Below are 144,179 nucleotides of genomic sequence, written 5' to 3'. Positions count from 1 at the left end.
TACTTTCTCAATCCATAAGAGGTCCATGATTTCTTTTAAGAGTTATTATAGGAACGGAGGTGTGAAGGAGGAGATCTGAGTACTGCTGAGAACCTGTTTGTGTTTATCAACAGCCAGGGGTTTTTTTTTTGAGGGGGTACTTGGGGGTACTGAGTATCGGCACCTTTTCCATTGTCTGCTAAAATTGACAGATGATCCCCAAGTTTTAATGAAAGAGCTCAGGCTCTACACACCAATTCTGCCTTGTCAAAGATTCTGTGACTGGTTGCAGGGGACCTGGCTATTGTAGGGTGGGTCCCTCAAGGATCACCCCACACATGAAGGGTGGCCTGGCATTTGAGTACCGGCACCTTTTTTGCTAGAAAAAACACACTGTCAACAGCACAGTTTTTGATACATAACTTCCTGAAGTAACATCCACTGATGTCTGGGGTCAGAGAGAGAGAGTGATAAGCGGAACCAAATGAGGAAAGGTTTCTTCACTCCGAAGAGCTGAGTCCGTAGAATAGAAACGATCCTTCCGAGAGAAGTCTACTTCTTATCTCATTCCTCACCTCTGTTGGTGTCCCTTGACCTCTGCCCCCCCCCCCCCCAGTTCTCAGTCTCTTCTTGTTCTCCATTTTGCTCCCTGATCTCTTTTCCAGATGGTTCCCTCATCTGAGTCAGCACTTATTGGTAGACTAGTCATGGTGATACACACATGGGTGGAAAGGGTTTATGGAAAGGCTGTGTAGTACTGATGATTCCGGGTTATGGTTTTAAAAATTGCCAGAGGTGGGAGCTCGTTCCATAAGAATAGAGCAAGGAGAAAAAAGTCTGAAAATGAGGGGCAGGGGAACATGAGACAGTAAGGCCTTTCCAGTTGGAATATCCTGGATTGAAAATAAGGTCATTCAAGAAGTGCTCTGGTCTGAAGAGACAGGCCCAGTCCCCATGGAGGCCTTGCTTTGCTTTCCTTGCTCAGACTGTTAAGTTAATTCAAAGACAACTGACATCTCTCCCTCCCGCCACTGCCACTGCTGATTCCACCCTCCCCCTTCTGGAGCCGAATAGGAAATTGAACTCAGCACAAGCGCAAGGACTTGAAGAACAGGCCTGCGTTCAAGTGCTGTCACATCCCATTCCACCCTCTCCAAGAGGACGTGGTGTGTCAGAGAGGGCAGGACCTGACAGCTTGTCAATGTGTCCCTGCACCAGCGCTTAATTCAATTACTGTTTGGATCCAGAAGGGGGAGGGGCAACAGCAGCAGGAGAAAGGAAAAAGGAAAGATGCTGGACACTGGTTACAGGGGAAGAGGAGATGATGCGGTGAACAGATGGTTGATATGGAGAGGAGGGGGAGATGCTGGACTGGGAAAGGAAGGGGAAGGAATAGAGGAGATACTGGATCTTTAGGGATAGGAAAAAGGAAATGCAGGACTAAGGGCAGTGGTGTGAGGGTTTGAGCTGCTCCTGGGATGATGATAGGGGGAGGGCATGACTGAAGGTTTGCCTAAGACATCAGATACCCTTAGGCTGGCCCTAAAGACAATAAACTTTGTTTGTTTTCCCAAAGGTCAGGGGAAATTTGAGTACATAGTCCATTAGAATCAAATATGAAAATATTGGGTGTTGTGGTTGATCAGCATTTGATATTCGAGACTCAGGTGACGTCCAAGATATTGTGGAGATTGAGAAGAATAACAGCTTTCTTTTCTACAGATACCTTTTGTATTCTGGTGCACAGTTTTCTGCTGTTTATATTGGGTCGTATTGACAAAGCTGCACACGTGATCTGCACATCATCACGATATGATCATGTTACGCCTATACGTAGGGTTACCATATGGCTCCAGAAAAAGGAGGACGGATTGAGCCAGCCGGGTTTTACTTCCATTGCTTTCAATGGAAAGCAATTGCTTTCAATGGAAGTAATTGAGCCAGCCGAGTTTTACTTCCATTGCTTGGAAAGCAATGGAAGTAAAACTCGGCTGGCTCAATCCGTCCTCCTTTTTCTGGAGCCTTATGGTAACCCTACCTATACGGAAATCTTTACACTGGTTTCCCATTAGAACAAGGGTTATCTTCAAACTATGTGTGTTTGTTCATCGGGGACTTTATGGTTATAGCCCCTGGTTATATGTCATCCTTGGTAGATCTTCCATTACATGGTGTCATTTTCGGCACCAGGGACCACCTTGCCCTCCATTTTCCAAGTTGAAAAGGCGTGACTTATAAATCGATCTTCATACATATCAGCCCACCAAATGATGGAATGCACTGCCTAAGGATATATGTTGTATATCCCATTACATGAAGTTTCGATTTACTTCTGATGGACAAGTTATAACTTGGGAATTAAAATTTGTTCTATCCTTTGACCAAGCAGGTGAAAGCTTGGCTCTTCAACCAAGCCTTTAATGGAAGAAGTAACTAACTTGTTAGTCTCATTCACACACACAAGGAGTGACTTGGGTTGGGCTGCACATACTGCAGCAGGATATGTTTATCCACTCCTACCCTAGCTGAGATAATATTTAACCATCTCTCTGACCTCATGTGCAACTTTCTTTAAATTAGTCACCTTATTATCTAACTCCTCTTACTCTCTTACCTATCAATATGTTCCATCTTTGCTTATACCCTTCACTGTCAATTAAAATGTTCTATTACATAGTGTGTTGACATTGTAAGTAGTAACTATGCCATACTTTGTATTGTTATTTGAATATTTTTACTGCTGTAATTGTCTATTGATCATGTTTGATTTATTCTTACTGTACACCACCTTGAGTGAATTCTTTCAAAAAGGTGGTAAATAAATCCTAATTAATTAATTAATTAATTAATTAACCTATCTACTGTTCTTTTAAGATTGTTCTCTTTTTCGACCTTGTATGCGTCACCTGTAAATTTCTGTAAGCCACATAATGGAAGGGATGAAATTTCTGTGACCTACAGTAATTACTCTGCATCCTAAGGGTGGAGAGAAAAAGAGTTGGTTAATGGGCAAATTATGGGCAGTGTCTTTCTTCATTCCAAGGTAGAGCTGCCACCTGCTTCCAGCTTAGCCTGACAGGGTTGATCCAGTCCGGGTTTACACTATACATACAGGGTCAAGTAGATCCAATTTCTTTAAGTCAGTGATTCTCAACCTCTGTGAGACACACTCTGTTACTTGAGATTTCTAGATAGCCACAATGAATATGGATGAGAGAAAGAGAGAGAGAGAGAGAGAGGACTGCATACAGTGGAGCCAGTGCATGCAAATGTATCTCAACCATATTCACTGTGGAAGTCCCGGAGAGCTGACTGGTTGGGTGTGTCCCGAAATTGGGGCTGCAAATGCACTTCTCTAAGAAAAGCAAGATTAAAAAGTCTGTCCTTGCAATGGGGTAAACCCAGGACTGAATCTGGATCTGGGGTTCAACCCTACTCTGAGAACAAGCAAACTGAACATTTATTGCAACATTCACTTTAATGAACACAGATGGATTAATTAAAGATTGATTAGCTAATAATTAGTCTACTGATCAAATGGAAGACAGGAAGGAGGGAGTCAGCATGGCAAAGAAGGAGACAGAGGGGATGGAGCTGTTGGGCAACCCAAGTAATGAACATTTGAATCGGTTAAAAATTCTGTTTCCTTTTCACGCCAGGCTACATTTGCCATTATTTTGGTGCATTATAAACGGGATTTTTACCGTGAATTTTTCTAATCAGTGTGAAGCTGATGAAGTCGCAGGTAAGCAGTGGAAAGACAACTGAATTTATTAGGAGGCTGAAATCTGTTGAAAAGGCAAATAGAGTTACAGAAATTGGTCTCTGGCTCTGCAGTGCAGACATTTTATGATCGGGTTAGTTGTCTGAATATGTTCCCTGTTGCATCTGAGCATAAGTACATAAGTACATAAGTACATAAGTAGTGCCATACTGGGAAAGACCAAAGGTCCATCTAGCCCAGCATCCTGTCACCGACAGTGGCCAATCCAGGTCAAGGGCACCTGGCACCCTCCCTCTTTGACCCTTCTATGCTAGAAAGCAATGAAGATAACTTGAGCATGGGAAGTGTAGAGTCCTCAAGAATTTTAGCTGTTTTCATTGCTAATAGACTGACATTTCACTCAAACCTTTGGAAATCCTTGTATAAACTAAAGACTATCAGAGCAGCTCAATCATTTTTTGATCGAAAGCAATTAAGTATTCCCTTACACTTTCTTGTACACGGTAATTTAGATTATTGTAATGTTCTTTTCCATGGCTTTAGCTTGATAGATCTAAAACGCTTTCAGTTGACCCAAAACACTGCTGATAACATTATCACTGAAGTCAGAAAATGGGACCATGTTGCACCTCTATTAAAACGAGAGTATTGTCTCACTGTCTCTTCTAGAATTTCTTTTAAAATCCTAATATTAGTGTTGCCATACTGGGACAGACCAAAGGTCCATCCTGTATCTAACAGTGTCCAATCCAGATTTTCAAGTACCTGGAAAATTCCCAAAACAGTACAACACATTTTATGCTGCTTATCCTAGAAATAAGCAGTGAATTTCCCCCAAGTCCATCTTAATAATGGCTTATGGACTCTTTTAGGAAGTTATCCAAACCTTTTTTTAAACCCTGCTATACTAACTACTTTTACCACATTTTCTGACAAAGAATTCCAGAGCTCAATCACACGTTGAGTGAAGAAATATTTTCTCAGATTTGTTTTAAATTTACGATAGATTATGTAGATATCTGATGAGTATCCAAAGGGGACTTTGATAGGTAATGGGTTTGGGTTCCTACTAATCTTAATTCTCTTTTCCTTTTAAGATCAGCACGTGTAACTGTATATTCTTTAATATATCCAGAAATGTCTTATAATGTCTTTTACTTTAAAACTATTATGTATTTCAACACCATGTAACCAATACCCTCTGTAAACCAAATGTATATTCTCTTCTATTTCCAATTTCCATGCATACCTCCTTCCCACCCCCATCCTTCCACCCTGTCAGACTGTCATAGTAATGCTTGAATGTTTTCACTTATATACACTGTCAGCTAGCACATTTGCTTATTTCCCATCTGAGGAAGAAGGGCAACCTTCGAAAGCTAATCAAGAAATGTATTAAGTTATGTCCAATAAAAAAGGTATCATCTTATTTTCTTTTCCATGTTTTATTTTGTTTGATTTCTATTGATAACCAGTGCATATTACAAAGCCTGTTGGAAATGAAGTTGCTAAAGAAATCATGGTTACTTCTATTGAAATAGGGAACATAAGAATAGCCATACTGGGACAAATCAATGGTCCATCTAGCCCAGTATCCTGTTTCCAGCACAAGTACCTGGCAGAAACCCAAATAGTAGCAACATTCCATGCTACTAATCCCGAGACAAGCAGTGGCTTCTCCGTGTTCATCTCAATAACAGACTGTGGACTTTTCCTCCAGGAACTTGACCTAACATTTTTTTTAACCCAGATACGCTAACCTTTGTCACCACATCCTCTGGCAGTGAGTTCCAGAGCTTAACTATTTGCTGAGTGAAAAAATATTTCCTCTTATTTGTTTTAAAAGTATTTCCATGTCACCTGGTCTTTGTACTTTTTGAAAGAGTGAAAAATCTATTCACTTTTACCTGTTCTACACCACTCAGGATTTTGTAGACCTCACTCATATCCCCCCCCCCCCCCCAGCTGTGTCTTTTCCCAGCTGAAGAACCCTAATCTCTTCGGCCTTTCCTCATATGAGAGGAGTTCCAGCCCCTTTATCATTTTGGTTGCTCTTCTTTGAACCTTTTCTAACTCCAATAAATCTTTTTTGAGAAACGGTGACCAGAATTGAATGCAATACTCAAAGTGAGGTAACACCATGGAATGATACAGAGGCACTTACAGTGTTTTCGGTCTTATTCACCATCCCTTTCCTAATAATTTCTAGCATCCTGTTTGCTTTTTTGGCCGCCGCCGCACACTAAGTAGAAGATTTCAGCGTTTTGTCTACGACAACACCTAGATTCTTTCTCTTGAGTGTTGACTCCTAAGGTGGACCCCAGCATCAGATTGTTCTTCACCAGTGGCGCTCCTAGGGGGGGGGGCGGTGGGTGCGGTCCGCCCCGGGTGCACGCCGCTGGGGGGGTGCCATGCGCGCCTGTCCTCCATTGTTCCATGCTTCTTCTCTGCCCCGGAACAGGTAACAACGGAGGACAGGCGTGCGCGGCACCCCCCCCCCCCCAGCAGCGTGCACCCGAGGAGGGAGGTTCCTTCGCGGGGGGTGTCCTTTCGCCGGGGGGGGGGGTCCCCGCTGCATCCGGGGGGGGCGGGGTGCATCAGCGATCCACCCTGGGTGTCAGCCCCCCTAGGAACGCCACTGTTCTTCACAATGTGCATCACTTTGTATTTGTCCTCATTACATTTCATCTGCCATTTGGATGCCCAGTCTTCCAGTTTCCTAAGGTCTTCCTACAATTTTTCATAATCCACATGTGTTTTGAGAACTTTGAATAGTTTTGTGTCATCTGCAAATTTAATCACTTCACTCGTTCTGATTTCCTGATCATTTATAAATATGTTAAATAGCACCGGTCCCAGTACAGATCCCTGTGGCACTCCACTGTTCACCCTCCTCCACTGCGATAAATGACCATTTAACCCTGCACTCTGTTTTCTAATAACCAATTCCTAATCCACCTTTCTCACCAGGGGTTAAGGACCTATAAAAGGAATTCTTTTCCTAACCCAGGGAGCTTTGTAATAAGTTATGCACAAGCGTCCCTGCCCTGGATTTCACTGAAGGGTCCTGGGCTTGGAGGATATTCGGAGTGGCAAGAGAGGACCTGCCCAGTTCTGAAGTGGTAAGGAAAAACTAGAAAAAGGAGTGGAAATGACGTTTAATGTGAGCAAGTGCAAGGTGATGCATGTGGGAAAAAAGAACCCAAATTATAGCTATGTCATGCAAGGTTCCATGTTAGGAGTTACAGACCAAGAAAGGGATCTGGGTGTCGTCGTCGATAATACACTGAAACCTTCTTCTCAGTGTGCTGCTGCGGCTAAGAAAGCGAATAGAATGTTGGGTATTATTAGGAAAGGTATGGAAAACAGGTGTGAGGATGTTATAATGCCGTTGTATCGCTCCATGGTGCGACCGCACCTTGAGTATTGTGTTCAATTCTGGTTGCCGCATCTCAAGAAAGATATAGTAGAATTGGAAAAGGTGCAGCAAAGGGCGACTAAAATGATAGCGGGGATGGGGCAACTTCCCTATGAAGAAAGATTAAGGAGGCTAGGGCTATTCAGCTTGGAGAAGAGACGGCTGAGGAGAGACATGATAGAGGTATATAAAATAATGAGTGGAGTGGAACAGGTGGATGTGAAGCGTCTGTTCACGCTTTCCAAAAATACTAGGACTAGGGGGGCATGCGATGAAACTACAGTGTAGTAAATTTAAAACAAATTGGAGAAAATCTTTCTTCACCCAACGTATAATTAAACTCTGGAATTCGTTGCCAGAGAAAGTGGTGAAGGCGGTTAGCTCAGCAGAGTTTAAAAAGGGGTTAGACGGTTTCCTAAAGAACAAGTCCATAAACCGCTACTAAATGGACTTGGGAAAAATCCACAATTCCAGGAATAACATGTATAGAATGTTTGTACGTTTGGGAAGCTTGCCAGGTGCCCTTGGCCTGGATTGGCCGCTGTCGTGGACAGAATGCTGGGCTCGATGGACCCTTGGTCTTTTCCCAGTGTGGCATTACTTATGTACTTCACATAACCCACCCCCCAAAATAAGCAACAGCAACACAGTGGAACAAATTAGAAATTCTGTCTTTGCAGGCCACAGGCTGGCCTAGTTTGTGGAGGCAGGAGATGAGAGTAACTGCTTAGGGGCAGATTCCCATAAAGTGTTTGAAGAGATCAGGGGGGAGCAGGCCAGGATTCACCCCTCAGAACAAAAGTCGGTGGACCTTACACAGTTCAGCTGGCATATAGGGTGGCTGAAAGACTGGCAGCATGCTGGTACCACCCAAATCGACCGGGCTGGGAAGGGGCTACGTCTTGTAAGGGAGCTCTGGAAGGGACAGGATTGATAAAGAGATTCACATGGACTGCAGCGCTGGCAATTCATTCTCAGTAAAGAGTTTTGCCCTTCTGTTCCAAGAAAGCCAGCAGGATATTCATCTCTCTAATGAGGTGTCTGCCACTCGCCCACCCCCTCTGCCTTTTAAAGTTTACATGGAAACTACAGGGTTTGCAGAAAAACTCCAGGGTTAAATCTATCTGATTTTTTTAATGGTACTTTTTTTTTTGTACTGACAAGATGCAGCAGTATCCAGGTACATTCAATTAAACGGTCTTTTCTGTTCATCTCTGAGACACACATGAGAAAGCCATGGGAAGCTAGGCTTCAGATCCCACTGCTGCTTCTAGTAATGTCAGACAAGACATTTAACCCTCCATTGCCTCAGGTACAATCTTAGATTTATTTATTTAGATTTTGCTCAGACCTTTTTCAGTAGTAGCTCAAGGTGAGTTACATTCAGGTACTCTGGATATTTCTCTGTCCCAGGAGGGCTCACAATCAAAGTTTGTACCTGAGGCAATGGAGGGTTAAGTGACTTGCCCAAGATCACAAGGAGCTGCAGTGGGAATCAAACTCAGTTCCCCAGGATCAAAGTCCACTGTACTAACCACTAGGCTACTCCTCCACTCCAATGCAAGACGGTTGTTAATCAGCAGCTCCTATTAAATTTACCATTTTATGAAAGCTATCAAATGTTTAGGGCTTCTGTTAGAACTGACCCCCCTCCCCCCCCCAAAATGAGGAAACTGGAGGAGTTTTTTTCTAACTGAAAACCCCTGAAAATGGCCTTCTGAAGCTATCCAGCTTCTGCCTTCATGAAAGTCAATAAGATATCTGAGGGTTGCAGCTGGATGAGGTCACTTATCAAACTCTCTGAACCTGGGAAGAGATACTTGTCAGCAATCTGACAATATTCTGCTGTGTTATAAAACTGAGCTACGCACTGTGAGCATTTGGAGAACTTGGAGAAATACCGAGAACTGTCGATATGATTCTCCCTTCCAACACTGTGTGCCATTATTGCTGTGGTGGTGAAAATGACGATGAAATGGGAAAGACGAACATAAGAATAGCCATACCGGGTCAGACCAGAGGTCCATTTAGCCTAGTATCCTGCTTCCAACCAGAGGCGTAGCCAGACACCCAATTTTGGGTGGGCCTGGGCCCAAGATGGGTGGGCAGAAGAACCCCACCCCATCCCATAGGTGATTTGTTCTCTCCTCTCACCTGAGCCCACCCAAGCCCACCCTTGGCTTCACCACTGCTTCCAACAGTGGCCAATCCAGAACTGGCAGAATCCCAAAGAGTAGCAACATTCCTTGCTACCAATCCCGGGACAAGCAGTGGCTTCCCCATGTCTATCTGAATAGCAAACTATGGACTTTTCCTCCAGGAACTTGTCCAAACCTTTAAAACCAGATACACTGACCTGAGGATTCACCTTTTCATATACAGATAACAAGACCCCTGAAAAAGGAACCATGTGTTCCGAAACAAGGTACCACGATGAGTCATCCTCCATTAAAGGTTCACGTCTAGTGTCTCTGGCCAGTTTTGAAGCACCTGACTTCGTTCCCACTCCTTGCTCTTCTCCTGTGTTTCTCCATAGGATACCAGTGTTGTTTCCACTTTCATGGCTTTTATATTATGAAAATAAAACATAACCTCAATAAAACAGAGTCAGAGCCACATGAATTTGACAGTTTGTGATCATCTGTTTAAGGATCTACTCGCATCAGTAAGGTCAGTCCCTATTTGACTAGTCTTAGGTAGATGAATTCTTGCCATGTAGAATAAGGAGAGAGGGCCTGATAGCCAGGTGCACTTCAGAGTCTGGAAATCTTCACTTCCCACCCCAAGAGGCTTCCACTTTAATCTAATTGACTTGGCATATTGAAGCGGTGCAAAGAAAAGCTACGAGAATGGTAAGGGATTAGCGTTACAAGACGTATGAGGAGAGACTTGATGACCTGAACATGTATACTCTGGAAGAAAGGAGAAACAGGGGTGATTTGATACAGTCGTTCAAATATTTGAAAAGTATTAATCCGCAAATGAACCTTTTCCGGAGGTGCGAAGGCGGTAGAACGAGAGGACATGAAATGAGATTGAAGGGGGGCAGACTCAAGAAAAATGTCAGGAAGTATTTTTTCACGGAGAGAGTAGTGGATGCTTGGAATGCCCTCCCGCGGGAGGTGGTGGAAATGAAAACGGTAACAGAATTCAAACACGCGTGGGATAAACGTAAAGGAATCCTGTTCAGAAGGAATGGATCCTAAGGAGCTTAGCCGAGATTGGGTGGCAGAGCCGGTGGCGGGAGGCGGGGATAGTGCTGGGCAGACTTATACGGTCTGTGCCCTGAAGAGGACAGGTACAAATCAAAGTAGGGTATACACAAAAAGTAGCATATATGAGTTTATCTTGCTGAGCAGACTGGATGGACCATGCAGGTCTTTTTCTGCCGTCATTTACTATGTTACTATATAGGAGCTGGCTCTGTGGGTGGGTGCTTGAGCACCCCCAATATTAAGGGAATTCCTTGTATGTGTCTAGGGAGGGGTTATTTCCATTCGGCTTAGCACCCCCAATCATTCTGAAAAGTTGTCACTCATAACCTGTGATCTGAGACCTCAGCGTGCTTACAGGGCTCACGTTTTGTTTTTATCATTTTCTCCCTGGCTGTTCGGTGTCTGACTGAAACTGGGGGCTACAAAGATGAGCCACAGATTGTGGGTCACGTGGCAGAGGATCAGCGCTGCAGAAGGTGTCTTGAGTGCTTTGTTGTCGTTTTCGACTGAGCCCAAATAAATCAGAAATAGTTTGCATTAGTCAGATTGTGAAGGCAACTGAAATCTTGTAACCTTGTGAGGCGTTATCAGTTATTCTTTTTGGACTCTGGAAAATTTAAGTGTCTTTGTGTTGGCTTAACAAACAAATCACAGTGTGAAGCTGCACTTACTTTCAGATGTGCACACAGCTTTGCACAACAAAGTGACAAGGTCCCCCCTTAATTCATGCTTTTTGTCACCAGTAAGTTGGATTCCTGCCTCAGTCTTGAATGTGGGTTATCAAAAAACAGTTTGAACACACACCTTTATCTGTTGCTGGTGCTTCCCAACACAGTAGCAGGATTGCTCTTGAGGGAAAAGAGTTACAATCATGCCAGACCACTGATGAAATGTTTGCAATGGTGGTATTTGAGCAGAACCTTGGTGTCTCAGAGAGATGTTACCCTCTTAAGCTCCCTCACAACTGCCGGAGACAGTTAAATTACAGTGCACACATTGGGTTATGGGAGTTCAACTCTGTCATCCCTCAGCGGAGAGGGAATTTCTATATTTCCAAAATAAAAAGTCAAGGTTTGTCTCTTGGATTGAGCCTCAGGCAGCACAATATATCACTGTTAATTGCAGAAATGATGGATTCCGATGGGGTGAGCACAAAGGGGTTTTCTTAATGTCATTTTAATGGTTTCTTGTATTTTTGCTTTGCACTTATACAGGAGGAGGGTAGAGTCAAATAAAATTAGTAACCAGACAGCAACATTCACTCAATTACAAAGAGCTGGGAAGGAATTTGAAAAAAGGCAATGACAGGCCAGATCTGTGACAGAGAGGTATCAGAAAGGTTTACCGACAAATCACGGCAGGCTGGACTCGCCATCCCCACCCCAATTCCCTTCCTTCTTTTTTAATTCCTTACCTATAAATGTTTTGGGCTCAGACAGCCTGTTTTAATAGTCTTGTAATGATTTAATTCATGACAATATTAACGTTTCATGGTGTTTCTTCTAATTACTCTAAGAAACCCATGAAGCACCCCTCTATAACAGCACTTTCAGTATTAAACAGGGAAAAGGACTGCCTTCCTTGGCCAGCGTATGGCTCCTGCGCTTCATCTTGTTCTTCTACCATTACTTCAGGCTTGCTTATCCCTTGGCATTGTTCCCATGCCATGGAAACATGCCTTGGTGACTCGTTTGCTTAAGAAACCACATCTAGATTCCTCCATTCCTAGCAAACTCTGTCCCATTTCTAACCTTCCTTTTTTCAGCAAAATCCTAGACAAACTTGTTCTTCCTCAGTTTAACATCTTCATTGACCGTTCTAATATTCTTCACCCTTACCAGTCTGGCTTTCGTGCACATCGCAGCGTCGAATCCCTTCCTACAGCTCTCTATGACACAGTTCACTTCGCATTGGATCACCGTTTTTCAGTCATTGTTTCTCCGGATCTCTCCTCGGCATTTGATCTAGTCGATCGTTTTCTTCTTCATCGTTTCCGCTCCATTGGCATTTCTGGTTCAGTTCTCTAGTGGTTCTCTCTATATCTCTTTGATCACTTCTTTCAACTCACTCACCACACTGGTCGTTCCCCTTCTTTCCCCATCTGATTGGGTGTGTCACAAGGATCCACTCTCTCTCCTTGCACCACTTCTCACTATCATCCAGGAACAGAACTGTCTTCCTTTCTGTTATGCCAACGACATTCAAATTCTCTGCCGGGTCTCTGATCCCCTTGCACCTCTTACAGTCTTGAATCCTTGTCTTTCCACAGTCTCCATTTGGCTTCTTATCTTTTACGCTACCTTACCCCTTATACACAATCTCACCAACTGAGATCGTCAGAACAAAATCTTCTAGTAGTCCCAACACACCACACAATCAAAGTAGACATACGATGTTCTCTTATCAAGGGCCAAAGCTATGGAATGTTTTGCCAACTTAGGCAAATCCCTTCCACCTCTCGTTTTAAAACAGAGCTAAAGACTTTTCTTTTCAAAGACGCTTATACCTAATCCATCACAAGGCTATATGACTCCAGTTAACAGTTCTCGCCTCCTAATCTACTTACCTTCCCCCCCCTCTTTCCTATACAAAATGGAATTCTCCCCCCTTTCCCATTGTATTCAAAATGTCTCTTTATATATAATTTTCTCTTCTTTCCTCTCTCTTGTTTTATAGATTGTAAGACGCTCTGTTGGGTGGGATAGAAAGTCCTTAATAAACTTGAAACTAGAAACTTAGGGATAATGGACTTTTTCTTAACTGATCTACTTGTGAAGCTATTGTTTTCTCTAACCCTCACACCCCTCTACCACCTGCTTCCCTCCTTGGCACCCAACAGTTTCCTTTTCGTGATTCTGTTAAGATTCTGGGGGTTGTCTTTGATTCTAGGCTCACTTTTAAAGCTCAGATAGATTCTGTTGTTCGCTCCTCCTTCTTTGCTCTTCATCATATTCATTCTGTCCGTCCATTTCTGTCCCCTGAATCCATTCGATCCCTGGTGTTGACTTTGGTTATTACTTGTATCGATTACTGCAATTCCCTTTATGCCGGTCTTCCTTTTTCAGCAATAAAATGCGTTCAGTTAATCCAATCCACTGCGGTTAAACTTCTACATCGTGCACACCATTTTTGTTGGATTATTTGTAGTAAATAATTAGCAGATTTTATACACACAGCTTCAGCTTTAGAAATGTTAATTTCTTTCCTTCATCTCTCTCACATACACCCCAGAATAATTCACTGCTGAGTCACTTTAAAGTTGAAGTAACAAAACATCTGTTTACTCACAGTTTGTAGTTAGATTATATTCAGACAGGCTTATATATACATAATACTATACATTTGGATTATCAGCTCTTTCCATGTGCTTAGATGGTAATGGATGCTCACACCATAGATCCTCAGCTTAGGAGAGACCATGAGCTCCATGTGCTGTGCCTAACCACACCCACAGGAAGTTGCATGGGTGTGACCTCTCTAGGAAATTCACATCAGAGGACACAGAGTAATCACAGAGAAAAAATTGGTGACAGGCAATACATGTAAAATACAATACATTATTCCAACAAACCCCTTCTCATGCATAACTGTCATGCAATTATTAATTCACACAAAGTCCAAGCTTTATACGCAGATTCTCAAAACGTTCTCTGGGTAACGGTTTGGTCATGATGTCAGCTGTCATCTCACTGGTGTGACAATAGTCTAGACTGATGACCCCTTCTTTCGCCAACTCTCGCACGTTGTGGTATTTCGTTGCGATGTGCTTGGTGCATGACTGAACCTTGTCATTCTGTGACAGTCTGATGCAGCTCTGATTATCTTCCATTATCTGGATTGGTCTCTGTTCAGCTATTCCAAAATCCAGCAAAAGTTTTTCAATCCACATCAGTTCTCTGCATGCTTCTGATACGGCCACATATTCAGCTTCTGTAGAAGACAGACTCACAATACTTTGTTTATGACTGGCCCAAGAAATTTGTACATTTCCATACATAAACACATATCCACTTGTGGATTTATAATCAGAATGATCCCCTGCCCAATCTGAATCACAGTAACATATTAGTTTTGGATTACTATTGGCTGAAATCTTTAATTTACAATCAATGGTACCCTTTAAATACCTTACCATCCTTTTAACTGCAGTCCAATCTGATTTGGTAGGTGAGCTGACCCTTCTGCTCAAAATTCCTACTGCATTTGCTATATCAGCCCTGTATGTGGTAGTCAGATATAAAAGCTTACCTATGGCTGATCTATATTGGATGTTATCTGGTAAAGGTTCTCTTACTGTTTCATCCTTCAGAAAATCAGTGATCATGGGAGTGCTTACAACTTGGGCATCTTGCATACCTAAACTTCAATAAGCTCATTTATTTTCTGCTTCTGGCTTAGAAGATAAGAACCATCATTTTGTTTCTCAATTTCTATACCAAGATAGTATGACACATTACCAAGTTCTTTTATCTCAACATTCAGATTTAAATATTTTACAATGTCCTTGTACTCTTGCTCACTTTCGCTTGCAATGAGCAGATCATCAACAAAAGCTAAAATGTATGCATATTGTCCATTTCTGCACCTAGTGTACAAGCATTTATCTGCTTCACCTTGCTTAAATCCTAAATTTGTCAATATTTCATGCAATTTGTCATTCCAACATTTTGCACTTTGCTTTAATCCATAAAGACCTTTGTTTAATTTACACACTAGCTGTCTTTGTTTTGTATTTATGAAACCTGTTGGCTGTTCCATGTACAAGTCTTCAGTTATATCTACATGAAGAAATGCTGTTTTCACATCAATGTGGTTGACTTGCATGCCTTTTGAGACTGCAATGCTCAGAAGTGTTCTAATTGTCGTGTGTTTCACTACAGGTGCAAACACTTCATCAAAATCTTCTCCATATTTTTGAAGATATCCCTTTGCGACTAATCTGGCTTTATACCTTTCCACTTTTCCTTGTGCATTCCTTTTTAACTTGAATACCCATTTGCATCCTATAGCTTTCTTGCCAGGAGGTAATTTTGTAAGAATCCAAGTTTTATTTTTATCCAATGCATCAATTTCTTCTTGTGCAGCTTTACGCCATTCAGCAGCTTCTTCTGCTGGCATTTTCTCAATCTCATCCCATGTTAAGGGCTCTTGAGCTTCTGCTGACTTTGTTAGGTAAGACAGTCTTGGGGGTGGAACACCTTTGTTTTCCCTGGATGAGCGTCTGACAACAGGTTGGTCCGACCTTTCCGCATCCTCTAAATCTGAGAGTCCTTCTCCAATTGATTCCCCTTCTCCAACTGTACTGTCTCCTGCAATGATCCTTTCTGTGTCTGCTTCCTCTGCCTGTTCCTCGTTAGATACAGATGAGTTGCTTTCAGACATCTGCCTTGGTATGGCATTTATATACACTGGCATGTCTATTATGGTTCTAGTTTCATATTCTGGATGATAAGGCTCATCTGGGATAATCCAGCCTTTATCAACCCTTTTGTTTTCATCAAAATATGTAACATGTCTTATGCCAACAATGCCAGTTTTCAGATTCAAAATTCTATATCCTTTGTGTCCTGGAGCATAGCCAACTAAAATGCCCCTTTCTGTTGTGGAATCCAGCTTATGCCTTCTTTGCTTTGGTACATGAGCATATGCTGTACTTCCAAATGTTCTTATGTGTGACAGGTTTGGCTTCCTACCATGCCATGTCTCATGTGGTGTGCGCTCAGCGCCTTTAGTTGGCATTCTGTTTTGTAGGTACACTGCTGTGAGAATGGCTTCCCCCCATAGTCTTTTAGGGAGATTGCTATCTGACAGCATACATCTGGTCATTTCCACAAGTGACCTAAATTTTCTCTCTGCAACAGAATTTTGCTCTGGTGTATAAGCTACTGTTGTGATATGCTGAATGCCTTCTTGTTCTAGAAATGTGCGCATGCTTTGTGAAGTGAACTCACCACCATTGTCGGTCTGAAGAACCTTTGGTTTTCTTTCAAATTTATTGCTCACCATGGCTACGTATTTCTTCAGCATGTCTGTGACTTGACTTTTTTCTTTCAGCAAATAGGCCACACAGTATCTAGAGAAATCATCCAAGAATATTAGCACAAATCTGTTATTTCCCAATGATGGGATATTAAACGGTCCACATAAGTCACTGTGTATTAAGTCCAGTACTTTATTACTCCTATTTCCTGTGTATGCAGGAAATGAGGGTCTCACACCTTTTTGAGTAACACAGTCTATGCATTTCTCCATTTTACCAGTATCTGCACTTATTTCAATGCCTGTAGCAAGTTGCTTACTGTAAAGATCCTGGATCACCTTAAAATCACGATGTCCCAGGCGGCGGTGCCAGATTTCCAGACTACATTTACCATCATTCTTCCTTACTTGCGCCAGATGTGAGGCTTCACCTGAAATGCTCAGTTTATAAACATCATTATGCATAAAAGCTTCAGCATACACTTCATCATTTTTAGAGATTGTGCACTTACTGTTTTCAAAATGAATCGCAAATCCCTTCTTATCTAATGTAGTTACACTAAGCATATTGCAAACTGCTTGGGGAATATACAAGACATCATTTACAGGAATTTCTTTAACTTCATTAGACACTTTGCATTTTAAGAATCCAATGCCTTTTGCTTGGATCTTAGCAGTCCCTGCGTTTGCAGTATTAAGAATACCTTCTTCTGGACACATTTCCTGAAAGAAATCCTTACAATTGGTTAAATGGCATGTGCTCCCCGAATCCAAAATCCAAGTACTTTCATTTGAATTATTATTTACCATAGTCAAAGATTTTTCTGCCATTAGAAAGCTCTTATGTTTATCATTGTCTTTCATACATGTCCTGCTTGGAAAATTCTTTTGTTCCATTGGCTTAGGTGAGCTAGAGGGAGTGTTTTGTGTTTCCTTACACCATTTAGATACATGTCCCTCCTTTCCACATGAATAGCAAATCAGCTTGCCCTTGGGTGGAGTTTTCCCATAGCTCCGCCTTCCTCTGTTCTTTGCCAAGAAATTTGTTTCATTTCTCTCTGACTTGCTTTGAGAACACATCTCCTCAGAATCATTAATTATGCATTCCTGCCTCAGTTTTGATGCTGCCTGTTCAAAAGATTGCCCTTCAATGGCTTCATTTACAGACCTAAAAACATCAAACTTCTTTGATAGTGAGGTAAAAAGAAATGCTCTTTTCAATGCATCACACATGGGAATTCCAGAAAGTTCTAGCTTTTGAAATGAAGACATAAGATGCATAATGTGATCATTACACTTACTTTTATCCCTTAATTTGGTTTCATTCAACTCTGCCAACCAAATTGGTTGCTGTTTTGCATATGTAGTTGCATACATAATTCTCAGTTTATCTAAAATTTCCTTTGCTGTATCTTTTGCCTCCACTAATATGGCTTGTTTCTCTGAGAGAGCTTCAAAAAACATGCACTTCACATAATAGTTTGCATTGTCCCATTCAGCCATATTTTCAGCTGTTCTGTTTTGGTCTAAACATATACTTAATTTCTTTGCTTGAAGGAGACATCTGAATCTTAGTTCCCACTGCTGATAATTAAATTCGGTTAATTTAGGCACCTTGAGAGAGTGGAAAAATGGTGAATTTCCTCCCTCAGCCATTTCTTAGCCTTCTGTTTGGTGTGTGGGGGGAGAGAGAGAGAGACTGAATCTTTCTTTTAAAACTTTAGAGAAAAAAAATTTGGCTTTTTCACTGCCTGGTAATATTTCTCCCTTTTTCAATTCCTGGGCTGGGCCCATAACCCTTTTGTTGGATTATTTGTAGTAAATAATTAGCAGATTTTATACACACAGCTTCAGCTTTAGAAATGTTAATTTCTTTCCTTCATCTCTCTCACATACACCCCAGAATAATTCACTGCTGAGTCACTTTAAAGTTGAAGTAACAAAACATCTGTTTACTCACAGTTTGTAGTTAGATTATATTCAGACAGGCTTATATATACATAATACTATACATTTGGATTATCAGCTCTTTCCATGTGCTTAGATGGTAATGGATGCTCACACCATAGATCCTCAGCTTAGGAGAGACCATGAGCTCCATGTGCTGTGCCTAACCACACCCACAGGAAGTTGCATGGGTGTGACCTCTCTAGGAAATTCACATCAGAGGTCACAGAGTAATCACAGAGAAAAAATTGGTGACAGGCAATGCATGTAAAATACAATACATTATTCCAACAATTTTGATCATGTCACTCTCCTTCTTCTGCCCCCCATTTCTGCCCGCATCTGCTTTATGATCCTCATGTTAGTCTTTAAATGTCTTTTTCTAATTGCTCCAGCTTATCTGAACAAACTACTCATTTTCTCCTTGTTATCTACGTTCTTATGATAACCTTTTATTTGCATCTTTCCCTTTCATGTGACACAACATTCAACTTTCTAGGACCTTAGTTGTGGAACACTCTTTGTTCTGCTCTCAGAGTGTCCATGCCTCGGCAGTCTTTCAAGGCTCGATGAAGGCCCAACTCTTCTCTGACTCTACTGCCTCATAAGCTCTTTTTCCACCCTTTCAGTTTTGATGCTTCCTTCTCCTGTCCAATTCCCTCTTTCCTTCCCTTCCTACTTTTCCTTTCTTCCACCCCCTTCTCTCCCTCCCTTACCCCCCTTCCCTTCATCAGCATTCCTGTATATTTTTTAATTGTTGTAAACTGCATAGTCACTTGTCAAGGATCAATTTTGCAGTATATTAAGCAGTATATTAAGGGAAAGGGAAATGGGACTTGATATACTGCCTTTCTGAGGTTTGTTTGGTTTTTTTGCAACTACATGGTTTACATATATTCAGATACTTATTTTGTACCAGGGGCAATGGAGGGTTAAGTGACTTACCCAGAGTCACAAGGAGCTGCAGTGGGAATCGAACCCAGTTCCCCAGAATCAGAGTCCACTGCACTAACCACTAGGCTACTCCTCCACTAGCAACATTCCATGTAGAAGCCTGCCCTTGTAGATTAGCAACGGGGCCGTGCCGGCTTCTGTTTCTGTGAGTCTGACGTCCTGTCAGACTCACAGAAACAGAAGCCTGTGCGGCCGCGTTGCTGATCTGCAAGGGCAGGCTTCTACATGGAATGTTGCTAGTGGAATAGTAGAATCTCAAATAGTAGCAACAGAATGAATCTCAATAGTAGCAACATTCCATGTAGAATCTCAAATAGTAGCAACATTCCATGTAGAATCTACAAATAGGGAAAGGGAACTGGGACTTAACATGCCGCCTTTCTGAGGTTTTTGCAACTACATTCAAAGCAATTTACATATATTCAGGTACTTATTTTGTACCAGGGGCAATGGAGGGTTAAATGACTTGCCCAGAGTCACAAGGAGCTGCAGTGGGAATTGAACTCAGTTCCCCAGGATCAAAGTCCACTGCACTAACCACTAGGCTACACCTCCACTCATTCCACCAATAAGAGCCAACCTCATCAGTGATGTCACAATGGCTTAAAGTCCATTGCACTAACCACTAGGCTACTCCTCCACTCATTCCACCAATAAGAGCCAACCTCATCAGTGATGTCACAATGGCTTGATTGCCCGATACAGTTCCCCAGGATCAAATCCACTGCACTAACCACTAGGCTACTCCTCCACTCATTCCACCAATAAGAGCCAACCTCATCAGTGATGTCACAATGGCTTGATTGCCCGATACTTGGCTCAGATATTGTGATGCCATAAGGGAAAGGGTAATGGGACTTGATATACCGCCTTTCTGAGGTTTTTGCAACTACATTCAAAGCGGTTTCCATATATTCAGGTACTTATTTTGTACCAGGGGCAATGGAGGGTTAAGTGACTTGCCCAGAGTCACAAGGAGCTGCAGTGGGAATCGAACTCAGTTCCCCAGGATCAAAGTCCACTGCACTAACCACTAGGCTACACCTCCACTCATTCCACCAATAAGAGCCAACCTAATCAGTGATGTCACAATGGCTTGATTGCCCAATACTTGGCTCTCTTCTCTTCTGATATTGTGATGTCATAAGGGAAGGGAAATGGGACTTGATCTACCGTCTTTCTGAGCTTTTGCAACTACATTCAAAGCGGTTTACGTATATTCAGGTACTTATTTTGTACCAGGGGCAATGGAGGGTTAAGTGACTTGCCCAGAGTCACAAGAAGCTGCAGTGGGAATTGTGCTCAATAAGTGCTCAAATAAATAAATACAGTATAAGCATATGGCAGAAGAAAGGAGACCCAGAGAAAGGCAGACAGACACACGGAGATCTTAGAACACTCAGAATTCAAGGAGCAGCAGAAACCCCCTTTGGGATTCTGTCTCTGCTACTCACTATTTGAAATCCTACCTTCTTTGATCACTAGATTTTCCTGTACACAGACACATAAGACATGTGATGCACCTCAAACAGGCAGCAACAGGCCATTAAAATGTTATTAATCTCTTAGATCTGTGGAGCAGGTTAGACTGCTGATAACACCTAAGATACAGCTAAGGAAAAATGAGCAGAGGGAAGCACAGCTGCCCAGGGTTCCTTCCCTCCGCACAGCTTCCTGGTTCTGTACTTCGCTTAGATGAATTTATTTGAGTGCATGTCAGGAACTGGGCTGCAGTATCATTCCAGGATTAATCTTTCTAATGTTTTTCTCTCTGAATTAGAATGACCTTGATCAACCTTGTTATCATGGAGGCATGGATCAAAGAGCAAAGAGATACAGGTGTGGGGCACGTCTTTCTCAAAAATGAGTGGACCTGCAGGATTGCATGAAAAGCCCCAGCGGTAGTAACCAGGGCCAGAAGGATTGCTGACAATAAAAACTGGGGACTTTGCAACTTTTAAAAAGATAAAATTATGTCTCATAAACTTTCCTAAGGATCCACTTAAAGCATTTAAAAAGGGAAGGTAAAAGCAGGTTCACTTTAAAGGTTGCTGAAGATATTAGAACTTCCTTAATAAAGTGTTTTTCCATAGGGGCAGAAAAAGGGGCAGGTCCGTTAACCATTACATACATAGTAAGGTAGTAGATGATGGCAGAAAAGCTCACTAGTTGTATGAATCCTATCTCCCCAGGTACTCCGTCTACATTGCCAAGCATATAGCCCAGCTGCCATCCATAAAATGTGGCTACTTATGGGCTCTCTCTCCTTATGCAAATCAGTTTTCTTTGAGGAGGGGGAGGTCGAACTGGTTCTCTACCAACCTGCGTAGATGGTCATACAAACTCTTCAGGCTTTTTCCTGAGCATCTGGCCACCTCGCTGGCACCAACTTGGTTGGTTTCTTGGAAGTTGTAGTCTGTTCTTATCACCTGGCTATCCAATGGTCCTGTAGTGCCGCTAGGTCATGAATCCTTTATCTAATGTTGGTAGATAAAGACTTGAACGGTCCACCCAGTCTGCTCAACAAGATGGCCAGAGTTGAATCTGACACTCTGCACAGGTTCCACCTCTTCATGATTAAACACTGGTAGACTTAATCTGTTTCCCTCCCTGCCAATTTTGGGGCACAGGTCCTACATCCTAACTACCGGAGTTGCCATCAAAGTCCACCCCAGCCTTGATCCTGGCCTCTTTTTTGCCATTTACAGGACTCAAACTGTAGAAGTCTGCCCTGCATTGGTCTTACTTCCCAAGCTCTGGAGCTGCTGTGAAAGCTCGCTCCTGCTATGAGGTCATTTAAGTTTTGCTTTAATTGGGTTCCATCCTCTTTCTATATAGGGATCCTCTGTGCGTATCCCCCGCCTTCTTGAATTCTGTCACCATTCTTGCCTTCCTTGGCGGTGTAGATGGAAATTGTGCCTTGTATTCCTTTTATCAGTTCCTCCTTTTTGCCTCTGCCGTTGAGGGAGTGAAGAATGAGTTCTTTGCAATGCTACAACCTTCCAACATGGTTTTGCTACTGTCTTTCATCTCTGCATGCTGCTCATGTGCATTTTATTTCAAATTGTTTCCTGTTGGGACACCAAGGAGCTGCTTAAACATTGTGGGCCTGATATTCAGACAGCAGGAGGTAGTCGGGTTCTCTCTCATGGTCGTCACTGAGCCTGGATTTTCAATGCCAGGCCATTTCTGATGACCGACATTGACTATCCGGGTGTATTTTGGCTGGTTTAAATTTAACTGGCTAAGCTGATATTCAGTCCTGGCCAGTTAAGTTTAAACCGGCCAGACATACCTGCTATTTTGTCAGTAATACACTGAATATCGACAGATAGATGGTTATATCGCGTGATATAACCAGCTCTCTGCTGAGCGCCAACAGGCAAAATTCAGAAGGAGATATCTGGCTACTTCTTGCTGAATATCAGCAGGTACTCGGTTAAGTACCATTTAACTGGTCAGGTGCCATTCCTGGCTGGTATGGTCTTGAGGAAGGGGAAGGAGGACTGGGTGTCACTGTTACATGATGGCCTCCAGTGTCTCCTGCTGGGGGACTGATAAGGGTTGTGACTTCCTCCCATTCATATAGGTATTTCTCACATTCTTATTTCTACTTCCTTTCTTCTCTTTTTTTTATTTTTATTAATTTTATTTATTTATTTATTTCTTTATTCATACTTGTATCCCTCAATTATCCAAAAACGAGTTTCGGTTCAATGTGGCTTACGTTTAACAGTTGTTAGAGATGATCTTGATTCAATTACATTTACAAGGTTGCATGATGGCAAGATAACTATTAGTGCACATGGAATAATCATTGGGTTTCTTGAGTCCCCAAAAAGACATTTTTAAAAAATTGTCACATACCCCCAGATTCTATAAATGCCTCACAAATTTGCTATCCTGAGATGTGCGTGCAGCTAAATTAGTTAACGAGCCAATTAGCTTTATGCTATCGATCAATTATTGCCATTAATTCAATTCAATTCAATTCTTGTATACCGCTAATATCCCCTTTCCAAGGTTCTGTACGGTTTACAATCTTGATGAGACAAAAGCAGATAGTGTTAGTGTGAGGTATGAGAAACATTAGAGCAGGGGTATAGCCAGACCTCGGCGGGAGGGGGGGTCCAGAGCCCAAGGTGGGGGGGCACATTTTAGCTGGCCTCCCCCAGCCGCCAACACTCCCCCCCCCGACCATCTCCCGCAACTTTTGACCAACGCCACCACCAGGTACCTTTACTGGCAGGGGTCCCAAACCCTGCCAGCCTTAGTCTTCTTCAGCGTCAGTCTCTGGCGCGTTTGCTGATCTGTGCTGTGAGTCCTGACTGACGTCCTGCATGCACGGACTCACAGCACAGATCAGCAAATGCGCCAGAGACCGGCGCTGAAGAAGACTAAGGCTGGCAGGGGTTGGGGACCCCCGCCAGCAAAGGAACCTGGCGGCGGGGGTCAAAAGTAGAGGGGGCCAGGGCTAAATCTATGGGGGCCCATACCCCCGTGGCCCCACCTAGCTACGCCCCTGCATTAGAGACCATTGGTGTAATGCACGAAACTAAAAACATTAAAGGAAAGGATAATGGATGATACTAGGAAGCAGAAGTCATGATGGCTTATTATGAAGCAGCTTTTGGGGAGAGAAAGGTTTTTAGCCTCTTCCTGAAGTTGAGGTAGTTGTGGGAATAGGTAGAGAGTTCCATATTTTGACTCCAAGAACGGGGAATAGAGAGCTGATATCGAGTTGTCTTTTGAAATGGTGACGTTAGCATCAGTTGTTCTTTCAGTCTGTTAGACTGGACCAAGCGTAGCGAAGTGGTCTTAGTCAGCAGTTCAGAGGTGAAGCCCTGTAGGATTTGAAAAACTAACTGAGTCTTTCTGCTATGGGAAGCCAGTGCAGTTTGTTAAGGTGAGTTGAAACACTAGTGTATCTATTCAATCTGTATATTAGTGTAGCAGCTGTGTTCTGTATGATTTGCAGTTTTTTTTCTGATATTGACACTTAATACCAAGAAATAGAACATTACAGTAATCCAAGTGGCAACAATCTGGATTTGCTTTGCATCTTGCTAAGCATTATTGTATAAAGATCTGTTTGCACAACTGAAAAGGGGGAGTGGCTATGGGAGGCCTATGGGCGAGCCAGGGGCGTTCACTAAAGTTGCGCAGTATTACTGAATACCAGGGATCCGCGCCTAACTTATGGGCCGGGATGTACAGCAGGTTTCAGCTGGCATAAATCCTCGCACCCAAAGTTTGGAGTGGAAATCGGCTCTCAGCGGTAGTCTGAAGTGCTGTTTACAGTATAGCGCTCTGCGTTGGTTTTCGGTGATGAAATTTAGGCACCATTTACTGAATCTGGTCCAAAATGTACTAAATTAAAACTAGGTCGAGCCAAATCTCTCATTTTCTTCATTATCCAATCTACGGCCCTGTGGCACCACCCTACATTCAAGTGAAGCACTGGGGTACATCGGCTGCTGCCCTACACGGGATGCCAAGGCGCAGAACTTACATCTCGTTCCATGCTCGTTCCAGGCATACCCCGCATGTCCAACTTAAATGCCTGACCTCTGCAACACAACGTAAGCAAAGTACGTAATGGACATAACACAACTCTTCCGTTCACTGTTCCACATCAACTTTATCCTACCACAACATCCCTTTGTATTTGTTCACACCGGAGTCTGCAAACGCCTCTCCGGTACTATGTAAGCCACATTGAGCCTGCAAATAGGTGGGAAAATGTGGGATACAAATGTAACAAATAATATAAATAATAAAAATGCTTTTCAGGATTTAGGTTGATTCTTTTTTCCTTTGTTTAGAAAATTAAACTGCAACAAACCATAGAAAATCTCAGAATTCAAGGTTGAGACTTGACTAGAAAGCACTTCCTGATTCTAGCACTCAGCACAGGGTTATCAAGATGGAACAAACAGAAGAAACAACAGTTCTTATCTGCCAAGGACCGTTTGTTCCGTCTACTGCTCATTGCACCATAGAATGTCTCAGAACCTTCCTAGACCCACAAGGAAGTAGCAAAGTTTCCAAATTACCCAGTTCCAGGCTGGAGATTTTGGGTAGTCCTGGATTTGTGACCACCCCATCTTAGTGTGTTGCGGGATTTGCAGCACTGATTTCACTGCTTTTGGGATGTAAATTCAAAACCAAGACTGTCCCAAAATCTCTAGCCTGGAATTGGGTAACTTCACATCTATGAAGTAGATTCATTGGTCCACAGGAACCTTTGTAGGGATGCAGTACCTTTAAAGGCACCAACTAAAGAGCCTGTAGGTCCATGAGCCTCTGCAAACTGATGAGAGGACCCAGTGGATCTCAAAGGGTCTTTATGGCTGGACCTCTTGAAGCCGTCGCAGCCCCCAAGGATTCCAGGTTTTCCAGGATGGAAATGGCTGCTCGGTGGAGGAATCCCAGCACATGTAGTTCTGCTTAATAAGCAGCCACACAGTGCCCCCTAGTGGACAAGATGAAAACCTCAGCTCACCACCTCACATGGGCTCAGTTTAGGATGACTTGAAGTTTTCTGTGCATGTTCTGATATGAAAGTCTCTTTAATGTACAACCACGCTGAAGTATTTTAAAATATTCCTTCTGGTCTTGAGGTGACCATTTTGGAAATTGCACCTTCAAAAAGATATAAACAGGATGGCGTTGGTCCAGAGGTTGGCTGGTCTTCGTCATAAAGCGAATGGGGACAGACTTAAAGATCTCAATATGAATACTTTGGGAGGGGAGATATGATAGAGACGAGACAGGCAAGTCTTTCAGTTGAAAGGACGCTCTGGAATGAGGAGACATAGAATGAAGGTATAATGGGTAGACTCAGGACGGAGTAACCTGAGGAAATACTTGTTCACAGAAAGGCTGGTGAATTTGTGGAACAGCCTCCCATTGGAGGTGATGGAAACGAAGACGGTATCGGAATTCAAGAAAGCTTGGGACAAGTACATAGGAGAGAGGAAGAGATAGATGGTGTGGATGGGCAGACTGAATAGGCCATTTGATCTTTATCTGCAATCATTTTTTTTTTCTGTTTCTATGTATTCCTCTGTCTTCTCTCTCTCTCACTTGGATAGGAGGAATGGATGAAAACCTCCTCTCAATGCCAACCAAAATCTACATAAGTGGAAATGATTCTCTGTAATCCATGATTGTGACTCCTACTCCTGCTTCAGTTGCCCCCTAACACAAACAAAGATTTGTCTGATTATAACTGGAGAACTCTAGTTTCACCTAAAAGCTTAGGAATTATCCAAATATCATTGTAAAATATAGCTTGAACTCTACAAAACTGTTTTTGGTAAGTCTGCTGTTGTCAAATCTGAAATTCCAAGGTTTTGTACAATATGTCCAATCTTGGTGTAATGCTGCCTAAGATTTTTGTAGCAATAGGAATAACCTGACCTGGCTTGTTCCAGAGTCTCGTCCATGTAAGGCCTTGTTTTCCCGGTTAGCCAACGGGTTTCCAGTTGTTCAGTACTGAACTTATTTTTCTTCTGTCACGTGATGATGTTCTTATAATACCACCTACAGGTCCAAAAGCTACCAGTATTTAACTTCCCCCCCCCCCCCCCCCCAATATTCAACAGCAGCGAGTAGCCTGCTGCCAGCATTCAACCTGGATATTCAATAGCAGGCTGTTTCTGGTGAAAGGCATTGAATATCCAGGTTTTTCAACACCAACTAGCGCATGACCGGTTAAGTTGATATTCAGACTTAACCTGCCATGGTTTAGCAGGCAAAGATAGGCCTTATTTGGCCACTAAGCCTGGTCAGTTAAGTTGCAAATATCTGCACTTAACCGGTCACGCCTCCCCACCCCACCCCCCACCCCCGAATGTGCCAACATTGCCGGCTTTATTTTTGGCAGTATCTGGGCATTTTCAGCAGCAGTAACCGGTTAAATGCTGATGAAAATGAACGGTTATTTGCCGAGACGCAAGTTAACCAGTTGGCAGTTAACTCATGCTGAATATTGGGCCCTTAAACTGTAACTATAGTGAATGGGCCTTGTGTGCATTACTGTACCGGCAGCCGCTAGTTCGGCTTGATGAAAGGGGGCCTAAAACCCACTAAAAAGTCTGCAAAGTCACAAGCATGTCTTGCTATTATAGATCCCGAAACCACCCAAGGAGGGGGTGCAGTAACAAAATGTTGCACCCCTCCAGTCTGCTCTACTTGGTATGACCCTTGCACAGGGGCATTCTACTACTACTACAAATCATTTCTATAGCGCTACCAGACGGACGCAGCGCTTCACAACTGAACACGAAGAAAAGACAGTCCCTGCTCAAAAGAGCTTACAATCTACAGCAGGACAGACAGGACAAATAAGGGATAAGGGAAGGACAGACAGAAGGACACTACTCTAGCAGGGAACCTGATGGGTCCCCTCCCCACACAAACAAATCAGCTCAAATGTTGGGCTGAATTTTTGCAATGCTTGTCTATTACAATATTGAGACAAATTGGTAACACAAGAAAATTTTACCCGGTGCTGATTCGTCTGTATTTGCCATTTAGCAGACCAGCCTAAAATGCTGGGTAATGAGGTCTTCTACTAAAGAGATTTCAGTAAACAAAGCGTGCCTTAGTCCCAGCACTGTGCAAGAGGCTAATCTGTTAAAATAAAAAATCCCATTCAGTGAGAAACAAGTCAGTAATAATAACCATAAAAGTCATCAAGAGGAGCCAAGGCTGAAGTTCTCCACAAAATCACATCTGCTTTCTGAAATCTTTGCAGATAAGATTTTGCTGCAGATTGTTGCATTCTTGTTTACCTGGCTCCGTTATCTGCTGACAAGGTCCTCAGGCTTCTTCAGCCTTATCAACAGGTTTGGGTAGATAGGAGGCATCACAGCAGAGTGGTTAATGCAATGCTGGGTCACTATTGCTCTGCAACATTTCGCCCTAGGATTATCTGAATATTATCCTGGGCTTTGATCAGGTAGGGGACAATTTATCAGGGTATTCAGTGGTCAGCCACAGATCAGGTCTGCGATATCATATTCGTTTCTTGTCTAACTACGCCTGAAGCAGGGATCAGAATCACGGCCCACTGAGAATTCTCTTCTGACTGCTTGAAAGAAATTCTAAAAATACTACGTTAACTTTAACCAACTCCCATATACTTTTTCTTCATTTGCTGACAGTGAGCACAGTTTTTTGTTGTTGTTTTTTTACTTTCTTCCTACAGACCTCAAGGCTCATCTTCAAAAGGAAGCTATCTATGGAGTTTTCCTTTGAAAACCAGAGTCAGTAAAGATCTATAGACTTTACACCCCTTTAACCACAGATACAAATTGCACTCAGAAAGGACACATATGAAGTGTGGTTGCTGAGTCAGACCAAGGTCCATCCAGCCCAGCATCTTATATCTGGCAGTGGCCAGCCTGGGTCAGAAGTACCTGAAAGATGCTAAAAAGAAGATCAGGTCTCATAACTCATTTTCAGGGATGAACAGTGACTGTCCCAAGTCTATCTGTCTAATACATTTTGTATGGACTTTTCCTCCGGGAACTTGTCCAATCCTCTTTTGAATACTTCCACTATGTTGGCACGTGAACCATATCTTCTGCAACAGATTCCATGTATTAGCTATACTGAGTCGGACTGATGGTCCCATGAAGCCCCCCAACATCCTGTTTCTAACGGAGGCCAATCCAGTTCACAAATACCTGGCAGAAACCCAAATAGTAGCACCATTCCATGCTACCAATCCCAGGGCAAGCAGTGGCTTCCCCATTTCTGTTTCAATAACTGACTATGGACTTTTCCTCCAGGAACTTGTCCAAATGTTTTTTTTAAACCCAGTTACGCTAACTGCTGTTACCACATCCTCTGGCAGAAAGTTCCAAAGTTTAACTAGGAAAAAATATTTCCTCTTCTTTGTTTTAAAAGTATTTCCATGTAATTTCATTCAGTATCCAACGGTCTTTGTACTTTTTGAAAAAGAGTAAGAAATCACTTTTACCTGTTCCACACCACTCAGGATTTTATAGACCTCAAGCATATCCCCCTTCAGCCTGCCGGCCTTAGCAATGGTTAGATACGCTGAAGCCACCCTGGACGAGAACAACCAAAAATGCAACGAGTTCTAAGGTTACCTGAGCGAGGCAAACATTCTTTGCACGGGGGATAAATCCTGTCAGGCATCCAGCTCGAGATTTTCTGCTATGGTTTGATCTGAGACTTTGTGAGTGTTTGTTTATCTTTCTCCCGTAATCCAAGATATATGGTTTCCCTGCCTGCAGCAGCTCTTTCTGTGATGCCCACAGTACGGATGCTCTTACATCTATATAAAAAAACAAAATTGGAGCTGCTCAGTGACCTGCATTAGGGCTTCATTTGCATGGATTCTGCATGGCACTCACAGTTTTCCCCATCTGTCTTCACAATCTCCTTAGTTGCCAGCACAGGCTGGTTTATCTTTAGTGAGCTTGGAGGCTTTCGGACCTTCGTCAGTATTTATTCTACTACTACTACTACTATTTAACATTTCTAGAGTGCTACAAAGTGTACGCAGCGCTGTACAAACACAGAAGAAAGACAGTCCCTGCTCTAAGAGCTTACAATCTAATATTCTACCTTCAGATTTTGGGTTACTCCAACAGTTTGCAGAAGCACTGAAATCATTAGCGCAGACCACATTTAAATGGATGCAGCCATGCTGAAACACAAAGTTGAGATCAAATTGTGGAGCTGAACTGGGTGGTATTGGGGCTATGGTTGGAATTCCCCTCCCAGATAAACCTTTTCTATCTGCCATTTTCCTTCGCACACAGTATGACCTAGCGGCAACATCAGAGAGAGTTGACCCTGGGGATGGATCTTCTTTCCCACAATGAAGATTCGAGGATAATAGGAGATTCAACACTGTCCATAGGGGACAGGCGATTGTCTGCACAGATCCGCACATCTGCAAGTTACCCGTAAAACTGCGTTCTTTCTTGCTGCTACTACTACTACTATTTAGCATTTCTATAGCGCTACAAGGCGTACGCAGCGCTGCACAAACATAGAAGAAAGACAGTCCCTGCTCAAAGAGCTTACAATCTAATAGACAAAAAATAAAGTAAGCAAATCAAATCAATTAATGTGTACAGGAAGGAGGAGAGGAGGGTAGGTGGAGGCGAGTGGTTACAAGTGGTTACGAGTCAAAAGCAATGTTAAAGAGATGGGCTTTCAGTCTAGATTTAAAGGTGGCCAAGGATGGGGCAAGACGTAGGGGCTCAGGAAGTTTATTCCAGGCGTAGGGTGCAGCGAGACAGAAGGCGCGAAGTCTGGAGTTGGCAGTAGTGGAGAAGGGAACAGATAAGAAGGATTTATCCATGGAGCGGAGTGCACGGGAAGGGGTGTAGGGAAGGACGAGTGTGGAGAGATACTGGGGAGCAGCAGAGTGAGTACATTTATAGCTTAGTAGAAGAAGTTTGAACAGGATGCGAAAACGGATAGGGAGCCAGTGAAGCGACTTGAGGAGAGGGGTAGTATGAGTAAAGCGACCCTGGCGGAAGACGAGACGGGCAGCAGAGTTTTGAACCGATTGGCTCTACGCCATCGTCCCGACGCACAGAAACATCTTTTCCCAAATTTAAGACTGCGCTAAAGACTGACCCGTGGTGGTTCTCAGTAGACATGGATGGTTTGGATACAGGCAGTTCTGACTATTTTTTTTCTCCTTTAGCTTTGAATATGACGTTCCTATCCTCCCCCCCCCCCCCCCACCTTTTTTTATTGATTGCAAACTGCCTTGTTCTGTATTGCAAAAAAGACAGTATATGAAGCTAAATAAACCCTAAATCGATTACAATCCAGCCCAGTCCAGAATGCCAGGACAGTGGTGCCAGCTGCTCACTAGGGGCTGACATTCTTTAATCCACTTAGACAATAACCTCTGTGACCCTCTTTTTGATTTGCTGCAGCCCTGAGGATCATGGGATCCGCTGCTGAGTGGCCTACATCTGACACAGCACGCATCAGACCCAAGAGCAGCTGCAGTGGTCTTTGTCTATGTCATGAGATTGTGTTTGCAGGCCCTGCACCCAAAGAAGGGATGGAGTGTATTTACTGGCATCCGCTGCTCAGGGTGTTAAAACAGCATTTTGGCCTTGTATCCAGAGGTTTAACTGAGGAGGCAAAATGGACTCAACTCACCTCTGTCTACATCAGGTTTGGACCTCATCCCATGTCTGTCTTGCAGAGAGCGGAACATTTGGGGCATGGTGTGACCTCCCCCCTTGGTCCAGCATCTCCTCCCTCCTTCCAGTCTTTTTTGGGAGGGGAACCCAAGTGCCACCCCTAGCTCCACCTCCAGTTCCCATTCAAATTTATGTAAATCATAGACCCCCCTAAGTTTACAACAGTGGACTAAAGTTAGCTGCCGCTTGTGCTCTTCTGTTATAGAAATACTAGGCAGTGCATTTGAACTGGTTAACTTTTTAGCAAAGACAGACCCGTTAGTTAAGTGGCATTCTTCTGACTGATCGACACAGCCAGTTTGATGCTTAATGGAGTAGCCTAGTGGTTAGTGCAGTGGACTTTGATCCTGGGGAACTGGGTTTGATTCTCACTGCAGCTCCTTGTGACTCTGGGCAAGTCACTTAACCCCTTCATTGCCCCTGGTACAAAATAAGTACCTGAATATATGTAAACCACTTTGAATGTAGTTACAAAATATCACAGAAAGGCAGTATATCAAGTCCCATTTCCCTTCCCCCTTAATATCTGCATATAACCAGCCAACCACTAACTGGAATATTAGGCAGGAGATAATAGGTTATCTCCCCCCCCCCCCCCGAATATCCATGGATATGCACTTTAATGCAGTGGCGTTCCTAGGGGGGTTGACACCCGGGGCAGATCGCCGATGCACCCCGCCCCCTGGGTGCAGCGCGACCCCCCCGGTGAAAGAACCCCTGGGTGCACGCCACTGGGGGGGGGGTGCTGCGCGCCTGTCCGCTTCATTCGTTTCCATGCTCCCTCTGCCCCGGAACAGGAAGTAACCTGTTCCGGGGCAGAGGGAGCACAGAACGAACGTAGCGGACAGGCGCGCGGCACCCCCCCCAGCGGCGTGCACCCGGGGCGGACCACACCCACCGCCCCCTCTTGGTATGCCACTGCTTTAATGTTATTTAACCTGCCAGGAGCCGTTCCTGACTGGTTAAACAGTTCTGAATATTGGGGGGGGGAGGGGTTAGGGCATAACAGCTAGAGTAACTGTTCTATTAATTTACTGTAAGTTACGCAGTAAAGTGTCACATTTAGATGCCATAAGACCTGGGTAACTGTTACAAGGCACATTCGTGCCAACTTACTCTAGTATTCTAGGATGGCATCTTGGCACACAGATGGCAGTCTAGGACCCTGGTGCTCAGTGCGTGACATTGGTGCCTAAATTAACAGCGCCAAATTGTAGAATTGTTCTCACACTGCAAATACTCTAGAGCACCAGAAACACAGAATCTACGATACAAGAATTACAAACTGCACTAACTTACCTGTGAAAAGGCAGCACTGCAAATAATCTAGAACCCCAGAACAACTCCAACTGGAAAAAAAGAACAATCCTTGTCTCTGATTACAAACTGCATTACACCTACCTATGAAAAGGCAGCACTGGAAATACTCTAGAGCACCAGAATCACAGAATCTATGTTACAAGAATTACAAACTGCACTAACTTACCTATGAAAAGTTAGCTGTGCAGATATCCTAGAACCCCAGAACACCTCCAGCAGGTAAAAAAGAACAAACCTTCTCTCTGATTACAAACTGCATTACACCTACCTATGAAAAGGCAGCACTGCAAGTAATCTAGAACCCCAGAACACCTCCAACTGGAAAAAAAGAACAATCCTTGTCTCTGATTACAAACTGCATTACACCTACCTATGAAAAGGCAGCACTGCAAGTAATCTAGAACACCAGAACACCTCCAACTGGAAAAAAAGAACAATCCTTGTCTCTGATTACAAACTGCATTACACCTACCTATGAAAAGGCAGCACTGCAAGTAATCTAGAACCCCAGAACACCTCCAACTGGAAAAAAAGAACAATCCTTGTCTCTGATTACAAACTGCATTACACCTACCTATGAAAAGGCAGCACTGCAAGTAATCTAGAACACCAGAACACCTCCAACTGGAAAAAAAAGAACAATCCTTGTCTCTGATTACAAACTGCATTACACCTACCTATGAAAAGGCAGCACTGCAAGTAATCTAGAACCCCAGAACACCTCCAACTGGAAAAAAAGAACAATCCTTGTCTCTGATTACAAACTGCATTACACCTACCTATGAAAAGGCAGCACTGCAAATAATCTAGAACACCAGAACACCTCCAACTGGAAAAAAAGAACAATCCTTGTCTCTGATTACAAACTGCATTACACCTACCTATGAAAAGGCAGCACTGCAAGTAATCTAGAACCCCAGAACACCTCCAACTGGAAAAAAAGAACAATCCTTGTCTCTGATTACAAACTGCATTACACCTACCTATGAAAAGGCAGCACTGCAAGTAATCTAGAACACCAGAACACCTCCAACTGGAAAAAAAGAACAATCCTTGTCTCTGATTACAAACTGCATTACACCTACCTATGAAAAGGCAGCACTGCAAGTAATCTAGAACCCCAGAACACCTCCAACTGGAAAAAAAGAACAATCCTTGTCTCTGATTACAAACTGCATTACACCTACCTATGAAAAGGCAGCACTGCAAATAATCTAGAACACCAGAACACCTCCAACTGGAAAAAAAGAACAATCCTTGTCTCTGATTACAAACTGCATTACACCTACCTATGAAAAGGCAGCACTGCAAGTAATCTAGAACACCAGAACACCTCCAACTGGAAAAAAAGAACAATCCTTGTCTCTGATTACAAACTGCATTACACCTACCTATGAAAAGGCAGCACTGCAAGTAATCTAGAACCCCAGAACACCTCCAACTGGAAAAAAAGAACAATCCTTGTCTCTGATTACAAACTGCATTACACCTACCTATGAAAAGGCAGCACTGCAAATAATCTAGAACACCAGAACACCTCCAACTGGAAAAAAAGAACAATCCTTGTCTCTGATTACAAACTGCATTACACCTACCTATGAAAAGGCAGCACTGCAAGTAATCTAGAACACCAGAACACCTCCAACTGGAAAAAAAGAACAATCCTTGTCTCTGATTACAAACTGCATTACACCTACCTATGAAAAGGCAGCACTGCAAGTAATCTAGAACCCCAGAACACCTCCAACTGGAAAAAAAGAACAATCCTTGTCTCTGATTACAAACTGCATTACACCTACCTATGAAAAGGCAGCACTGCAAGTAATCTAGAACCCCAGAACACCTCCAACTGGAAAAAAAGAGAATAATCGAACAGGGTGCCCAAGTTTTCCTGAGGGCATCCTCGCGAAGGGGCGGGGAAACCCGTATTATCGAAACAAGATGGGTGTCCATCTTTCGTTTCGATAATACGGTCGGGGACGCCCAAATCTCAACATTTAGGTCGACCTTAGAGATGGCCATCCTTAGAGATGGTTGTCCTCGGTTTTCAGCGATAATGGAAACTGAGAACGCCCATCTCAGAAATGACCAAATGCAAGCCCTTTGGTTGTGGGAGGAGCCAGCATTCGTAGTGCACTGGTTCCCCCTGACATGCCAGGACACCAACCGGGCACCCTAGGGGGCACTGCAGTGGATTTCACAAATTGCTCCCAGGTGCATAGTTCCCTTACTTGGGTGCTGAGCCCCCCAAAACCCACTCCCCACAACTGTACACTACCTTAGCCCTAAGGCGTGAAGGGGGGCACCTACATGTGGGTACAGTGGGTTTCGGGTGGGTTTTGAAGGGCTCACATTTACCACCACAAGTATAACAGGTATCGGGGGATGGGCCTGAGTCCGCCTGCCTGAAGTGCACTGCACCCACTAAAACTGCTCCAGGGATCTGCATACTGCTGTCAGGGAGCTGGGTATGACATTTGAGGCTGACAAAAAATATTTTTAAAGTTTTTTATAGGGTGGGAGGGGGTTAGTGACCACTGGGAGAGTAAGGGGAGGTCGTCCCCGATTCCCTCTGGTGGTCATCTGGTCAGTTCGGGCACCTTTTTGAGGCTTGGTCATAAGAAAAAAATGGTCCAAGTAAAGTCGCCCAAGTGCTCGTCAGGGACGCCCTTCTTTTTTCCATTATCGGTCGAGGACGCCCATGTGTTAGGCACGCCCCAGTCCCGCCTTTGCTATGCTTCTGACATGCCTCCGTGAACTTTGGTCATCCCCGTGATGGAAAGCAGTTGAGGACGCCCAAAATCGGCTTTCGATTATGCCGATTTGGGCGACCCTGGGAGAAGGACGCCCATCTCCCGATTTGTGTCGAAAGATGGGCGCCCTCTACATGTTACAAAAATCCTTCCCCGTGGTTACAAACCATTAACCCTATCTATGAAAAGTCAGAATAATTCTGAGCTGGAAGTGGGCATCAGGGATTTCCTTTGCTGGTTTTTAGTCACCGTACTGGGGAAAAGTGAAAGCACTGGTATGGAACATGCTGATCCCCAGGCCTGGCCTTAGCATATTATTTGGCCAAATACGTATAACGGACATTGAGCTTTAATATAATAAATAATAAAGAAGGAACATGAAATCAGACATCAAGTGTTTATTTCAGTAGGATTTAGCACAGTAGAGCCCCAGATTATTCGTATTCGAATTTAAATCACTATTCGGCAGAATATTAAAAAAAACTACAGACAGCACAAAACACAGCTGCAAGACTGATTTTCAGGAAATCATGATTTGACAGTGCAGGTCCATTATTACAGGCCTTACACTGGCTCCTGACAAAGGCACACATTGCTTTCAAAATATGCACAACAGTCTACCGAATCATTTTTGGATCTGCACCCAAATACATGACAGAGCTAATCAATCTCCCACTGAAAAATGTAATCCCAGCACTGTGCAGTTATCTAAGTCTCCATTACCCAAGTTACCAGAAAATATTACATAAGTGGGTTCTGGCAGTCGAGTTCTCTTACCGGGGCTCGAAACTATGGAACTCTCTACCGAAAAAACTAAGACGCATCGCTCAATTTCTGAATTTCAGGAAAAAATCTAAAAGCCGTCTTCTTCAGCAAATCGGATCACAAGAAACCCCCCGGACCAGAACCTATGCTCAATGCGACACGAATCTACATAGATCAATTTTCACTTTGTCACTATAAGCAAGCTTGTAAGTCCTGTCACAAACCCCCACCCCTTGAAAGCCTTTCTATCCTATGTATCTTCAAAGTCCTTTTTACAACATCCATAAAATCCGCCCCTTTCTTTCCGAGCACTCTACCAAAACCCTCATCCACACCCTTGTCACCTCTCGTTTAGACTATTGCAATCTGCTTCTTGCGGGCCTCCCACTTAGTCACCTCTCCCCTCTCCAGTCGGTTCATAACTCTACTGCCCGTCTCATCTTCCGCCAGGGTCGCTTTACTCATACTACCCCTCTCCTCAAGACCCTTCACTGGCTCCCTATCCGTTTTCGCATCCTGTTCAAACTTCTTCTACTAACCTATAAATGTACTCACTCTGCTGCTCCCCAGTATCTCTCCACACTCGTCCATCCCTACACCCCTTCCCGTGCACTCCGCTCCATGGATAAATCCTTCTTATCTGTTCCCTTCTCCACTACTGCCAACTCCAGACTTCGCGCCTTCTGTCTCGCTGCACCCTACGCCTGGAATAAACTTCCTGAGCCCCTACGTCTTGCCCTATCCTTGGCTACCTTTAAATCTAGACTGAAAGCCCACCTCTTTAACATTGCTTTTGACTCGTAACCACTTGTAACCACTTGCCTCCACCTACCCTCCTCTCTTCCTTCCCGTTCACATTAATTGATTTGATTTGCTTACTTTATTTATTTTTTGTCTATTAGATTGTAAGCTCTTTGAGCAAGGACTGTCTTTCTTCTAAGTTTGTGCAGCGCTGCGTATGCCTTGTAGCGCTATAGAAATGCTAAATAGTAGTAGTAGTAGTAGTGATTCCGAGACCTACAACCCGATATGCGGTCCCTCGCAAGCTAACAAGTTGTAATTTCGAAATAAAACTATGTATCCAAATTATCCGTTGTACTTATGTAAGTCACTTTGAACCAATATGTTTGGGAAAAATTGTGGGATAAATTAATTAATTAATAAATAAGAATACAAATAATTTATTTCTGGCACTATTTGGGGCTGAATCAAATCAAATATGAATATTCAGTACAGCCCCACTTATCAGGCAAGCAAACATTTCACTTTCTCTACTTTTCTCCCCTCTCTCGCCATCACAAGGTTAAAGATTTTCATACAAACCCTTAACTCAGGCTAATCTTCACAGACAGAAAATTGCTGATCTCTGTAATAATTGCGTATAAAGATCCTGAAGGATTAGATAAATAGTAAACTTTGTTCCCTGATGTGAAGTTAAATTTGCTTTGCTTGGGATCTTTCTTCTTTCTTGAAAGAGCTGCCAGGATGCTCGTTACTCCTCTGCTTATGGTCCTGTTGCTCCCCGTGGCCTCTTCTGTTCCCCTCCAGCAGAGAAGAAACACCACAAAACTGCTTCTCGTTTCGTTTGACGGCTTCCGCTGGAACTATGACCAAGACGTGGAAATGCCAAACATGAATGCCATGGCCAAGGATGGGGTGCGGGCACGATACCTCACGCCCCCTTTTATCACAATAACCAGCCCGATCCACTTCACACTACTGACAGGTGAGTTTCCGCGCAAGCCTACGCTCTGACTGTAGCGCTTTAAAGATCCTGGAAATCGAACTAACAAGCAAGACTAGACATATAAGCTTCCAAAATGCCCAAGGGGGGGGGGGAACCCACTTAGGGGTCCTTTTACTAAGGTGCGCTAAAAAATGGCCTGCGGTAGCATAGGCGCGTGTTTTGGGCACGCGCAGATCCATTTTTCAGCGCACCTGCAAAACAAAATGCCTTGTTAAAAATTTTTGCCGAAAATGGACGTGCTGCAAAATCAAACTTGGCGCGTGTCCATTTTGGGTCTGAGACCATACCGCCAGCCATTGACCTAGCGGTAAAATCTCACGTGGTCAGGGCCACCGAGAGACTGGGCCGGGCCTGGGGCAAGACTGCCCTCCGGGCCCCAACCCTGCCGCCCTCGCCGGCCCGCCCCCCCCCCCCCCCCCCCCCCCCGAGGTCACCGCCACCTCTCCCCCCTCCACCCCCCCGAGATTGCCACAGCCACTGCTCCCCCCTCCCAAGGTCACCACCGCTGTTCCCCCCCCCCCCCCCTCCATCCACCACCGGGCCAGGCCCCCCGCATTGAAATCGCAGTCTCACCTCCGTGAAAGCAGCGCTGCAGGCAGCAGAACGCCTCCCTTCGGCCCTCCTTCCCTCCCTGTGTCCCCGCCCTCGCGGAAATTATGCCAGACGAGGGTGGGACACAGGGAGGGAAGGAGGGCCGAAGGGAGGCATTCTGCTGCCTGCAGCGCTGCTTTCACGGAGGTGAGACTGCGATTTCAATGCAGGGGGCAGACGGTCGACGACGGAGGGCGGGTGGGACTGCAGTGCCAGGCCCCCCCTTAGTGGCCCGGGCCTGGGGAATTTTGTCCCCCCCTGCCCCCCCCTTGGCGGCTATGCACGTTGTAACTGGGCGGTAATGACCTACACGCACCAAATGCCACTTGGCAATGTAGCGGACATGCGCCAGAAAATATAAATTATTTTCGCATGTGTGTATCGGACGTGCGCCAAAAATGAAATTACCGCAAGAGTCACGCAGTAGTCGGGTAGTAACTGCATTTTGGTACACGTTGGGCTTAGTAAAAGGTGTTTCCTAAGCTGTGCTAGAGCCATGTTAGCATTTTTGAGTGTAAGTCCTAAATGTATAGGTGGCCCATAATATTCTTATTTGTAGCATTTGTATCCTACATTTTCCCACCAATTTGCAGGCTCAATGTGGCTTACATTATGCCGTAATGGCGATTGCCATTTCCGGTTAACAGAATTACAAATGGTATTGTATTAACTACTACTACTGTATTAAGGTGTGTACATACATGGTAAAGAATCTATATATATAAAAGGCACTTTGAAGCCTCAAGCCGGAAACTTGAGGCGCCCGAGATATCCGGTTTGGCCTGCAGGCTCCAGTCACTGTAGCTCCGCCCTCGCGTCAAAACACGATGATGTTGAGGGCGGGGCGGCCCTCGCGTCAAAATGCGATGACGTTGAGGGCGGGGCGGCCCTCGCAACCACGTCGCTGAGGGACAAAGGGACGAAGAGGAGAGGTGTGCAACTCGGAACGGAGGCACGGAGGAGGTGTCTGCAACTCGGGAGGGAGGGAGGACGGGGGGGGGGGATTACCCTGCTAGCGCCCGTTTCATTTTTGCCAGAAACGGGCATTTCTTACTAGTAATACAATAAGGTATAGCGTAGAGGTTCCTGAGTGATAAAACTTATAACATAAGTTAGAAAGTCACCTATAAAAAGTCATCTATGGACGTCTACATGGTTAGCGTGCACTAAAAATGATAACGCGTGTTAGTAAACAGGACAATTAGAACAAAACTAGCTGACTTATCTACTTTCAAGGTGATACATGAGTAATAAGGAGTATCAGAAGTAAAACTTTAAAAGTGATCCCTTTCTCTATTGGCAAACCTATATAATTCCCTTAAAAGCACTCATATGGCCCTGTTAAAAGGCGCAGCTGCATTTTGCACGATTTGTAACGACGTTACAGTAGCTTGTGGACGTCCTGCATAGAGCACTACTACTAACTACTAACAACCATTTCTAAAGCGCTACTAGGGTTACGCAGCGCTGTACAATTCAAACATAGAAGGACAGTCCCTGCTCAAAGAGCTTACAATCTAAAAGACAAGAGAACAATCTAAAGACAAGTGAACAATCTAGAGGACGAGTGAACAGTTAATCTGATAGGGTGGATAGATTGGGGTATTTTATATTTCTTGAGCGGTTAGGCGCCGAAGGCAGCATTGAAGAGGTGAGTTTTAAGCAGAGATTTGAAGATGGGTAGGGAGGGGGCATGGCGTATGGGTAAAGGAAGATTATTCCAGGCATAGGGTGAGGCAAGGCAGAATGAGCGGAGCCTGGAGTTGGCAGTGGTGGAGAAGGGTACTGAGAGAAGGGCTTTGTCCTGTGAGCGGAGGTTGCGGGCGGGAACATAGGGGGAGATGAGGGTGTAGCTTGTGGACGTCCTGCATAGAGCAGATTGCAGTAGTCCAGTTTTGACTGATCGAAAATCCTTGGGTGGAATCGGAGGCTTCAGTCTTTAGCATCGTATGTATCTCTGCTATTTCAATCTTCTAATGCATGATTATTATATGTATCATTAGTATTATGCTAACACTGTATTATATGTCTGGTATTTGAATTCCAGTGCTGTGAAATGTGTATATTTTTGATAGTGTCTTACTGTAGTTCTATTATTAGGTTTCAATTTACTGTTTTCAAGTTTATCTCATTTATTGTATTTAGTTTATTCTTGGTTATTTTACTATTGTTATGCTGTTAACAAAATTGTAAGTTTTATGTTAAACTGTACCTGCTGTACATCGCTTTGGGCGAATCTCTTCATAAAGGCGGTTAATAAATCCCAATAAATAAATAAACTGAGAACCTCTTCTCCCCATCCCCTTCCCAGAAATAAACAGAGGAATGCTGATCACATGAATTACTTCTTGATGTAAATGAAGTCTGAAGATTTCCTAAGAATAAGACAGGCTGATATAACAGAGTGGAGGGAAGGTCCATCAGTGGCGTACCAAGGGGGGGGGGGGGCGGTGGGGGTGGTCCGCCCTGGGTGCACGCCGCTGGGGGGTGCCGTGGCGCAAGCCTGCTGCGAGAGTTCGCTAACTTCTCTCGTTCGCTGCAGCTCCCTCTGCCCCGGAACAGGTTACTTACTGTTCCGGGGCAGAGGGAGCTGCAGCGAACGAGCAAAGTTAGTAAACTCGCAGCAGGCACGCGCTGCGGCAGCCCCCCCAGCGCCATGCACCCGGGGGGGGTCTTTCACCGGAGGGGGGGTCCATGCTGCATCGGGAGGGGCGCTGCACCTGGGGGGCACCGCCCCGGGTGACCGCCCCCCCTAGGAACGCCACTGAGGTCCACTACTTTACATTATAAAAATTCTTGTATTCCGCAAACCCCCATTACAGTTCTACGTGGATGATGGAATCAAAAGCTAGGAACTGACAATGAAGTCGGCTGAAGTAACATCAACATCTATTGAAACTTTCCTAAAAAGAAAAGGTTTTAATAACTTCCTAAAGATAAGAAATCCCGTGTTTACTAGGGTTTGGAAAATGTAGCTGCATACAATGTCAAAAACGTCTCTCTTTTGTTGGAATGTTAATCCACTCAGCTAGGTGAAAAGGAGACGAGCTGTAACGGATTTTAAAAACTAGTGTACAAATTCTAAAAGTGGATGCATGCTTTAGCTGGCAGCCAGTGTAGTTTTATCAGTAGTGGGGAAGCTCTGTCATATTATTGGGCTGAATAAATCAGCCATGCAGCAGTGCTCTGAATTGTTTGAATTTTTTTTTAACTTAAGACACTTTGGAATTGGGCTCCTTAGTGTTTCTGTCACCCTGCAGGCAGTCAGTAAACAGGGGAGTGGAAGAGTGGCCTAATGAGCAGTGCAGGGCCGCTGAGAGACAACGCCAGGCCCGGGGCAAGGCCGCCCCGCCTCCGCCGCCCCCCGCCGCTGTAGTCCGCGGTCTCACCTGCCTGCCTCCACGGCTCCGGGCCCCCTGCATTCAAAGCGGCAGTTGCAGATCACCTCCCTTCAGGCCTTCCCTCCCTGTGTCCCGCCCTCGTCTGATGTAACTTCCGGTGTCCGTGAGGGCGGGACACAGGGAGGGAAGGCCCAAAGGGAGGCGATCTGCAACTGCCGCTTTGAATGCAGGGGGCCCGGAGCTGAGGAGGCAGGCAGGTGAGACCAGGGACTGCAGCGCTGGAGGCCTGACCCCGGCGCCGGGCCCCCCTTGGAGGCCTGGGCCCAGAAAATTTTGCCCCCCCTGCCCCCCCTCTCGGTGGCCATGGAGCAGTGCATCTGGCTTTGATCCTCGCAACCTGGGTTTAATTCCCACTGCAGCTCCTTGTGACCTTAGGCAAGTCACTTAACCCTCCATTGCCCCAGGTACAAAAACTTAGATTGAGAGCCCTCTAGGGACAGAGAAAGTACCTGCATATAATATGTACAGTGCTGTGTACATCTAGTAGCACTACAGAAATGATTAGTAGTAGTAGGGAAGGAGACAGGACCTGTGTTTTACAGCACTATTTCCCCTTGCCAGTCAGGTTTTCAGCATATCCACAATGAAAACGCATGAAAGAGATGTGCATCTAATGGAGGCAGTGTCTGCGAATGAAATTCATGACTGGCAAAACCTGACTGGCAAGGGGTACTCCAGGACCGGACTTGGGAAACACTGTTTTACAGAACCAGGATCCAAATTTCACTTAGAGACTGATTCCACAAAGATGAACTGTACCAGGAGGGTCCCAGCTGAGAGGATCCTTGTACGGTGGTGTGAGGGAGAGTGAGGAGGGTTGATCTAAGCTACTATTTGTTCATCGCAGTCCTTCAAGCGTCGTTGTATCTGTGCTTTCTTTGTAGGAAAGTATATAGAAAACCATGGAGTTATCCATAACATGTACTTTAATACAACAAATGGAGTTAAACTACCCTATTACCCCACTCAGGGCATCTCCAAGTGGTGGGACAATGGAAGTTTGCCCATCTGGATTACAGCTCAGAGACAGGTATGTAACATGCTAACAGACATGAATAGGCTATAACTACCCCTTCCCTCCCCAAAACACAGACCCAGCCCTTATGCAACCTATAGAGAAAGACCTGTGGGGAAAGAAAGGGAGATACAATGAAGCTCTCCTAGAAAAGAATATCCAAAGAATGGCTGTCGGTGGAGGAAGGGGGGCCTGGTTTACGGAAAGGAGGGAGGGAGGGAGGGGGCCTGGCCTATTGAAAGAAAGGAGGGAGGGGGCCCTGGTTTACTGAAAGGAGGGAGGGAGGGGGCCTGGCTTATTGAAAGAAAGGAGGGAGGGGGCCCTGGTTTACTGAAAGGAGGGAGGGAGGGAGGGAGGGGGCCTGGCCTATTGAAAGAAAGGAGAGAGGGGGCCCTGGTTTATTGAAAGGAGGTTGGGAGGGGAACATGGTTTACTGAAAGGAGGGAGGAAGGGGGCCTGATCTGGCCTATTGAAAGGAAGGAGGGAGGGGGCCCTGGTTTACTGAAAGGAGGGAGGGGGGCCTGGCCTATTGAAAGGAAGGAGGGAGGGGGCCTGGATTATTGAAAGGAGGTTGGGAGGGGGACCTGGTTTACTGAAAGGAGGGAGGGAGGGAGGGAGGGGGCCTGGCCTATTGAAAGAAAGGAGAGAGGGGGCCCTGGTTTATTGAAAGGAGGTTGGGAGGGGAACATGGTTTACTGAAAGGAGGGAGGGGGCCTGGCCTATTGAAAGAAGGGAGGGAGGGGGACCTGGTTTACTGAAAGAAGGGAGGGAGGGGGCCTGGCCTATTGAAAGGAGCAGGACAGGTGTTAGATATTCAAGGGCTCAGGGGAGAAACTGGGGAGGGGGCCCCAAAGCTGGTCTTCAGCCTATGCCTTCTTCAGTGAGGCAGGTTTGGGGTCTAGATCTCAATCAACGGAGGTATGAAAAGGATTTCTGTTGCTGCATTTGGGATAGATTACGAGAAGAGCAAGTGGTTACAAACGTAATAATCATGGGGCTTGCGGTGACATCATCAAAAAGATGGCAGCAGCAGCCTGAAGCTCTGTAGAAGCCCCGACTTTAAAGGTGAAATTTAACCAGTTCTCTTTCAACAAAAGCACTGTTATACTTGTCTGGTAGTTGCTGAACTGGAGACAGAGAGCCGTGATGTCTAAAAAATGCGCCAAGTGGTGGCACAGGGCTGGATCAGGCACACGTAGACTGTGGAGAGGCGGAACTGTTAGATGCCTCAAAAGAGTTAGAAATTTGCGATGAGGAATATGGGAGGAAGATAGAGAGAGGGGAATAGAGGAGAGTTGCTGGATAGGACAGATAAGGGACGCAGAAGAAAGATGGGTGGTGGACATGGAGAGAAAAGAAGAGTCATTCATTGAGATTAATCTATTAGATTCTTTTTACCTTCCACTTACGTATTGAGATAATTAAGAATCTGTTTTTCTTCCAGGGTTTGAAAACCGGGTCCCTCTTTTTTCCTGGAGGCAATGCTACCTACCAAGGTGAACAAGTGAATGTGAAGAAGGTGGAAAGTGGACTCCACAAATGGGACAACAAGACAGAATGGGCACAAAACATTGAAACGGTCATGTTGTGGTTTACGGAACAGGATCTCGATTTTGTGGCCCTCTATTTTGGGGAGCCAGATTCTACTGGACACAAATATGGTCCAGAATCTGAAGAAAGGAAAGCTATGGTCAGACAGGTGGATTGGGCCATTGGCCATATTAGAAGCCGCATTGAACACTATGGGTTGAAATCCAAACTCAACATGATCATTACAGCTGACCATGGCATGAGTACAGTCCTGAAAGAACCAACAGTCAAAGAGATTGTACTTTCACGAATTGCAAATTTCTCCTTCACAGACATTCAGTTTGACCTGCTTGACTATGGACCAACTGGACTACTGTTGCCAAAAGAAGGAAAGCTGGAGCAGGTGTACAAAGCCCTAAAAAATGGCCATCCACATCTTAACGTCTACAAGAAAGAAGAGCTTCCAGAGCGGTTTCACTACTCCAAGAATCTTCGCATTCCTCCGTTGGTCCTGTATGGTGACCTAGGATACGTTGTCCATGGAGTAAGCTTGGTTCTTCCAGTAATACCCTTCTGGAGCATGTTCTTATGCCACTATTTACTTCTTGTGTTCGAAAGCATAACTCTTTCTGCTCTTCCTCACCTACTGGTACAGCACTTTTCCCCTCGTTCTTCAGTAGAATTCATTTTCCTTCAGCTGCCTTTGAGAAGAAAAGTGTTGAAGTATAATCCCTCCCCCTTCCTGATTCGCCCTTTGGCTCCAAGGCACCTCAAAATGGATTTAAGCTTTCAGTTTAAAATATTTTCTCACTTAGATATCGAATCGTGATTGCCTCATTACCCCGCTTGGACATGTGCTCTTTCCTGTCTCTTCCTAGGAAGAGTGAAGGCATATCGGGTACCCTAGGGGAACTTTCAGCTTTGTCACCCCCCACATCCCAATTTTCATAAGCTTTAGCCTATACCTGCCCCAAGATTTTCATTTCATTTATGACATTTATCTCCCACCCAAAGCTGGCCCAACCATTAGCAAACTAGGCAGTTGCCTAGGGGGGCAGCAAAACACCAAGGGCCTGATAGTCAGCTGACAGCACGTTTGCTGTCCGCCACCAGTATCAAATCCAGATATTCAATGCTGGGCTATATCCAGCGATCGGCACTGAATATCCAGGTTTATTCTGGCTGCTAAAAAGTTAACTGACTATGCTGATATTCAGTTCTAACCGGTTAACTTTTTAGCAGTCAAAGATAAGCCTGCTATTTAAACAGCCTATTTTGACCACTCAATATAGCCGGTTAGATGCTGAATAAACACTATATAACTAGCCAGGAGCCATTCCTGGCCGGTTAAATAGTTTTAAATATCAGGGGATAAGTTTTCACAGCCAGACAATCAAAGAATCATCAGTGCACGGAGAAGGGGCAAATTTCGATTGCCTTGTAAATGGCATTTGGAAATTGTCCTCATTATTTTATTTATTCGGATTTTGCTCACACCTTTATGTAGTAGCTCAAGGTGAGTTACAATCAGGTACACTGGTATTTCGGTCTACATTCAATTCAATATTATGGCTACAGTCAAATCAATATTCATTATTTAAAACTATGGTATCCAACTAGATGTGCTTATAGGATTGTTCTGGATGCAACAGTGTATCAAACTCTTGGGGGATGGGGGGTCACTAAGAATATAAAAACTAATTGAGAGTGAAGACAAGGCTGAGAGTTGCCTGGAGCACCCAAGACCCTTAACCCTGCCCTGCTCCCACCTCTACAACCACAAGTTCAAGGCAAGTCACAGATTTTAAAATAACGCATTACAATAAAAACACAAACAATGAAAACATATATAGGCAATTAGCATTACAAATACAAAATCATAATAAAATAAACAGCTGTAATGAACCCGAATTATAGCTACGTCATGCAAGGTTAAACTGGGCTTATCTGAGTAGAGCTTCTGCAACCGACAGGTCCGTGATACTGCTAGAGGCAGAGGGTGGAAGGTTTCTCCTCTGTCCTCTGGGCCTCCCTGACTGATCTGTGCTGAGGGTTTTTATCCTGTCTTGATCACGACCTCCCCCCCTCCCGTTCAGTGTCCCGCCTCTTAAGGTGGCTCTGTACTTGTGAAGGAGTGTTATTAAGGGGAAGTGGTCATTTCCTAAATACTCCCTCGCACTGATATTCAAAACAATTTAACTGGGCAGGAGAGGGTCCTGATTGGTTTGATCACCTTTGGCCGCCTAACTGCTAATGTTCAGTGGTATTTGAACCAGACAGTACCGCTGAATTGCTGAAGTGGTCCATGGGCGGAGCCAGTTCTTAACCGGTTAGAGATATAAACACCAGTAACTGATTAAATAAACAGCTACGGTTAGGACAGGAAAAGGCTATGGAGCTAACCAAGCACCAGACTGAACATCAACCGCTGCCTGTGTAACCTGGTTCAGGGTTAGGGGGCTCAAGAGACTGGTACTCACTTAGGTCCAGGACACGTCAGCTCATCCACTCAGGAGCCACACGACACTGAGAGGATTAAGAATAACTGGAACATTTATTGAACTGGATAACTGATGATTACAAGCAATGGTCTTCCCTGGGTTAACACATGTGCAAACCCTTACACCTGTCCTGTAGTCTGATTGAACTCCAGAGCGGATCTCACTCTCCCAATGTACTTCGATACCATCTGGGCTAGACTCCTAATAACTGTCTTTTCCCTTTGGGCTACCACCCCGAAAGTCTCACCTCAGCCGTGAGTAGACGACATTCCACCTGAGCCCCTGTTACGGCCGGACCCCCCAATCTCTGGCTCCTCAAATGGCTGATGCAATGTGACGGCTTACTGGGTTTGGCACCACAGGACACCCCTTTTCTTGCAATGGGTCACCTGGCAGGGGGCTATAGGTAGCTCAGACCCCAGGCAACCAAGGTCATAAATCTCAAAAACAAGGGTTACAACCGATTACCTCCCAGATGCAGCCAGAGTGGCCTGGTGAAGGCGGTTAGCTTAGCAGAGTTTAAAATGGGGTTAGACGGTTTGCTAAAGGACAAGTCCATAAACCACTACTAAATGGACTTGGGAAAAATCCACAATTCCGGGAATAACATGTATAGAATGTTTGTACGTTTGGGAAGCTTGCCAGGTGCCCTTGGCCTGAATTGGCCGCTGTCGTGGACAGGATGCTGGGCTCGATGGACCCTTCGTCTTTTCTCAGTGTGGCATTACTTATGTACTTATGGTGCCCTCTTGCCCCCTTCCCTGCCCCCCCCCACTCCTGCCCATCATAGCTGCTTTTCCAATATGACCACTGCAAATATTTTACCCTTCAGTTAGAAGCTGTTACTAACTTTCTAAATCAGAACTCATCTGTGTCCATTTGGGCCTCACCTGGAAGTGTGTTCCACACTGAAAAACTCTATCCCTAGTTATTTCACCAACCAACCACTCTGCTCCCTTCGGAAGCTGCCATCCTAGGTGACCAGCTGGTTTGCCTGATGGTTAAGCTGGCTCTAGGTAGTCACATTCTGATTGCTTTAATTAATCTGTCGCCAATGCACATTAATGTTTTACCCCTATCTCTTATACCGATATGAACTGGTTAATCTACTTTATACTGTACTTTAACATTTATGAACTTTAATGTAATACTACTCTGTATTTCTCATTCCGGAAATGGCGATCGCCATTACGACATAATGTAAGCCATACTGAGCCTGCAATAAGGTGAGAAAATCTGGGATACAAATGCAACAAATAAATATAGTAAGTGACGGCAGATAAAGACCTGAATGGTCCATCCAGTCTGCCCAACAGTCTGATTCATTCTCAATTCTAGATTAAATCAACAACGAACATGATATTATATACTTGATCATGGTCTTTCTTTGCTGTTTCTGGGACATAGACTGTAAAAGTCTGTCCGGCTCTATCCTTATGTTCCAAATACAGGAGTTGCCGTCAAAGCCTATCCAAATCCGTCTTATCGTTTGCGGGACAAAGACTGTAAAAGTCTGCCCCACACTGCCCTCACATTCCAAATCACACCAGAGTGTCCATCAAAGCTCTCTCCAGCCCATCCTAAACCAGGTCGCTATATGCAGGACTCAGACCGTACAAGCCAGCACAGCATCGGCCTTAGTTGATGCAGCCAGAGTGGCCATCTAAGCACCACTTGACATACAAACTCATATGCAACCCTTTAAGCTTTGTTTTTTTATACCAGTCATTTGCTAATTAGAGATCCAGGAGTAGCCTAGTGGTTAGTGCAGTGGACTTTGATCCTGGGGAAGTGAGTTTGATTCCTACTGCAGCTCCTTGTGACTCTGGGCAAGTCACTTAACCCTCCATTGCCCCTGGTACAAAATAAGTACCTGTATATACGTAAACCGCTTTGAATGTAGATGCAAAAACCTCAGAAAGGTGGTATATCAAGTCCCGTTTCCCTTTCCCTTATGACATCACAATATCTGAGCCAAGTATCGGGCAATCAAGCCATTGTGACATCACTGATGAGGTTGCCTCTTATTGGTGGAATGGAGTAGCCTAGTGGTTAGTGCAGCGGACTTTGATCCTGGGGAACTGAGTTCAATTCCCACTGCAGCTCCTTGTGACTCTGGGCAAGTCACTTAACCCTCCATTGCCCCTGGTACAAATAAGTACCTGAATATATGTAAACCGTTGCAAAAACCTCAGAAAGGCAGTATACCAAGTCCCATTTCCCTTTCATCCCACTGCACCTTGAATTCCACAAAAGTTCTCTTCTCCACCATCTCCCTCTGCCTCTGCCTTTTGTGTTCTTACTGCCCTGTTCCCTCTTCCCCTCTTTGCTTTCTGTTGACCTCTGTCTCCTCTCCTTTTCTGCTCCATCTGCTCTGTGCTTTGATTCCTCTCTCCCAGAAGCGGAGGGAAAGTGCTGAGGGTAATGCAGTAATTTAAAGATGAGCTGTAAAGCTCTGTGGTTGGTAAAGTCACTGAGGCCAATACTGAGAGCATGGGAGGCAGGCCAGCCCAGATATTCAATGCCAGCCCATTTCCAGTGATGGCCACTGAATATGGGGGGGGGGGGGGTTAGCCAGCTCAAACTTAACTGGCTAGGTTAATATTCAGCGCTGCCCGTTAAGTTTACAGCGGTCAAAGACAGGGGACTGCTATTTAGGCGGTCCAATTTGGCCAGCGTCTGAATATTTGCAGATAGACGGTTAGATCATGTGATATAACCAGTTAGCCGCTATGCGCTAATATTCAGCAGAGATAACCGGCCATCTCGCTTGAATATTAGCGCTTAGGAGCCATTCTTGGCCGCTTCAATAGCGCTGAGTATCGGCCGGTTTGTGTTTGGGGTGGGCTGTGTCCTTAGACTGGGAGATGCAGAATCTGCAGAACTGCGGACCAGCAGCCAGTGGGACACAGGTGGAGGTCCCGTCTGAATGTGCTAGAAAAGCAGAGGAGTTCAGTGCCGTGTGGAATATAAACAGAAACGACGAATGAATGAGCCACCAATTGCAAACGTCTGGGCTTAGGAGTACAGCCAGTGTAATAGAGAGAGAGTGCCCTATAGAAACGGTGACAGGGAGCTTTCTTTCCTTACATGCCACCTGCGAGTGATCAAATTGATCTGTAGTCAGGTACAGTGGGTATTTTTCTGTCCCTGGGGGGTTCACAATCTAACTTCGTACCTGAGGGAACCCTGACTTCCCTGCTGTTCTAATCATTAGCTCCTCCACCTTTCATTCATCCTCATCAATGTGCTCGGTGCACCCCAGGATATCTATATGGGACATTCCTGATCCTAAGCCAGCTAGTATTGAAGGAACAGTGCCCAGTGCACGGGCATTTCCCGAGGCTGAATGCCCTGACCTGAGAAGTTGAAACCCATTGGCCATTACACGGCTTTTAACGTAGACAGACTGTCCAGTACCTGACTGTCCAGAGACAGTTATTAGTATTAGAGTTGCAACATTTCTAGGAATCTGAAATCCTTTTTCCTGACATTTCATGGGTGGAAGAGAAGGCCGAGGGTTACCATATGGCTCCAGAAAAAGGAGGACGGATTGAGCCAGCCGGGTTTTACTTCCATTGCTTGGAAAGCAATGGAAGTAAAACCCGGCTGGCTCAATCCGTCCTCTTTTTTCTGGAGCCATATGGTAACCAGCGTATTTCAGGAGAGTTGGTGCCACATGTTCCACAGTAATGGGGTAAAGGGGGGGAATATTCTGTTCCCCTCACTATGATACCAACTAGCTCCTTCCTCCAGAGTAATGATATAATAACAAATACAGAAGGAAAAGAATCGCTTACAGGACATGAGCTCATAACAAGTGCAGCCCTGACTTCCAGGTCCACTCCTGCTTTTCCCCTCTGCATCCTGGGGAATATGTTCCTGCTTCTCCTTAGGACATGCGTAAGGAAGTCCAGCACTCAGGCCACCTCAGTCTGTTCCCTGGACTTGGAACTCTGAAGGATAATCTGTGGGAGAAATGTGCACTTATCCAGCACTACAGCCTGCCTGTCTTCTGATAAACCTCCAACAGGAGGCACCCCTGTTCAGTCTGCTCTGGGGGGTGGGGGGAAGAAGGGAGATTTGTGGTCAGCTCCCCTCTTCTCTGCCTTGGGTGCTGAGTTGCAGAAAAATAGCTTATAACTTAACTAAACTAGTCTGAACAAGGAAAGAGATTGTACTTGGAAAGTAAAAGCTTTAACACTGCAACCCAGGGCTACTACTACTACTACTATTTAGCATTTCTATAGCGCTACAAGGCGTACGCAGCGCTGCACAAACATAGAAGAAAGACAGTCCCTGCTCAAAGAGCTTACAATCTAATAGACAAAAAATAAAGTAAGCAAATCAAATCAATTAATGTGTACAGGAAGGAGGAGAGGAGGGTAGGTGGAGGCGAGTGGTTACAAGTCAAAAGCAATGTTAAAGAGGTGGGCTTTCAGTCTAGATTTAAAGGTGGCCAAGGATGGAGCAAGACGTAGGGCTCAAGCAATCAGTGTTTTTTCTGGGTCTGATTCCATAACATGGGCAGCCATGACCATTCCCCTTGTCCTGCCATTTCTGTCTCCTGCCTTTCTCGACGGATGGCTCTCCACCAAATGAGGAACGACCAGCCACACAGCTTCTCAGTGGTAAAACATGAGGCCGCAGCTTTACTGATACATCAACACGTATTAAACAAGTTCGTGGCCGAGCCATCTGGTACTTTTGACAACCATTGGGTAGACTTGCCATGCGATGCAGCAAGGCCGTCATCATTGTCGCCCAATGAGTGCGGTGTTGGGGTGGTTCCCGCTGTGAAGCAAGGCGACCCCCATCCTGCATCCAAGCAGGCTCGAGCGTGAGCTGTGCATTGTCCCTCGGGGTACACCAGCCCTGCAAGCAGGGAACCCCTCTCCCAGTCAATAGTCCATCCTGTTCCTTTCTGGCTCGAGTACCCCTGCTGTTGCAACAGCTGTTCTGGGGTGGGTGGGCTGGGACGCTGAAACGTGTTTGCAAAAAGGAGGGTTTGTGCCCCGTGGGGGCTACTTATCACTGCTGCAGCCCACTCCTGTCGGCCTCCTGAGTCCTGACGTGCAGCAATGATGATGCTAGAATCCATCACCTCCCGCGATAGCTGTGAGTCGAGCGTGCATGCAGGTGGGTGGGTGAAGGGCAGGGTGGAACAGTGCCCTGTTGGGTCTGTCAGCAGAGCACTTGTTTGATCATTAACTTTCCTTTTCTTTTTGAGAGAATTAAAGTTCAGAACAACAAAGGCGAGCACGGCTTCGACAACGAGGCCATGGACATGAAAACCATCTTCCGGGCTGTAGGGCCATCCTTTAAGCAGAATCTGATGGTGGAGCCTTTCGAAAGCGTGAACGTCTATGCGCTCATGTGTGAGCTGCTGGGTATCACCCCCGAAGCGCACGATGGATCTCTGGAGGTCACCAGGAACCTACTGGCAGACACAGGTACAGTACAGGAAGCAAAGAGGTCAAACGCTCTGAATCTCCCATCTCTTCCTACTAAAACCTTTTCTAGTAAACCTCCTATCAGACGCCTTTCCCTCCCCGGCTATGAATATTTGACACATAAAACTTGATTTTTGCATAGATCGTCTAGGTAAGAAAAGCAGCCATTCTGGTGCACAACTTTCTGAGTACTTTGTAAAAGGCTCGCTGAACATGGAACATTTTGCAAAATACACACTGCATATGAAATACTAGTGCCGTCTGCAGCATGTAGAGCAGAAACAAGTGATATCACGAGGAGACCTGAACACGCACATTGCAGTAATTACACACGCATGTGCCAGACTACAAATTTGGATGTCCAAGGGGAGACAGTTAATAAGCTGAGGGGCCTTTTACTAAGGTGTGCTGAAAAATGGCCTGCGGTAGCGTAGACGCATGTTTTGGGCGCACGCAGGATCATTTTTCAGCGCACCTGTAAAAAATGCCTTTTTAAAAGTTTTGTGGCAAATGGACTACGGCAAAATGAAAATTGCCACACGTCCATTTTGGGTATGAGACCTAGCGGTACGGTCTCATTTATTTATTTATTTTGTTACATTTGTACCCCGCGCTTTCCCACTCATGGCAGGCTCAATGTGGCTTACATGTGGTAACCAGGCAGTAATAGACCATTATTAAATTGGCCTTGGGGAAAATCCACTATTTCTGGGATAACCAGCATAAATGTTTTGTGCTTTTTGGGGATCTTGCCAGGTATTTGTGACCTGGATTGGCCACTGTTGGAAACAGGATGCTGGGCTTGATGGTCCTTCGGTCTGTCCCAGTATGGCAACACTCACGTACTTATGGATTTGGGATTCTGAATGGAATGTTGCTATTCTTTGGGGTTCTACATGGAATCTTGTTACTCTTTAGGGTTCCAGAATCTTGCTATTCTTTGGGGTTCTACATGGAATGTTGCTACTCTGGGATTCCAGAATCTTGTTATTCTTTGAGGTTCTGGAATGTTGCTACTAATTGGGTTTCTGCCAGGTATTTGTGACCTGGATTGGCCACTGTTGGAAACAGGATACTGGGCTTGATGGACCATTGGTCTGACCCAGAATGGCAATACTTATGTACTTAAATACTTATGTATGCACATAAAATGCCGATTACTGCCTAATTACCACCCATGTGCCAGAAAATACAAATATTATCCAGTGTGCGTATCGGACATGCGTCAAAGATGAAAGGGCCACACAGTAGTAGTAGCGGTAATTCAAAACTGACGTACGTTGGGTGCACGTAAGCACCTACGCAACTTAGTTAAAGGTCCCCCTGAGCTAGAAAACTCTCAATTCACGTGACATGACGGATGTGAATGTAAACCCCAGAGAGGTAAAAGCATAACTGCACCACCCCGTCACTCACCGCTACAAATCCCATGTTCAAGGACACTGCACAGCTGCGTCATTCTCTGCTACAAACCCCAGGTCCAAATAAGCAGATGTAAATGGGGTTTTTTGTTGTTGTTTTTTAAACTGTGCTTGTGTTGAGATTACATAAGTATAAATATGTTCATACATTTCATGTCTGCCCACACACTTCTTGCTGTCTAGTATCAGGTTTCCAAAATCACCATTAACACACATGGGAAGCAGTAAAAAAAAATTACCTGCTAAATCTACAAGAAACAAGATCAAAAATGTAACCTCCAAACAATAAGCAGAAAAGAAGCCTCACTGGGATGCTTATGCCACAGGGACAGTCTCACATTTGCAGTCAGGGCTTTGGCCAGAGTGATGGAGAGGTGGAACCCAGGTGAGGAATGGCCCACAAGCAGGTTAACCATCAGAAACCAAGAACAGAAGGCCATTGGGACGGCAGGGAGCGAAGAAGAAAGAAGCAGTGCAAAGGTAGAGATGGGTAAGGGCAGGCTCATTTGATAGCTTATGCTGAATCCACTTCCTAACGTATGGTGGAGACACCACTTGCTGTTCCAAGTATCTTCCTCAGAGGGTGGGGACCACCCTCCACTTCCTCCTCTCAAAGGCTGTAGTGCTGGATCAGGGCTGTGCAGAAACCGAGGCTCACCTGCACATCGGCAGTCTGGGGTCCACTTCGAACATCTGCACAGGGTCATCAAACCAGCTGTAGATAAGACTTTACTGAAGCAACTTCATCCATCTGCAATGAGCTTTCATTAGTGTCTTTTCTGCAGTTAAACATAGTAAACATAGTAGATGACGGCAGAAAAAGACCTGCACGGTCCATCCAGTCTGCCCAAGAAGATAAATTCATATGTGCTACTTTTTTATTTGTACTGTCCTCTTCAGGGCACAGACTGTATAAGTCTGGCCAGCCCTATCCCCGCCTCCCAACCACCAGCTCTGGCACAGACCCTATAAGTCTGCCCAGCACTATCCCTGCCTCCCACCACCGGCTCTGGCACAGACCGTATAAATCTGCACAGCACTATCCCCGCCGCCCAACCACCAGCCCCAGTACAAACCGTATAAGTCTGTCCAGCACTATCCCCGCCTCCCAACCACCAGCCCCGCCTCCCACCACCAGCTCTGGCACAGACCGTATAAGTCTGCCCAGCACTATCCCCGCCTCCCAACCACCAGCTCTGGCATAGACCCTATAAGTCTGCCCAGCACTATCCCCGCCTCCCAACTACCAGTCCCGCCTCCCACCACCAGCTCTGGCACAGACTGTATAAGTCTGCCCAGCACTAGTCCCGCCTCCCAACCACCAGCCCTAGCACAGACCGTATAAGTCTGCCCAACCCTATCCCCACCTCCCAACCACCAGCTCTGGCACAGACCCTATAAGTCTGCCCAGCACTATCCCCGCCTCCAAACTACCAGTCCTGCCTCCCACCACCGGCTGTGACACAGACCGTATAAGTCTGCCCAGCACTATCCCCGCCGCCCAACCACCAGCCCCGGCACAGACCATATAAGTCTGCCCAGCACTAGCCCCGCCTCCCAACCACCAGCTCTGCCACCCATTCTAGGCTAAGCTCCTGAGGATCCCTTCCTTCTGCACAGGATTCCTTTATGTTTATCCCACGCATGTTTGAATTCCGTTACCGTTTTCATCTCCACCACCTCCCGCGGGAGGGCAGGGCCAGAGCTCATCCCAGACAGATCCCATTAGTCCAATGAAGATATTTCACCTAGAGCTCGGTTTTTTTCCCCAGCATCTCACCCACATCCACAGCAACAGATTTAAGATTTTGCAGAAGCCGGACAAAACTCTTCCAGTTCTCAAATGTAGCTCTTTCAGGCCAAAGTCTGCCATTCAATGAAATGAATCCTGAATAGAATTTTATTGGAATAATTTTAACATCACCAACAACAACCAAACAGAGGAAGAAGCCAGTAAGAGTTTTCATAGAGAAAAACACGGCTAAATTCAAATCCCAGGACGGAATCAATTTAAAACTCTCCTTTCACAGTTTTTTTTTTTGAGGTGTCATACTATAACCCTCCCCCCCCCCCCCCCCTCACAATCAACATCTGCCCTGGTGCTATATTTGCTGAGCAGAACTCTCCGCAGAGGTATTACTGAAGGTAGATGCTGGGTGTTACAATAACTTATCATTAATTTTTCTATAATTATGAGGAGTGAGGTTAATAATTTCATCCAGTGGTTTGAGTTTCACAGGGATTTCCTCCATAAAATCCCTTATGGTTTGTTCCTCTTTGTTGACAAAGATTTTGTCCTATGCTTTTTTGATTTGTGACTGTGCAGGCTGGATAAATGGGGGGTTATATTTCTAGGCACATTTATATTTAGCCTGTTCTCTCTCTCTCTCTCTCTCTCTCTCTCTCTCTCTCTCTTTCTCCCTCCCTCTTTCTCTCTCTTTTTCTCTCTCTCTCTCTCTTTCTCAATGGAAACCTTGACAATTCCCTGTCATATCTCCTCCCCATCTAAAACCACCAGCTCTCCCAGACTGAAGCTTAGCCAGTGTCCTGTATATGGAGGCACAGATGAAACTGGTATTAGAGCTCCCCCATGTGGTCACATTGTAGAGTTCACCTACCACAAAAGAGCATGGGACAACTGCCCATGACCACGAAATCCAGCTAGTGCTCAAATGTGAGCATCTCTGGGGAAAGATGACTAAAGCAGCAAATCCAAAATATTGAGAATGACCCATTTTTTTACATCATGGGTCCATAAGCAGTCTGCAAAAGTTACATGTTTGAACTTCATTAGCTTTTTTTAACATTTTCCAGATAAAAGTAGGGGGTTGGACTGTTGTATTACAAATCGTTTGCCCTAACAGATTCACCAAAACCTCATTTTTTTTGTTTCCAGTGACTTGAGTCACCTTTTCCCAAAGATGGTCACTAATTCTCCCATACTACGGTTTCAGTACTTATGGGTGGTAATTTTTCAGTGGTTTAATAATGGTTTATAAAGTATTTGAACATTTTTACACTCATTTATGGAATGCCCAACACTCCACACGTTATGGGTCGGAGCGTTAGGGTTAGTGGAGGATGTCCTGCAACACCCAGTAGAGTGGAAGTACTCGATTATATTAATGGGGTGCGGAGAATCACTCAGAGAACAAAAGCTGGGGGGCAGCGGCTCACTGCAAATTTGTGTTGTTGGCAATGATGTTGCTTAAGAAGTGTGTGCTGAAAGCATGGGTAGATACCGAGCCACCACACCTAGATGTATGGAAAAACTGTATGGTTGAGATGGCCAACTGGGTAAGCTTCTCGTTTAGGCTCTCTGCCTCAGGGAGGAACCGCCAATATAGAGACATCTGGGGGAGAGCACTCAAAATACTCTCAGCACAAGATTTAGCAATGGGTACTTAAAGGGGTCTGCATGTACCAGGCCAGGAGCAAGCTTTGGGGAAGGGGGGGTAGGGAGATGGGAGGGAAGGGGGAGTAAATGATAAAAAGTTATGAAGCTCAGAATTGTGGAGAGAAGAATATTTATGTACTTTTGCTCTGTTTTGTTATAGAATTGTGGTTGACTGGTTTTTGTTTACAACTGATTGTCTCTGTCTTCAGTGGCCTAGTGGTTAGGGTGGTGGACTTTGGTCCTGGGGAACTGAGGAACTGAGTTCGATTCCCGGCACAGGCAGCTCCTTGTGACTCTGGGCAAGTCACTTAACCCTCCATTGCCTGCCACATAGAGCCTGCCATGAGTGGGAAAGCGCGGGGTACAAATGTAACAAAAATAAATACAATAAAAATACTTTAAAAAAAATAAGTATTTGATAGGCAAAAATCCACTAGCTCCATATCAAGGAGGATGAGGACTGGAAAGTTTTGAACAAGCTCTAGGAGTAATGCAAAATTACCTGAATGGAATTAATATAACAAAGCCCCAGAAAATGCCGACACGATTCCGGGTGCAGAAGCAAGGTGGCACCAGCAGGAAGGAGGTTAAATTGCGTCGATGTGGGTCACTGTAAGGCCTCTGAATTCTTGAGACAATTATTACAGCTGTATGAACAGCTCCATGTACACATCTGGATTATATCCCACAAGATGTACAAGGGGCATGTTTTCCAGATGTTCAAAGACAGCTGGGGGCTTCATTATGTATCCAGTTGTCCACAGTTGAAAACAGATTCCTTCAGGCACCTGCTTGTCAGTTGGATGCCTTCAGCATTTCAGCTCTGCTGTTCTTACCAACGGCACAGGAAACATAATTTCAAACTGTCTGGCCTTGGTTTAGCACAATGGAGGAAAAGGAAGGGAGATGGGGGTGGGGTACCACATCTGCACACATTTCTGTTTACTGCTTCCCCAATGTTAGGCTGACAAACAGCAGAGAGGTGTCAATGCCTAGCAGAGACAAAAAGACCTGACACAGCAGGCCTCTGGGTTCCAGTCCCAGCTCTGCCATTTCATTTCTTTCATTAGTAAGATCCATTTTACCCACGGTAGTCTGTTTCCTTTGCATTACAGGAGTAACTCCGGCACCCAGCCTGTCGGCACCCAGTCAGTCAGCACCCAGCCAGTCGGCACCCAGTCAGTCGCAGGTGGCTTTCATTGTGGCTGTAGCATTAGCCTCAGTCACCGGAGTTCTGCTCATCATCTTCCTAGGAGCTCTTATCAGTACAGCGATCAGCAGGAGGAGACAAGGGCAAGAGGTAAGACACCCAATACTACTGAAACATTTTAGAAACTTTGATTCTTAGATAATTTCTGAAATCTCCTCCTGTCTCTGGAAACCCCACCCTTCTCCTCTGCTAGCCAGTCTCTAAGCCCTCTTAATAAACTGGTATCCCATGAGATGGAGCCTCTAAGATAATAAGGTACCTTGTGCCACCCATGCAGAGACGTGGAGGGGCATAATTGAACGAAAACGTCTATCTCCATGGGCGTTTAGCTCCGAGAACGGGTCCGTGAAGGGGCGGACCGAACCGTATTTTCGAAAAAAAATAGACGTCCATGTTTTATTCGACAATTTGTGAGCTGGGCGTTTTTGTTTTTCAGTGATAATGGAAAATGAAAGCGCCCAGCTCAAAAACGAATAAATCCAAGGCATTTGTTTGTGGGAGGGGCCAGGAGTCGTAGTGCACTGGTCCCCCTCACATGCCAGGACACCAACCGGGCACCCTAGGGGGCACTTTTACAAAAAAAAAAAAAAAAGGTAAAAGAGCTCCCAGGTGCATAGCACCCTTCCCTTGTGTGTTGAGCCCCCCAAATCCCCCTCAAAACCCACCGCCCACAAGTCTACACCATTACTATAGCCCTAAGGGGTGAAGGGGGGCACCTACATGTGGGTACAGTGGGTTTGGGGGGGTTGGACGACTAAGCATTAAGCAGCACAATTGTAACAGGTAGGGGGGGTGGGCCTGGGTCCACCTGCCTGAAGTCCACTGCACCCCCTAACAACTGCTCCAGGGACCTGCATACTGCTGCCAGGGAGGTGGGTATGACATTTGAGGGTGAAAATAAAAAGTTGTGAAACATCATTTTTTGTGGTGGGAGGGGGTTAGTGACCACTGGGGGAGTCAGGGGAGGTCATCCCCAATTCCCTCTGGTGGTAATCTGGTCATTTAGGGCACTTTTTGGGGCCTTATTCGTGAAAAAACAGGGTCCAGGAAAAGTGCCCTAAATTCTAGCTACAAACGCATCCTTTTTTCCATTATCGGCGAAAGGCGCCCATCTCTGTTCGGATGATAACCACGCCCCAGTCCCGCCTTCACCACGCCCCCGTCAACTTTGTACACTTCCGCGATGGAGTGCAGTTGAAAACGTCCAAGTTCGGCTTTCGATTATACCGCGTTATTCGTTTTTGGGAGATAAACGCCTATCTCCCAATTTAGGTCACAATATAGGCGTTTTTGTCTTTCGATTATAAGCTGGATAGTAACATAGTAGATGACGGCAGAAAAAGACCTTCACGGTCCATCCAGTCTGCCCAACAAGATAAACTCATATGTGCTACTTTTTGTGTATACCTTACCTTGATTTGTACCTGTCCTTTTCAGGGCACAGACCGTGTAAGTCTGCCCAGCACTATCCCTGCCTCCCAACCACCAGCCCCTCCTCCCACCACCGGCTCTGCCACCCAATCTCGGCTAAACTCCTTAGCATCCATTCCTTCTGAACAGGATTCCTTTATGTTTATCCCACGCATGTTTGAATTCCGTTACCGTTTTCATTTCCACCACCTCCCGCGGGAGGGCATTCCAAGCATCCACTACTCTCTCTGTGAAAAAATACTTCCTGACATTTTTCTTGAGTCTGCCCCCCTTCAATCTCATTTCATGTCCTCTCGTTCTACCGCCTTCGCATCTCTGGAAAAGGTTCGTTTGCAGATTAATACCTTTCAAATATTTGAACGTCTGTATCATATCACCCCTGTTTCTCCTTTCCTCCAGGGTATACATGTTCAGGTCAGCAAGTCTTTCCTCATACGTCTTGTAACGCAAATCCCAAGACGTATGAGGAGAGACTTGCTGACCTGAACATGTATACTAGAGTCAGCTGGACAAATACCAGGTTGCCAGGACTTCCCAGACCTTCCCCTCTACTCTACTCTCCTCCCCCACCCACCACACCTGCTCATCTCAATCCTGGCAAAGCACAAACAACATTAACATCACCATTAAATATTATTAACATTCAAGTATTTCATTCCAAAACCATATCTGGGCCATGACATTCTCAGCAGCACACGCTTCCTACTGCAGAAGCAAAAAAGGGGGCAGCGAGGCTTCTGTTTTCACCCACTAACGTCTCTAGACCTCAAGCATGCCCCACAGAAAGGCGATATATCAGATCCACGACCCTTTCCATGCCCAACAGTTTACAGGGATCATCTGATGTTACCCTGGTTCTCCCCAGATGACCACTCACTGGCAGACTGAGACCCCATCACCCCCCCCCCCTCGCTGAGTGTACCCAGACTAAGGACCTCTTTCCAAGAGGACCAATGATCATCTGAGCTCTGTTGTAAATTCCACAAAGCTCAGGTTTGGGCAGCCCCTCCCACCCTTCAGCGGGGCAGTTTTGCATCAGTTGTTCATACTAGGTGGTAGAAAAGGATCAGCAGCAGAGGCCTCTCTCACTTACCAACTCTGGCAATTCCAGCTGCCCCCATGGGGTCACAGGGCGCAGAGGAATGGGAAGGGTGAAGCTGTCATGCATCTGGCCAGGCAACTCACGCACTTCCTGTGTCAGACCATTTGGAGGAGCAGAAATTGCAGATCCTTTGTATCTTCCATCACAGATGTACACAGCACTGTCCAGACACACATATATGGCCATTTTCAAAGTGGGCAGACAGGTGCAAGCACTATGCATACTTTCCCTTCACAAATTATCACGACAAAATTAAAAAAAAACTAGAGATTCACACCTGTTTTTTGGGTGAACAGTATTCCCTTCGAAACAGCACATAACACTTTTGAAAATGCACAACTCAATCAGTCACTGCTTTTCCAACCAACCCCCCAGCATGTACTTTTACCCACAGAAAGGATAGGTAATTTTCAGACAGCTAATTCCTTTAGAAAATGTCCCTCATACTGGACAGTCACTTACAATCTAATCCGGACCCAAACAGCAAGTGGAAGAGGGAGAGCTGCATCTGAAGCGAACATAAGTGTTGCCATACTGGGACAGACCGAAGGTCCATCAAGCCAGTCCAGGTCACAAGTACTTGGCAAGATCCTAGAATAGTAAAACCGATTTTATGCTGTTTATCCTAGAAATATGCTGTGGATTTTCCCAAGTCCATCTTAATAATGACTTACGGACATTGCTTTTAGGAAATTATCCAAACCCTTTTTAAACCCTGCTAAGCTAACTGCTTTTACCACATTCTCCGGCAATGAATGCCAGAGTTTAATTACACTCGCAGTGAAGAAATATTTTCTCTGCTTTGCTTTTGGAATGAGTAACCAAGTGATTCACGTCTACATGTTCCACCCCTCTCAGTATAGATGGGTTCAGCCAAATAAAGGTGGGAGGAATGAGACATCTTTAAAGTGTGTAGAAGAAAACAGTTACTGGAGGTGAACACAGAAGCTGTAGTGAAGACCTTTGAAATAAACTAATTCAAATGCTGAGCTGGAGAAAGGGAGCTGAGCTCTGTCACAAATGATGAAGTTATTCCAGGAAATCAGTTTGCTCACTCTCACTTGTGTGATAGGAAGTGATCCTACCCCCTAGGCGTAGGCCTAATGGTTAGAGCAATGGCCTGAGAACCAGAGGAACTGGGTTCAATTCCCACTGCAACACCTTGTGACCTTGGGTAAGTCACTTAAGCCACCTTTGCCCCAGGTAGAAAAACTCAGACTGTGAGCCCACTAGGGACAAAAAAAAAGTACCTTCCGAGAATAAACATAAACCACTTTGGTTGTACCACAGAAAGGCAGTATTATAAACCCAAGACCCTTCACCCCCCCCCCCCCACACTTCCCAATTGCCTCAGGTACAAATTTAGGAGACAATGCAGAAAAGCTTGTATTAGGGCTGCACAACTTCAAATGTAAACACAGTAAGATAATCATTTGCAAATTTGATTAAAGGGAAAAGGGGGAAATGGGACTTGATATACCGCCTTTCTGAAGTTTTTCCAACTACATTCAAAGCGGTTTACATATATTCAGGTACTTATTTTGTACCAGGGGCAATGGAGGGTTAAGTGACTTGCCCAGAGTCCCAAGAAGCTGCAGTGGGAATTGAACTCAGTTCCCCAGGATCAAAGTCCACTGTACTAACCACTAGGCTACTCCTCCACTCATTCCACCAATAAGAGCCAACCTCATCAGTGATGTCACAATGGCTTGATTGCCGATACTTGGCTCACTTCTGATATTGTGATGTCATAAGGGAAAAGGGGGAAAGGGAAATGGGACTTGATATACTGCCTTTCTGTGGTTTTTGCAACTACATTCAAAGCGGTTTACATATATTCAGGTACTTATTTTGTACCAAGGGCAATGGAGGGTTAAGTGACTTACCCAGAGTCACAAGGAGCTGCAGTGGGAATTGAACCCAGTTCCCCAGGATCAAAGTCCACTGCACTAACCACTAGGCTACTCCTCCACTCATTCCACCAATAAGAGCCAACCTCATCAGTGATGTCACAATGGCTTGATTTCCCAATACAGTTCCCCAGGATCAAATCCACTGCACTAACCACTAGGCTACTCCTCCACTCATTCCACCAATAAGAGCCAACCTCATCAGTGATGTCACAATGGCTTGATTGCTCGATACTTGGCTCACTTCTGATATTGTGATGTCATAAGGGGGAAAGGGAAATGGGACGATCTGTTGCCTTTCTGAGGTTTTTGCAACTACATTCAAAGTGGTTTACATATGTTCAGGTACTTATTTTGTACCAGGGGCAATGGAGGGTTAAGTGACTTGCCCAGAGTCACAAGGAGCTGCAGTGGGAATCGAACTCAGTTCCCCAGGATCAAAGTCCACTGCACTAACCACTAGGCTACTCCTCCACTCATTCCACCAATAAGAGCCAACCTCATCAGTGATGTCACAATGGCTTGATTGCCCGATACTTGGCTCACGTCTGATATTATTATTATTGCATTTGTACCCCACATTATCCCACCTTTTTGCAGGCTCAATGTGGCTTACAGAGTGTTATTATGATGCAGTCATTACATGATCTTAGATAAAGTCGATAATAAGTTAAGGTAGGTAAATTTAGAAGTAAGAGCTAGGTAGGTATTGTGAGAGGTATTATATGTTGTGATGTCATAAGGGAAAGGGGGAAAGAGAAATGGGACTTGATCTACCGCCTTTCTGAGGTTTTTGCAACTACATTCAAAGGGGTTTACATATATTCAGGTCCTTATTTTGTACCAGGGGCAATGGAGAGTTAAGTGATTTGCCCAGAGTCACAAGGAGCTGCAGTGGGAATCGAACTCAGTTCCCCAGGATCAAAGTCCACTGCACTAACCACTAGGCTACTCCTCCACTCATTCCACCAATAAGAGCCAACCTCATCAGTGATGTCACAATGGCTTGATTGCCCAATACAGTTCCCCAGGATCAAAGTCTACTGCACTAACCACTAGGCTACTCCTCCACTCATTCCACCAATAAGAGCCAACCTCAGTGATGTCACAATGGCTGCCCAATACTTGGCTCACTTCTGATATTGTGAAGTCATAAGTGAAAGGGGGAAATGGGACTTGATATACCGCCTTTCTGAGGTTTTTGCAACTGCATCCAAAGCGGTTTACATATATTCAGGTACTTATTTTGTACCAGGGGCAATGGAGGGTTAAGTGACTTGCCCAGAGTCACAAGGAGCTGCAGTGGGAATCGAACCCAGTTCCCCAGTCCGCTGCACTAACCACTAGGCTACTCCTCCACTAGCAACATGCCATGAAGAATCTCAAATAGGGAAAGGGAAATGGGACTTGATATCTTGCCTTTCTGTGGTTTTTGCAACTACATTGAAAGTGGTTTACATGGTATATACAGGTACTTATTTGTATCTGGGGCAATGGAGGGTTAACTGACTTACCCAGAGTCACAAGGAGCTGCAGTGGGAATCGAACCCAGTTCCCCAGGGTCAGAGTCCGCTGCACTAACCACCTGTCTACTCCCCCTACTTCTGAAAAACAGCACTTTTGTCACATTTCTCAACAAGTTTTAAATTCAGCTATTAAGCTCTGGTCTGTGGCTTCCTTGCAGGCTCAGTTATCCTGGTGAAGAATTTGCTTTAAAAGTCATTGCTACAGAACTCTCTCTCCTCTTGTATGGTTTCATGGATTCAATGCTTTTATTTTGCACAGGTGTAAACAGTCCAGTCCCAGCGACACCCTGACAGAAGGTCACAGACTCAAGATGGGAATGGGAGACTGCAGCACTCAACCACAGAAGGGTCACAGGATTAGCAAGTCTGGAGTCCCATTACGTTCAACAACATCCCACTCTAAAGCTGGATCACATAGGGACTTGCTGCCTGTTCCGATACATTCATTAACTGGACCCCTGCCCATTCTGAGCTTGAGTGGAGCATTCTTGGGTGCTGTCCCCATCCCGCTATGAGCTTCAGGACAGAGTTAACACATGAGCCACTGCCTTCCAGGGCTCTAGACGATCCCTGAGAATCTTCCTGTGTTCTCTTTTCTCATTACTCCTAACTCAAGGCATGAATAAGCATGATAGGCTGAAAGCTAAGAAGGGCTGCAGTGTACTCTAGACTCTGGCGAATAAAACTAACTCACTTTGCAGGTGCTGCACTTTTCTGCATGAACAGGCAGGAGAGACTTAGGCTCCATTTCTGGTCACAGCTCAGGGTCCTCCTGGTGGCAGGGGCTGGAGGTGCTGAGTGACGGCAGAGAAGGATTTGCTGCCCCGACTGCCCCTGGCATGCACGAAAGGGCCCTGGGCTGCTGTGAATGAAGGGCTTAAGTCTGGAAGATTCTGACTGAGTCTAGAGAAGAGAGAGAACCTTTTATGGGCTCCACCCCTCCAAAATAAAAAAAGCATTTAAAGGGCCTTCTGAAACTCAGCAGTTCATTTCTTAACCCAGCTGTTTGTTTTTCAGTAAGTGGTGAGTTTGTCTCGTACGGGACAGCATTAGAATCTCAGGCGACGGGAAGGAGACGCAGAACAAATGTTTCAGGAACTAGGAAATATATCCCCCGTGAGAGAACGATGAATGAATTTCTTCCCATTCCAGTCTCAGCTCCGTCATAAAACGGAACCTTCTGGAAGCACATTTCTGCTCAGGAAGAGGCTGACGTAATAAGAGTCATTTTTAAGCTATTTTTTTTTACCTCACTTCAGATATAAGATAGAATCATGAGATGCTTTAATGCCCAAATAGTTAATACTGAGCTTGAATCAGAAAAAAATAAAAATGGGTTAAAATGGAAGAAAACTCAACTTTATTTCAGTGCTTTGAGGCGCAAATGGAAGTTTAACTCTCACTTCTAATCTTTACATCAGAGGCTCTATGGCTTACTCTCAACTGATCTAAGACTCCCCACAGCAAACAGACTCTACCCCAGCCCAAGACAGCCTCACACACATCCACCCACTGACCCTACCAGCAAGCCACCCTCCACCATTCCAATCTAAGCCCACCACTCCACCAGCACCATTAGGTAGATAGGTGGAGTGCTACAGTTCATTGGGGTAGATTTTTTATTTTTGTTACATTTGTACCCCACGCTTTCCTACTCATGGCAGGCTCAATGCGGCTTACATGGGGCAATGGAGGGTTAAGTGACTTGCCCAGAGTCACAAGGAGCTGCCTGTGCCTGAAGTGCGAATCGAACTCAGTTCCTCAGGACCAAAGTCCACCACCCTAACCACTAGGCCACTCCTCCACTAGATGAGTGAAGGGCTTGGTGGTTGGTGGGAGGGTCAAGTAATTAGGTTAGCAGACGAGTGGGGATTAGGTACATGGAAGGGCACAGCAGATAGTGTTTTAGCTGGGTTGGGGGAGGGCACCTTACACCCAGGGATGTCTGTATCAGGAAACCCACACTCAAGTGGCCCAAGTCTGGAACCCCCATCTCTACAAACCTAGGGACAGTCAGGCCTTGATTCTGGCTCCTGGAACCCAGAGGCCTAGCTCAGGAGGTTCAGGTTCCCAGCCTGGCAGCTGGCTGATCTTTTAAAATTTTCCACCGCTGTCAGTTTCCTATTTGTGTTTGGCTTCAGCAGTCCTGCTCCCGGCCCTTCAGCTGTGAACACAGAATAGAAATATTTGTTAAGCAATTCCACCTTATCTTTATCAGCTTCCCTTACCATATTCCTCCCATATTGGGACAGACTGAACATCCATCAAACCCAGCATCCTGTTTCCAACAGTAGCCAATGCAGGTTTCAAGTACCTGGCAAGAGCCTAAAACAGTACAATACATTTTATGCTGCTTATCCTAGAAATAAGCAGTGGATTTTCCCCAAGTCCATTTTAATAATGGTCTATGGACTTTTCCTTTAGAAAGCCGTCCAACCCTTTTTTAAACTCCGCTAAGCTAACCGCCTTTACCACATTCTCTGGCAACGAATTCCAGAGTTTAATTACACGTTGAGTGAAGAAACATTTTCTCAGATTCGTTTTAAATTTACTACATTGTAGCTTCATCGCATGCCCCCTAGTCCTAGTATTTTTGGAAAGCGTAACAGATGCTTCACATCTATCCATTCAACTCCACTTATTATTTTATACACCTCTATCATATCGCCCCCTCTGCCACCTTCTCTCCAAGCTGAGCAGCCCTAGCCACTTTAGCCTTTCCTCATAGGGAAGTTGTCCCATCCCCTTTATCATTTTCGTCGCCCTTCTCTGTACCTTTTCTAATTCCACTATATCTTTTTTTGAGATGCGGTGACCAGAATTACACACAGTATTCAAGGTGCGGTCGCACCATGGAGCGATATAAAGGCATTATAACGTCCTCACTTTTATTTTCCATTCCTTTCCTAACATGCTATTTGTTTTTTTAGTCACTTTTGCCTTCCTTCTATCACTAACATATCTAAAAAAAATGTCTTGTGTCGTTCTCCCCCCCCCCCCCCCCCCCCCATTTTACCATATTTTTTTCACACATTCCCATCTTTGCTTTCCCGACTACTCTACCAGCTTCTCTCAGCTTTTCCAGATATTGTCGCCTGTCTTCCTCTTGTAGTTTATGAAGGTTAACCTTTTTCCTTACCTTTTCAGCTACTACTTTTGAGAACCAAAACGGCCTCCTTCTCCTCTTACTTTTATTTACTTTCGTTACAAAAAGGTCTGTTGCCTTTACAATAGCTCTTTTCAATTTTGCCCACTGCTTTCCAGCTTCTTCCAGATGTTCCCATTCAGACGAAATTCCTTGAGGTCATCCCCCATCTGAACAATGTCAGTGTTTCTGTCACTTTTACTACTGCAACTAATCATTTCTATAGCGCTACTAGACATATGCAACACTGTCCACATTATACGCAGGTACTTTCTCTGTCCCTAGAGGGCTCTCAATCTAAGTTCTGGTATCTGGGGCAACGATGGGTCACAAGGAACTAGTGGGAATTGAACCCAGGTTGCCAGGATCTAAAGCCAGCTGTACTAGCCATTAGGCTACTCATCCACTCCACTTTTGAATGAACCCTCTCCACACCCATCTTAATATTAAACCACAGCATCTGGTGATCACTGGATGCCAGATGACCCACCTACTATAACATCAAAAACACTCTCCCTATTAGTAAGCACTAAATCTGGTATGTCCTCATCCTGTGTGGTTCCATTACCAACAGCTGGCACAGTTCCCCCTATAGAGAATCCAGGCCCTCCCTGCTTCTAAAGGACCCTGAAATAGGGATACCCCAATCAACATCCTGCATACTAAAATCACCTATTAGAAGTATTTCCCCCTTCACCTTTAAATTTTGAATGTCTTCAATTAAATCTCTGTCCACTTCTGTCTGTGAAGGAGGCTTATGCATCACACCTCCCGCTTTCCTGATTGACCCACAGCCTCTTCCTTACCCTTTAGCTCCTGCAATTGTGTGGCATTAATATCTTTAGCATATAATGCCACTCCCCCTCCCCTTCCTACCTTGACTTTCCTAAACAGATTATCCCAGTCATAGTTCTCTGTGATAACCACTGAATCCAAATCAGCCTCAAATTACCTCTCTACCCTCATCTCCCCTTAGGTTCCTACCCGTAACCTCCGCTCTCAAGACAAATCCCTCCTTTCAGTACCCTTCTCCACCACCGCCAACTCCAGGCTCCGCCCTTTCTGCCTCGCCTCACCCCATGCTTGGAATAAACTCCCTGATCCCATACGCCAGGCCCCCTCCCTGCCCATCTTCAAATCCTTACTCAAAGCCCACCTCTTCAATGTCGCCTTCGGCACCTAACCACTATACCTCTCTTCAGGAAATCTAGACTGCCCCAACTTGACATTTCATCCTTTAGATTGTAAGCTCCTTTGAGCAGGGACTGTCCTTCTTTGTTAAACTGTACAGTGCTGCGTAACCCTAGTAGCGCTTTAGAAATGTTAAGTAGTAGTAGTACTTTGAGCATTAGTATATTCTGCTTTCCAGACATTGCCCCTTTTCCCCCATTTGTGTAGAGGCATTTAATGCTTCACTTAACTGGAGGCTTTCACCACCTTGCCCCAACGATTCTAGTTTAAAGTCCTCTTCAGTAGGTTGGCCAGTCTACTGCTGAAAATGCTTCGTCCCCTCTTGGCTAGATGGACACCATCTCTACTCAGCAGCCCTTGGAAAAGCATCCCATGGTCCAGGAAGCCAAAATGCTCAATGACACCATCTGAAAAGCCACATATTCATCTCCAGGATGTAAGCTTCTGTGCCTTGGCCTTTACCCTCAACGGGGAAGATCAACGAGAACATCACCTGTGCACCTCTTTCTCAGAACCGTGACGTCACGTTTGATACATTCAGAGGGTCAGCTAGCAGTAGCATTTGCGCCAACATGGATGAGCACCATTGGATAATAGTCATTAGGCTTGATGAATCTCAGCAAGCTGACTATAATATCTTGAATTTTGGCACTTGGCAGATAGCACACTGCCCAGGACATCACGTCTGGTCTGGAGATGGACATCTCTGTATCCCTCAGAAGAGAATCGCCAACCACCACTACCTTTTGCCTCTTAGTGGTCACTGATCCAGCAACTTTGGGGATTTTGAGCTCCAATTCCTCCTCTTTCTGGGATGCCCTCACCTTCCCCACTTCCAGGGCTGCATATCAGTTATTTAGTTCGAGGGCAGGTGGAGTCATGGTATTGAACTTGCAGGATCTTGTGACGAGTCCAGTTGTCTTCTTTCAGCAGTTTCTTCTTCTCCACTGCTGGAAATACATCTCATTTTAGCGGATGCTTCTCAACCTTGCCTCCTTCTCTCTCTCTCATTTCTTTCACGAGGGACTCAAGCTGAAGACATCTTCTTGCACATGGAACCAATCCCTCTCCTGAGATCGCATTTTCTGTCTGCATAGAAAATACGATCCCAGGACAGGGGCATCATCGGAAAGGCAGCTCCTTTCTTCAACCTCGTGGCAGATAAAATTTGGACTTGCACAAAGCCATTTTTGATAGTACAGCACCAAACAATTTGACAGCATTCCATAAGATTTCATGACTCCTGAAACAGGCAACCTTCACTGAAACAAGGCGTTGTGTCGGGTCTGTTCAATTGTGGTGCTTTATCAATAAACCTCTTATTTTGAGCTGAGACTTGCTTTTGGCTTTTTGTGGATTTCCACTGTCCTACCCTACACCCTTCTTCTTTTTGGATCTTAATCCACATAGGGTATTTCTTCTGGTTCCTACTGTTGGGTGACCAACCCCCAACTTCACCATTTCTGCTTTGCCGTTCTCCCTCCTTCTCCCTTAACCACTCCTGGTTCTCTCTCACACACACTCCCACTCTCACCTTGATCTCTGGCTCCCTTCATCTCCATCGTACCTCTGGCATTGTGGCCCTGGACTCCCCCACCCACAACCCCGCTTCTGTGTGGCTTTCATGGATCCCTCATCCTAGCCATCCCATCACCTTTCCTGTTCTGATAATCACCATGAGAGATTCCTTGAGAATGCTGCTGTACTATTCACCCAAGATGGGGACTTAGAAACGCAAACAGCCAGAAGGTATTGGAAGAAAGGAGAAACAAAGGTGATATGATTCAGACATTCAAATATTTGAAAGGTATTCATCCGCAAACAAATCTTTTCAAGAGATGGGAAGGCAGTAGAACTAGAGGACATGAAATGAGGTTGAAGGGGGGGGGGGGGGCAGACTCAAGAATAATGTCAGGAACTATTTTTTCCAGGGAGAGAGTGGTGGATACTTGGAATGCCCTACCGCGGGAGGTGGTGGAGATGAAAACGGTAACAGAATTCAAAAATGCGTGGGATAAACATAAAGGAATCCTGTTCAGAAGGAATAGATCCTAAGGAGCTTTGCCGAGATTGGGTGGCACAGCCGGTGGCGGGAGGCGAGGACAGTGCTGGGCAGACTTCTACGGTCTGTGCCCTGAAAATGGCAGATATAAAGTAGCACATATGAGTTTATCTTGTTGGGCAGACTGGATGGACCGTGCAGGTCTTTTTCTGCCGCCGCCGTCATCATCTACTATGTATTGGATTTGACAATGCTGGCAAATAAAAAGTATATCACATCAATTTTGTTAAAGAGAAACAAACAAACAAAACAAACACATGGGTTCAGAATCCCTGCAATTCCCTTGGGGGGGGGGGGGAGACAGAATCCCTGCAATTCCCGGAGGGGCGGGGGGGGGGGGGGGAAGAGAGGAATAGTTTCCATCAGCTCCTGTACGCATGCAAATATATTAGCAGCTTTGTAACAATACTCAGGGATCACCCTCATCCCCTTTTCAAGATGTGGAGTCACCTTCCTGATATCACCAACATCTGCATTTGGGTGGAAGCAGCACAGAGACTGTGCAAGCACATTTCTACATGATCCAAGGGAAGGGTCACAACTGTGTTAAAAATACATAAAAGTTTCTCTTCATCATCACTGCACAACGGACAAGTTTCATTCTCCACTCTAACATTCATAGCATAGCACAGCATGAGACCTACAACTGACTAATATGGAACGGATATCTGAGACAGAGACCAAATGACTAGGTTACTACAGCCGTTGTCATGTCTACAGTACAATACAATCTAGTTAAAAAAAAAGACACAAAAATCATCTCTCATAGAACCACCAAGACAATGAAGGTAAACTATGGAGGTAACCTCCAGTTCGCCACGCTTCAGTGGCTGTGGGAGATGATACGTAAATTAGCATTTCACTACATCATCCAAAGTAGTGTGGTTGTTTTTTAGGCCATCTGGCTATTGAGACAAAGGAACAATAAAGACTATCTCATTATTAGACTAAATTCCTGTATTTCTGATGAGCTGGCCAGATCTCCGTTTCCTTCATCAGAAAGCCAAATTAACAGGTAAATCATAGGTTGCACTACACTAATGATAGAAAGATGACAGCACTGGGAGGATGGAAGGAGGAGAAGTGTTTTGTTAACCTTTATTTCTACCGTATAATTAACTCTGGCAACAAACACACATTCCAGCCCAGGGAATAGAACAGGGCAGTTCACAGGCAGCAGGTCATATGAACCAGACACATAACCTACACGGAAAGCACCGAGATTTGGGGCTTCTATTCCCTCAATGTCCTGCTCAATATTTTTCAGGGGTGGGGGGGAATCTGTCACCCTTTACCCTCCCCGGAGAACATACCCAAGAAACTCAAAGGGCCTTCACTGGTTCACTCCCCTGGTCTCAGTGAAACCTATCCTCATCCTTCCCTCACACGATCTGAGCACCTCACCACCTCTGTGGATCCTCTGCCCAAGATGCTCTGGTCTGAGCCCTTTCGTTTTATTTCATAAATATATATTTCATTGTCTACCACCCTTTATGATCTCTCTATAGGGCTCTCTCTTTCATTTGCTAAAGTTGGGTTTCTTCCTGTACATAAGTATTGCCATACTGGGACAGACCAAAGGTCCATCAAGCCCAGTATCCTGTTTCCAACAGTGGCCAATCCAGGTCACAAGTACCTGGAAAAAACCCAAACAGTAGCAACATTCCATGTAGAACCCCAAAGAGTAGCAAGATTCTGGAATCCTAAAAGGTGACAAGATTCCCTACAGAATCTCAAAGAGTAGCAACATTCCATGTGGAACCCCAGAGAGTAGCAAGATTCTAGAATTCTAAAGAATAACAAGATTCCATGCAGAGTTTCAAAAAGTAGCAACATTCTATGTAGAACCCCAAATAGCAGGAAGATTCCATTCAGAATCCCAAGTACATAAGTGTTGCCATACTGGGACAGACCAAAGGTCTGTCAAGGCCAGCATCCTGTTTTCAACAGTGGCCAATCCATGTCACAAATACCTGGCAGAAACCCAAATAATAGAAACATTCCATGTAGAACCCCAAAGAGTAGCAAGATTCTGGAATCCTAAAAGGTGACAAGATTCCCTACAGAATCTCAAAGAGTAGCAACATTCCATGTGGAACCCCAGAGAGTAGCAAGATTCTAGAATTCTAAAGAATAACAAGATTCCATGCAGAGTTTCAAAAAGTAGCAACATTCTATGTAGAACCCCAAAGAGCAGGAAGATTCCATTCAGAATCCCAAGTACATAAGTGTTGCCATACTGGGACAGACCAAAGGTCTGTCAAGGCCAGCATCCTGTTTTCAACAGTGGCCAATCCATGTCACAAATACCTGGCAGAAACCCAAATAATAGAAACAAAACATGTAGAACCCCAAAGAGTAGCAAGATTCTGGAATCCTAAAAGGTAACAAGATTCCCTACAGAATCTCAAAGAGTAGCAACATTCCATGTAGAACCCCAGAGAGTAGCAAGATTCTAGAATTCTAAAGTATAACAAGATTCCATGCAGAATTTCAAAAAGTAGCAACATTCCATGTAGAACCCCAAAGAGCAGGGAGATTCCAATCAGAATCCCAAGTGCATAAGTGTTGCCATACTGGGACAGACCAAAGGTCCATCAAGCCCAGTACCCTGTTTCCAACAGTGGCCAATCCAGGTCACAAGTACCTGGCAAATCCCAAAAAAGTACAAAGCAATTATGCTGCTTATCCCAGAAATAGTGGATTTTCCCCAAGTCCAATTTAATAATGGTCTATGGACTTTTCCTTTAGGAAGCCGTCCAAACCTGCTCTTTTTTACTTCAAACTAAACATATTTTGAAGAAAACTGATAACCAGGGGAGTTGTAAGATGGCAATAAAAACTAACAAACACCTTAGAATAGATGTTTCTTGGAGAATCACCGAACTCCTGCCCTCTCCCGACACATTCACACGTCCCCTGGCGCTCTCTCTCTTTCTTCCCTCCATTCTGGACTTTGGGCCTTTTCCACAGCTGCAGAAGCGCATCCACTGGTTCAACTGGGAAAAGTCCTCACCAACAGCACCTGAGCCGCAAAAACACTTGATTTCTCATACCTCAAAAAAACCTTAATTAGCTGGAACATGAAATCCTAAACTTACCATGTACAAACATATTCTCAATTCTATCCACAATGTCGTGTGACAGAATTATTATTATTATTACCATTTGTATAGCGCTACCAGACGCACGCAGCGCTGAACACCTGATACAAAAAGAGACAGTTCCTGCTCAAAAGAGCTTAGAATCTAAATAATACAGACAGACAAGACAGTTACGGGTGAGGGAAGAAATGGGTGAGAAGGGAGGGACAAGGGGAGGGCAATTGTGGCTAGGAGCTAAAAGCAGCAGTGAAAAGGTGGGTTTTCAGCATAGATTTGAAAACAGGTAGAGATGGAGCTAGACGTAAAGGTCCAGAAAGTCTATTCCAGGCATAAGGTGCCGCGAGAGAAAAGGAACGAAGCCTGGAGTTAGCAGTGGAGGAGAAGGGGGACGACAAGAGAGATTTGTCCAGCGAGCGGAGTTCACGGGGAGGAATGTAGGGAGAGATGAGAGCGGCGAGGTAATGGGGGGGGCTGCAGAGTGGATGCATTTAAAGGTCAGTACGAGAAGTTTAAACTGGAAGCGGACAGGGAGCCAGTGAAGTGACTTGAGGAGCGGGCTAGTGTGGGTATAACAATTCTGGCGGAAAACAAGTCGTGCCGCAGAATTTTGGACAGATTGGAGAGGAGAGAGATGGCTGATCGGAAGACCAGTGAGAAGTAAATTTCAATAGTCCAAGCGAGAGGCGATAAGGGTTCTGGCAGGGTATTCAGAAAGGAAGGGGTGAATTTTGCTAATATTGTAGATAAAGAAGCAACAGGTTTTGGCGATCTGTTGAATATGGGCAGAGAAGGAGAGAGAGGAATCAAAGATGACTCCAAGATAACGAGCTGAGGAGACAGGGAGGATGTGAGAGCCATTAACAGAGATAGAGAAATGGGGAAGAGGGGAGGTGGGCTTAGGGGGAATCCGCTGATGTTGAATGTGGCCTTCCATAAACACTGCAAAGAAGTCAAGAATTTGGCCAAGAAAATGCGAAAAGGACAAGTGTAATTGTGCTTTAATGCTGGACAAATGTGACATGTGCACCTTTCTTTAAATTAGTCCCCTTATTTTCTAACTCTTCTTATTCTCTTACCTATCTATATGTTCCATCTTTGCTTATACCCTCACTATCAATTAAAATGTTCTATTACGTATTGTGTTGACATTGTAAGTAGTAACTATGCCATACTTTCGAATATTTTTACTGCTGTAATTGCCTATTGCTCATGTTTGACTTACTCTTACTGCCTTGAGTGAATTCCTTCAGAAAGTTGGTAAATAAATTCTAATTAATTAATAAATGTCACAAGAAAAGTCAAAATTCTTTGAGGTTGCGACTCAAAATCAGTTTTTATGTGAATGGAAAATTCTGTATTGCTTCTATGTAATTTAAACGTTTATTTCAATGCAGTGCAAAATATGGTCATTTGGGGTATATTTAGGGCTGCAAAACATTATGCCAAATATATAAACTTGCCATGGAATTGGTATAGAATCTTAACAAATAATGCTACAGGAAACCACAGCTTCAAAAGGAATGAGCATAAATCTTTTTTATTTTTTAACCCGAAACTTGACTTTCTTAAAACCACCTCCTAGGGACTCTAGACCATTTAGATTCGCTGAAACGTCAAGTGCTACTGTAGCCTCTCTCATCAATTATTTTGTAACTAGGAAAACAGGCCCGTTTCTCAGCGCAATGAAACGGGCGCTAGCAAGGTTCTATAATGGTAGGGGCCCCCTCCCTCCGAGCTGCTTGCCTGCCTCCGTGTGACCGTCGGACGTTGTTCGTGGTTCGCTCTGTGTGGGGAGGGTTTTTTTTTTTTTTGCTGCGCCTCCGAGCCTGTGCCATTTCTGCTTGGGCCCTCGAGTGTCATTGCTCCGCCCTCGACGTCATCACGTTTTGACGCGAGGGCGGTGCAGACACTCAGGGGCACAACGGATATCTCAGGCGCCTCAACTTCCGTGGGGTTGCCTTTTATATAGAGAGATTATTACCTATGGGGTCCTTTTACAAAGGTGTGATAGCGTTTTCAGAGCGTGCTAAAAATAAGCATGCGCTAAACACTAGAGATGCCCATATATTCCTATGAGGTTTCTACTGTTTAGCGCTTGTAAATCATTAGCGCACATTAAAAATGCTACAGCGCCTTTGTAAAAGACTCTCGTGTTAATTTAGTTTATTGTTTATTTACTAAAAACAAACAAAAAAGGCAACAGTCTCCTTACTATGATAGAATAATGTGTCATTGTATTTTCAAAATAATGTCAAATAACAAACATCAATATATACAGTCAACCAAGAATATCAAACAATTATATAAAAAAACTCATGTGTCAATCATGAAAGTTGATATATATGAATTGTTTGATGATTTGATATCTATGTTTTTATTTATTAGTTTTGACCCCTGACGCAGCCTGAGAGCGAAACGTGGCCACCTCGGGTTTGTTTTTTGATTCACACCAATAAACTATTTCATATGTTTGTTTTCTATTAGTCTACCTTTTTTAATATTATTCATTTATTTACTACTAGCCGTTAAGCCCGTTAAAACGGGCGAGATTTGTGTTTTGCAAAATGTAATAATTCTAACCTCCATCCATCCATGTCCAGCAAACCTCCTCTCTCCCCTGCCCTGATATCCAGCAACTGTGCTCTCTCCCCTGCCCTCCCCCCCCCCATGTCCAGCAGCCCTCCTGTATCCCCTGGCCTCCCCCTGTCCACCAACCATGCTCTCTCCCCTGCCCTCTCCCCATATCCAGCAACCCTCCTCTTTCCCTTGGCCTCCCCCCTGCCCACAAACCCTCCTCTCTCCCCTGCCCTCCCCCCATGTCCAGCAACCCTCCTCTTTCCCTTGGCCTCCCCCCCCCCCCGCCCACCAACCCTGCTCTCTCCCCTGCCCTCCCCCCCCCACACCCAGCAACCCTCCTCTCTCCCTGGCCTCAGCCCGTCCACCGACCCTCCTCTCTCCCCTGCCCTCCCATGTCCAGCAACCCTCCTCTCTGCCCTGCTCTCTCCCCATGTCCAGCAAACCTCCTTTCTCCCCCCTGCCCTCTTCCCCATGTCCAGCTACCTTCCTCGCCGCCACTCCCTCCCCCCACCGTGCCAGGCCCCCTGCACTGACATGAGAGCGCCTCTCACCTCCGTGAGAAAGCGCTGCAGGCAGCAGCAGATCGCTCTGCTGCTGCCTGCAGCGCTTCCACATGGAGGTGAGAGGCGCTCTCATGTCAGTGCAGGGGGCCCGATTCAGAGGGGGGCGGGAGCGGCAGCGACGACGTCGGGGGTGGAGGTTGGTGCGCCAGCGATGTTGGTTCGTTTCAACTTTCCAGGCTCCAGCAGCAGCGTCAGGCAGCATCCGACTCCGTTTCCCTCTCTGTTTCGCCCTCTGACGTCATCACGTCTTGACGCGAGGGAAGTCTCTACTGCGCATTTGCGGGCGAGTTGGTCACTTGCCATTTATATGTTTGATACCATTACTTCTTGCATAACCAATCAGAACGGTTTACGGGGCAGACTCAAGAAAAATGTCAGGAAGTGTTTTTTCACGGAGAGAGTGGTGGATACTTGGAATGCCCTCCCGCGGGAGGTGGTGGTGATGAAAACGGTAACGGAATTCAAACATGCGTGGGATAAACATAAAGGAATCCTGTTCAGAAGGAATGAATCCTCAGTAGCTTAACCAAGATTGGGTGGCAAAGCCGGTGGTGGGAGGCGGGGCTAGTGCTGGGCCAACTTCTACGGTCTGTGCCCTGAAAATGGCAGATACAAATCAAGGTCAGGTTGGTCTTATACACAAAAAGTAGCACATGTGAGTTTATCTTGTTGGGCAGACTGGATGGACCGTACAGGTCTTTTTCTGTCGTCATCTACTATGTTACTATCAATCATAAGCATTACATCATTCAATACTATTGCCTTTGGTAATATACATTAGCTAGGATGGAGGAGTGGCCTAGTGGTTAGGGTGGTGGACTTTGGTCCTGAGGAACTGAGTTCAATTCCCACTTCAGGCACAGGCAGCTCCTTGTGACTCTGGGCAAGTCACTTAACCCTCCATTGCCCCATGTAAGCCGCATTGAGCCTGCCATGAGTGGGAAAGCGCAGGGTACAAATGTAACAAAAATAAAATAGATACTATTGGAGATTCTACATGGAATGTTGCTACTATTGGAGATTCTACATGGAATGTTGCTATTCCACTAGCAACATTCCATGTAGAAGCCTGCGCGGCCACATTGGTGATCTGCAAGGGCCGACTTCTAGTGGAATAGCAACATTCCATGTACAATCTCAAATAGTAGCAACAGTGGAGGAGTGGCCTAGTGGTAAGGGTGGTGGACTTTGGTCCTGGGGAACTGAGTTTGATTCCCACTTCAGGCACAGGCAGCTCCTTGTGACTCTGGGCTAAGTCACTTAACCCTCCATTGCCCCATGTAAGCCGCATTGAGCCTGCCATGAGTGGGAAAGCGCAGGGTACAAATGTAACAAAAATAAAATAGATACTATTGGAGATTCTACATGGAATGTTGCTACTATTGGAAATTCTACATGGAATGTTGCTATTCCACTAGCAACATTCCATGTAGAAGGCTGCGCAGGCTTCTGTTTCTGTGAGTCTGACGTCCTGCACGTACGTGCAGGACGTCAGACTCACAGAAGCAGAAGCTGCGCGGCCACATTGGTGATCTGCAAGGGCCGACTTCTACATGGAATGTTGCTAGTGGAATAGCAACATTCCATGTAGAATCTCAAATAGTAGCAACAGTGGAGGAGTGGCCTAGTGGTAAGGGTGGTGGACTTTGGTCCTGAGGAACTGAGTTCGATTCCACTTCAGGCACAGGCAGCTCCTTGTGACTCTGGACTAAGTCACTTAACCCTCCATTGCCCCATGTAAGCCGCATTGAGCCTGCCATGAGTGGGAAAGCGCAGGGTACAAATGTAACAAAAAATAAAAAAAATATTTAGTCACCTCACTTGTTATTCTGTTTTCCAGTTCATTTATCAATAAGTTAAATAGCACCGGTCCCAGTACAGATCCCTGTGGCACTCCACTGTTCACCCTCCTCCACTGAGAAAAGAGGCCATTTAACCAACCCTCTGTTTTCTGTCAAATAATCAATTCCTAATCCACAACATCAACCAGCTGAACTTTATCTTATCCTTTAGAATTTTGCCCCAGCACTGAAGTCAGGCTTACTGGTCTGTAATGAAAGAGAGAGAGAGAGAGAGAGAGAAAGAAACAGTATTTGCAGGTTGCTTGGAGAGGAGGAAGAGGGACAGGGTGCAGGAAGTCAAGAGGTTAAACCCAAAAATCAGAACTCTGGCACCTGGTAATAAGACATCAAATGGATCAGCACAACTGCAGGCCTTGTGATATGGAACTTTTTTTTTTAACCATGAAAAGTGCAAAAACAACTGGTTAAATTTTTCTAAGAGAATCTGCCAAGGTCAAACGCGCTCTGTGCTAGAACTTCAAATGGTCACATCAACTCTCAAACAACTCCAGAGCATTAAAGAATCAGATACCACACGCAAGACTGAAAAGTGTACAAAAAATATTTATTGATCTAGTAGCCAGTAAAAAAAATTATAGCCTTATACATTTTTACACACATTTTCCTAGCGTTTGCCACAATAAATTAGAAGAACGCTGAGGGACCTGAATCTAACTAGCATTAGCTATCAAACAAGAAACTCTACATAGTATTGTCACTAAAGAACCATTAAAATAAAGAAATGTGGAAAACACACGTAAGAACACCCCACACACACACTCCTCCCTAGGAAACAAACACCCTCACATCTCCCCCATCACACTTCCACACCACTTTCCTAGCAGACCCCCACTCCCTCCCTCACACACACACACCCAAACAGACCCCCCCCCTCCTCTGTAGAACACCCCCAGCATACACAACCAAAGCCCTTACCCCAAACATCTCCCCCAAAACCCCCGCAACAAATGCCCAGACACATATGCCCATAACCCTTCCCTAGCACATCTCCCCCCACACACAGACCCCCTCCCCCCTAGCACACACATCTCTCCCAGAACACACCCCCAAATGCCCCTATCCCAGACAATCCTCCTCACACACACTCCATCATTAACAGATGCTCCTCTCACACATCCACACCCCCTCTCCAGCACATAGCCCCACATGCACACCCCCAAAGCCCCTACCCAACCATGTACCCCACATACCACACCATCCCCCACAGCACACAGCGTCACATCTCCTCCTACATAACACTCCTCCCACACCACCAACTCTGCACGTAACTACACAGCACCCCACCCCCCGAAGCACATCCCCACGCCAGCTCCTCCAACACACACCTACCATGCCCCTCCCCTCCTCAAGCACACCTCCCTCACTACCTCTCCCATCATGCATCTCCACCAGACCACCTCCTCCAGCACAAACCACCAATGAAGTGATGTCATCCTCCTCCTCCCCCCCTCCCCAACCACTTTGCTGAGCCCCTACGAGAGATCCACACGTTACGTCATGTTCTGGTCTTATGTACAGATTTCATCGCTGTCCTGTTTATACGGCAATCAACTTGCAGTTTGTTCAGTGATGAACAAATTCGGTACCACCGAGTAATTAGCTCCAGGTCCTCAGGGGTCACAAACAGGTGCGTGTGTTCAGTACATTCAGCAGATACATCTGCAAAAGTTTGTGCTCAATATCCAGCTTTAATTTAGCAAACAGAAAACCAAAGCTGCTTTACTGAACAAGACTGGAACCAATTTCCTCCACAAATCAAGCAAAAATATATCCTGCATCTTCATTTTAAGAAAATGCCCCACACTCACCCTGTTTTGAGACTCAAATACAAAAGGCAGGGGGAGGAAAAAAAAAAACCAAAAACCCTCTTTTCCGCCAGAGGGTTTCTCCAGTTCTTCAGGTCACTGTCAAGTCCTTCATATCAGTAGAACATTTACAAGTTCACACGTTAAAAAAACAACTTTGAAAAAAGCCCTCCAATTTCTTTTTTGGTTCACTGTTTACACATAAATGTCATCACAGATGATTAAAGTTGGTTATTTGCTCTAGCCCACTGCAGGGGGCAGTGGAGCCTGTGCCCCTCGGAAAGAGGCAGGATACTCCCAGAAGCGCCACAGACAGACCAAGTCGGCCTGTCTGACAAGGTGCCAAACACGAAAGCAGCAAAATTAAACTCAAAAGGAGGGGCAACTATGGGAAACTAAGCTCACTCACCCCCCCCCCCCCCAAATTAACAGAGGGAGGAGGGGAGCCAACTATCACAACCAGCACCCAACATGAAACTCCAGCGCAAAACAGGCGTAACAAAGACAGAGCCGAGTGTCAAAAGTCACCAATATAAATAAAACCAAGGCTTTTGATAAAAAGAACAGGGCAGATTCTAACTAGACACTCCTGGGCTGAAAGGTCTCCTCCATCCTACCCCAACCCTGCATACACTGGTCCCAGTGACTGGGGTTTCTCAACTACGCACTACGCAAAAAAGCCATGTTTGCCCAGTCACGAGCAGGAAAAGCTGAAAGACCAGGTCTAAATGGACCAGGGCACATTCAAAAGGCACATTCTAGAAAGACCCTTCATTTGAGAGACCACCACCTGATACAGACAAGCCAGTCACGGAACTGGGCCTCCGGCTTCGAAGGGTCTCCTCGGCAGCTCACGCTGTCCCAAGTGGCTGGTGCAGAAACCTTGAAAAGCCAGGCACAAAATGAGAAGGCTGGTTCAGTGACATGGTTCCTGCTGCAGCTGCTTTACTAAGCTTTCATTTACCATTTGGGAAACGGACAGCATTTTTTGGTGTTTTGAGGGTGGGATTAATTTCTGCCCAGAGCATAGCCTGGCATCAGCTCTTGGGTTCGGCTCCATAAGGGAAGATATTTGCAACGCACAACCTGCTTGTTGCTTTAACAAAAACAGCGGACTACACCATAAGCAGTAAAACTTTAAAACTTGTTTTCTTAGTATTTTCAAAATCCTACCAGTGTTATACTGGCTAACTAGAACAGAAAAAAAAAAAAAAAACCAAGAGTTCAGTGTCCAATGGTCGCTCCCCTGTGCACGGAGCAGGGCTCACAGACCTCATCTCACATATAAGAAATCTGCTCCGATTCCACCTCACCTTCCCCTAGGAAATATAATACTGTTCAAACAAAATAAACAAAAGGTGAAGACGTAAATCAAATTCACCCCTAACACTCCAGGTAAACACATAATCAATGCTACATATTTAAGCACTTCTCAGCATCTGTGCTGTACTGCAATTTGTTACTATATATATATATATATATAAAAAAATAAAAGTTATAAAAAAAAAATAAACACAAATGTAAAAAAAACAAAACAAAACAAAAAAAAAAAATGTAAAAAAAACAAATGTAAAAAAAACAAAACAAAAAAAAAAACACCCACCCAAACCCTTTTAAGCCTTCTTTGGAAACAGGAATAAGTCAAACTAAACACTACTGTCCCATTCTGACATCGTAAAGACACCAGGACAGCCAGCTCAGTCCCGCTTCCTCTCCAGTGTACACAGCACTTTGCCAGAGAGAGAGAGAGAGAGGCGGTGAGAACATCTAGACAAAGGCTGGCTCAGCTCAGAAATGGTGCATGTTAAAAAAGCCAACGCTGGTCGGCGACTCCTTCACGGTCACCGTGATGAGGTTGGCGGTTACATCCGTGACAAAGACATGTTCAATAAGGCTTCGCGTGGGCTTCCAGTCCTGACTGGTCTGGACGGAGATGGACATGTTTTGGCCCCGGCTGGAAACGGATGAATCCTGGTCGGAATCCGAGCTGCTCTCTTCCCCTGTACTCATTTCACACAGCACGGACGGCTTGCAGCTCTCCTCAGTGGGCTGCCCTTGCTCGGGCTGCTTCCTCTCCTCTTCAGGGCTGGCAGAAGGGCAAAGGGACTTGTTGACCTCTGCTCTTCCAGCTAGCTTTTCACTCTTACTAGCACTGTCTGTTGTCAGTGTAGATTTGGCCAGGCCAGGCCCACTGCCCTTGACAGCAAAACCGCTCGAGTTCCCAGCTGGGTTACTGATGCACTTGGAATGTGTGGGGGGAACGCCTACACCTAAGCCCAAGGCAGCAAGTCCATTTTTACTGACGCTTTGCAGGTTTAAGGCTTGGAGATTCACTTCCTGCATGGTGTTGGCACTAGAAGGTCCAGTCCCCTGGGGGCAGGGACTTGCTACAGTCTGGCTATCTACCTGGGGGGGAAATTCAGGATTCGGATCACCAGAATTGCTTCCTTTTGTTACTTTAACTCCCTGAGGATTTAATCCGACTTTGGCATTTTTCACTTTTAAGTCCAGCCCTATGCTACCTTTTTTAGACATTTCTGAGCACAGTGCCAGCCTCCCAGAAGGCTGGTTGTTCACGCTATTCTGGTTAATTCGGTTCATATAGTGGACAATGGAGCTCTGCCAGCTCAGTGCCCGGTTTGGGCTGCCATTCATATGACCTGGACCACCGGAGCTTTTTGCTATGTTACAAAGATGGTCCATGGAGAGTCTTCCAGCAGAAGCTCCGCTGTCACCCGCCCTCTGAGGCTCCTTGGACTGGGCTTTCAGCGTGCCGAGCTGCTGCTGCTGCAGCTTACCCAGGAGTTTAGTACCGACAGTCACCTCCTTCTGACTCGTTTGCATTGCCTTGGTCAGGGCTTTGCTTTGCCGGGCCGCTTTCTGATCCGGTGGCAGTGGTTTTCTGCCACGTTTCTTCCGGATGGGCTCTTTCACGTCAGGTTTGGCCACTACAATCTGTGCTTTCTTCTGTGGCACTGGGTGGGTCTCCCGGGCTCGGGGGCCCCTCTTTGCATTTCTTTCATTTTCATCCTCATCAGAGGAAGAGGAGGAAGAAGAAGAGGAAGAGGAGGAGGAAGAGCTGCTCGATTTAGTTTTCAATGGCACCTCAGGCTCCTTTAAAAAAAAAAAATTGAGAACGTATTATTTATTTACACTAACCTTATAAACTGCTTTTAAAGCCTTGGCATAACCAAGAGGTTTACGATAGTTAAAATCAAGGGAGTGACTTAGCGCTAGAAACTACTACTATAAATCATTTCTGTAGCGCTACCAGTCGTACGCAGCGCTTCACAATTGAACATGAAGAAAAGACAGTCCCTGCTCAAAAGAGCTTACAATCTAAATCAGGACAGACAGGACAAAAAATGGATAAGGGTAGGACAGACAGAAGGACACATAGGGAAAGGGACTATTGAAGAGAGGAAGACAAGGTAAGGTTACGAGCAAGTGACAAGTTAGAAATCAAAAGCAGCATCAAACAGGTAAGCCTGGTCAAAGATGGAAAGAAAAGAGAGGTGGGAAAGAGAATAGAAGCATGGTGAAGGTCCGAGACGTGGGGGAGGGGAACAAGCAAGAAGGCATATACAAAAACAGACTGTGAGCCCTCTAGGGACAGAGAAAGTACATAAGTACATAAGTACATAAGTAGTGCCATACTGGGAAAGACTAAAGGTCCATCTAGCCCAGCATCCTGTCACCGACAGTGGCCAATCCAGGTCAAGGGCACCTGGCACGCTCCCCAAACGTAAAAACATTCCAGACAAGTTATACCTGAAAATGCGGAATTTTTCCAAGTCCATTTAATAGCGGTCTATGGACTTGTCCTTTAGGAATCTATCTAACCCCTTTTTAAACTCCGTCAAGCTAACCGCCCGTACCACGTTCTCCGGCAACGAATTCCAGAGTCTAATTACACGTTGGGTGAAGAAAAATTTTCTCCGATTCGTTTTAAATTTACCACACTGTAGCTTCAACTCATGCCCTCTAGTCCTAGTATTTTTGGATAGCGTGAACAGTCGCTTCACATCCACCCGATCCATTCCACTCATTATTTTATACACTTCTATCATATCTCCCCTCAGCCGTCTCTTCTCCAAGCTGAAAAGCCCTAGCCTTCTCAGCGCTGTGTACGTTAAGTAGCGCTACAGAAATGAAATGGAAGAAGAAAGGCATATACAGGTCCCAGATGGTTGCCTAAGGGGCACAGCGGGACCATTTGAAAGAGCCACACTAAGTGAGGTTTTGAATCTGGAATGGGATATCTCTGTCCAAATATCAATAGGAAGCGAATTCCAAATATGTGGGCCGAGACAGGGAAAGACAGATGCTCTGTAGGAAGCAGCCAGCCAAAGCCATTCCAAGACCTCAGGTCTTGCAAAGGGTTTCCAGACCCTGCATTTATGGCAGCTACATTAAGTAACACTCCAGCCCCTCAAAGCTCCCCCTGTTCTCATGCTCGGGGTTACACTTTTGTTGCTCTCTTTCAGGTCTGCATTCTTTCCTTCCACTGCTGCAGTAACTGCTTTACCTCAACCTCCACAGTGGAAGATGCAGCCTCACGAGAACCGAAATGTGGCCTGAACTCTCAGGGATGATACATTCCCCACTTTTAGCATTTGTCTTCATTTTTCTTGTCTCACACAGGTGTATTTGGGGTTTGTTCTGTACCGTTTACATATTACATTACTCCGTCCCCCCGTTCCCCACCTCCCAGTTGCAGGCAATTTTCCCACTACTAGCCAGGTTTCACGCTTATCAGCACCTCCTTTGGTTCTTTGCCTTCTGTATTTTGTTACAGTAAAATCAGTTTTTTATTTTACTGATTGTTTAGCAATTTGATGTGTAGATTTTTTAAAAATATTTTATGAACATTTTATACTCAGTTATTCTTTTCTTCTGCTGCACTTATTGATGGAAAATTTCCCCCTGCTGCTACTCCACGGCCCCGAGATTCTGGGGAAGGTATTAGGGGTGTAATTACACATGGTATTTTACCACAACTCAATGCTATTTTAGCACAGGTCCCATTTTATGCAATGAGAACTACCGTGTTTCCCCGAATATAAGACACTGCCTTATATTAATTTTTGCGCCCAAAAAGGCGCTAGGTCTTATTTTCAGGGGATGTCTTAATATTTCGGGGAAACACGGTTGGCCCGCCCACCTTCCCTCCGTCGCTCCTGCAACTACCGGTAACCCCCCACCCGAGATGGCGCTCCCACCCGAAGTCGCCGGACCCCACCCCCATCCGTCGCTCAGAAACTAACCTGAACTTAAGCCTCCTTTCACTTTCCTTCCAGTTTGCAGGAGCAGCAGGGCAGGGCAGGCCTCTCCTTCCTTCCGAGCCCCACCCTCGCCTGACGTTACGTTACGTCAGGCGAGGGCGGGACACGGAAGGAAGGAGTGGCCTGCCCTCCTACTGCTGCTGCTTGCTGCGAACTGGAAGGAAAGTGAAAGGAGGCTTAAGTGCAGGTTAGTTTCGGAGCGACAGAGGGGGTTGGGGTCCGGCGACTTCGGGTGGGGGCGCCATCTCGGGTGGGGGGGGACGACCTCGGGTGGGGGGTTAGTTTCAGAACGACGGAGGGGGGCCCGGCGATCTCAGGGGGGGGGGGACCCTACTTACCGGGAAAAACAAAACTTTGCTAGGCCTTACTTTCGGGGGAGGCCTTATATTTTCTAAGGGCACCAAAAACCTCGGTAGGTCTTATTTTATGGGGATGCCCTATTTTCGGGGAAACACGGTAATAATAATGACCTATTACTGGCTAAATCCAGAGGTCAATATTCCATCCTCATTCTTCTTGATCTTTCCGCTGCTTTTGACACTGTCGATCACAGCATACTTCTCGATACCCTGTCCTCATTTGGATTCCAGGGCTCTGTCCTTTCCTGGTTCTCTTCCTACCTCTCCCTCCGCACCTTTAGTGTTCACTCTGGTGGATCCTCTTCTACTTCTATCCCTCTGACTGTCGGCGTACCTCAGGGTTCTGTTCTTGGTCCCCTCCTCTTTTCTATCTACACTTCTTCCCTTGGTTCATTAATCTCATCCCATGGCTTTTCCTACCATCTCTATGCTGATGACTCCCAAATCTACCTTTCTACCCCTGATATCTCACCTTGCATCCAAACCAAAGTTTCAGCGTGCTTGTCTGACATTGCTGCCTGGATGTCTCAACGCCACCTGAAATTAAATATGACCAAAACCGAGCTTCTCATTTCCCCCCCCCCCCAAACCCACCTCCCCGCTCCCCCTGTTTTCTATTTCTGTTGATGGCGCTCTCATTCTCCCTGTCTCCTCAGCTCGGAACCTTGGGGTCATCTTTGACTCTTCTCTCTCCTTCTCTGCTCATATCCAGCAGATTGCCAAGACCTGTCGTTTCTTTCTTTACAACATCCGTAAAATCCACCCCTTTCTTTCCGAGCACTCTACCAAACCCTCATCCACACCCTTGTCACCTCTCGTTTAGACTACTGCAATCTGCTTTTTGCTGGCCTCCCACTTAGTCACCTCTCCCCTCTCCAGTCGGTTCAAAACTCTGCTGCCCGTCTCATCTTCCGCCAGGGTCGCTTTACTCATACTACCCCTCTCCTCAAGACCCTTCACTGGCTCCCTATCCGTTTTAGCATCCTGTTCAAACTTCTTCTACTAACCTATAAATGTACTCACTCTGCTGCTCCCCAGTATCTCTCCACACTCGTCCTTCCCTACACCCCTTCCCGTGCACTCCGCTCCATGGATAAATCCTTCTTATCTGTTCCCTTCTCCACTACTGCCAACTCCAGACTTCGTGCCTTCTGTCTCGCTGCACCCTACGCCTGGAATAAACTTCCTGAGCCCCTACGTCTTGCCCCATCCTTGGCCACCTTTAAATCTAGACTGAAAGCCCACCTCTTTAACATTGCTTTTGACTCGTAACCACTTGTAACCACTCGCCTCCACCTACCCTCCTCTCTTCCTTCCCATTCACATTAATTGATTTGATTACTTTATTTATTTTTTGTCTATTAGATTGTAAGCTCTTTGAGCAGGGACTGTCTTTCTTCTATGTTTGTGCAGCGCTGCGTATGCCTTGTAGCACTATAGAAATGCTAAATAGTAGTAGTAGTAGTAGTAGATTAACAGTAAAGTAACACATCTTAACGGTAGCCACATTAATAACCTCCCCCTTAATTAAAGAAAAAGAAATCTCTCTAGAAATTAAGATCACTGCCCTATGTAATAAAGCTGAGCCAAGTATAGAACAATGAAGCCATTGTGACATCACTGACGAGGTGGCTCTTATTGGTGGACTGAGGCATTATGACATCACAATATCAGCTCTGGTTAAATCACTGCTATACGTAATAGGGCAATCAAGCCATTGTCACATCATTGATGAGATTGGCTCTTACTGGTGGAATGAGGCATTATGACATCACAATATCAGCTCTGGTTAAATCACTGCTATACTAATAGGGCAATCATGCCATTGTGACATCATTGATGAGATTGGCTCTTACTGGTGGAATGAGGCATTATGACATCACAATATCAGCTCTGGTTAAATCACTGCTATACTAATAGGGCAATCATGCCATTGTGACATCATTGATGAGATTGGCTCTTACTGGTGGAATGAGGCATTATGACATCACAATATCAGCTCTGGTTATCAGAGACTGAAACTCTTCACACTAAGGGGGAAAGTTAACAACATGGACCTCAGCAAATGTGATTGACCGATATAAAAAAATCAAGATGAGCCAAAGTGAAAAAAAGCACTAAAAGTGAAAAACGTGTGTTTAAGAGCCTTCGAGTAAGATTAGAAATGTAGGATTCACAAGTCAGAATGACAGACTAGCAGGGATTATCAGAAAGATTGTTGCTATGGACACTCCAGTTACAAACAGAACCTGAATTTCAGCAAATGAGCTGCTCATACAGCCAACGAGCACACTGTACCCCAAAGCTTACACCGATACATACCACATTTTTTCTTGGTCTTCCTCTAGGTCGCTTCCCCCTTTTCCGATTTTGTAGCTCCTTCTCTTGCTCTCTGTGAATACAGCAGCCTTTAGTCACCAATAACATCAAGGCAAAACCATTTCTTACAAAGCACACTGTAGTGTAACTAGGATGTATAAAAAATAAAAACGTGCACGTGTCAGCAAAAACTGCATTGAAAGGTATGAATGGCCGGTGACCACGGGGACAAACTTTGTCCCCAAGTCATTTTCTACTTTGAAGCCTATTAATACTGGACTGTTACTTACGTTTCAGTGATACAGATGTGGATAATTTTTATTTTTGGGGAAAAACAAGCAAACACGCTGGCCACAACTAGCAAAATTTGCATGGGAGATCCTTGTACATTCCTGCTACATCTTCTATTGCAGGAAGGACAGTGGAAGACAGGAGAGCTAGACTGAATCCTGAATGGCCAGTTGGGCAGCTTAATAAGGCAGTGTGCTGTGAAGAGCTGAGTGGAGAACAACATCACTTAAGAGACCGCAGCTTGTAGCCAGAACTCTAGGGCCGCGGCCGACTATGGCCAAAGTCTCAAACCTTCTTCAGGGTCCATGGCGGATCATTTTCACTATGAAGCTGCAGTACTTGAGCACCGGATGCCAGATCAGTGAAAATGATATGCCACGGACCCTGAAGAAGGTTCGAAACTTTGGCCATAGTCGGCCGCGGCGTTTGGACAGTATTAAGCAGCATGCACAGATCTGAGTTGATATTTAGTACAAAATATTCACATAATGTTTAAAGGAGGTTGGCGGGTTTTTTGCCAATGATAACGATAGCTCCTTGATCAAGAAGGAAGGTGCCATAAAGAAAGGAGCCTTATTGAGGCTTTTTCCTCCAAATCCTCCTCTTTTTGGTAGTAACTGTCAAAACCGTTAATTATTGAACATAAGTACATAAGTAATGCCATACTGGGAAAAGACCAAGGGTCCATCGAGCCCAGCATCCTGTCCACGACAGCGGCCAATCCAGGCCAAGGGCACCTGGTGAGCTTCCCAAACGTACAAACATTCTATACAATCAAGCCATTGTGACATCACTAATGAGGTTGGCTCTTATTGGTGGAATGAGCCACTATGACATCACAATAGGTTAAATCACTGCTCTATGTAATAAAAGTGAGCCAAGTAGAGGACATAAGTACATAAGTAATGCCACACTGGGAAAAGACCAAGGGTCCATCGAGCCCAGCATCCTGTCCACGACAGCGGCCAATCCAGGCCAAGGGCACCTGGCGAGCTTCCCAAACGTACAAACATTCTATACATGTTATTCCTGGAATTTTGGATTTTTCCAAGTCCGTTTAGTAGCGGTTTATGGACTTGTCCTTTAGGAATCCGTCCAACCCCTTTTTAAAAACTCTGCTAAGCTAACCGCCTTCACCACTTTCTCCTGCAACGAATTCCAGAGTTTAATTATACGTTGGGTGAAGAAATATTTTCTCCGATTTGTTTTAAATTTACTACACTGTAGTTTCATCGCATGCCCCCTAGTCCTAGTATTTTTGGAAAGCGTGAACAGACGCTTCACATCCACCTGTTCCACTCCACTCATTATTTTATATACCTCTATCATGTCTCCCCTCAGCCGTCTCTTCTCCAAGCTGTATAGCCCGAGCCTCCTTAGTCTTTCTTCATAGGGAAGTCGTCCCATCCCCGCTATCATTTTAGTCGCCCTTCGCTGCACCTTTTCCAATTCTACTATATCTTTCTTGAGATGCGGCGACCAGAATTGAACACAATACTCAAGGTGCGGTCGCACCATGGAGTGATACAACGGCATTATAACATCCTCACACCTGTTTTCCATACCTTTCCTAATAATACCCAACATTCTATTCGCTTTCTTAGCCGCAGCAGCACACTGAGCAGAAGGTTTCAGTGTGTTATCGACGACGACACCCAGATATAGTGTAGTTGTATCATTTATTATTAACCTCTGAAGCCCATATCTAGATATAATAGAAGACTAAAGTGTTCAACATGCTTAACATGAGTGAACTATCTTCAAGAAATGCCAGCCCAGAAAACGGAAACTACCTACTCCTACATCTACCCAACTGCAGAACCACCATCTACACAGCTGGATTTAGCTACCTGGGTTCCAAATGGTGGACCTCGATACCAAAAACCATAAGAAGCATCACAAATCTCCTCCAATTCAGAAAAGAAATGAAAACCTGCCTCTTCAAAAAAATTCTACAGCTAATCACAAAGATATCGTCTCCTTCCTTTCAAATCTACCTCTTCAAAAACTCTATGAATAACCACACGAACTGTAGATAACCTCTCCACATTGCACAACACTATCATAACTCCATCAAAATGTAAACTGTAAGCCACTTTGAACCGAAATTTGTTTTCGGACAATAGTGAGATACAAGAATGTATAAATAAATAATGTTGAATGGAATTCATGAATGTGGGAACAAAGTGTTTTGGTTTTGTTAGCCTTAATTAACAGTTCCCACGTTGGCCACCACTCGAAGAAGGAAAGCTCAAACATGTAGGGAAAACCATCAAGTTCAAGTCATATGTCAAACACATTTCCTCAGTGGCAAAGTCGATTTTCAACAATTGTCAGCTATGATAATGTCCAAGAACAATGTCACATGATAAAGAAAACAGCCCCGGCAGACTCACCTCTTCTGGAACGCCAGGAGAAGTCTGGCATCTAGAATGTTCTCCTCTGGTTCCCAGCTGTTGTGTCTGAAACGACCAAAGAACAGAACAGATAGGGCTAAATTCAGTACATGGCACTGAAAAAGCCCAGTCCCCTAAAGGGTGCTCAGAGTCAGACACAGTTTACAGAAGGGCACTTAGTGTTGCGATCCACACCCAATTCTGGGCGCAAGGATTCACACCAACTGAAACACGGTGTAAATTATTGCGCCTAAAATAGGTGCGGATCTGCCACATTCTATAATGCTGCATGCAAATTCTAGGAATGCCCGCCCCCTTTTCAGATTTGTGCTTAAGTTTACATGCATAACTTTATAGAAAGCCAACTAGGAAGATGTGTGCACTAATTGGCTTGTTCTTCAATTAAATTGTGCTTGCAAATTTTGAGCATCATTTATAAAACTGAGTCTGTTAAGAGGATGAATACAAGGATTAAAAAAGATTAAAAGAACCTCCCTGAACCTCAGCTAAATCTAAAAAATTGAATATCTTACCAAATCTACATCTGGCTGGTCTTGGCAGATGTGTGTAATAAAACCTCTCGTGATGTCACTGTGCATTGTTATCACTTTCTCTTGTGATGTCACAGTGCATGCATTAACAGGGCTCTCTTGTGATGTCACTGTGCATTGTTATCATCACTCTCTCGTGATGTCATAGTAACATGTTGCATGTAGGCTAGAAAGACCAGGGTAAGGAGCACTGAAGCTGTGTGTGGAAGGAGAATGATTGTGAATACATGTAAACAGTCCGGCAACTACAGAAGGCTAAGAGAACAGGTGGAGTCCCGAGTACCCTACAGACAGCTGTTAAACCACAAATAAGGGATATAGCTTTCTCTGTCAGATTATGAGAGGACAGATCACTGCCTAGAAGACCAAATATTAAATGACAAAAAAAGAAAAAAGGCCACTTGGATGCAGCTTTGTAAGGACATCAGTAAAGAAACAGCAGCTTCAACCCTGCAATTTTCAGTTTGGCTGCCACTGACACTTTTCTCTGATCATTTTTAAGTGCATCCTGGAGGCTTTGCTATGAAGTTTGAGCAGCCGCTGGTTCGAACAGAGCAGACAATTCTCCCTTCACTTCAGACACTGAATAGAGGGCTGAGACTTTACTGAAGGATGGAACAGATGGAGAACTTGGCTTGCAGAAAGGAAAAGGCATTATTTGAACATAAATCTGCATAATTAGCTGAGGAGTACAGAAAATTACAGTCAAGTATAATGTCTTGTGCTAATATTTTGTCTGTTTGCAGTGGTGCAAAAATCCCTTTTAAAACAAACACAAACAGAATTGCCAAACACTTTCCACTCTTAATGAAACGCCACAGAAGACCACCTGTTCACCCTCACCCTGCGGTGTGCGGAAAGAAGAGCATTAACACCCCAAGACAAAGGGGAACTCTGTGGCAATATGATGTCTGTGCTGCTTAGCATTTCAAAGGGATAAAGGCAAAACAAATTATTCCAAATAAAATGTTTACAAAATTCTAATTAGATTTGGGAGCTGTAATCTATAACCCTGCCAAATAGGGAGCTTCTCAACAGAGCCCAAACTGATGAAAGAGCAGAGACAATGGAGCAAAAGGAACTTGTGAAGTGCAGAAATGCAAAGCCACCAAGAAGAAAAGATTAACAATGAAAGAAACAGAGAAAGTGAGTGGGAAGGAGCAGCTGGCAGAGGGAGTAAACGGAGACCCCTCTCACCCCCCCCCCTCAGTCCCCACATGGCATCCGCATCCCTCTTTTTTTTTTGAGAGAGAGCAAGTCATCAGCTGAAAAGAGATTAAACTTCTGTTAAACACAAAATGGGGGCAACAAGGGTAAACAATGTAAAAGGGGCAGATTTCTTCCAACACACAATACAACCCATCGTGTACTCCCCCCTACCCTCACTATATACCCAACACATTTGCAAAGCAGAATACGCTCCCCCTACTCTCACAATTCGCCCAACACTGAATCGCATCACAACACCCCTCTGGCAAACCATTATACACTCAACACAAATCCATACAACAAAACTTCTCCGACAAATATACAAACCAAAATATACTCCCCCTACCCTCATGCTACACCCAACACAGATCCATACACAACACCCCTCTGATACCTATACAAACCAGAATACGCTCCCCCTACTCATCCACCACAGACCCACATCACAACAACCCTCTGACATACACACAAACCAAAATACACCCCCCCACCCCCCTATTCTCACTATACACCCAACACAGATCCAAAGATTGAAGCTCTGCTGAGCAGGGCTTGTCTCCTGTTTGTGTACAGCTACAGATGGAAATGCTTTGTAGTAACAGTTGTTTTGTTATTGTTGTTGTATACTAGCTCTTCCGCACACAAGTTGCAACCCCGCTGTTTCTAACACACTACAATCTCCTCCCCCAACTGCAAAACCGACAACACACACACTGACAATAAAAACAATGGATAGCGAAAGTAACACGTGCTGCTGCCCAAAGAAAGCAACACAGCTCAGAGCAGCAAGTCGAGAACATGCCGGCTGATTCAGAGTCCCGGGGGGGGGGGGGGGGGGGGCTGGATTTCCTAGTGTTCCGGTGTGGGACGGGGGTAATAATGCGAATTATCGAGGTCTCGGGTACAGGGGAGAGGAATCTCGATTCCCCAGGGTCCTTGGAGGGGGAAGAGGAGGCAGGGGTGATCTGGTTTTCCCCAGGATCCCTGGGGGGGATCTAGATTCCCCAGGTGTCAGGAATGGGGGGGGGCGGGGGTCTCTTTGTATCCGGCCCAGCCCTGCCACACTTTACCGTAAACAAAAGAAGCCCCTGTACAGCCCAAACAAAAGAGGAGCGGGAGCCGGGAGGGGCCAACCTCGACCCCGCCCCGGATCACAGTCCGTCCCAAAGGTAGGGGGAAGAATGGAAACCCTCCCCCCCCCCAGGTCCGGCCGACCGGGCCGAGGGTCGGAGACTCACTTGGAGGACCAGCCGCGCCACTTCACGAGATACTCCAGCTTCCCCTGCAGCAGAGAGAGAGAGAGGGGGGTTAGCGAGCACCCGGGGTGGGGGGGGGGGGGAGTGACGGATGGGGGGAGGGGACGACACCCACCTTGCGGAGCCGCTTGCTCAGAATACATTCAGCGGCGAAGACCTGCTCGCCCACGGCGCTCAGCTCCTCCATCCCGGCCGACCCCAGCCCCGACCCCCGAGGCACTGAGCGGGCTCCCAGTCGCCCCCGCCCCGGTCTACGTCACGAGCTCCCAAAATTCCTGCCGCCAATCATAATGCCAGCTCCGCCCCCTCCAGAACACTCTAGCCGCGTGTTGCAGATAAAGGGAGGGGGGGGAGATGGAGACGTCCCGGGACAGGGAGGTGGGCACCTGAGAGGTGAGGACCGGGTGCCTGCCCCGCCCCCACAATGTGCACACATGCGGCCTTTCAGACGCTTTCCTGCATCACTGTGCACCAGCTGTTTACTTTACCAGGGGGAGGGGGCGCCATGCCCTCACCCCCGCCATTGCTGCTGAGCTCGTCTTTAATGAGCCACTAGGGCACCTCCCCCCCGATAAAGCATTTAAACCCCGAACTGGAACCTAAGCTCACTTTCATTTTCCCAAAGTGATGCCTGTTTAGGGAAATTCTGTAAAGTAGGCACCAAATGGTAATGAAGACGTATATCTGAAGTGCACACAAAAGGGGGAGAGAGAGGATTCAACTAAAGTGCGTAAAACTAAATGCAATTGCAGGGTAAGTGGAAATGCAGAGAACACCCCACCCAGTCTGGCAGTGGAGGAGTGGCCTAGTGGTTAGGGTGGTGGACTTTGGTCTTGAGGAACTGAGTTCAATTCCCGGCACAGGCAGCTCCTTGTGACTCTGGGCAAGTCACTTAACCCCCCATTGCCCCATGTAAGCCAATGCATTGAGCCTGCCATGAGTGGGAAAGCATGGGGTACAAATATTAAAAAAAAAAAAAACCTTCTTCCCCGCGTTTGCCATATTTTTGCTTTTCCAAAACATAATCAAACATAATTTTCCACAACATAATCAAAGATCGTACTGGACAATTTACTCTCCTCTTTCCCTTGACCCATGACGCCTGATTCACCTCTATCTCATCTGACCACAACACAATCTTGTATTTGTTATCAACCGAAATGGCGAACGCCTTACGGTACTCTGTAAGCCACATTGAGCCTGGGAAAATGTGGGGTATAAATGTAGCAAATGAATAAAAGGGCTCTACCGCGGTCATCCGCCTGTGAGAAAACGGGAAGGTAAATCAAGAGGCGGGGGCCACAGTAGGGAGAAGAGGATGTGGGGAAGAGGGTTGAGGAGGGAAGGGGAGAGCGTCGCCAGAGGCCCCCGTCTCAGTTGGCCTAATGGTAGAGCCGTCACTTTCGAAATGTATAGACCTAACTTTAGACACCAACGCTTACACCGTGTCAAAGCCTGGAGTGAAAGTTAAGTGCGTAACTGATAATATTCTGTAACTTACTAGCACAACTGCCAGACCCGCCCTTGTGACGCCCCCTCTGCAGTTTATAGAAAAGCGTCGAAGTGTGGTTACACGTAAGTTACTACAAATTAGTGCCAAGTAGCATCACTTACCGGCTCTTCTTGGTACTGATGGCCAATTGGCGCCTAATTATCAATTAAATTAGATGCACAACTGCCAGGATTCTATAACTTTACATCCAAATTTGTATGTTAGTCGGATATTTGGATGTGCAACTTTCTAGAATCCGGGGGATGTGTGTTTAAATGCAAATATACCTGATTAACTGACATTGACGGGATTTGCAAGGGAGGGGTGTAAAGGGGACATAGGGGGCTCCCACTTAGATGCTTAATTTACATAGCCAGGTTTACAAGAGGGGCTGTAAAAGGGGAAGGGAATAGGGCTTGATATACTGCCTTTCTGTGGTTTTTGCAACTACAAAGCGGTTTACATAGTATATACAGGTACTGGAGGGTTAAGTGACTTACCCAGAGTCACAAGGAGCTGCAGTGGGAATCAAAACCCAGTTCACCAGGATCAAAGTCCACTGCACTAACCACTAGGCTACTCCTCCACTAGCAACATTCAATGTAGAAGCATGCCCTTGCAGATGAGCAATGCAGCCGCGCAGGCTTCTGTTTCTGTGAGTCTGACGTCCTGCAGAAGCCTGCGCAGCCGCGTTGCTGATCTGCAAGGGCATGCTTCTACATTGAATGTTGTAGAATCTCAAATAGGGAAAGGAAACTGGGACTTCATATACTGCCTTTCTGTGGGTTTTGCAACTACATTCAAAGCGGTTTACATATTATGTACAGGTACTTATTTGTACCTGGGGCAATGAAGGGTTAAGTGACTTGCCCAGAGTCACAAGGAGCTGCAGTGGGAATTGAACTCAGTTCCTTAGTATCAAAGTCTGCTGCACTAACCAGTAGGCAGGATATGGGGGAGGGCTCCCACTTAATTTGCATAGCTGGAATTTGCAAGGTGAGGTGTAAAAGGGGCGGGGCTCCCACTGAGGTGCTTAATCTACAGAGTACTGTAAGTTACACATGTCCCTGACACACGTAGGCGCGGTACTTGCACCGGCTCTATGACTGATGTAAATGCAGGTGCTTTAATGTACTAGATTACCTTTGTAATCTATAACCAAACCTAGTCACCTATGGGCAGATGATCAGAAGCAATGGACGTTAGAGGCTATTAGCGCCATACTAGCACCTGCGTTTGCTACCGTCCCATGATCAGAGCCCCCAAGCGCGTGAAACAACACGCTCATGGGCTCTGAACGCAACTAGCATTCAAATGCATGCTAAACCTATTCCTCTCCAATGATCCGCGAGCAGTGCGCCAAACATCAAACCTGGTGGGGGGAGTATATTCTGGTTTGTATATGTGTTAGTAGGGTTTCTCCCTTATATGGTGTGAAGCTCTGCCCAGCGCATCCCAGAATGCACTGGGCAGGGCTGGGCACCACCATTTTTGAGGCGGCACTGCTGGAAGAGGAGGGAATCTATCTCCTTCCTCCAACAAAGGTACGGGGGTGTGGAACAGGGCCACTAGACCACCAGGTACGGGAGGTTTGATTCGTGGCCCACTTGGCCAATACAGCTTTACTTGAAGGATGCTAAAGGGGGTTAGGGGCATAGGCGCCGACTCCGTGGGTGCTGTGGGTGCTCGAGCACCCCCAATATTTCACCCACCGGAAGTTCCCTTCGCCAGCCCAGAATTTTAAAAGTCCCTCCCTCCCTCCGAGTTCCAGGCCCTCACTCCCTCCAAGTTCCAGGTCCCCCCTCCAAGTTCCAGGGTCCCTCCAAGTTCCAGGGCCCCCTCCCTCCCTCCCTTCGAGTTCCAGGCTCCCTCCCTCCGAATTTTAAAAGTCATCTTACCTCGTCGGAGTTACGGCGGCAGCAGCAGTGAAAAGCGTGGAGGCTCAGAGCTTCAGCCTTCCCTTCTCTCAGCTCTGGTCCCGCCCTTGCAGAAACAGGAAATGAGGGCGGGACCAAAGCTGAGAGAAGGGAAGGCTGAAGCGCCGAGCCTGCACGCTTTTTACTGCTGCTGCCGCCGTAACTCCGACGAGGTAAGATTACTTTTAAAATTCTGAGGGAAGGGGGGGGGCCCTGGAACTCGGAGGGAGGGGGGCCCTGGAACTCAGAGGGAGGGATGGGCCTGGAACTCAAAGGGGGGTAAAGAGGCCTGGAACAGGGAGGGGAGGCCTGGAACTGGGAGGGAGGGCCTGGAACTAGGAGGGAGGGCCTGGAACTCGTAGGGGGGAGGGGGAGGGGGAAATGCACCACCTGTAACAAAAAAAAAGTTCAGCACCCCCAATCATTTTGAAAAGTTGGCTCCTATGGTTAGGGGGGGCTGGAGATCCATATTGTCCTTGGTCAGGTTTCTTTTCTCTCCTAAACCCTGTTCCAGCTGTTGTTTTTCCCAGATGTTTCCCTGCTGAAATGTCTTTTTCTTTTTTGGTGGGATTTCTATTATTTTGTCTGCTAGTTTCGGGAAATGTGTGTCTCTGGTATGTGATACCAAGTGGAGGAGTAGCCTGGTGGTTACAGCAGGGAGTTAAGGCAGAATTCGGATCCTGTTACACCCATGGATGCTCCTCATGACCTTGGGCAGGTCACTACACCCTGCACTCTTCAGATTGTGAGCCCTTGAGGGACAGAGAAGTACCCAGTGTACCTGAATGCAATTTGCCTGGAGCTACCTCGGAAAAGGCCTGAGCTAGAGGAAGAGGTGTGTTTCACTTTCATTTTCTCCAGTGTTACACTCCAGGCACAGTCTGACATCTCAAAGGTCTCTACTTCTTTCAGGTCAGATATTCTGCTCATGAGTGCAGGAATCTGTGGCGACCTGGCTTGTTCTGTTTTGGATCTGAGCCTCCCTCAAGGTTCAAGAGCATGTTGCAGTGTTTGGATTGCCACAGTTTGGGTTTGCGATTTATGTGTTCGGCTCTGCATTTTCCAGGGTTTTGTTACTGGGATCCCCGTCAGCCAAGGTATTTCAATCCTGTCGTGGCAGCAGGAGTGATCGGGGGGGGGGGGGGCAGCAGTGATCGGAGGGGGGGCAGCAGCAGATGATGGGTTGGGCAGCAGTGGCAGCCCTGCCCTAGGACCGGTTCAGTCCCTCCGCAACCCTGCACAGGGGGATGCTTTTAGAATTAAAATGTTAAACGACAAAGCATCTGTAATATTGAATAATTTTTGGAAAATATCCCATATCGATTTCCAATACGATTGTAAGTTATGGCAAAGAAATAGCATGTGGTCGAGAGATCCCACTGTAGATTGACATGACCAACACAAATTAATCGGTGTCTTTTCTAAATTTGCTTGTACTGTACCAGTCTGTAGTAGAGTTAGGTTCTCTTGTGCACCTTCAGCAGAAGGGGATAAAATGAGCAGGGTCATCTGTTTACTAAGCCGCACCGGCATTTTTAATACACGCTAAAATTAGGAGTCCTTTTACTAAGGTACGTTGAAAAGTGGGCTGCGCTACTGTAGGCGCATGTTTTGGGCGCGCGTCTATTTTGCGTCTGAGACCTTACCGCCACCCATTGACTTAGCGGTAAGGTCTTACACGGTAACCATGCGGTAATCATCTCTGCACGTAGAATGTTGATTACGGGCGGTAACTATATTGATGTGTGTAGGACGCACATACGTGGCTACGTGGCTTAGTAAAAGGACCTCTCAATGCGCTAGAGTCGCCCATATGTTGCTTAGTCAATAGGGACCTAACTTTTACCCTTTATTGCAGGGGCATAGCCAGACCTCAGCAGGAGGGGGGTTCAGAGCCTGAGGTGGGGGGCACAGTTCAGCCTGCCTCCCCCAGCCACCAACCCTCCTCTGTCGCCACCGCCAGGTACCTTTGCTGGCGGGGGTCCCCAACCCCCACCAGCCGAAGTGAGCACCGACCTCCGTTGCCTTCATTGATCTGTTTCTGACTCCACGTCCTGCACGGGGCTACACCTGCACGCACAACATCAGGAGTCAGGACTGACAGAAACAGATCAGCGAAGACGCCAGAGACCGACCCTGAAGAAGACTTCGGCTGGCGGTGGCGGGAGGGGGAATCGAAAGTGGTGGGGAAGAGTCAGCAGCGGGGGGGGTCAAAAGTAGAGGGGGCCAGGGCTAAATCTGTGGGGCCCATGCCCCCACCTAGCTACGCCCCTGCTGTATTGTAGGAGATCATTGATGTTGTTATTGAAGAGGGAGAGGCTCAGGATTCATCCTGGTCTCACCCATTTAGAGACAGTCCTGGGAATGAGGATCTCGTCAGCACAGTACAGATGACTGATGTATATATTGAAGAGGGAGGGGCTCAAGATACGTCCCTGTCTCACCTTTGTTCTTGTCTGAATCTCTGTGTGTTATTTCTTTTTATTCCTAAAATTCACAACAATGGGAGTGTTAAATTTTTTAGGTACCCCAACCTACATTGCATCAAATAATTCCCTTCTAGAAAGGTTAAGGCACTTTAAATGCCATCAATATCTAATTAAATATATATATATATTTTAAACTTGTAAACATGTTTTGAAATGTGCTCAGACACAGTGTTGGTGCCCAGTGTATGTATAGCAGTGGCAACGTGATTTTTAGCATAGCCCATCAAATTCTCATTCAATTTAATTCTTCCCACTGGCAGCTTTCAGATGGCTGGGATGTAGATATAACCCCCCCCCCCCCCCCCCCCCCCCCCCCACACACACACACACACACACACTCTCTCTCTCCCTGAAGAACCCAATATCGGTGAAACGCAGATTTGTCGAAGATTTGGACTTTTTATAATCTAGAGTTGTTTACTGTAAGGAGGCATCATTGGAAGTTCCCACCATTCGAAACAGAGAATTAAGAACAAATGGAGATCAGTGTCAGATAAGTGCATCATTGAATATTATGATTTGAAAGTATTATATTGATTAAGAATTTGATGTGCTATGAGGGAAATAGATACTCAGGGCACCAAACACTAGCTTCTGACCATATATGCCAAAAAAAATGTAGTGTTATTTCTTTTTACCATATTGGGTGAACCTTAGTAGAATAGAGGAGTAGCCTAGTGGTTAGTGCAGCGGACTGGGGAACTGGGTTCGATTCCCACTGCAGCTCCTTGTGACTCTGGGCAAGTCACTTAACCCTCCATTGCCCCTGGTACAAAATAAGTACCTGAATATATGTAAACCGCTTTGAATGTAGTGGCAAAAACCTCAGAAAGGCGGTATATCAAGTCCCATTTCCCTTTCCCTCTTTCCCTTATGACATCACAATATCAGAAGTGAGCCAAGTATCAGGCAATCAAGCCATTGTGACATCATGATAAGGTTGGCTCTTATTGGTGGAATGAGTGGAGGAGTAGCCTAGTGGTTAGTGCAGTGGACTTTGATCCTGGGGAACTGTATTGGGCAATCAAGCCATTGTGACATCACTGATGAGGTTGGCTCTTATTGGTGGAATGAGTGGAGGAGTAGCCTAGTGGTTAGTGCAGTGGACTTTGATCCTGGGGAACTGTATAGGGCAATCAAGCCATTGTGACATCACTGATGAGGTTGGCTCTTATTGGTGGAATGAGTGGAGGAGTAGCCTAGTGGTTAGTGCAGTGGACTTTGATCCTGGGGAACTGTATTGGGCAATCAAGCCATTGTGACATCACTGATGAGGTTGGCTCTTATTGGTGGAATGAGTGGAGGAGTAGCCTAGTGGTTAGTGCAGTGGACTTTGATCCTGGGGAACTGTATAGGGCAATCAAGCCATTGTGACATCACTGATGAGGTTGGCTCTTATTGGTGGAATGAGTGGAGGAGTAGCCTAGTGGTTAGTGCAGTGGACTTTGATCCTGGGGAACTGTATTGGGCAATCAAGCCATTGTGACATCACTGATGAGGTTGGCTCTTATTGGTGGAATGAGTGGAGGAGTAGCCTAGTGGTTAGTGCAGTGGACTTTGATCCTGGGGAACTGAGTTCAATTCCCACTGCAGCTCCTTGTGACTCTGGGCAAGTCACTTAACCCTCCATTGCACCTGGTACAAAATAAGAATCTGTATATAATCTGTAAATCACATATTTAACAAATAATAAGAATACAGATGAATATATTGGATTTAGTTGTATCACAGTTTCCCCCTCCCCCCCCCCAATTCCACTTCACAGTGGGTTACGGTTCAGTGTTTGTTGATCAGTATCTGTAAGGTGGAGATTCAGTCATGGTTCAGTGTTTTGAAGGAACCAATCTATGCTAACCTTTGGTGTTTATTAGGTATTTTAGGATTCAGTTGTTGAATTTACTAATATTATGAATGACCCAGATCCTTCTGTAATTGTTTTGGTTACTGGTATCCTCCTCTTTATAGATTGGTGTAATTAACCCCCCTGAACGTGCATTTGGAAGTGGCCAGAGTGTATAGTTAGGCTAAGTAGTTTTCCTAGTGCTTCCTGGCTTTGGATATTGCTACATTTCATGTCATAAAAATTTTTCCTAGTTAAAAAGCTGAGCCGTTCATCCCTCTTTCGTCTCTTCTGCAGTAAACAGCAGCAGCCCTGCCCAGATTCCCAGCTACAAATATTTGGTGCTTTTAGCCATAACAAAACTTCTGGCATCAGGCAATTGTGATTTATTTTTAATGTCTTTCATATAAAAGAAAAATGAACGTAAGTTACTTCTAGTATTAGATTTACTTGCAAAGAAATGTATCATGACATTAAGATACTGTTACTTTTGGATTCATTATTTTACAGAAGGACAACAGAAATGTTCCCTGAGGCATCTTTATTTATTTATTTATTTCACTAATCGGCGCGGATTTCAGAAAAATACATACACAATACTTTCTAAATATATCACATACAATATTGTTTACGTAGAGGAGTGTGGTAGCCGTGTTAGTCCACTCTTAAGGTTATCAATAGAAATCAAACAAAATAAAACATGGAAAAGAAAATAAGATGATACCTTTTTTATTGGACATAACTTAATACATTTCTTGATTAGCTTTCGAAGGTTGCCCTCCAAAAACAGAAGGGCCGATATGCAAAGCAGTTTAAGCGGCCAGAGCCCTCTCCTCCCCACTTAAATCGCTTTCTGCCGCCTAAGTAGAGAGAACCGCTGAATATTCCCTCAGACTGTCCAACTAAAACACGGACAGGTCATGGGGTGGTACTAGGGAGGAGCCCACATTGCTAAGTGGCTTAACTTAGGACATTTTAAGAGTCATCCTAAATAAGGGCTGCTTAACTGTGCAGGTGCCGACTCTGAATATCGAGCCGGCACCCACATAACTTATTTGTTTTTTCCTTTAAAAAAAAATCAAATCCCCAAGCCCCCCACCAATGTCCCCTCCCCCCCAGAAGTACATAAGCACTGCCACGCTGGGAAAAGACCAAGGGTCCATCAAGCCCAGCACTCTGTCTCCGACAGCAGCCAATCCAGGCCCCAAGAACCTGGCAAAAACCCAGAATTTAATAACGATCAATGGACTTTTCCTTCAGGAATCTGTCCAGACCCCCTTTAAACTCAGCAAGGCCAGCTGCCGTCACTACCTTCTCCGGCAATGAGTTCCAGAGTCTAACCACACGCTGAGTAAAGAAAACCTTTCTCCAATTTGTTTTAAACCTACCACATTCTAATTTCATCTTGTGTCCCCTAGTTCTATTATTGTTAGAAAGCGTAAACAAACACTTCACATCTGTCCGCTCTACCCCACTCATTATTTTGTAGACCTCTATCATATCACCCCTCAGCCGCCTTTTCTCCAGGCTAAAGAGTCCCCACCCTCTCTAAAATGGCTGCTGCAACCTCCCGCAGCAGCTTAGGGTGCTAAAGGGGCAGGAGTGAGGGGACTATGTTCCTGCCCCTGGCCCTGCTGGACCACGAGAGATACGGGTAGGCTCGGAGGGAGGGCCTACCTACATGGCTGGGGGGGGGGCGGAGGTCTTCCAGGGGATCTTGATGAGGACTGGAGGAAGGAAAGAGGGGACATTGGCAGGGGTGAGGCAGGCCAGGCCCGCATAAGTGCCGGTGCCCCAGTCCGCCAAAAATCATCCCCCAGTATTGAGTGCCAGTACCCAGACATGGCCTGGCATTAAATATCAGGGGATACTTTAGCCGGCAATGATCAGCATTTAAAAAACTGCTGACCATCACCAGCTGAATATCAGGGAAAAATTGAAAAATTCATAAAAACAAGCTAATCGTGGTAGCTATAACAATACCATAAGCCTCTCAAAACAATATTTTTTAGTTCCTTCTTAAACTGAACAAAAGAATTGATACTGCGAACAGACACAGGTTATAAGACCCATGACTCTGTACATAGACCTCCTGTTAGCTTCAAATCTAATGAGGTAAAAAGAATGAACCTCCAGTAAATCCCGGGAATCAGAAGGGAAAGTGATTGAGTCCAAATTCATTATGTACTTGACAGAGTAGCTGAGAGGCAGGGGTGCAAATAGATTAAATGAGAAGGGGTGGGTGTGAGTAGATCTCTGGGGGGAGGGGAGAAGTGAGGGACAGGACCTTAGGTAGGATGTGCAGTTAAGTCCTTAATGTTCCATCCAGTCTGCCCAAGAAAGCAGCCAGAGTTGAACCTGCCACTCCATATGCCTTGTTTAAAGTTTAAAAGGAGGGGAGACAGAGCCCCAGAGAGAGGGTTCAGTACATGACAAGGGAGGGTCCCAGGAGGGAATGAGCAAAGCTTTGTTGTGGTTGTGTGTAGCTTCAGAGAGGCAGTGGGGCTCCAGTGGGATGTGAGTGAATTGGGGGGGGAGCAGGGTCTCAGAGTGTGATAAATGGAGCTCAGGAGAGGAGTGTGAGTGGATGAGGATGGGGTGGCAAGATTCCAGGGTCATGTGAGTATATATGCATCGAGGTATCATGCGCTGTGTTCAAAGTTGGTACAAAAGAACGTTCGTTTTGCGCTCCAATACCCTGCTCAGTTGAGAGTTCATGTACATAATACATGGCAGACCTATGCTACGCCGGAGTCCGCAAAGCAAGGCCTAGTAGAAAGTAAAATCCTTGATGATGCCTGACATTGAACTTAATGACAATGTGGAGGAGCGTTCAGTGGGGGACCACATCCCCTTCAAAATTATATGAGTAAAATGTATGTATGATATATAATGTTTCATTGTAATATGGAGATTGGGGTCTCTAGTGTGCACTGGGGTCTTAGCTTCAACGTCTGACTAGCTCAGGCGAATGAAGCAGGGTACCTGTACGGTAGGGGGGGTCAAGGAATGGGAGGGGGGTGGGGGGGGGAGGGAGGGGAGACTCTTTCCTAACTCTAAGCATTTGGAATATGCGGGTGTTTCTGCAGGTGGAACATACAAGTCTGTGGAAGGTGAGGGTCTTGCTAGGACTGGACACTTGTAGAATCATATGCCTGATTTATAAAGAGAGCAGGGGCAATGAAGAGATATGCCAATTAGACTAATATCCTGGAAAGTGGGGGGTATAACTTCCCCAATAAAGAGGAATAAAATATTGGCGGCCCTTAAAAGGCATAAAGCTGATATAGCTTGCCTACAGGAAACACGCCTTAGCGCAGTGGAACATGCTAAATTGCAGAGATCTTGGGTGGGGGATTGTTATGCCGTGGACTCTAAGGGGCGCAAGGGCGGTATAGCGGTCCTCTTTCGTAAAGGGCTAGCCTGTAAAGTAATGGTGGTGGAGAAAGGAGGGCATGGTTGAACCATTACATTGCGGGTGTGGGTACAGGGCTTTAGTTTTTTGTTGGTTGGAGTATATGGTCCTAATGACTGCGATAAGGAATTTTATCAGACCTTGGGAAGCCACTGTCTTCAACAGGGAATGGATAAGTTACTAGTTATGGGCGACTTTAATTTAGTTTTTGACCTGAGGGAGGACTCTTCAAATCCGACCTCAGCACATTATGCTGGACAGAGGGCGGGTGAGCTGAAAATGCTTGCAAAAACATTAAATTTATTAGACGCGTGGAGGGCACTACACCCAGGAGAAAAAGATTACACACATAGATCACGCGCCCATGGTACCCTAGCACGATTAGATTATATTTTGGTAGAGAGGTCCATGTTCTCCCAAGTACAGGCAACTCACATTGGACCAGAAGAAATATCGGACCATGCAATGGTGTGGCTGGATCTTCAGGCACCCGGGGACAGAGTTGGGGGGGCAGGATGGAGATTCCCAGCATACTTGTATACGGAACCCGCTTTTCAAAAATATCTGACGAGTAAATGGGGAGACTATGCATTTAATAATAAGGAACATGCACAGGTGGACCCCATGTTGTTTTGGACAGCCTCGAAGGCAGTTTTAAGAGGAGATATTATAGCCTATTGTTCTGCAAGGAAAAGCGTAGAGCAGTAAATATTTTACAGTTAGAAAAACAGTTCCTCAGAGCTAAACGCGTACACGCAAGAAGGCCTTCACCCAAGACTTTAGAAGAGCTGAAAACAATACAAGTTACCCTAAACACCTTAATACACGAAAACGAAACCAGATCGGCGATTTATTATAAATTTAAACTACAACAATTTAGTAATAAAACGGGACGGTTACTAGCTAAAGTAGTTAAGAACTGGGGAGGGCCCAGGGTGGTGGCCACACTGCAAGATGAACGAAATAGGAGCACTTCCTCACAACAAGAGATAGGAAGCATCTTTACTAAATATTTTGCCTCACTCTACTCCTCTGGTGAAGCGCCCAATGTGTCTCTGATTCAGGATTACTTAGATAAAGCAGGGCTCACCAAGTTGACAGGTGAGGAGTTGGCAATACTTAATGCGCCCCTGAATTTAGATGAACTACAACAGGCAATTAAACGATTAAAGTTACGTACAGCCCCGGGACCAGATGGGTACTCCGGGGAGTATTATAAGATGCTACCTTTGGAGGCACAGGTGGCGCTTTTGGACCATTTGGATGAGGTGGTCACTAAAGGTGGTTTCCCCCTTTATGCTAATACCGCGCTTATTACCTTGTTGCCAAAGCCTGGAAAGCAGTTAAATAGAGCAGAGGACTTCCGGCCAATATCACTGTTGAACGTTGACATTAAGTTATTGGCGGGGATACTGGCCGAGAGGCTTGCACAATGTTTACCTAAACTGATAAGTGCTGAGCAAGTAGGATTTGTTCGTAATCGACAAGCCACACATAATGTCAGGCGCCTCCTGCTTGCTATGGCGTATTGCCAAGAAAAAGAGGACCCCTCTATAGTGGTGAGTTTAGACGCCGAAAAGGCATTTGATAGGGTGAACTGGGGATACCTATTTCATGTGATGCAGGCCATGGGGATCTCAGGATGGTTTTTGCAGGCAGTCCAGGCTCTTTATTGTGACCCGGCAGCACAGGTTTTGGTTAACGGTATACGGGGGAATGAGTTTCAGATTAAGAGGGGGACTCGGCAGGGCTGCCCATTGTCTCCAGCTCTATTTGTAATTTCACTGGAGCCATTTTTACGTATACTTATGACTCACAAAGACATTACAGGTATATTGGTGGCTGGTCACCAAGTAAAAGTACTGGCATTTGCCGATGATTTGTTGTTAACGGTGACAGATCCACCAAGGTCTATGGACACATTACTACAAGAAACAGATAGATACGGACAGATTTCTGGTTTTAAACTAAATTTGTCTAAATCATCTGCCTTGGAGATAGTCCCAGGAACTCAACATGATTGGAAATCTAAATTCCCCCTCACTTGGGAAAAGCATTCTATTAGATACTTAGGAGTCCGTATATCGGCAGACATGTCGAAGCTATATGAACTCAACATACAAAAGCTGCTAATTGATACAAAATTGAGTTTACAGGCTTGGAGCGAACTTCCGGTGTCACTACTGGGGCGAATAGCCTCATTTAATATGATTATAGCCCCCAGATGGATATATATATTCCAAACCATTCCACTATATCTGAGAAGAAGGGATGAACGAATTTTGAATCAATATCTGCAGAAATTTCTCTGGAAAGGGAAAAAGGCCCGCCTCTCTGTCCCTTCTTTAAGTGGAATATGGAGGCTTGGGTCTTTTAAATTTAAGGTTCCTTAATATAGCTAGTGGAATGAGACATATAAGTGATTGGTATAGGAATGCCAATGACTATACCAACACAACCCTAGAGTTGAGTCTTTCACAGGGGACACATTTCAGTAATTATTTACATAGCACTGGTGCACATATGCCATACTCACTGAAACATTCAGGAATCATGGTAACAGCAAAGGCAGTGTGGGGTTGGATATGCCGTTTACACCAATTCTCTGCAAAGGTAACCCCATTCTTGCACATTAGTGACAATCCTGCTTTCCCTCCGGGTCAGATGTATGCTGTATTTAGGAGATGGAAAAGCAAGGGTATTGTATACTTACTGCATGTATTGACCAGGGAGGGCCGCATACGAGAATTTTCAGAATTGAAAAAAGAATTTGGACTGCTTGACAGTGACATCTTCTACTATATAGGCAGCTGAGTCATTATATTGCTTCTCTACCTTGGACATCGCTAACTGAAGATGTACAGGAAGAACTTTCGTCAGCCATCTCGCTGGAGTCACAACAGAAAGTACCCATGACATACCATCATAGACACATACGAGATACAGCTCCAGAGGTGGAATACCATAAATTGGCCCAATTATGGGAGACAGATTTGCAGGTGACAGTCACAACACAGCAATTGAAGACCCACATTTTGCAGATCAGAAGAGTTACGATCTGGGCCACACATTGGGAGTTACAATACAAAATGGTTTTACGATTGCATATACCTCCAAAGAGAGCGTTTCATATGGGACTTTCGCCATGGGGAGAGTGTGCAAAGTGTGGCAGCGCGGGAGCAACATTGGGCCATATGTTTTGGTCATGTGTGGGTATTCAGAAGTTTTGGAAACTAATTATAGCCTATGTTGCCAAACTGTGGGGACAATCATGGCAATATAACGCGTCCTTACTTTTTGGTTGCCCCAACTTAGGGACGACGTCCAGAAAGGGATATACTGCATTTGTTTTAAGGGCTATAATTGTTGGCAAACAGGCAATCTTGACTGAATGGCTGTCATACCAATACCCCACATGGCAGCAATGGCGTGCTCGTATGGTGTCTCTGTTACGTTTGGAACGTATGGCTATAAAAAACTTTGACTCAAAGATGGGCGAGAGATTCCAGCGAACATGGTCACCATTCTGGGACACTATCCTGCTTATAATCGAATGAGAAAAACGCCCAAGTTCCGACCTAAATCGGGAGATGGACGTTTATCTCACAAAACCGAATAAAGCGGTATAATCGAAAGCCGATTTTTGGACGTTTTCAACTGCAATCCGTCGCGGATGCGGACAAAGTTGATGGGGGCGTGTCAGAGGTGTGGCGAAGGCGGAACTGGGGGCGTGGTTATCTGCCGAACAGAGATGGGTGCATTTCACCGATAATGGGAAAAAAGTATGCGTTTTTAGCTAGAATTTAGGACACTTTTCCTGGACCCTGTTTTTTTCACGAATAAGGCCCCAAAAAGTGCCCTAAATGACCAGATGACCACTGGAGGGAATCGGGGATGACCTCCCCTGACTCCCCCAGTGGTCACTAACCCCCTCCCACCACAAAAAAATGATGTTTCACAACTTTTTATTTTCACCCTCAAATGTCATACCCAGCTCCCTGGCAGCAGTATGCAGCTCACTGGAGGAGTTGTTAGGAGGTGCAGTGGACTTCAGGCAGATGGACCCAGGCCCATCCCCCCTACCTGTTACAATTGTGCTGCTTAATGCTTATTAGTCGTCCAACCCCCCCCCAAAACCCCACTGTACCCACTTGTAGGTGCCCCCCTTCACCCCTTAGGGCTATAGTAATGGTGTAGACTTGTGGGCAGTGGGTTTTGAGGGGGATTTGGGGGGCTCAACACACAAGGGAAGGGTGCTATGCACCTGGGAGCTCTTTTACCTGTTTTTTTGGTTTTGTAAAAGTGCCCCCTAGGGTGCCCGGTTGATGTCCTGGCATGTGAGGGGGACCAGTGCACTACGAATCCTGGCCCCTCCCACGAACAAATGCCTTGGATTTATTCGTTTTTGAGCTGGGCGCTTTCATTTTCCGTTATCGCTGAAAAACAAAAACGCCCAGCTCACAAATTGTCGAATAAAACATGGACGTCTATTTTTTCCGAAAATACGGTTCGGTCCGCCCCTTCACGGACCCGTTCTCGGAGATAAACGCCCATGGAGATAGACGTTTTCGTTCAATTATGCCCCAATATGTCTACTGCGGCAAGAAGCCGCTTGTTGAATTCTTAATTCCACTGCTTTGTATGATGTGACAGGAGAAAGGAAAGAGATCAGGTATGGGAGGGCAGGGGGAGGGTCCGAGGGGGGGGGGGACAAAATAAAAAAGAAGTTGGGGATCAAGAGGGGGAAAACAAAAGAAATATTTTGTAGAATTATATGGTAATGTAGATGTTTTGTTATACAGTTTACATATGACAAATGTATATTCCATGGACTTTGTGACTCCAACTAATAAAACAGATTTAAACATATGCATCGAGGTATCAGATTTGCTTTGCACATGACTCGCTCGGGGCAACCATCGGTGTCACAAGCTGCAGAGTGAACCATATTTTGAGATCAGAAGTTCTGCTCTGAGCTCTGCACTCACCCTCTAGCTCTGATAGGCTGGGCATGGATAAGAGCTTCAGAGCCGGCCCAAGAGAAAGTGGTGCCATGAACTAACTTGCTTTGCCGGTGCCCCCTAACCCCATAGCATCACTTCCAGCACCCCCTTCCTCCTCTCCCCCCCCCCCCCTCCGTGGGATTCAGCATCTCCCCCTCTCATGGGCTGCACTGCTGTGCATGCAGTGACCAACATAAACTTTACAAGATGACCGGGGTGGAGGGGAGTGAGAGAGGTAAGGGAACAGTGCCAGACCTGCAGGAATAGAGAAGGGGAGAGACTGGACCGAGGTGGGGGGGGGGGGAGAAAAGGCTTAACTTGTAGACCAGGTGAGATCAGAAGCTGGGTATTTTGGTGCCCTTAGTCACCGGTGCCCCAGGCCAAAGCCTCAGATATGGTCCAATGGTTAAGCCCCAGCCCAGGAGAGCTTACTCCTGGCACTCCATTTTCCCTGCTGAATTGCATTATGATATTATAGCAGGTCCGTGCTTTTTTCCAGTGGTCTATATGATCTGTTAGTGGGATGAACATACAGGGAAACCCACAAGGATGGGGTGGATTCTAACAAAATGTAACTCGGGGGAGTTCGTCAACATCCCTTCTGACTCTGAAACAGGCAGCCTTCAAATTAGTCTAACTAATCCACTCTTGCCTCGTGATAAATAAGCTGTAAATTATATATGTTAGGCAGTAAACATATGACAGGAAACTCCCTAAGGAGTGTCCTGATGCTGCCACAGCAATGCAACATATTATTTAGGCACATTTGGCAGGGAGGGGGGGGGGCACCTGAATTTTAATCTCTGCAAGAACCTGTTGGACAGAAAGCACAAGACTGCCCTTCACTTAATGCCAGGTAAGCCGGTCTCTGGGAGTGAGACTGTCTCTTCTTAATGTCCCTTCGCTACTTATCACACACATACAAAGAGGCACACACGCACTCATATGCACACACACGTGCACACAGTGGCGTTCCTAGGGGGGCTGACACCCGGGGCGGATCACAGATGCGCCCCGCCCCCGGGTGCAGTGCCCCTCCCCGGCGAAAGAACCCCCCGGGTGCACGCCATGGGGGGGGGGTGCCGCGCGCCTGCCGGCTCTTCGTTTTCATGCTCCCTCTGCCCCGGAACAAGAAGTAACCTGTTCCGGGGCAAAGGGAGCATGAAAACGAAGAGCCGACAGGCGCGCGGCACCCCCCCCCCCCCCCCCAGCGGCGTGCACCCGGGGCGGACCGCCCCCACCGCCCCCCCCCTTGGTACGTCACTGCGTGCAAACACACACATACAACACCATTGTTTATCTTTCTGCCCTCTCCCAGGTATAAAGGTACTAGTTACCTGTAACCTGGAATGTCCAGCACTCCAGGGATTATGGTCCTAAGGCCACCAGGTGGACAGACAGAAGGCTACAGTAATAATATGAGAATAATCAATAATTGTTTATTACACTTACCAATCAGGAATACAATTAGACTACGTAATATAATTAATTAATTCTCATATGAGACAGCAACCGGGACACAAACGTGACCTCTGACATTAGCTCTCTGATTGCCTCTGTCCATGACTCTCCTTTTATACCCTTTTCTCTCATAGACTAGTATTGGAAGTACAAAGTCAGCATATTCTAACATATTTCAGCATATTCTAGCAAATTCTATCTTACAGAAGCAAAGTTCTTCATAACATATGTGCTTGTCATAAATAAGGTCAGTAAGGTTATCCTACTTTGCAAAAACCATCTTCCCTGCAACCAAAGTTGTGTCTCTTCATTATCTGCTTTCATGGTCAGCAGCAAATTCCACCCCCCCCCCCCTTTACATTACTATATTCATGTACAGTATTCTCCTGCCACACATATCTCTGTTATGACTCCATATCTGCCTGTCTCTCCAACAGAAGGGCAAGCTGACATGAGATTCACATTCTGTGTAATTCTCATTATTCAGCTTCTCAGTGACTCTTAGCCTGTTCACAGAGACCTAGCTTTGCTCATAATTCTCAGTTACTGTTGTAAAGTTATTTTGTTCAATTTTGGAGGCCGTATCTTGCTAAATATGTAAGAAGAAAGTGATCCAGAGGATATGGGGCTTGCACCAAAGGACATGAGAAGAGACTGGAAGACCTGAATATTTATACCCTAGAGGAGAGGAGGAACAGGGGAGATATTATCTAGATGCTTAAATTCTTGAAAGGTATTGATATGGAAACAAATATTTTCCAAAGAAGGGAAAGTGGTAAAACTAAAGGACATGAATTGAGGTTCTGGGGGTAGAATTAGGAGTAATGTCAGAAAATACTTTTTCACGGAGAAGGTGGTTGATACCTGGAATGACCTCCAAAGGGAGGTGGTAGAAAAAGAGGCATGGGATGAACACAGAGAATTTATTTATTTATTTATTGCATTTGTATCCCACCTTTTCCCACCTATTTGTAGGCTCAAAGTGGCTTACAGAGTGTGGTTATGACAATCATTTCGTGTTAACAGGTACATTTCTTATAGTTTGAATGTTGGTAATAGAAGATAAGCATAGTCGTTTCATGATGACAAGTGCAATTTTTTAAATTAGAATCTCTAATTAGAAAATAAATGATATAAAAAAACAAAACTTAAAAGGTTGCATATGTGTTTGCTTATCAAGTGGTGCTTAAATGACAGCTCTGGCCGGTGCTGGGGTGGCTTGTACAGTCTGAGTCCCGCATATAGCAATCCGGTTTAGGATGGGGTGGAGAGAGGTTCGACAGAAACTCCAGTAATTTAGAACGTGAGGAAAGTGCTGGGCAGACTTTTGCGGTCTTTGATGGCAACTCCTGTAGTTGGAACATAAGGGTAGAGCCGGGTAGATTTCTATGATCTACGTCCCAGAAATACCAAAGAAAGACTATGATCAAGTAAATAATATCACGTTCATTGTTGATTTCATCTTGAATTGACAATGAACGAGACTGTTGAGCAGACTGGATGGACCATATCTGCCGTCACTTACTATGTTATTATTTGAGTAATAATGGTCTTCACCTTGTGGTGTGGCCCAGGAACTCTCCCATTTCTCCTATATTGTACAATTTTTACATGAGCACGTTGGGAAGATTATCTTTTGAACCTGATGTAAGGTTGTGGTCCTCGGCTGATGACATTTTCCTTTTAGTTCCTGTACATTCAGTTGTTGATGCTTTTTACTCAAAGTTAGACACCTGTACTAAAAAGATTGTAGCCTGGTCTAGGGATATGCGACTTAAATTAAATGAAGATAAAACAAGATTCTTTGGCTTGGTATGGATATCTCCAACATTCCGTAATTTATTGTTCTAGACAATGGACATGGTGGACAAGAGTCTTAAGTATGACTGACTCTTGACTCCTTGCTTTCGATGGACTCACACATAAAAAAAGTAGTATGCAAGGCATATTTTTAAATTAAACAATTACAACTATTACAATCATGTTTTTTTACATGATCATAATTGTTCAACTGTTAATCTTAACATTGTTGGATTATGGTAATTCTTTGTATTTAGATATAAAGGCCAACCATGTTTTGATTCACAACTCTGCTGGTAGATTGATTTATTGGAGTTCTCGGTATGAGAAAGTCTGTCCTCTACTGGGTAGGTTGTGTTGGTTGCTGATGCAGGCCAGGATTTATTTTAAGTTTTTATGTCTGTTTTTTAAAATTTTTATACAGTGTTTGTCCACTAGATCTCTCGCATACTTTCAAGATGCTAAAAAATATTTCTATGTCTCGCTCTTGTAATTATCTATTTTTGGCCTTACCATCTGCCAGATCTGTTTGTTTTAAAGCAATGTTTTCTGGTTCTTTTTGGTTTTATGGTGTTCGTCTTTGGAATAACCTACCAGCACAGATTAGTTTTTTAATGAATTTTTTTGCTTTTCGGAAGGCGTTAAAAGCATATCTTTTTTTCTTGACTAGGATTAGCAGAAGTAATTTGATTAATCTATTTTGCTTCAATACATTTTGTGACATCCTGCTTTCAGTTCTGCTTTTTCGTTACCACATTTTGAATTCCTTTTGGGAGTGTTGGCGGGTTATAAGAACCTGATAACATAACATAATGGACTATTACATTACTTTAGAAAGCTGTATTCGGCAAAAACTCGTACAGTTCAGTGCAGGTCACAAAAAGAAAAGAGTTAGGCCAATTCCCATCAAACTACAAATAAAACTTTTAAAAAACAACAACGAAGAGTTAAGGCTGCATATATAAGCTCCGGAAATCCATTCCTTGCTGCTCCCTCCCAGGACTATTTGAGTAATAATGGTTTACGGACTATTCCTCTGGAACTTGACCAAACTGTTTTTAAGCCCAGCTTTTGATGCCTTAACCACATACTGGGGGTAATTTTATAAGAGTTGCCTAAGTGAAATATTCAAAAAGACACCTATTTTCTAAAGCAACATAAGAGCGCATAAGCACATAAGCACCGCCACGCTGGGAAAAGACCAAAGGTCCATCAAGCCCAGCACTCTGTCTCCGACAGCGGCCAATCCAGGCCCCAAGAACCTGGCAAAAACCCAAAATTTAATAACGATCAATGGACTTTTCCTTCAGGAATCTGTCCAGACCCCATTTAAACTCAGCAAGGCCAGCTGCCGTCACTACCTTCTCCGGCAATGAGTTCCAGAGTCTAACTACGCGCTGAGTAAAGAAAAACTTTCTCCGATTTGTTTTAAACCTACCACATTCTAATTTCATCTTGTATCCCCTGGTTCTATTATTGTTAGAAAGCGTAAACAAACGCTTCACATCTGTCCACTCTATCCCGCTCATTATTTTGTAAACCTCTATCATATCACCTCTCAGCCGCCTTTTCTCCAGGCTGAAGAGTCCTAGCCATCTTAACCTCTCCTCATAAGGTAGTCATCCCATCCCTTTTATCATTTTTGTCGCCCTTCTCTGCACCTTCTCCAATTCCTTTATATCTTTTTTGAGATGAGGCAACCAGAATTGAATACAATACTCCAGGTGCGGTCGCACCATGGAGCGATATAACGGCATTATATCATCCTCATGCTTGATTTCCATCCCTTTTCTAATAATACTCAACATTCTGTTCGCCTTCTTAGCCGCCGCAGCACATTGAGCTGAAGATTTCAATGTCCTATCCACGATGACTCCCAGATCCCTTTCTCGGTCCGTAACTCCTAACACGGAACCTTGCATAACATAGCTGTAATTCGGGTTCCTCCTTCCCACATGCATCACTTTGCACTTGTCAACGTTGAACGTCATCTGCCATTTGGACGCCCAATCCCCCAGTCTCACGAGGTCTTCTTGTAATTTTTCACACTCCTCCCGCGACGAGATGACCCTGGATAATTTTGTGTCATCTGCGAATTTAATTACCTCACTAGTTACTCCCATCTCGAGGTCATTTATAAATATGGTAAAAAGCAGCGGTCCCAGCACAGACCCCTGAGGGACCCCACTAACCACCCTTCTCCATCGAGAATAATGGCCATTTAACCCTACTCTCTGCTTCCTATCCTTTAACCAGCTCTTAATCCATAATAATACCTCCGATACCATGACTCTCCAGTTTCCTTTGGAGTCTTTCATGCATTTTATTACGTTTAATACATGGCATTATTAATATGTTGTCTTCTGTCTGGTCATTATTAATTTTATTTAAGGCTATCTGATCCTCTATGATTTCTTTGTTATCCTTACTCACAAGTAACCCTATTTTCCCTATCTGGGTGATATCCTCAGAAGATACCTTCTCCCGAACCATGCGCTTATGAGCGACTGTCGGCCTTCCCCCCCCGTTTCTAGTTTAAAAGCTGCTCTATTTCCTTTTTAAAAGTTGATGCCAGCAGCCTGGTCCCACCCTGGTTAAGGTGAAGCCCATCAGATCGGAATAGGCTCTCCCTTCCCCGGAATGCTGACCAGTTCCTGATAAATCCAAAACCCTCCTCCCCACATCATCGTCTCATCCACGCATTGAGACTCCGGATCTCTGCCTGTCGCTTGGGCCCTGCGCGTGGAACAGGTAGTATTTCAGAAAATGCTACCCTAGAGGATCTGGATATGAGCTTCCTTCCTAAAAGCCTAAATTTGGCTTCCAGAACTTCTCTCCCACATTTTCCTACGCCTTTATACAAGAGACAGCAGGAAGTTCCTTCCCCCCCCCCCCCCCCCCCCCCCCCCCCCCCAGTAGCACACACATTCATATGCACAGATTTACAGCTGCTCCAAAAAAATGGTGGAAATCTGCTTATAACATAGATCACAACTTCACCGCTGTTGTGCCAAACGTTGCCCTAGAAACCCTCCATGCTGATTGCTTGTTTGATTTCATTGTTTGTATTTTATTGTATTTGTTTTTGTTCTTCGCCTTGTAAAAGGCAGAGTATAATAAATAAACCTTAAACTGTATACATGTACAGCACATTCTTTTCATGCACCTGCTTGGTGCAATTTTGCAAGACTTTTTCTCCATGTGTAAACATGCTTTACAATCTGAAGATGCTTCATAAACTTACCCTGATGAACAGCTGCTCTGTGAAAAAGGACTGAGAAGTTTCAGACTCTTCAGCTTGGAGATATCTGAGAGGAGGTTTCTGAAATCATGAGCAGGGTGGAAGAGGTTGATAGGAAATGGTTATTTACCTTTCCAGATACCACTAAGACTAGAGAGGGCAACTCCAAGGAAGGCGCAGATTTCAAACAAATTAGAGGACGTCGTTTTTCATTTTATTTATTCACTTGTTGTATAGCACCGGTTTTCAACCCAGTCCCTGGGACGCGCCCAGCCAGTAGGAGTTTCAGGATAACCACAATGAATATGCGTGAGACCCATTTGCATAAAATGGAGGCACTGCATACAAATTGATCTCATGCATAGTGATTGTGGGTATCCTGAAAACCTGGCTGGCATGGTGTGTCCCAAGGATGGGCTTGAAAACCCATAGCCCTTATGCAGCTTGGCCAGGCCTGATACGTGCATTAGTCAAAGCCCACTTAGATTATTGCAATGGACTTTATGTTAGTCCACTCTCAAAAGCAATTATACAGATTACAGCAACCCAGCATATAGCAGCAAGGCGGTTTACTAACTCAGTAGGTACTATGTGACATCTGTTGTATTAGACCCTCATTGGCTATCAGATAATAGTGTAGCCAATTTCAACTACTTAGTTTTTAAGGCCAAGAATAGACCAGGCCAAACTAGGATCCGTGCTGTCTGTCCATTCCTTCTGTAGAATAGCAAGATTAATGGGACTCGGAGAAAGGGTCTCGACAGTTCTAGAAACGTGGCTCTCATGAAGCCAGGGGTCCTTCAATTAGGGGCAACTTTCTTTCTAAGATACCCTTGTGTGTTGTTAAATTTCGGTCGGTAAAGCATGTTTTCTTCGAACCCAGCCAACTCGCAGACTTTTTAACAGCTAGAAGAATTACTGGGGGATCTTAATATCTGTTCTCTTGTAGCTGATTAATTAAAGAATCATTGGGGTAATCAGGCTTTAGCAAATTTCTTTAAGTAATTTCTTAGTTTATACTTTCATTGCTTAATATCTTGAATTCTAAGTAGTGGACTTGATTTTGTAATAATGTTGAACCAGTTTTTCTTTACTGTACAAGTAAAACTTGATATGTAATTGAAATTTCATAAGCAAATAAATAAAAAGGGAACTGATGGCCTAAAGTTTACTTGTAATGCTGCAACAGAGCTATTTCAGGGGGGGAGGGTTATATTTAAACCTGTTTATTAATATAGTCAATAAACAAACAAGAAACAATAAACAAGCCAAACGGCACTGGGAGAAGCATTGTGTCTGACAGCACCTACCCCTCCTAAAAAAAGAAATTGCATACAAAGTTATAGAGTATTCAACATCAGACTGCAAGCTCTGGGAGAAACGGAATGTATATAAGGACCCTACACAGATAAGAACTGTTTTTTACGTGTTTAGAACACCCCCTACCCTCTGCTTCTCCACCTACATAACATGGTGGAAAGGATTTTGCCAATTCCAAAACGAAGGAGGGGTCAGGAACAGTCCAAACCTTTAAAATAATCTTTTTACTCCAAAGGGCCGCCTTACGGATGAGCAGACGACCACCCCCCACTCTGCAGCAAAAACACCTCATAATTATCCTATTTCAGGGGGCTTTTAATATGAGGACCAATTAGTTCCAGTGGTCAATTTTAAAACATAATGATGTCTTATTATTGGCTTTTAATTTTCAGATTCTATATATTTATATAAATGTATACTAGACTGATATCCTACTACTCGGTTCTAAGGCAGTGCAAAGTAATTAGTGAGGCTCCATCATGGGACCAAGTTACAGGTTCCATAATATTTGAGGGGAATGGGTCAGTGAAACTGAAAGTGGCAAAAGCTAAAAGACCTGGATCTGCCCCTGCCCACAGCAGCTCACTGATGCTCTGAGATGCAATCTGAATACATTTCTAGGGCTGTTTTAGGTTGTAAAAGGCCAGAATCACACAGCCTAGCTGATATATCAATTTCTTAAAGATTCATCACCACTACACTAACACACTGCAGATTATAATCTTAGCCAAACATAAATCCAGAAATAGCAGTGCGGTCTCCTTAGTGACCAGATATTCTGTTTCTGGAAGTACAACCTTTTTCCAAACCTCGGTGTCTTTGGCATCATTGAAACCATGTTTCTCCCCTTCTGTCTCTTTTCTCTGCATCTCTTTCAGTTCTTACCTCAGGCAGTGGTGACTATTATTGAGGGTCTATCCATCTGTTCTTATGCATACGTGTTTTGTGCACATGCAAACATCTACAGACTCAGAAGACGAGGGAAAGATCCTCAAGATGGTGGTGAGGTCAGATCCCACCACTAAAGACTGGGAGGTGTGGGGTCTGAAGACCTAAAGAGCAGAGGATTGACCCACCACCTGAAGAAACAGCAGGGTGGTGGCAGCTGAAGACCTCCCCTCCTCCATCCAGCAGGGACAGGGACCCTAGAATGAGCAGCGGCTGCCACCTGACAGGGCCAATGGCACTGGACACACTACAGTCAACCTGATGAGAAGGTAAGGGGGAGATAGAGCTTGGAGGGAGAACAGAGGCAGGAGAAGGGGATGTGGAAAGTGAACATAAGAAGCCCAGTATCTTGTTTCCAATGGTGGCTAATCCAGGTCACAAGTATCAAGATTCCATGCTACCAACCATAGGGATAAGCAGTGGCTTTCCCCAGATTTGCCTGAATAACGGTTGACGTGAATCCTTTTATGTGTGTCTTGTTTCCTTCCTCTCTCTCTCTCCCAACCCCCAATAAACCCTGTTCCTCGTCTTCTCACACCTATATAAAAGTAGGGGAAATGAGGTCCAAAATCCCTCTGGATACCCATGAATGCTAGTGAGGAAGGAATGTGGGATTTAACTGTCCTCCTTGACATTCATTGGTCTTCCTTTACTGTTCCTTTTGGGATAAGAGATGTTCCTTCACTCCACAACCTGAGCAGTGATACGAGACCTCCCTATTCCCATTCCCACCAGCACCCGTTAGACACAACAAGTTCTGGTGAATGAATGGAGCAGGTGGACCCCCTCCCCCTTTCCCCTGAACACAGTGAAATGAATGGGAGGAAGGAGAATGTGAAAAGAGATTTCTGAAATGGAACAAGGGAAAACCGAAAGGACTAAAACAGAGAACTGAACTGTCCATACCTGATACATCCCTACCTTCAGTTGATTTGAGCTGCCAATGAATTATGAAGTGCAGGAGTAGCACTGAAGATCCTCTAGCACATGTCTGGAGAGTATCCAAGGTCAGCCCCCCCCCCCCCCCCCCCCCACACACACACACAAAAGGAAAGCAGCTCTGCCTTAGGCCCTCCCATGGACAGGTACCTGCCCCCACTGTTCCAACTGAGACCTTTTCAAACATAGAAGTAATTCATTCTGCCTGCAGTTTGAATGTAACTGTGGGTTATGACAAGCCACACCAAGCTCTCATCACTGAATATCTCCTCTTTCCAAAACATAAGGAAACATTAGGGGAAACAAGCTTCCTGTCAATAAATAAGTTACTTATCCTTATAACCATCACATTTCCGCATGCTGTTTCCACAACCAAAATAATCCATGTGTATCCCCTGCAGCCAGTGAAGACAGACCCTCAAGACCTTCAGCTTTCAAGTTAGAATTGTGGCTGAAGGTGGAAGAGATCCCCCCTTAATGTCCCACAGTAAAATGCCTTTCACAGATAGCATTCCCTTTATATTAACCATAACAAGTTTGAGATTTCCTGAAATTTCCTAACATCCCTTTTTCTTCAGTGTTGGAATCTGTCTTTAAGACGCCTCAGGTAAAAATTAATGTCCTGCGTTATGTTTTAAGACTCTCTTTGCCTTGACTTGAATCTGCCGATCTATCCTTCCCTGTTGAAATTTATTTTTTTACCAGGGGATCTCTGGATGCTGGAAGGGAGCCATATCCAGCGATAACACCCAGGTTCAAGACTTTAGCATGCCCTAGGGTAGGACCTGCGGCTTTAAAAAGTCAATAACCTTCAAAACTGAGTATGAAATTCACAGATGATCAATTGTGTGTGTATATAAGTACATAAGTAGTGCCATACTGGGAAAGACCAAAGGTCCATCTAGCCCAGCATCCTGTCACCGACAGTGGCCAATCCAGGTCAAGGGCACCTGGCACGCTCCCCAAACGTAAAAACATTCCAGACAAGTTATACCTAAAAATGCGGAATTTTTCCAAGTCCATTTAATAGCAGTCTATGGACTTGTCCTTTAGGAATCTATCTAACCCCTTTTTAAACTCCGTCAAGCTAACCGCCCGTACCACGTTCTCCGGCAACGAATTCCAGAGTCTAATTACCAATCAGAGTTTTCTGCATTTCCTAAAGTTCGAACCTATACATTCTAATTTAACAATGAAGAACACATCCAAATATGTTTGCTATTTAAATCGTCATTAAAGCTTTACGGTGTCATCTTTTGGTTTTGTGTAATATTGATGTGTACTAGTATTGGACATCCTTTTTGTGATTTGACACCTTCCCATATTTCTGGAACAAACAATGGCTGAGATTCACTGAGCAGTCTAGGGGGGGAGGGGGGGGTGGAAATGTGAGCCTTTTTATAGTCTCTTCTGCCCTCTAGTTGATGGTTTGTGAAATGTTGAATGATTGAATTATTTATTCTGCTTAACTTTTTATTTCTGAACACCCCCTTGATGTTAATATAAATTTTTCAATAAATAAATACATTTTAATAAAACAAGTTTTGAATGTCTTTAAGGGGTTAATAAGCCCACCTTTCTTTTGAGAATTGAATTGAATATTTATTTATTGTATTTGTACCCCACATTTTCCCACCTTTTTGCAGGCTCAACGTGGCTTACAGAGTATGGATATGAGAACGTCATTACATGATTTAAGAAAACAGTTGTTCATAAGCTGAGGTGAAAGAGGAATTTAGATGGAAAGGTGTTAGGTAAGGTCGTGTGAGAGGTGTTTTTGGTGTACTTGGGTGGTTTAAGGAATGATTTGTTTCATTGAGGGTGACTTTTGTAGGCTCTATTGAAGAGATGTGTTTTCAAAGCTTTGCGAAAGTTGGTTAGATTGGTCATGGTTTTCAGGGCCATGGGTAGTGCGTTCCAAGACTGTGTGCTTTTGTACGCAAAGGTAGTAGCATAAGCCTGTTTGTATTTCATTCCTTTACAGCTGGGGAAGTTCAGGTTGAGGAATTTGCGGGCCGATCTTTTGGCATTCCTGGGCGGTAAGTCCACTAGGTTTAATATATAGAGTGGGGCATCTGCGTGAATGATTTTGTGTACAGTCGTGCAGATCTTGAACTCAATTCGTTCCTTGAGCGGGAGCCAGTGTAGTTTCTCTCTAAGGGGTTTCGCACTTTCGTATTTAGGTGTTCCAAAAATGAGTCTGGCTGCGGTGTTCTGGGCTGTTTGGAATACACCTGCTACTCTTAAGCTCTGGGTCTTGAAAATCAACTATTGACATGCAGCGCTCATTCTGAATGTTGTAGGTTTCAGGAAATCTGAAATCCATGTGGCCTTTTATTAAAAACTGTACCATGTCTGTGTTTAATTTAAAGTGTGTTTTGACACATAAGTACTTAGAAAATACTCTTTGTCTGATTAATCGTGCATTATTTACCTTATGATGACTGCTATATTGCTGGGTAATTTAAAGATGTGGAAAAGGCCTATATGATTCAGCCGCTCTTCCAGCGTTTATGCGATGCACAGGCAGGAAACTAAGCCATTCCTAGCGCAGGGGCAAAAAGTGACCCATTTTTAAAAACATCACTCAATTGACCTAAATAGATTTCTCAAGAGTGTCAAAGCCTGCATTGTAATATTAAAACTGTTTTAGTAATATATGGCGTTGTAGATGCCATTTCAATAAACCAACTTTTTTTTCTGTAGGTATTTATAGTTTATTTGGATCACAAATTTTCAATAGTAACTAAAGGTGAATTACATTCAGGTAGGTTATGTCCCTGTCCCCAGAGAATCCACGTTCTAATTAGACACCAACACTAATTTTCATCTTAAATCCTGTCTCTTCCATAGTGGCTTGCGCAGATGGAGGGCTTTTCCTGAAGACTCACTTTCTTGTGTGGATTAAAAATTGAAACTGGAGAAACGTTGTGCCAGGATCTCCAACCACACAAATGGGTAACGAGTCTTCCAATCTTTTCCCTGATGAAGCCTCTATAAGTGACCTCAACGTTTTGCCCTTTTAAGTAGCTTATATTAAATTCAAAGACCCCCCATGACTGAACCAATTTTTATTCGTAAGTTTTGAAATGCCAAGTCAGGAAATTGGTAAATGTTTTGGTATATTATGATTCTGCAGTCAGGAAGTCGATTGTGGAATACTGTTGTTCTACAGGGTTCTGCTTGCTTTGTTTCGGTCCCAAAAGTTAAACATTTATAAGTTCTTAAGAGAAGGGCTGCTTTAGCAGGCGCTTCAGTCCCCGTTATGAATGGCTCCTCACCTCAAAATTCCGTCTTCCAGGAGAAATTCGTAAAAACATAACTGTTTATAATTTGTCGTGGATATGAGCGGGGAAAGGTGTGTTGCTGGAGAAATACAGGGCTACACGTAATATCAGAGACGAAAGCTCTCCTTTTTCTCCTGTGTGCGCTTTATAACTGAACACGCATATCTCTATACGGATAGGGATCCTCTACTCTCTTGTGTTTGCAGGTTTCAGCTAAGAAATTTTGTTTGGTTGCAGACTACAGCGAATACTAATTAAAGTCCGCATACTTTATTGCAAATAATATTTAAGAGGAAGAATGTATTTTGCTTTCCTTTCTGAAAGGCAGAAATATTTTAAAGGCAAAGAGCAGGTTTTCAGGTTCGGTGATGCCAATCATGTGGTGAGGGTTACAGCGAGACATTTTCACCAACCTCCTATTTACCAGTAAATAAAATGCTTCTTCTGAAAAGAAGTCAGCCCCAACTTGGAGCTGCCCATCAGGGTATGAACACATTTAACAGGTGATACAAGCAGGCAGACAGAAAGACGAGCAACGAGGTAAGTGGTTACAGGAGCCCCGACCCTAATATCAGAGACACAGCACTCACCTTGAAGTTAACCGACTTAAGGGCGGGTTTGAGAATAAATAAAATCTAGTTTAACCAGCCTGTGCTGCTCTAACATGTACAGCAACATAAAAATAGGCACCAGCAATTACTGACTGGCAACACCCTATGTAATAAGCATGCAGCAGCCAGTTTCAGTTTCTAGGAAAATGTGCGTGCAATAAACAGCAGGTCAAAAAAAAAAAAAAAAACCTGAACGCCTACAGCTCCATTCTATAAATAATTACACTTTATGAACTGTCCTCCTGTAGAGCTAGCAAGTCCACACCAGGAAAAGTAAGATCAGTCTAAAGGGCTGAGGCCATGTCCCGGGTGGGGAATTCCCCCCAAATATCACAGCACTGGATTACTGAAAGATTAGCGTTGCCAGTAACAGTCTCTTGCATCAGAGGAAACCACTTAACCTCTTCATGCAAGGCTGGTCGTAAGACAAAGGCATGACATGAAATAGCGGCAAGAGTAACGTCTACACTGGAATTTCTCCTTACTCTGAAAAACTCCAGGCTAAGATTTTTTAACTATAAGGTGGAGAAGACCTTGGAAACTCTCTAGCTCTGGGAGCCCAATATACATCATCTAGAAATGATTCACAAGAGCCAGCATGTTGTCAATAACCTATAGCTCTGGGACTGTCACTCATGCGTTAGTCTATTACCCACACCGACTACAAATTGATTTATGCTTTTTATTGACTGGGTTATTTTAAAATGAAAACAGCAGTGCCGCCTCTCTCTTGCTGGAAGGAATTAGACCAAAAAATGCAAAACCCAACCTTGACTCCAGCCCTCTCCGATGATCAAAACAGAATTTACCTTTTTTTCAGTTTGTTTTAAATCTTTAATAATCAGGTTAAGCAAGTGGACATGTCTGCTTACAGGATGAATTACTCAAACACAATGATAAATCACCTATATATACGAAGAACAGCTTCAAAGTATAGTTTGCAGGAAACAAAGTATTAAGCTTCACGTCAACTTTTATTGAACTATATCCAGATTTTAATGGGTTGAGAATTAAATAAATCACATACATCGATAAGCAAATATTTGTGTGTATACACACACACACACTCACATCACAACAAATAAATTACAGCAGATCACATGACCTGCTCAAGCACATTAATTAGCTACCAGTCATCGAAGTCCTCTTAAGTGAAGAGCGATGGAGCCAGACATAACAGGAGCAAGCAGTAAAAAGCCCAGAAAAACCTTAACTAAGCAGCGTCCTTGAGATAGTAGCCCCTTAAGCATTTCCTTCCTCCTGCAAAGTTAGCAAAAAAAAAGGACAGAGCATGTTTAGATATTTGTATGCTTAAACACTGGGCCTCTGCTTTCCAAAGATTTTCTCCCAGGCTGAATCCATGAAACAATATTTAGAAACTCCAGGGCCATTTTCATTTGTAAAAATGAAGCTTCGATTTGAATGTTTCTGGAACTGGAGCTGCATAAATACACTTTTTTTTTCCCATTGCTGGTATGGGATGCAGTATCCTACCCTAGACACTGACATTCCATACTATAGGGACTGAGCACAGACTCAAAGACTTAGCAGACTGACAAACTTCAATTTAAAACAGCACTGTGGACATATACAGGTTGTTAATTCAGTTCTTACAGATTAGCTTAAAATCTTTATTTAATACAGAGGACTTACTTATAATTACATAACACAAAGCTGGTAAAGTCTGCTCAGGCTGTACGATTTTAGGCACAGAGAAGAGAGTTTTGGAAAATCTGGCCTACGGAGAGTACTAGCTGTACCTGGATTTTACAGGATACGCTTTAAGATTTTCATTTTGAAAAAGCAAAAAACTGGATCAAAGGAGAAATGAAAAAGGACCAATTGTGTGACTGAATGCACTAACCATCAGATGTAGTAAAAGGGTTTGTACATCTGAAGAGCAAAGACAAAGCCTGAGCTGACCCTCCTGCAATCCAGCGCCCACCGTCACCCCCCAGAGGTTCTCTGGTGCCAAACACAACTTGCATTTTTGCTTTGGAATCACTAGAGATTCTATCGAACAATCCACATCTGGCTGCTTAGCTAAGTTTAAGGGGACTTTAAGTAGCTTTGTCGGGAGAAGGGCCAGTGGAAACCTAAGCACACAGGGCAGCAGAAGAGCCCTGCAACACCCACTGCTTCTTAGGAGCAGAAGGGGAAATGGGACTTAATATACCGCCTTTCTGAGGTTTTTTGCAACTACATTCAAAGCGGTTTACATATATTCAGGTACTTATTTTGTACCAGGGGCAATGGAGGGTTAAGTGACTTGCCCAGAGTCACAAGGAGCTGCAGTGGGAATCGAACTCAGTTCCTCAGGATCAATGTCCACTGCACTAACCACTAGGCTACTCCTCCACTAGCAACATTCCATGTAGAAGCCTACCCTTGCAGATTACCAATGCAGCCGCGCAGGCTTCTGTTTCTGTGACAGACTCACAGAAACAGAAGCCTGCGCGGTAGCGCTGCTGATTTGCAAGGGCAGGATTCTACATGGAATGTTGCTAGTGGAATAGCAACATTCCATGTAGAATCTCAAATAGGGAAAGGGAAATGGGACTTGATATGCCGCCTTTCTGAGGTTTTTGCAACTACATTCAAAGCGGTTTACATATATTCAGGTACTTATTTTGTACCAGGGGCCATGGAGGGTTAAGTGACTTGCCCAGAGTCACAAGGAGCTGCAGTGGGAATTGAGCTCAGTTCCCCAGGATCAAAGTCCACTGCACTAACCACTAGGCTACTCCTCCACTCATTCCACCAATAAGAGCCAACCTCATCAGTGATGTCACAATGGCTTAAAGTCCATTGCACTAACCACTAGGCTACTCCTCCACTCATTCCACCAATAAGAGCCAACCTCATCAGTGATGTCACAATGGCTTGATTGCCCGATACAGTTCCCCAGGATCAAAGTCCACTGCACTAACCACTAGGCTACTCCTCCACTCATTCCACCAATAAGAGCCAACCTCATCAGTGATGTCACAATGGCTTGATTGCCCGATACTTGGCTCACTTCTGATATTGTGATGTCATAAGGGAAAGGGAAATGGGACTTGATATACCGCCTTTCTGAGGTGTTTTGCAACTACATTCAAAGCGGTTTACATATATTCAGGTACTTATTTTGTACCAGGGGCAATGGAGGGTTAAGTGACTTGCCCAGGAGCTGCAGTGGGAATCGAACTCAGTTCCTCAGGATCAAAGTCCACTGCACTAACCACTAGGCTAGAAACAGAGAAGTAAACAAAGGGGCAAAGATAAAACACATGTCTAATAACAGAAAACTAAAAATAAGAACTCTTTAGAAAGTCAGACCTGTTTCACGATTTCTTGCTTGGAGAAGGCACTTCCTGTACACATTAACACCTGCACTTCTGTGCCCTAGATCAAAGCTCAGCAACACAATATCTTGCCATCTCCCATCCAAAGGTCAGGTGCTTACAGGACTGGCACCAGTGAAGGGCATGTTTGCTCCACCTCTCAAAAGTCTGAATGAAGGTTTATGAATTGCAACAGCACCAGATAATGCTCCTAAAGTTTCCTGGAATTTGAGCAATGGTGGTTGTGTTTTGGGTTTGTTTATTTTGTGAGAAGAAAGCAAGGGTGGTGGGTTTCAGTTCACTTAAAGTGCATTCAGTTTCAATATTTTAATTACTCTTATTTTCCTTTTCTTTCAAAAGGTAAGCAAAGTTCACACTGCTTCAGGAGGGCACGGAGACAAATAGCCCATGGCAGATTTTTTTTTCAATGAATGGTGTACAATACTGTATGTTCATTCCACTTTCAGGCTTTGTTAAGAATTCAGGGCAACAAGCAACACCTACAATACAGTCACATTCTGTAGCAAAATGGTGCATCCCAGAAAGATTGCAATAATTCTCCCTTCGATGGGGATAAACTTTAAAACCTGTTAGAAAAAATACCTCTGAATTATATTTTTGCTTTTAGGTCTAAACGGATTAACTCATCACCATGTATTTAAATAAAACAACGTTTCTCAAGAGTTGAAATACACATTGTGAGATACTTTTTTTAAATAGTATATTTACAGCTAATAGAAAATATACATTTTGCAGATTATTCCTTTTAACAAAGGAAAAGAAACATTTAAGGAAAGGAACTATGTTAAACCCAAGCACGTGTGTATATTTAAAACTTCATCTTTTTTCTTTAAAAAACCCTTGGTCCGTGCTGCTTTCTTTAATTGTGACAGTCAAAAAGTTTGATGTCACATCTGTTACCACTACTTTCTCCAAATTGTTTAAAGATGGACTCCACGATTCTTCCTCTGGGTCCCCAAGAATTCTGGCAACAGGTATCCTGGCAATCAGGGATGGCTTACTTTGGGAACCGACAGTGTCTCTGTATAAATCTGTCACTGAGTGCCCTGAACTGTGCTTGGCTTTAGGAACGCTGGGATCCAGTCCAGCCTGCTCCTTGGATTCCAGGTAATCTGTTCCATGCTTAGTCCTGGGAGGGTAGAAATTCATTCCATGCTTCTCTCGAGACTCCAATCCCTTTCTTGTCAGCTCCCGTTCTCTCTGAAGATATCCTGTGCCAACTTGACTGCACACGGGGCCCATAAAATCTGCCTCTTGCCTCTTAGCCAGCTGGATAACGCTCTGTCCCATTCCATATTTCCCTGCTCCAGAAGCAGACTCATCCATTCTCCCTGCTTTCAGATATTCTATTTTATCTCCATGGTCTCCTCCTGGCTTCCTGTTTGAGGTCTCCAGTGTTTCTGGGTTCTCTTTAAATAGTCCCCTTCCAGGTTTAGGGCCTCTCTTCTTCAGAATCTTTTGTTTCTGAGTCACGGACTTGTCCTCGGGCCTCACTCTTTCCCTGATGCTATCCCCTCTGGAGATAGCACTGCTGCTGCTGCCACCCTGGGGAACTGCCACCATGTTCCTCAGCCCTTCCCTGGACCTAGAGGTGGAACCCAGATCCTGGGGGGATCTGCCGGGATAGGGCACACGGACTCCTCTGGCTGACTCACTGCGAAACTCATAGCTTTTGGCTTTGGCCTTTGCTTGTGCCTACAAAACAAGACATAGCAATAAAGGTGTTATTCTGCAAGCGGCTGTAGAAGGATTTATGTGCCTTCATCAATGTAAAGATCATTTAGCTCCTGCGTCCTTACCTTTAAGAGGAAGGTTTTGGGTTTGGGGCCTCGCTTTTTTGGCCCGTATAGCTCTCTCTCGCGTTCTCTAAAGGGTTAAAAAAATCAATGCTTCAGTTCAGCACTGCTTACAGATAAGAGAAGCACAGTCACGTCTAAGCCGCAGAGCTGGCATTTTGCAAAATGCGGGCCTGTACCTGTCCTCAAAGGCTGCCACCAGCCGGGCATCCAAGATGTTTTCCTCGGGTTCCCAGGTGCTGTACCTGAAAAGCAAGAGAAAGGTGACGGCGATTAGTGCGCGGGCAACTCTTGCAGACAGCGCGCGGCGGAAGCCCGGGCACGGCAGCGCTACTTACTTCTGGGACCAGCCCTTCCATTTCACCAGATACTCCACGCGCCCCTGCAAAGAGACAGGAGAGAGAGTGAGCGCGAGCCGCCCCACAACCTTTCCGTTCCACGCGCCCCTGCGCACAGAGACAGTGAGCGCGAGCCGCCCCAGAGCCCTTCCATTCCACGCGCCCCTGCGCACAGAGACAGTGAGCGCGAGCCGCCCCAGCGCCTTTCCATTCCACGCGCCCCTGCAAAGAGACAGTGAGCGCGAGCCGCCCCAGAGCCCTTCCATTCCACGCGCCACTACGCACAGAGACAGTGAGCGCGAGCCGCCCCAGAGCCCTTCCATTCCACGCGCCCCTGCAAAGAGACAGTGAGCGCGAGCCGCCCCAGAGCCCTTCCATTCCACGCGCCCCTACGCACAGAGACAGTGAGCGCGAGCCGCCCCAGAGCCCTTCCATTCCAGGCGCCCCTGCAAAGAGACAGTGAGCGCGAGCCCGGACACCGCGCGAGCAGCCCCACAGCCCTTCCATTCCACGCGCCCCTGCGCACAGATAGTGAGCGCGAGCCGCCCCACAGCTCTTCCATTCCACGCGCCCCTACGCACAGAGACAGTGAGCGCGAGCCGCCCCACAGCTCTTCCATTCCACGCGCCCCTACGCACAGAGACAGTGAGCGCGAGCCCGGGCCTCGCTTACCCTGCGGATGCGCCGCTTCAGCAGCGACTCGGCCGCGAACACCCGCTCGCCCACCGCGGACAGCTCCATGTTTACCGCTTCCACCAGTCCACAACTACCAGTCAGAGAGGCGGCTGCGGCGCGCGCCCGACCTTCGCCCCGTGACGTCACCGCAGCGCCCCTCCCCCCTCTCGCTCGCCCTGTGCTACTTGTTGCTAATTGCGTTCCTAAGGCGGAAAGGACAGTGCAACGTTCCGCTACGCCCGATTGGCTGCTTCAAGGCTCCGCCTCCCCCCTCCCGCACATGGCCGCGGCTGCGTGACTCGCGTTCCAAGCACTCGGCATGATGAGCAGCTTAGATTGAGATGACGGCTTGGAGTGGGCGGAGTCAGACCTGCCCGGGAAAGGAAGTGACGCATTTCGGAACGCTGTGGGGGATGGTGGGGACCTGCGGCTGACGTCAGACGTGGCTCGCGTCCCGCGCGGAGCTGCTGAGAGAGCGCAGGTGGTGCCCGGGGATGTGCCGGAGATTTCTTTTCCGTATCCGGCGCCCCGTGAAATCTGACCTGGGCGAACCAAGGCGGGCGCCTAGATTGCCTACAAGTGTCACTGTTGAATTACCGATTCGCCCTGTCGTAAGCAGGTCACATGCAGGTTCTGCTCCCAGAAATTCAAGCTGCAAAAGCATTTATTATACAATTGTGTGACAGGTTTCGTTCATTTATATATTGTTCGTTGCTTTGGGTTTTCCCTCTTCGTGCAAAATCATAATTTGCTTGCAACTAATAATAATAATGAAATAAATTGTATTCTCGTAGTCATGATGGATGTTTCTCTTCCCCTCAGATGACACCACGTCAGTTAAAAAAAACCCCAAATAAACTAAGTATCATTAAATTCTACTTTAGTTAAATCCCAAATGCATTCATCAAACATAAACTCCACAAACTCTACATCCATAATCACAAAAATCTCTTGCGTTAAGGTATCTGCACAGTATGGTTCTAATTACATTGAAATACTTTCCAAAAGTTCAGAGGCAAAGCAGATCTCAACTGTTCATGATTTCTATCTCTGCTTTCCTCAATAAACAATATTTTGCAATATTTAGCCAGGCTCATCGAATCTTCTCAACATCGTTGCTATCTGCCTATTTCTTTTGTGAAGGTCATTTCTGTCTGCTTCCCTCTCGTTCCTATTCAAATCACTTCCCTGAAGGCTTTAAAAAGTTTGATTATTAGTTTCCACGTAATATTTCTCTCTGTTTGGCACGTCAATGAGTTTACCACCTCCTGCCCTAGTGAAAGTTGAAGTTAAAAAGCAAAGTTTGACAGCGATGTTTTTTTTCTGTTTCTTGTGGAAGAGACACTCTTTCTTCCCCTGACTCCTATGTCAGCTTTAACTAGTTTAATAAAGAAACAACATTTGTCACCTGACTACTAACTATCTATTGGATTGATGTGTGAGTGAATTTTTGAACTCTGCTATAATATTGTACAACGCGACTTTTATATCTTTTTTGTTTTAATGAAGGAGATTTAAATGATTGTAGAGAAGAAGGGAAGAAAGTCGCGTTCAGAACAAAGACTGATATTTTATACATTATTTTATCTTATTATCCCAGCTTCCTTGGCCTACTATGCAAGAACAATAAGTAGATATAAACGGGATGCAGCAAATACACTTTAATAAATACGAAGTTTGTTTATTTATTTATGACATTTGTATCCCACATTTTCCCGGCATAGCACTAGGCTCAATGTGGCTTACAGGTTCCGGAGAGGAGAGAACCAACTCCGGGAATATATACAGAGTTGAAAATAGAGTAACAGTAGCTGAAAGGAAGCTGATAAGGTTCCGGAAAAGAGAATACAACTCTGGGACGAATATATAGTAGCAATATAGAGAGAATTAATCCCAATGAGGCTGATAAGTCTCGGGGGATGGGATTACAGCTTTATTTACCTTTGATCTGGCTTTATTATATATCTCAGTGTATAATATGATTCTCTTTAAGCCTTCTGTACTGACTGTGGTTTCTTTTATTACTTAAGAAGATGTTGGGCAGCAATGTCCCTGCTTCAAACTGTTGATTACCTAACACTTTTGTAAAACACGGTAGAAATCGAGGACAGCCGAACTGCCAGGACAAGGTTAGGAAAAACGAAGTGAAATATCAGACGGCAGTGGTAGAGATGCCAGTTAAGTTTTCATCATAAGCCTGACCAGTCTTTTAGTCTAACTTTCCAGTCACCTCAGTATTCATAATGCAATTTTGTCACTGCTTTACTGTATTTATTAATAATAATATTTTCTGCTAGAGAGCTTCTGGAAGACTCTTCAGCTGATAGGCTGGTGCATATTTATTTCTGTAGGATGGTCCAGTAGAGAGTGAGTGTACGAATGTATGGTTTGTGTATTGTTGTTGTTGTAGTTATTATTATTTGTGGACCTCGCAGACAGTTTGATTTTATTGTTCAGCTTTGAATACATTCTGGTTTAGGCCCAGGGAGGCAGTCTGTAAGTTTTATGTAGAAATAAATAGGCCGAACTATAGACTTTTTTTATATAGATTCTGAGGCCTTTGATCAGACCAACCGGAACCCTGGAGGACGGGGAGCTCTTTTCTGAGTTGGTCAAGTAATAGACTGGATCTACTACATTCGAGTTTTCCGCAGGAGATTAAACGGGGAACCGCGAAATTGCCCAGCTCAAGCTAGACAAATATTCCTGTCAGGAAGATGTTGTGGTTTTACTTTAAAAATTGTTAAGCTCGCAATAGATTTATTTTCTTAGGTGTAGAAGATCAGACAGTTTGAGGGGCTTCACTGTTTTGGATTTAATTTTAGTTTGACTTTTCCTGTCATTTCCCCTGCTATTGGGCAATTGTGGGGAAACGTCTGTCTGTGTTTTTGGTACACGTTAGAAATCTGAAAAAGTGGAAAGGAAGAGAAAAGTGAACAGGCGTCTGCTGTTTGGACTCTTTCCATTTTCTCTCCTTCTGAAATGTGTTCTGTTAGCTGCCAGCCCAGCTGGGCTCAAGATTCTGCTGTTTCTTGGCGTTAGGAGTTGTCTCAGATCAAGAGAGAACCGAAGAGGTGGATCCTCGCAGAAAGCCAGCCTTCAGCCTTCTTTCTTTGCAAGAGAAGTCAAGAAAAAGCCCCGCTTTGTGCAATCTCGTAGGCTTGAAAGGTCCCTTCTGCAATTTGGCAGGTATGGTGTGCGCATCCCCTTACCTTCATCTGCAATTGAATGGCCTTCCTGGTTTCGGATGGAGAAATGAAACCCTCAAGATCTCGTTTTCAGGAACCAGAATCCCACCTGATAAATGTGTTTGTTTAGCAAGTACGTTCCCATCTGGCTATGAAACTCTTGTTTTCAACAGAATATGTATTTCTTTCTCTTTTTCCAGCACTAGAGCAGGTTAAAGTGGCCCTACTGGTATTATTATTATTATTATTATTATGGATCAGCACAATCGGTAACATTGGCCCGTTTCTTTTTTGTTTGAGAGAGGCAGGGAGTTATTTTGCTTATCATCCTTGGAAAAATATTAAGCAAAGGAGCCAACATTTCAAAATGACAGTGATACTACAGACAGCAGAAATTACACCCCCCTCCCCCCGGACACAATATTGGGGGTGCTTAGCCCCCACAGAGCGGTCTCCTTTTACGAGGAAGTACCGGGCTGACGCTCATTAATGCCTCAATCAGAGATTTAAAAGAGATGGATGGAAAGAAGACCAACGAGAAAAGGTATTTTATAAAGATAAAAATGAGGAAGGATATATTTATTTACATGAAGACCAAAAAGGAAGTTGTAGTTGTTATTTTGAACAATGTCCTCGGGCTCATTAAAATGCTGAGCTCCGGTGCCCAGCTCCAATTTTTATACCCATGCATGCACCTATAGTGAAAAGTCACTGATTGCAAGGTCCCAGAGATATCTGACTGATGTTTGTAATCAAACCTCCCACAAAAAAAAAAAATTGCCAGCCGCCAAGAGAGTGAGTGTCAGGTCATGCCAAACAATTTAGACGAATTTCACTATTTGGTTGAAACGCATATTTGTCCACTAGGATAGGCAGAAATAAAAGTCAGTTTTGAAAACGGATAAGGACAATGTAGAGAGTGCGGCTCTGTCTGTGCTCAAGGATCTGTGAACGTGCACGCGAGAAACTGCGCGACCTCTGGAATATATGTGCGCAGGTGAAAATACACAACTGACATGTTTGCGCGGGCGGAGAAGGTGAATGTTAAGAAAGCTGATTTCTCGTGCCTAAAGCATTCGGGGTGTGCAAGCCCTTACGGGGTTTGAAATCATCACAAGATCTCCAAAACCAAGAGCATTTAGTTCTAGACTTTCGTTTAACCTTTTCCGACTGACTCGTGAGCAAACCTGCCGTTGTGATTTTGCTGACTCCATAGCAAAAGATTTGTTCATTTGGAGACTAGACTGGGGGGAACAAAGGGCAGAGAAATCTTACATAATAAAAGAGGATAAAAGTTCCCTGTAAGCAAGCCCAAGAAGGTTATATTGAAGCGTGAGAGTCTTGAGAACCTGCTTTCCCAAATTCTTTGGCCTTGAAAACCTTTACAGAAAATCGCTTTTATTCATTTAGCACTTACATGTCTGAAGGGAAGAATCAATTCACATATTCAAGGGCGCTTTCTAGCAGAGCCCTCAAGACCGAGGAGTTCACTCTCAAAACCCTGGGGACAAAAGAGCCAGAGGAGACTCTCTGAGAAGTTGCCAAGAACGAAGTGGAAGCCTGGAAAGTTAAAGGAAGCACTTTGTCACTTTTAAACCTGCCTTTATCTCCTGACCTCCGAGTCCTGCGCTGGTGGAGAGACCTCTGAGGTTGGTGAAGGGGGCTACAAGAATGTGCTTTGTAAAGTCAGGACACTACAGATGGGTTTCCAGCCTCTGAGGGGATTTGTGGAAGAGTTAGTGAGTCTGCTGGGGGAACCAGAGTTCCTTTGCAAAATGCTCATTTTGCAAATCTTCTGGGGTTACAAACTTTTCAAAACTGTCTTTTATACATGGCTGGAAGATTCGCTCATGCTTCTCCCCTTCTGGTAAAATTACACTGACTCCCCATTCGCTTCTTCAAAATCCTCTGCCACTTATCTCTCTTCCCTGACTATATACCTTAAACCCCCCAACCGTTAACCGTAGATCACTAGATTGCAATCATTTTACATTACCTTCCCCTCGAATGGCCCATTTCCAGTCCACACACTTTCTTTTTCATCTCTCCTAAATTCTGGAATGACCTCCCTCCACCGATCGGAGCTGAAACTTCTTTCCCCAAAATTCAAGTCCTTGTTGAAACCCCCTTTTTGTTTTGCTTTTTTCCAGCTGGCTTTCAGGCCTATGGCCCTGTCCTGCTGACCTGTTCTCACAGCTTCAGGCTCATTAGCATCTAAGTTTCTCCTTTTGGTGTTATCAATAGAAATCAAACAAAATAAAACATGGAAAAGAAAATAAGATGATACCTTTTTTATTGGACATAATAACTTAATACATTTCTTGATTAGCTTTCGAAGGTTGCCCTTCTTCCTCAGATCGGAAATAAGCAAATGTGCTAGCTGACAGTGTATATAAGTGAAAACATTCAAGCATTACTATGACAGTAAAATAGATACCATTGGAGATTCAACATGGAATGTTGCTACTATTGGAGATTCTACATGGAATGTTGCTATTCCACTAGCAACATTCCATGTAGAAGGCTGCGCAGGCTTCTGTTTCTGTGAGTCTGACGTCCTGCACGTACGTGCAGGACGTCAGACTCACAGAAGCAGAAGCCTGCGCGGCCACGTTGGTGATCTACAAGGGCCGACTTCTACATGGAATGTTGCTAGTGGAATAGCAACATTCCATGTAGAATCTATAGAAATCAAACAAAATAAAACATGGAAAAGAAAATAAGATGACACCTTTTTTATTGGACATAACTTAATACATTTCTTGATTAGCTTTCGAAGGTTGCCCTTCTTCCTCAGATCAGAAATAAGCAAATGTGCTAGCTGACAGTGTATATAAGTGAAAACATTCAAGCATTACTATGACAGTCTGACAGGGTGGGAGGATGGGGGTGGGTAGGAGGTATGCATGGGGACATCAAAGCATATCATTGATATTCTAACAGGATGGGTGTGGGTAGGTGAGGGGAGGGTGATCAACAGAGAAATACAGCTTTATGGTTTATAATAGGCTAGGAACCCCAGATCCTTGTTAAGTCCTTTCTGTTGGGTGTTAAAATATTCAATCATTCTGACTTCAAAGGTCTTACGTTCTTGTATGGTTTTAAAGTTACCTTTCAGGATTCTCACTGTGAAATCACTGGTACAGTGTCCTGGTCCTGTAAAATGTTGACCAACAGGCGTGGGAACCCTACTGGCATCAGTATTGTTCATGTGATGTCTATGTAAATTGAATCTTGTCTTAAGCATCTGGCCTGTTTCTCCAATATAGCATCCTTCGTTACATTTTTTACACTGAATGATATATACCCACCCTGTCAGACTCACAGAAACAGAAGCCTGCGCAGCCTTCTACATGGAATGTTGCTAGTGGAATAGCAACATTCCATGTAGAATGTCCAATAGTAGCAACATTCCATGTAGAATGTCCAATAGTAGCAACATTCCATGTAGAATCTCCAATAGTATCTATTTTACTGTCATAGTAATGCTTGAATGTTTTCACTTATATACACTGTCAGCTAGCACATTTGCTTATTTCCGATCTGAGGAAGAAGGGCAACCTTCGAAAGCTAATCAAGAAATGTATTAAGTTATTATGTCCAATAAAAAAGGTGTCATCTTATTTTCTTTTCCATGTTTTATTTGGTTTGATTTCTATTGATAACCTTAAGAGTGGACTAACACGGCTACCACACTCCTCCTTTTGGTGTGAATGACTCTGCTGTCCTATGAAACATGGCGTTCCTTTCAGTTTCTGGTTTTAGTGATTAATATTTGATTGTAAACCGCTATGATCAATTCATTTTGTAATATATAAACTGTAAATGAGATTGCACATCTGTCACTGGCTCGAGAGAAGGCTGAATAACAGGGGTACGAGACTAATCAGCCCCGTATAACAATAAGATAAATGATACCAATGTAAATAATAAGATTAGGAAAACTTCATGGTATAAAAACAGGCCTCAGCTTTGTTTATCGGTGAAAACTTTACCCAAGCTAACAAAACAAGTGAAAGCTATTTATTTACAAACAATAACCATTATCAGCAAGGATTCATAGTGCAAAAAAGCCAGATAATGTAATGAATTATATTCCTGCCATAACAGCAAGGGTAAAACTATAGATATGGACCTCCATACCTGTATTTCAGCTTGGGCCCAATCATTCACCTCCTGATGGACATTGAGGCCCTGTCCAGAAGGACTTCCTTCTGCACAGTCTCTAACTTGGGTATTCCCTCCGCCAAAAAAAAACCGATGCTGAATTAAGCTGCTCAACCACACACTGAAGAGAGAACAATTACGGAACAGGAGCAGGAAGGATCCAGGTCCTCAGGCCCCCACTGATCCCTCCCCCGTGCCCAATGAGAATTGTCACCATTAGTGGACAATTCCTACTGGGCCGGATTGAAAAATAAATTGCCCAATCGGGTTGCCTACTTAACTCTCATTCTGGGCCTTTCCAGAACAAAAGCCCAACCCCCAAGCCACCCCACCCACTCTTCTTGACACAAAGCTCAGCCAGACCCTGCCATAACCCCCCCCCCCCTTAACAGTGGGCTCCAGACCAGCCATTTGCCCTAAGGCACGTCTGCACAAATGATCATTGAGGGCAATTAACTGTATAGCTGCCTCTGTGCATGTGTTGTGTTGGTTTATAATTACTGTGCTGATTTGTATAATATTACTTAGTGTAGGTATATTTGTATTATTATATGTGTGGGTCTGTACATTGGTTGCTGAACATGTGTCCAACTATACATACCAGGTGGAGATATTTTGTACAGTACCTGCATCCTAGATGTGAAAGCTGTACAAAAAGAGGTGAGGTCCCATGAGAACGTTTCTTATAGTTGCAATGCTTTTTGGGCTTGCAAGAAATAACAGAAGAAACTGCAGCACTTCTGATGCTGATGGTGAGTGGGGGGTTCTGAACAAGCTGCTGTCCTTAGGGTACCATTGATAGGAACTCGTTCAGGGGAAGAGGCAGAATTCCAGTGAACAACAGAATTTGCAGGGGTGACGTGGGAACCACCATTTTATCCTTTCACTGCATGCCAAGGGAAACACTGGCTACTGTTTTCAGATAATCCTTTAAGCTAAGCTTAGGCGGTGAAATGTGGTGGGGCCATGACTCTATCAATATTTTGCCCAACACAGAAGAATTTTGGGGAAGGTCTGTAGAATGGTTTGTTTTGGCCCCTCTAATGAAAAGGGTGTTCTGCTGCCCCTGAAACTCAGTAACGGGATATAAGACCATCACCCTCTTCCTTCCATGAGACATATTGACTACAACAATGACAAAACCAGTCACGAGTGATGGATACACCTTGGCCACAGCTCCGTTTATTGGTAAAAGAGATCCTGAGCTACAAAATAGTGCAAAATACAAAGCAGAATAAACCCCAGGACCACCCGCCATAACAGCTAGGAGTCCAGTTGTCACACTAATCAAATTGCACAAGTGACTCTCCGCCATAGCAGCTGGAGTTAATGACAAATTCAAACCCCTGGGCCTAACATTCACCACCAAAGGTCCTCCTGCAGAGCCTATTAGCTGGGTCCCCCCCCCCTTCCCAGCTGCGACAAAACCCAGAGTTACGGCAAACATCAGGTGAAGGAAGAAAAAGGGAGACGGGTGATCGAGCCACCTTCGAGGAACAGGAAAGATCTTGAACCTCAAGCCACTCCTTTAAGTTGCCCTGCCAGATCCTTCCCCAATAGCTCAGGAGAATTCCTACCATCAGATTTTTAAAACTAAACTGCCCGATTAGGGCTGCTGCCAACAGCTTGTTCTGGCTTCCTGGAGCCACTGATCCATTCTCCCCCCCCCTTCCCCCTCCTTATTGCCAGGATTGGGCCAGTCATTGAACCCCTAGCGTCATCCAAGGAGGTATCTCCCTGTTAACATTGGGTTGCATTTTTTCTCCTTCAAATAATGGGGAAAAAAAAGTTATTAGCAGGGGCCCCACCCTCCCAGGATTCTGTGACCAGAAGAAAAAACACTCACTCTGGTTCTTCCCAATCAAATTCCGCATTCCCTGCAGAATCACCCTGGCAGATCAAGGAGCAGACTGGCAGCTCTAATGATGCTAGCTGTGTTTCAGGTACCGTGATGTGCCCATGTATTCCTTGGCAAATGCTTGGAATCTTTTCCTTCATTCCCATCATGTAGATTGTGAACTGTGCAGACTTGTGGATGGAGCAGTCTGTAAATATTTTAAATTAAATGAAGTATGCTCTGATTCTGGGCCAACTTTCATGCTTTGATCCATGTGGTTCAAGGAGCTCCGATCTGGCCCTGGAACAGAGAAGGAATGTCATGGCCTAAAGTACAGCACTGTTGATGGCCTTACTGCAACTGGGAGGAAGGGCAAGGGAGCACTTAGAGGGGTGGGGGTGGGGGGTGGATAAGGACAGCAGTAAAGCACAACAAATAATCTCATAACTAACATGAGCAAGTGTGAGCCAGAAATCACAAAGTGTCCAGAAGAGATGGTGGCAAGAAAGTGTGTGATGCATGGAGGACAAGGGAAGCATAAGTGAGCACGGGGTGGGGGTGGGGGGGATAAAGAAGAAAAAGTGAGCAAGAGGATGAATGAGAGGTATGGGGAAAGCGAGACTCAGTAAGAAGATGTGTTAAGGGAAGTATGAGTGGAGTGGAGGAGTGGTTAGGGTGGTAGACTTTGGTCCTGGGGAACTGAGTTCAATTCCCACTTCAGGCACAGGCAGCTCCTTGTGACTCTGGACAAGTCACTTAACCCTCCATTGCCCCATGTAAGCCGCATTGAGCCTGCCATGAGTGGGAAAGCGCAGGGTACAAATGTAACTAAAATAAAATAGATACTATTGGAGATTCTACATGAAATGTTGCTACTATTGGAGATTCTACATGGAATGTTGCTATTCCACTAGCAACATTCCATGTAGAACGCTGTGCAGGCTTCTGTTTCTGTGAGTCTGACGTCCTGCACGTACATGCAGGACGTCAGACTCACAGAAGCAGAAGCCTGTGCGGCCACATTGGTGATCTGCAAGGCGCCGACTTCTACATGGAATGTTGCTAGTGGAATAGCAACATTCCATGTAGAATCTCAAATAGTAGCAACAGTGGAGGAGTGGCCAAGTGGTTAGGGTGGTGGACTTTGGTCCTGGGGAACTGAGGAACTGAGTTCGATTCCCACTTCAGGCACAGGCAGCTCCTTGTGACTCTGGGCAAGTCACTTAACCCTCCATTGCCCCATGTAAGCCGCATTGAGCCTGCCATGAGTGGGAAAGCGCAGGGTACAAATGTAACTAAAATAAAATAGATACTATTGGAGATTCTACATGGGATGTTGCTACTATTGGAGATTCTACATGGAATGTTGCTACTGTTGGAGATTCTACATGGAATGTTGCTAGTGGAATAGCAACATTCCATGTAGAATCTCAAATAGTAGCAACAGTGGAGGAGTGGCCTATTGGTTAGAGTGGTGGACTTTGGTCCTGGGGAACTGGGTTCAATTCCCACTGCAGCTCCTTGTGACTCTGGGCAAGTCACTTAACCCTCCATTGCCCCAGGTACAAATAAGTACCTAAGCCGCATTGAGCCTGCCATGAGTGAGAAAGCGCGGGGTACAAATGTAACTAAAATAAACAGGGAGGCAAGATGGTGTGAGTAATTTGAGGATGGGCAAGAAGAAAGCAAGGGAATGGATGCAAAGTGAGAGTGAGTGAACGGGCAAGGGACTGAGTGAGTGGATGAGAACCAAGACAGTGAAAGGATGGGAAATGTTGTAGAATGTGAGTGAGAAGATCAAAGGGCCAGCGGAGCTAGATTGGAAGGCAATTCAAGGAAAGAGTTGGGGAAATAAAGGAGGGGTGTAGTGTGAGTGAAAACACAGATCAGTGTATGAAAGAGGGAGGTGACTTTTTCTCCTCCCACTCCTAGTCCTCCTACCCTTCTTCATCTCCTCTCCCACTATTTTCTCTCCTTCCTCTACTCTCTGATTCTCCCTATCCACACCTCCAGTCCTCTCCTTGTATCCCTGTAACTCTTTGGCCTGAGATTGCTTCTCCATCTGAAAATTGGCCCCCTATCCCCATCACTTCTCCTTTCCTTATTCTCTATCCCCTCCTTTCCCAGCAACCAACACTGATTCCACCCCCTCAAAAGGAAGTAATTGGACACAAAAAAATGCTAGAAAATAACTTTCTTACAAAGTAAAAAAAAATAATAATCCATATGTGAATACACGCAAATTAATTAAAATATGCCCTATAATTGCCAGAGAATTTGCAATTCTCGCAGCAAGATCTTGAAAAATTGAGTGCTGTGGTTATTACATTTCTGCCAACTTTTTACGCAGAAATAAAAGTTAACAATAATCAACAAAATCATCTGTAATAGCAAGAATCAATGTTAGAATATAAGCAATTCGTGTGCTATATCAACCCACGTCTACTTGGATCAGGCCAAACCTGCTCTTCTTCTATCCACAGCATTCAATCTTGTTGATCACGCAATCAAAATCTATAGACTATGCCAGATTGGATTAACAGACACTGTCCTCATGTGGTTACACAGTTCAGTTTCACAATACGTTTTCCAAACCATTTTCTCTTAATTCTGGATTGTCCCATGGATCTATCCTGGCCCCCACACTTTTTAATATTTTGCTTTCTCCTCTGTTGACTGTAATGCAGACTCTGGACTTTACTACAGGGGCGTAGCCAGACTTCACGGTGGGAGGGCACCAGAGCCGAAGGTTGGGGGCACATTTTGAGTGCTGCCCCGCCGCCCCCCCCTCACCGCCTCACCTCGCCTCCTTGCCCCCCCACCACCTCGCCTCGCCTCCTTGCCCCCCCCCCACCGCCTCACCTCACCTTGCCTCCTTGCCGCTTCCCCTCACAAACAAATACCTTTGCTGACGGGGCCCCAACCCCCGTCAGCCGAAGCCTTCTTCAGCGCCGGTCTCTGGCGCAGCTGCGTTCGCTGCCAACCTCCTGCTCTTCTCCAGGAGGAGCAAGAAGAAAGAAGAGCAGGGGGCAGGCAGCGAACGCAGCTGTGCCAGAGACTGCTGCTGAAGAAGGCTTCGGCTGACGGGGGTCCTCAACCCCTGCCAGCCAAACCAGGAGCCTTGATGAAATTTGCAGGGACCCAGGCCCTCGTGGCCCCCCAAAGCTATGCCCCTGCTTTACTACAATCATTTTTGCTGATGGCAGCCAATTTCTACAAACTTAGACTTCTCAGACCCTCAAGAGATTGCTCGTACAGGGGTCCTTTGACAAAGCCGTGGAAAAAGTGGCCTGCAGAAGTGTGGGTGTGTCTTTTGGGCATGCGCTGGGCCAATTTTTACTGGGAAATGAGCTGGGAAATGGACAAAAATTAAAACTAGCGCATGTCTATTTATGGCCTGAGCCTTTACCGCCAGCCATTGACTTAGTGGTAAGGGTTTATGTGCTACCCGCATGGTAACTATGCAACGCACTCCAATGTGGCCACGCTGCCGAGTACCACTGGGAACGCTCCCCGTGGTAGAAAATAGAAAAAAATAGTAGGGATTCGGCAAATGCTTATGCTACCCTGGCGGTAGCCCTCCCACAGCTTTGTAAAAGGGTCCCGTAGACAGTATCACAGACTGGTTATGGGGAAATAAACTCATTAAATCCTAATAAATGTAAGGCTCTTCTTTTTTGCATTCTTCTCTGTACTACTCTACTCCCATCAGTACCTACAGTGAAAAGTCTTGGCGTGACTCTAGGCAATGCTCTTACATTGGAGCCTCAAGTCTCCCTAGTGGTCTAAAGCTCATTCTGTACATTGTGAATAATCTGTCCTGTAATCACACAACATCTTCATCCACTCACTGGTCCTCAAATGAAACTACTACAATGCTCTCTCTATATAAGAAAGAAAGGGGAAAAAAGCAAAAAAAATTAGGGAAGTCAGCAAAGGCTTAAACAAAAGAATTTATTGTCCAATCACTTAAAGAAGAGGAAAGAACCTTCTTTCAAGGAAGAGAAAAAGGAATCTAGTAAAATTTGAAGAGGAGAATGGATTTAGTGCAGTGGTTCTCACCCACGTCCTCAGGATGCACCCAACCCGTCAGGTTTTCAGGATACATATAATGAATATGCATGAGGTAGATTTGCATACAGTGGAGGTAGAGCATGCAAATTTATCACATGCTTACTCCTTGTGGATGTCTGGAAAACTAGACTGGCCTGGTGTGTCCCAAGGATTGAGAACCTCTGGATTAGTGAAAAGCAGTGTTTGCTGCTACTGGATGCATGCTGTTATATGTATAGCAACTGCATTCACTTATAAAGCCAGCTCTAAAATGTGAAAGTTGTAAAAAAAAAAAACATTGTTAGTTAAAAAAAAAAACCCTTGAAATGTAATGGTATTCAACTTTTTTGTGCTGTCATATTTTTAACCCTACCTTGCAAGTCTATCTTATGCATATTTGGGAATAGCCTGAAAACCCGAGAGAATTGATGTCCATAGGAACTGGAGGTTAATTACTCCTAAGTGGCTGCAAGTGGCAAAATGTTCTTCCGTCTCTCCTCCATAGAAGTTTCAAAATCAGCCAACAGGCTAAAG

At 45.0% G+C, this 144,179-nt stretch overlaps 3 protein-coding genes across 3 annotated transcripts; 1 reads left to right on the top strand and 2 right to left on the bottom strand.

Moving 5' to 3' along the window:
• Nucleotides 1-37,757: 37,757 nt before the first annotated feature.
• ENPP7 (ectonucleotide pyrophosphatase/phosphodiesterase 7) lies at nt 37,758-64,772 on the top strand. The gene is made up of 6 exons (XM_030206877.1): nt 37,758-37,998; nt 42,896-43,041; nt 44,471-45,100; nt 52,288-52,510; nt 58,444-58,628; nt 64,767-64,772. Exons 1-6 carry the CDS (start codon nt 37,758-37,760, stop codon nt 64,770-64,772), a joined length of 1,431 nt encoding a protein of 476 aa, XP_030062737.1.
• Nucleotides 64,773-82,568: 17,796 nt separating this feature from the next.
• CBX2 (chromobox 2) lies at nt 82,569-94,678 on the bottom strand. Its single transcript, XM_030206609.1, has 5 exons — nt 94,598-94,678; nt 94,465-94,508; nt 91,467-91,532; nt 88,783-88,852; nt 82,569-83,930 (listed from the first exon to the last, which is right to left on the bottom strand). Exons 1-5 carry the CDS (start codon nt 94,667-94,669, stop codon nt 82,605-82,607), a joined length of 1,578 nt encoding a protein of 525 aa, XP_030062469.1. The 5' UTR covers nt 94,670-94,678; the 3' UTR covers nt 82,569-82,604.
• Nucleotides 94,679-127,815: 33,137 nt separating this feature from the next.
• CBX8 (chromobox 8) lies at nt 127,816-130,687 on the bottom strand. The gene is made up of 5 exons (XM_030208617.1): nt 130,398-130,687; nt 129,726-129,769; nt 129,567-129,632; nt 129,391-129,457; nt 127,816-129,286 (listed from the first exon to the last, which is right to left on the bottom strand). Exons 1-5 carry the CDS (start codon nt 130,464-130,466, stop codon nt 128,408-128,410), a joined length of 1,125 nt encoding a protein of 374 aa, XP_030064477.1. The 5' UTR covers nt 130,467-130,687; the 3' UTR covers nt 127,816-128,407.
• Nucleotides 130,688-144,179: the final 13,492 nt, after the last annotated feature.

The sequence above is a fragment of the Microcaecilia unicolor genome, chromosome 6, assembly GCF_901765095.1.
Source record: "Microcaecilia unicolor chromosome 6, aMicUni1.1, whole genome shotgun sequence".
Lineage (NCBI taxonomy): Eukaryota > Metazoa > Chordata > Amphibia > Gymnophiona > Siphonopidae > Microcaecilia > Microcaecilia unicolor.
The sequence above is the reverse complement of the archived record's forward strand: the minus strand, read 5'-3'. Positions and strand labels throughout refer to the sequence as shown.

Coding starts and splice junctions, on each gene's coding strand:
- ENPP7 (XM_030206877.1), top strand. CDS start 37,758: ATGCTCGTTACTCCTCTGCTTATGGTCCTGTTGCTCCCCGTGGCCTCT. Junction 37,999..42,895: donor CCACTTCACACTACTGACAG/GTGAGTTTCCGC, acceptor CTTTCTTTGTAG/GAAAGTATATAGAAAACCAT. Junction 52,511..58,443: donor GAACCTACTGGCAGACACAG/GTACAGTACAGG, acceptor TTTGCATTACAG/GAGTAACTCCGGCACCCAGC.
- CBX2 (XM_030206609.1), bottom strand. CDS start 94,669: ATGGAGGAGCTGAGCGCCGTGGGCGAGCAGGTCTTCGCCGCTGAATGT. Junction 88,853..91,466: donor CTCCTGGCGTTCCAGAAGAG/GTGAGTCTGCCG, acceptor CTGTATTCACAG/AGAGCAAGAGAAGGAGCTAC. Junction 83,931..88,782: donor GAAGACCAAGAAAAAATGTG/GTATGTATCGGT, acceptor TTTTTTTTAAAG/GAGCCTGAGGTGCCATTGAA.
- CBX8 (XM_030208617.1), bottom strand. CDS start 130,466: ATGGAGCTGTCCGCGGTGGGCGAGCGGGTGTTCGCGGCCGAGTCGCTG. Junction 129,633..129,725: donor TGGAAGGGCTGGTCCCAGAA/GTAAGTAGCGCT, acceptor CTTGCTTTTCAG/GTACAGCACCTGGGAACCCG. Junction 129,287..129,390: donor CCAAAACCTTCCTCTTAAAG/GTAAGGACGCAG, acceptor CTTGTTTTGTAG/GCACAAGCAAAGGCCAAAGC.